Source organism: Pongo pygmaeus, chromosome 2, assembly GCF_028885625.2.
Source record: "Pongo pygmaeus isolate AG05252 chromosome 2, NHGRI_mPonPyg2-v2.0_pri, whole genome shotgun sequence".
NCBI lineage: Eukaryota > Metazoa > Chordata > Mammalia > Primates > Hominidae > Pongo > Pongo pygmaeus.
Window position 1 is genome coordinate 151,497,613 of NC_085930.1, and position 111,982 is coordinate 151,609,594.

Here is a 111,982-nt window from a genome sequence, read left to right on the forward strand (position 1 = left end):
GCTGACGGCTCCTCAGTGGGAAAGTACAGGAGCAGTTTCTGACCTGCCTGCCAGCCCAATTTTGTCGTTTCCTTAGGCTCAGCCAGCTGCCGTAACAGAGGGAACAGAGTTCCTTTTGAACTTCTATTTTGCCACCCTTTAAATGTCTGGTCATCCTAGGGCTGGGAATTAATGTTTTCATCTAAAAGAGTATTTTCCCTTATTTCCAAAACTTTGCTTCTACCGTGGAAGAGTTTGTGACCCACGTCTTTGTTCATCCCTAATGTTCTTTCAGCCTTCTTTGGATAGGGATGGTTATCCGCTCTCCCACAGCCCCTGGCTGGTAACTTCCTACAGGGCTGGTTGCTGCACTCATATAGTTGTGCCTTAAGCAGCTCTGTGTGAATGAAGGTCCTTTTACTGTTCTTCCACTAATGAGTGAAAATAGATTTCTCAAAGGCTCTTAGCTGATACAGCCTGATCCAGTTAACTGGGGATAAACAGGGCAGCAGTGTCAAGCTCACTTCTAATTTCAAGTTCTGTAAAATGACCAATTATATAGGCTAGTAAATACTAGCCTAAGTACTAATATTTAGTACTTCACACTTCAAATCAGGATAAGAGGGCTTTCCTCTGGGGGTAGGGAAGGCTCTTCTAGTGGCAGTGAGGGCAAAGGATTTGGAATTAGGACTCTTTAGCTTGATTGTTTCGTCTCTCAGGAGACATGTGCTCTGGCAAGTCACTAAACATACCTGAGCTTCCATTTCAATTACAAAATGAAACAGCGTGGACTAGATCCCTGAAAGATGTTATTCTAGCACTAACATTCTCTGTTTCTGCAGAGAGAAGAATTATAGTCTATTGACATTACTGGATCCATTTAGTCCCTGAAATTCTTGGAATGCTCTTTTAGCAAAGTGTAAATTGATACAAAGGCAATTTTATGCATAACACTATTCTTATTGCTAAAAGGGAATATTCCTTCTACAATGTCCCACTATCTATAAAAAGAAGTTTAGTGGTTGTTCTGTAATCCTTTAAAAATATTTTATTAAGCATTGATTTAGAAAACGCAAGACAAGATTGTAACACCTCAGGGCAAAGGCTTGAAGGTGAAACAAATATCACTATAAATATTGCACTTCTAAAATCTTTTTTTGACATCTTCACCCAACTCAATTCTAAACTATCCTTTTACAGAGATGTATAAATAAACGCTTCCAAGCTGTCAACGCTTGACAGTTTTGGCTTCCTATCACCGCACTAAGTCGGCAGGTTTCCAATCAGCTGCTCCTCTGACAGCAGGCAAAGAACTTCCCTCAGCTATCTCGGAGGCCTCATACCTCCATCACGTGAAGAGTCAATCAGTCCCATCTTTCGGAATGCTCTTTCAGAATATGTAATTTTATAAGTATTTTTTTTTCTACTGAGAGAACATAGATCTTTCAAAGGCAATGGCAGAATACAGCTTAAATGGACACAGTTCACTGTTAACACTGCTTGTTTTTTAAGGCATCCAGGAGCTTCTGATTCTTGGTCTTGAACATCATGATAAAGCTGTTTGGCATGATTTTGCCTCGCCCATCTTCACCTACTTGGCCCATAATAATGTAATTTAGACCTAAAGAAAGAGAATATAGAAATTAATCTTTTTCTCTACGTATCATGTGTGAAACAACTTAGACTGTAAGTTACCTCTAGATAAATGTTCTCTTCTACATATGATAAGATTATACATGTATTCCACCTACGATAAAATCTGGGTTTTCTTGTTTTGCTTTTTAGAGATGGGGGTCTTGCCATGTTCCCCAGGCTGGTCTTAAACTACTGAACTTAAGCGATTCTCCTGCCTTAGACTCCAAAGTAGCTGGGACTACAGGCACACGCCACTGTGCCTGGATGATAAAATCTGTTTTAAGACTCTCATCAGCAAAAAGCCAAATTCAACTAGTAAGGTATTTCAGCTATGCTAACACCAGGAAGCTGGACTGAGTGGTTAGATCCAGCCATGTCCCGCTCTGCAGTGCTGTAGGTCTGTTGCGGTTTCAAATGCCTGCTATGAAGAATGCACCGCATTAACGTGAAAGACTCTCCTTCCTCGAGGGGCCTCCAGGGCTCCATGATGGGCCATCCTCAGATGGCTTCTCAGTCCCATCATGTGTCTGGATTTTCCTGGCATTTGGCAACCAATGATCCACTCTCTTATGCTGCTGTTGTCTTGAACTTTAATCAACATCTCAAACATGTATGCTATGCAAGCTTCTTGAGGGCATAGATGGATCATATACTACTTGCATTTGTACAGTTTCTTGCAAAACATCGGTGTCAAGAGTACTTATATTGGTTATACTATGTTTTTATACATTGGTGTGACTGGCTAAGTTAGGCCTAGACTGGGGCCTGAGGTGTTGGGTAACTCTGAATATTTATATTACCTCAGAAATAAATCAGAAAAAAAGGTATGTGTTAATTCCTCCTTTAGTTCCCCTTTCCCCTGGTGTGTCATAGAGAAAATGTGTCCTTTTTCTCTTGCATTTTCCTGTGTGGGTTGACCTTGTCATCACAGTGGTCTGTGAGAGCCTGAGAGTCTGGGCAGGTAATGCCGCCTCAAGGCTGAAGTGCTAGCAGCATTATGAGACCTTATAGAATCTTGAGGTGCAGTATCTGCTGCTCCTGGCAGTTCTGGAAAGAAATGTTTCTTTTTTACAGAGCCTTTGTGATTCTCTTCAGAGACTCAACATGAGGCTACTAGCCTCCTGACTTTTCTGAACAATCTGAATTCACAGTAAAGCTTGCTTTATTTTTAAATTTTTTTCTTTTTTTAGATAGTCTTGCTCTGCCACCCAGGCTGGAGAGCAGTAGTGTGATCATGACTCACTGCAGCCTCGACCTCTTAGGTTCAAGGCATCCTCTTGCTTCAGCCTCACGAGTAGCTGGGACCACAGGTGTGCACAACCACATCTGGCTAAATTTTTTTATTTTTAGTAGAGCAGAGGTCTCACTATGTTGCCCAGGCTGGTCTCAAACTCAAGCTGAAGCAATCCTCCCGTCTCAGCCTCCTAAAGTGCTGGGACAGTAAAGCTTTCTTGAAGTGGATATTCTGTATCTTTCTCTCTCTTTCTCTCTCTCTCTCTCTCTGTGTGTGGAAAGATGTTAGAGCTTATGTAGGGGAAAAATTGCAGAACTTGTGTGTGGTATGATTCCATAAGTGTATACGCCCATGCTTTATATGGATAGAAACTTTCTGGAAGGAACTTAAATTTTTTTTTTTTTTTTTTTTTTTTTTTTTGTAGAAATAGGGTCTCACTACATCACCCAGACTGATCTTGAACTTCTGAGCTCAAGCAATCCTCCCACCTCGGCCTCCCAAAGTGCTGGGATTATAGGCATGAGCTACCGTGTGTGGCTGGAAGGAACTTTTTAGAGTACTTCTAGGGAAAGGAAAAGGGTTTCACTTTTAAACATACTCTTATCTACTTATTTCAACTTTTTAAAAACCATGAAACATAAGTTACTTTTATAAGTTGTTAAATACATATTCTTAAAAAGTCATGTGCCTCTAGCCCTGGAGTAACTTTCCGTTTTTCCTAATTTCTTTCAATAAACTCACTCCCATCCATGGACTTAATAGTCCTATCTCTGCAAATGATTCTCAGATCTTTGATTCTAGCCCGGATATACCTCCCTCTTCTGAACTTTGGGTCTGCATTTCCTGTTGGCTGCTGGATATTCTTCTTTAAACCTAGACAGTACTGGCACCTTAAGTGCAATAATCTAAAATCTTTCCACCCTGCACTGCTCTGTGTGTCTATTGCCTATTGACTCAACTTCAAACGCTTCTTTCACTTGTTCATCGTGTCCACTACCCCTTCTTCTGCCACAAGTTACAAGGACTTGGATGAGAGCCCAATTCTGCCTGACTCCAAAGGCCTTCCTGCTCTGCAAGAAGTGGGCAACATATTAGCCCTGATTTTACTTCCCTAGACCAACCATGGCATGGAAAATCCATGGCTTACTCAGAGAGACCCAGTTTTCTCCCTACTCACCTCTTCTGAGGAGAGGGCACTGCTTGCAGACGACAGTGAGCCTGGCACTCATGTTCTTGCCCGCCTGCTGAATCGCCAAATTTCCCTCTTTGTAGATGTTGATGATCGAGACTGTGGCATGCAAACTCCCATCGCGAGTGATGGTTGTGATAACAGTGCCGGCTAATACTGCAGAAGAAAACATTTTGAAGTGATGTGACAGTGAAGGCAAATGCAAGCAGAACTGAAAAACAAGTTTACATTCTTCTAAGTCTCAGATACGAAACATTTTAATGTTAAAGAAAAGGCCCTCATAGAGGTTTCACATTTGCTTCTGTACATTTCTCACCAAAATTCAGGTTGGAGCTGTAATGTTACGCTGGTTGTTGGGGATTGATAACTAGAAGAGAAGCCTAAATACTTGCCACACTGTGGTCCATCGCTAAGGTTGAAACTCTTCAAAATGTTTTATCCAACTTGTGGATTGATTGTCACATAGGGGATAGTCTGGCTTACGAGGCTCTACCTATGAATACTCAAAAAGATCTTGTATCTTTAGAGGCAATACCATGCTAAAAGATTGCGCGATGGGGATTTGGGCCACTAAGATGTGAGTCTTTGTGTCGGTGTGGGTGTGTAGCCACCTTTCTGTGTCTCTCCTCACCCTTCTCTGTAGCTGTCCTTTCTTCCTAAACTTTTGTTCATTCCCTGGGTCCTCACCCCTGTCTAATTATCAGTAAAGGTCTGTCTTCTACGGTCTTTCATATTCTCTTTCTTATCCACTCTGTTTATCTCATTTAACAAGCTGAAGTATAGAACCGAGGTATTAACTTAAACTTTTTTTTTCTTAAAAAAAAAAAAACCTTTAGTAAAATGCAGTTGATTTTCATTATGTAATCTCGTTTTTCCCATCATGACACTCCGAGAAAAGAGTCTCTTTAAAGCCACAGAAGGAAAGATGCTGTCTTTCTCACGGGGGTGCGTCTGGCATTCTGGGGGCTTGAGCAAGGACAGTTCCTTGTGGTGTAGGACTTGCACTGAATATAGTTTTGTTTGTTTGTTTTTGTTGTTGTTTTTTCATGAGATGGAGTTTCACTCTTATTGCCCAGGCTGGAGTGCAATGGCACAATCTCAGCTCACTGCAACATCCACCTCCCAGGTTCAAGCGATTCTCCTGCCTCAGCCTCCCAAGTAGCTGGGATTACAGGCATGTGCCACCACACCCAGCTAATTTTGTATTTTTAGTAGAGATTGGGTTTCTCCATGTTGGTCAGGCTGGTCTCGAACTCCCAACCTCAGGTAATTCGCCTGACTCGGCCTCCAAAGTACTGGGATTACAGGTGTGAGACACTGAACCCAGCCTGAATACATTTGTTACCAGCCTTGTCCTTCCTAGAAAAATCAGTAGCAGTTCCTAGTTATTGTGACAACCAAAAAAATGCAGTAATCTAACATCTCTATCACTCCCCAGGGGAGCATTATCAGCCGGGCTGAGAACCAGTGACTGATGATAGTTTTGGTCATTTTGCCATGTAAGTGGTCACATTAATGGAATAAATCAAGTTTTGGACTTGGTTAATCTGACTCCTTCAGAATAAAGTGAACACTCACTGCTTAGGCAGTGTGCAATGTTCATAAAATCAGAATTCCTATGATGCTTTACTTTGATCCTGTGTGATAAGTGTTCACTGCAAAATTCAGTCTATAGTCAAGTGAAATCAGTGGCTCCCAAGACACAGGGAGGGAGACTTCCTGAAGCACCTCCTACAGAAGAGTAAACTGGATGTGGTAGCAATTACATGTGGTGTTGTTTTCACTTTTATGCCAGTTATTTGAATTTCAGCATGTGAACTCTAGTAAGGTTTAGGGTCCCAGAGTCTTCAGTGTCTTCACACCTTCACTATGATACAGCTCGTCTGGACTACAGAAGTCACTTCAAGGCACAGAAAAAGCAAGCAGAGCCTCTCTGGGGAAGTTTGGTTTGGGGAAACGTATTTAGGCCATAGCAACTTGCTCTTCCTGATCAGATTTGTTTTAAATGTTCCTTTTAAGCCACTGAAAAAATAACCAAGATAAAATGTATCTTTTGCTCTTAAGTAGCTATCATAGATGGTGCAATTTTTCCACTGGAAAAAGCTCTTAAAAATTCTATATCATTAAAGAACACCTCCTCAGGTTCCAGTTTGTAAGAGTTTCCAAATGGACTCCAGATTTCCAACTTTTACCTCAGTACTTTGGAAAGGCAGTACAGGGGAAATACTTGAATTTCTTCTGAGAGAGGCCAGCTTCTGAATATAAGCTTGGGTATGTTTCTAATTTACTTAAGTTGAGTTACAGATGTGTGAAAAAATACTCTGTATATGAAAAATATATAAGAAAAAAAGTATATAGGTTTTTTGCAGGAATAGTCAGCCAGAATACACAATGTGGCAGTACCATGTACCAAGAGTCAAATTATTAAGCTTATATGAAAAAAAGTATATTTTCTAAATCCATATTTTTCTTAGTTGTGAAATCTAACAATTTGACCATTCTGGTGTATAGGCAAGTATTTTCTTGGATAAATGAGCAGCATTACTGACCCTTCACCATAAATTCATAGGAATTCCTTTGAGATTAAGCATGCAGCCTCAAGTTTCTGGTTAAAGAGAAAAAGACTGGCTTTTATTTCTTACCAAAGTCACTTGAACAATAATTGCCCTCCAGAGTCCCCGTCCGTCTACACTTTTGTTGACACAAGGCCACGGTGGGTTTTAAACCTTAATTCAAAGAAGACATAAGTTTTAGGAAAAATTAATTCAAGCATAATTGGTCTTTAGTTCTGAATCTACCCATTTAAAATTATCATTTATTTCCCTGAGCCACCAATCTATCACTACAAAGAAAAAATTTAAAACCATGCAAAATAAATTCTCCATGCTACCAACTACTGCTCTAATTTCACCAGGACAACTCAATACCCTCTACTGAATTTTAAACCTGAGATCAAAGATAGCACAAATTTAGCCCTGTTCTCTTCATCCTTTATATAAAACAAACACTATAAGAAAATACAGATGTATTCTGAGTGTGTGCCCTGTTTAGAAAAACCCAGAACAACAAATTGGAACTCACAGAATGTAGGTTAATCCTTCACTTTACAAAAGGAATCATAGGGTGTTCCCCTGAGGACATCCTTAAAATATGCAATTGCCTAAACATAAGTAGTATAGGTTTTTAGAAATACTGTTCATGTGTAAAGTGTGTTACATCTGTAATTAGATGCAACCAATCACTAAATATTTATTTTGAGCCTGGCACTGGCTATAAGGATCTTAAGAACTAAGAAGTAGACAAATTTAAAAGTAAACCAAATAGACAAAACACAGCAGTTCTTAAGTACGGGTGACGTTGCCCCCAGCAGGCATTTGGCAATATCTAGAAACATTTCTGGTTATCACAACTAGAGGGTGCTGCTAGCATCTAGTGGGTAGATGCCGAGACGCTGCTGACATCCCACAGAAAAAAGGACAGTCCCTGCAACACAGAAGGATCTGGCCCAAAATATAGTCCTGAGGTAGAGAAACCCCGGGTTAACAACGTGAAAATAGTTCATCCTCATAATCAACTTAAAAATGTTTCAGAAATACTTGCTAATTATTTGTTTCTGTGTGACAATATGCTAGGAAGAACTAAACAGAACCACGGTAACAGCATTGCCCGTTGGGTGAATATCCACAACTGTAATATTGCTCTTTCAACAGGCCCCACCAACTCCTCTGTTAATTTATTATTTATCTATTTATTTATTTTTGAGATGGAGTCTCTCGCTCTGTCGCCCAGGCTGGAGTACAATGGTGTGATCTTGGCTCACTGCAAGCTCTGCCTCCCGGGTTCGAGCAATTCTCCTGCCTCAGCCTCCTGAGTAGCTGGGACTACAGATGCCTGGCCAGTTTTTGTATTTTTAGTAGAGACTTCATTTCGCATGTTGGCCAGGCTGGTCTCAAACTCCTGACCTCAAGTGATTTGCCTGTCTCGGCCTCCTAAAGTGCTGGGATTACAGGTGTAAGCCACCGCGCCCAGCCTATTTATTTATATACTCTTAATCTGTACCCCCTACTTAACTCCAAAAAGAATCTGAAGCAGACGGCAATATTAAAACATACGTAATTTAATGTTAAAATACATATAATAGCTTAAACATGCATTTTTTAAAAAGGGAGAGAGAGAAAGAGCTCAGAAGATGTTTGGAAGGTAGAGACATACCACTGTTCCAGAAGTTGGGAACCTCACTTCAGCTGTAAATTTACGGAATTAAATTTACTCAGTTAACTGAGTCGAAAAGTTGTGGTGTCTCTGATGGTGAGCGCCCTTTCCCGGGCCCATTGGGAACTGGCTGCTTCTCAGCCTCAGAAGGTCAGTCTGGAAGTGGGGTGGGTGTCCCACATGCCCTTCTTCTGCTTTGGTGGGGCCTGCCGTCTGGCCTGCAAGTCACTGGCTCTCTCCTTCCCCTCCTCATGTTAACTGTCATCTGTCTCCTTGCCCTTCACTCACAAAGCTGGTCCCGGTTCTCGGTCCTCCCTGGCTGTGTTCCCGCGATCGTTTCTGTGGGTCCACCCTCCCATGCCTGATCCCGCAGTCCCGTGGCCTCATCTTCACCAGGGACTTTCTTAGACACTCAGTTCCGGGCTCGGATGTCTTCATGCTATGGCTGTTCATTGCCAGTCTGTCAAATTTAGACCTGCTGGCATCCAGGACAGCGCTATCCCCTCCAAGCTTATTTATTTAATCACTCTATGACTATGTTTTCTTCCATCTTTGATGGTTCAATATTGGCTGCTCTCATTTTTCCCAACCCATCAACCCTGGCCTGTCTTTACTTCCTTAGCAATTTTATTTCATTTCCATGGTCCATTATTTCAATCATTTTCTACACAATGCCTTAAGGTCCCTTCCCCTCTGCCCTTCAGCCCTGTATGAATCTGCAGAGAAATCTGTTTTTCCTGTGCTTGCCCTCAGACAACTGAGTACACAAATGAGCCTTCAGCAGAGTGACAGGCTGGAGTTCAGCCTACTCTCCAATTTCTACAGCTGTTTTTCAAATTCTTTCTCATTCTCCTAACATCCCGTGCTGCCACTCCCTTCTCGCTCTCAGAGGTGACCCTGCCTTTTTTTTTTTCTTTTTGAGATGGAGTCTCACTCTGTCACCCAGGCTGGAGTGCAGTGGCGCAATCTCGGCTCACTGTAAACTCCGCCTCCTGGGTCCACGCCATTCTCCTGCCTCAGCCTCCCAAGTAGCTGGGACTACAGGTGCCCACCACCACGCCTGGCTAATTTTTTTGTATTTTTTTAGTAGAGACAGGGTTTCACCGTGTTAGCCAGGATGGTCTCGATCTCCTGACCTCGTGATCCGCCCGCCTTGGCCTCCCAAAGTGCTGGGATTACAGGCGTGAGCCACCATGCCTAGCCGACCCTGCCTATTTTCTAGGAAGAAGAGAAGCATAGCAGAAAATGTTCTCAAGATCCCCACCAAACCTCCAAGTCATCTTTATACCATCTCTCTTCTTTTCCTCCTCTGAGAGAGGGGTCACCCCCTCTGACATGGAATCATGCCTTCTGTGAGTCCTCTGGAGCCAGCCCCTCTCACCTTTACAGAAACTTTCCTTCTCAGTTTATTCCTTCTGTGTGCCATTGCCTTCTTCTTTGCTAGTTGCTCCCATCAACATAAGCAGGTTCAAGACTCTCAAAGCCTCTCCTTCTTCTTTAAGGCTGAACTTGGGGAATGAGCTACTGAACTTATTATCTCAATTTGCCATGTTCCACACTCCCCTCAGCACACACTGTCCGGGTTCTGCTGGCGGCACAAAGCCACTTACACAGATTGTGCTGGCGTCTCTGGTAGACTCCATGTCATGAAACCAAACGGAAACACTGTAGTCCTCCCTTATTGGAAGTCTCATCAACGCTTGACTCACTTACCACTCCCTTTTGAAACATTCCCTTCCACGGCTTTCACCACACATCCTCCCAGTTCTCCTCCCTCCTCCCTCGCCACTCCTTTTCAGTCACCTTTGCCAGTGTAACCTTCTCTTCAAAAAGATGGAAGTTTCTAGAGGGTTAATCTCAGCGCCTCTCCTCCTCCTGCCCTCGATCTCTCTCTAGGTCATCTCGTTCTTGATCATTGTTTCAACTATCTGTAGTTGATGACTCTTAATTTTTTTTTGGCATAAAGACAAACTTTATTGAGCCCCTCAGCACTAGTTCTCTTTCTCCTGCAGTCTTGGTTCCCCAGAGATGTCCAGTCTGGCAGGCAGCAATGAGACCCGTTTTGCAGCCAGCAGGGTCATGTCTGAGATGGCGGAGGGGATGCCAATGTGCTGGTGGTTGCCACCTCCAAAAGGATGCTCCATAGGGTTCATGGCCACATCCCATACTCATGGCCACCAGTTCCTCTTTGCCTTATATTTGTGGTAGGCTTGGCAAGCCTTCAAGATGGGTTTGTCAGCTCTGTTGGCTGAGGAGATAACCTTCTTGGAGCCAGAGGGCAGCTTCACATGGGTCTTCTTGGTCTCAGGGTTGTGGGAGATAGCAGTGGCATAGTTCCCTGATGCCCAAGACAGCTTGCTACGGCCTCCAGGTTTCTCCTCCAGGCAGCACACGATCATACCCTCAGGCATGGTGCCCACAGGGAGCACACTGCCAATGTGGAGCTGGGCCTTCTTGCCGCAATACACAAACTGGCCCGTGTGAATGCCCTCAGCAGCAATGAAAAGCTCCGTCCGCTTCTTAAACCAGTACGGATCCCAGAAGACCACCTTGGGGAGGTGTGCGCTGTGGCCCGGGTTGTGGATGATGGGTGACTCTTAAATTTAAATCTGGCTTAAATCTCTCTTTTAGTCTGGGGACCCGTGTACCCCTACGCATGGCATATCCACTGGAAAATCTCACAGACACCTCAAACCCAACAAGGCCAGAGCCTAATTCATAAATCCACCTCCGAATCCAGTTCTCTACCTCTGTGAACAGTGGCAGTATCCCCCAGCTGTGCAAGCCTGGGACCTGGGAGGCATTCCTGACACCTCCCTGACCTCCCTAGTCCAGTGAATCACCAAGGCCCTGTCACTGTTGCCCTCTCATCTCTTGACTCTCTCTGAATTTGTGCCATAGCACAGTTCACCTGGACCAGCACGAGACTCTGGTGACCCCCTGGATTTCTACAATTCATTCACCTGACAGTGGCCACAGTGATCTTTGTAAAATGTGAAACTAATCCTGAACTTTGCTTAAACCCATCAACAGCTTCCCCCACACATAGGATAAACACAAAAATACTTAGAGCATAGGAGAGAGTTTGCAAGGCCTGAAGACGAAACTAGAAAGAGAGGCTGGGGACAAAGTGTGAAAGGTCTGACATACCACGGGGAGGGGTTTGGGCTCCCATGGGGTCCAGTCTGGTAGTCACTAGTCACATGAAGCTTTTCAATTTTAAATTCATTAAAATTAACTTAAAAGTTCAGTTCCTCAATATCATTAGCCACATTTTAAGTGCTCACAGTGGCTGCCATATTGGATAGCATAGCTGTAGACTATAAATTTAATGGGAGAACAACATGGTCTACAGAGTGTGGTGGGAGCGGGATAGGGCATGAGGTCAGCAGAAAAGATAGAGGATATCAAAGATGACCCTATAAGTGAGGCTACTGATGCTGTGGACATGCTTGGGAAAATAGGTGGAGAAGTAGGTTTGAGGCAGAAAATAGTGTGATAAAAACAAGTTTGTATATGCTTTCATTTAAATAGCTACAGTCACATTGTGTCCAGGAGAGAATTACAAATCCATGCTTGCGATTTCAGAGAAAGTTTAGGATGGAGATAAAAGCAAGGGAACCACTAGCTCAATGGGTGTGAACAGATAATTCACTGGTAAGAACATGGACACCAAGGCTTATTGAGCTGAGCTGGAGAAATACAGCAGTTACATGAGGCAATACATGTCCACACCACACAGTGGCGCACTTGCAGAGTGCAAGGAAACGTTAGACCCAGAGGCGCCTGCCTGTACTCAGCCCCAGCCTGGGTGTACATGGAAAATGTGGGCAATAAAGCTGGGCTTATTTCAGCCTATTTTACATCTTAACCTTTAGTCTTTCCTTCCTGCTTTTCCCCCTCCTCCCTGGGTTTGGATTTTTAGATCTGAGGCCTGAAATCCCAGGGGGTGGAGCTGATAGGCCAGGTACTAGCTACAGAGACCCTAACTCTCCACTCCCTACATACATGCCTCAGCCCCCAGGCCAGTTTCCCAACCAGCCTCTGCACTTCGTTGAATATTGTTGTTTAATTTACTCCGATTTGAAAATAAATAAATAAATAACATTTTATATGACATTTCGCTGAGAAGCAAAAAAAAAACCAAAAACCAAAAACAAACATTGGCAGAATATGAAAACGCAGATAGCAAGGCCCTAGAACTTCAACCTAAAATATCACAATTCTATGTAATAAAAAGCAGACGACAATTTTGTCAGTTCCAGAAACAGAAACTTAAGGCTTAGAATGATCTGTGCTTCTAATAGGCTTCCTAGTCATTGTTCAATGGTCATAATTTTCTTACCTGATATTTAAAAACTATTAGCTTATAAGCATTCTTACACCCTATACCTTTCTTTCATTAATGCAGTCATATTATTCTCTTACCAAAGCTTTCATCCTATTTAACTTTAATTTCAAGTATCTTCCTCTTATTTTTTTTCTACTTTAAAAGAATTCTTATTATACTCCTAAAGTTTTTGCACAAACTTCCAAACAGGAAAACTTACCCGTGGTTACAGGGAATGTGGTGGTGACAGGCTGTGCTGTAGTTGTAGGCAGTTTTTTTGGCCTGAATTTGTAGTGACCAATAAACCCATCTGCAGTTAAACTTAAGTCTGATAAGAACTGAATAAGAAGTTCATTTCTCTCAGATACAATTGGCCTAAAAAAAGAAAAACGTGTTTTTTTATAAATACTTAAAAGTGGTGCCTCTCTGAAAATGTAAAATTTTCTAGTTTTCCATTAACTTCTGACAATAGATGACCAGTTGTTTAAACTTAAAAGTTAAAATGTTTAAAAATACCAATTCTAATAGCTAACATTTACTGAGTGTTTGCTCAGCTAGGCACTGTGCTTTATGTGAATTGTCACATTCCACCTTCACAACAACCCTATTTTTATCTCTTTTTTTATGGAATAGGCAACTGAAGTTCAGAGAGTTCAAGTGATTTACTCAAGGCCCTATAGCTAGTATGTTGGGAGAGTCAGAACTTGAACCCAGGACCAGATAACTCTAGAGACTGTGGCAGACGTTGGGACATGGATGGTTTTCAAAAGCACCTCATGATTTGCCTGACTGGGAAAAGGCAGATTCTTTGAACTAAGACTCTTGCGTTCAAGCTGGCCTGGGTTTGCCATGTTGGCTACGAGCATAAAATGGACAAATCTGGGGAACAAATTCCCACCCCCTGTAAAGATGCAGCCAGAGGGATTATCTCAGTGGACTGATTATCTTTTCTATCCACTCTGGGCTAAGAAAGCCATGCAAAGGACTTCCATTTCATTTTAAATGGCAGTTCTTCGGTATGCCTGAAATGGAAACATTTCTATTATAATCTCCATTAGCAAAATGCTGTAAAGGAAAAAAAGAAAGTGATGAATCTGTTTTGGTGCTCATGAACGGCATCATTGATTAAGAGCTCTAATTTTAGGAGCTTCCTGGTTAGCTGGCACTAAAGATTTAGTGGAGATGATAAGTGAGGCTCAAAAGCTCTCTAAAATCTTAGGGGATTACTATATTACACAAGATAGTTTCACTTAAGTTTTGCTATTGTTATTTACACAATGGTTAAAAAAATGCTGTCTGATTAATTCTGTTTAAAAACTAATTCAGAAGTAGAAAAAAATTAACAAGTTATTTAAATGAATTAACCAGTGGTTTGACTGAACACCTTTTTGAGACATCTTCTCAGCCAATCACTTTTTACACATCACGGACAGCAAATAATAAGGCACCTCTTTTTTTTTCCCCCTACTGTCAGCTTTGCTGAGTGAGGTTGGTTGGCAGAGAGGGTAGATCTACCTGACCCAACCAGTTAGAAAAACTGCGTGATATTTTCTGTCCTGAATATAACCTTCTGAGCCAGGGGATGAGATGAATCAAAAAGTGAGCTTTGTGATCTACATTTATAGTTTACTATGGGTTGAATATTTATCCCCTACAAAACTCATGTTGAAATTTAATGCCCAGTGGGGCAGTATTGAGAAATGGAACCTTTAAGAGGTGATTGGGTCATCAGGGCTCTGCCCTCAAGAATGGATTCATCCATTCATAGATTAATGGATAAGTGGGTTAATGGATTAATGGGTAATCACGGGAGTGGGACTGATGGCTTTGTAAGACGAGAGACCTGAGTTAGCATGCTCTGCCCCCCTTGCCATGTGATGCCCTGTGCTACGTGGGGACTTTGCAGAGAGTCCCCACCAGCAAGAAGGCTCTCCCCAGATGTGGTCCCTTGACCTTGGACTTTTCAGCCTCCGTAACTATAAGAAATTCTTTTTCTTTATAAATTACTCAGTTTCAGATATTCTGTTACAGGCAACACAAAACGGACTAAGACACTTCCAGCCACAAAAGTGATCAGGTTATTTAAATAACGCTTCTGAGATTCAAGCCTTTCACGAAAATATTCTATCATGCTTTTGAAAAACACTCCCATTAAATAAATAAAAACAATACACTAAACACAATTCTCACCTACAACTACAAATAAAACATGTTAATTTAGTTTAAATGACAAAATTACAAAAAAAGCACTTATAAGCAGCAAAGGAAAGGAAAGACTCAATCAGGTCAGCCCTCCTGACATGATGTTATAATTATATGATAATTCACTGCCTTTTCTATGAATTAACCTTGGGGGTACTATATTGGAAACTGAATTTTCTCAAGGAAGAGTATTTTAGGAACAAAGACATATTTTTGTTCTGCTGCAACTGAGCTTTAGGATAAATTTGACAGAATCACAGTGCCACAAATGTGCTGGGGGCCATGTTACATCTGCAAATTGTTATAAATCACTAGGTAGACAAGAGGAAATTTCACTTAGATCCACTCTGCATTGGCAAATCCCAAGAACGGACTGAGATGCTGTTTCATGTGGTATAGAGCCAGTTACTGTTAGCTGCCTCTAGTTATCATTCCATAGTCTTCCTGTCCTTCAGTCACTACAGCCAACCAAACACCATGTCTTGCCATTTTTGCCTCCTAAGTATTTCTTGATCCACATCCTCCTCTTCATTTCTACCACCCTTCTCCACCTCCTCGACGTTACCTGGACCATTGCAACAGTCTCCAAACTAGGCTCCCTGCTCACCTTCTCTAGGACGGGGGTTCTAGAGCCTCTGGTCCTGTCACGCCTGGTCTAAATTCAGTTGAGTGTTACCATCTCTGCAGCACATGGAAGCCAACTCAACCCTCCTGCCTCATCTGTATAGAGGCCCCAACTCAAGGTTTTGGCTGCAGAAATAACACACATCTCTCCTGTGTATCTTTATTAATGGAGTTACCTCTGCATGGGATGAGCTTGTCCTCCCTGCTGTCTCTAACTCCAACTCTTCCTTCAAGACTCATCTTCGAGAGGCACAATCTCCTTTCAAAAGCTTTCCCTGATCACTTGTCCAGACTGAGCCAAAGAACTCAGAAACCCACCCAGGACATTCATTAGCCAGTTTACTTACCTGCCTTATTTTGTTCCCTCCCAGTACTTTTCTTTGCAGTTTTAATTTATCTTTGTATTCCAGGTGCCCAGCACATAGCCAGGGAGGAATCAATGTTTCTGAACAGAATTCAATGGCATTGATCTACACTGAATCAAACCAAGTATGATGGGGTGCTGTCTACCTATACCCAGTGCTCCTCCTGTTCATTTTTTAACAGGGAAAAGCTCCCCTAACAGGTTTTCTCATTTTCTGCACTGCTCTAACCCAGAAGTATTCTGACTATGAAAAATATTCCTCTGGATAAGTGTTAGATGGTGAGCTGGCAGCCAAGCTCTTCCAGTCAAACCCCTGGTAAATGAGTGATGCTCAATAGCCGCCGCCGGGGCTGCCCCTCCTCCACCCTCATGGAGGCAGCCACTACCCTGAATTTTGTGCTTATCATTTTCTTGTTTTTAGCTATGGGTTTATCACACACATATGCATCACTATGCGATATATTGTATAGGTCTACATGTTTTTAAACATCATAAATGAAAGGGTATGGTGTGCATTTTTCTTTTCTTTTTTGTTTTGTTTTGTGTTTTTGAGACAAGGTCTTACTCTGTCGCCCAGGCTGGAGTGCAGTGGCATGGTCTTGGCTCACTGCATCTTCCATCTTCCAGGTTCAAGGGAACCTCCCACCTCAAGTAGCGGGGATTACAGGCAGACATGCACTACCAGGCGACATTAATTGTTTTGTATTTTTAGAGATAGCATTTTACCATGTTGCCCAGGCTGGTCTCGAACTCCTGAGCTCAAATGATCCACCTGCCTCGGGCTCCCAAAGTGCTGGGATTACAGGCATGAGCCACCACGCTCAGCCTTTTTTTTTCTTTAACCCTCAACATTATAACTATGAGATTCATCCACTGTTTTCATTGCTTTATAGTGTGCACTATAACACAATTTAAGAATTCTCTTGTTGATAAACATAGGGCTATTTACTCTCTCCCACCCTCATTACAAACCATATTGCTGAGAACATTCTTGCATACGTCTTGTGGTGCAAAAGTGGTCGTACCAATTCACACACCTTTCAAAGGTTTATTCACTATGCAGCTTTCTTCTTTTGGGAGTGCCTTTTCATGTCTTTTACCCCCTTTTATTTCCTACTGGGTGGTTATCTTTTCCTTATTAATTTTTAGGATTTCTTAATACATTCTGGAACCTAGGCCTTTGTCAAATATGTTATAAATATGTTTCCATTTGTGCCTTTTCTTTTCCCCCTTTCAGGTATATTCTGATGAACAGAAATTCTCATCTAAGTTTCTCATTTAAGTTTCTAATCCATCTGTCATTGATTTTTTGTGTGATATTAGCTAAGAATATAATTTCATTTTTCCAGAATAAAAATAGTCTAGGCCCCATTTTTCAATGAGGCCATCCTTTTCCTGCTGACTGATGGTTCTCTGTGACAGGCCCAATCTGCAGATACATGTGGATATGTTTCTGGCCTCTCCTTGTTGTTTAATTAGCCATCTACCCATTACTCTTTTAAAACCACACTGTCTTAATTACAACAGCTTTCTGGTAAGGTTCCATACATGGTAAAGCAAGTCTTCCTGCCAGGTTCTTCTCCTTCAGAACTGTCTTACTTTTGCCCCCTTCTTCCTATCCCCTTGCAATCCCATGCATATTTTAGAATTAGACTGCTAGGCTTAATGGAAAACCAGTTTTAATATTTTTAAATGATATTGAGTCTTCCTATTCATGAGCATGATATACAGCTCCATTTATTTAGCTCTTTTAAAATATATTTTAGCAAGGTTTTATAATTTTCCCTATTAACGCATTTTTTATACTTATTCCTGAGCAATATTTTTATTGCTTTTAAAATAATTTTTTTTAAATATAAACTTTTAAGTTCAAGCTATCTAAGAAAAGATGTTTGTGAATAAAATGATTTTTCCATTAAATAACATAAGTCCACAAGTCACACTTTAATCTGGTAAGGTATAAAGCTAAATTAATAAAGTTTCTAAATTCAAACCAACCTTGAATTCCTGGTCATAGAGTATTTTTTTATACATTGCTAAATTTGGCTTGCCAAGTTTTTTGTTTCAGGGTTTCTTTTTTATCATACTGATAAATGAGATTGGTCTCTAATATTATTTTCTTGTACTGTCCTTGTTTTTGTGTCAGGGTCATACTAGCTTTATAAAATTAGTTGTGGAACAATCCCTATTTTTCTCTGGAAGATTCTGTGCAGTATTAGAAATGTCTGTACCTCAAATATCTGTCAGAACTTTTCCTTCCTTGACAGGAAAACCTTTAATTACTGATTAAATTTCTTTAGTGATCATTTGGCAAATATGGCTTTTTGTTTCTCCTGTGTCCATTTTTCCTTGAAAAAAATAGAGTTTCTCCAGTTGCTGGATGTAGCGTTCTCTATTCGTCTATTAGACCAAGCGTGTTCATTGTTTTTCAAATCTTCTACCTCCTAATTTCCCATCTTTCTCTCATTAACAGTTAGTTAATCTGTTAATTATTGAAAGAGATGTGTTAAAAATCTCTACTATAATGAACTTTGTAGATCTGCCTTTCTTAATTTTTTAGCTTCATATAATCTTATGTACAAGTTTACAATTTTACAATTATTACATCTGCCGGATAAATTGCATTGTTTATCATTTATATAGCAACTATTTCTGGTAATGCTTTCTGCCTAAAATTGATTTTTTCCTGATATCAATGAAGCTATTCCAATTTTCCTTCAATTAGTGTTTGCTTCTAATCATTTTTATATCCTTTTATTTTCAAACTCTCTGTTTTTATTTTGGGGGGATGTGTCTTGTAAACAACATATAACTGGATTTTGTTTTGTTTTTTAGTATAACACTGTTTTCTATTAATTATTTGGTCCATTTGTATTTATATTGATTACAGTTATATTTATAGATATACCTATATATATATATATATATATCTAGATGGTAGATATAGTTCTACCATCTTATCTTGTGCTTTTTGTTTGTCTTTTGAGACAGGGTCTTGCTCTGTCACCCAGGCTGGAGTGCAGTGGCACGATTATAGCTCAGTGTGGCATCGATCTCCTGGGCTCAAGTGATCCTCCGCCTCAGTCTCCTGAGTAGCTGGGACTACAGGTGCATGCCACCATTCCCAGTTAATTTTTTTTAAAAAAATTTACAGATGGTACCTTACCACGTTGCCCAGGCTGGTGTCAAATTCCTGGACTCAACTAATACTTCAACCTCAGGCTCTCAAAGTGCTGGGATTATAGGCTTGAGCCACCACACCTGCTTTGTCATGCTTTTGAAAATATTTCTCATTTTTTCTTTTCTTACTTTCTTTTGCACTGAATTTTTTGTCACTTCATGTTTCCTTCCACTGTTTTGCAAGTTAAAGACTGTATTTCTACTTTTCTCAGAGGTCATTCCAAATTTAACATCAACATTTTCTTTAGCATATTATAAAGTTAATATCTTCACCCTATGCTCAACTGTTCTTTGGAATGCTTCCTTTTGCATGTCAGTCCTTTATTCTGTGATCATTATCTTTCTGCGTCCAGTACATAAGGATGCAGTGAGGGTCTGCTGGTAAATAATATTATCAGATTTCCTTCAGAATCTCTAGTCTGAATTCATTCAAGACTTATATTTCTCAATTCCCTAATTCTTTCTGTAACTGTCTCATCAGCTATTTGACACATGTACTAAGTTTCTTGTTTTAAATTATTATGTCTGTGTTCTGGGAATTCTATTTGGTTCCTTGTTAAATCTGTTCGATCATTTCTGAAAGATTCTTGTTTCTTAGTCATACTTTCAATGGCCTGCACTTTGTAGGCTATTGAATCAATTTCTTTAGGCATACTGATTTTACATTCTGTATCTAATAATTTTAAGATATATAACCTCTGTGGGTCTGACTATACTGTTTGCTTCTACTGACTCTGTTTATCTTGGCTTTCCTTTCAGTTTTGTGATTTTTTGATTAGGAGCTTATGTTCCTTGAAACTTTATAAGGATTCTGAAGCTTAAGTTCAGATGCATTCTTCCAGAGATTTGTGTTTCCATCTGTCAGCTCCTGCGGGCATTATCAACTTGGAAGCTTTAAATTAAATTCTTGACCTGTTTTTTTGGGGACAGTCAGGTAGTGTAAATTCTAACCCCAAATGTTGGCTGGTTTTTGGTTAGAAATTCTCATCGGAGACTATCCTTTCCTTCACCAAAAGCCAAGGCAAAACCAGCCAGTTTTCCTTACTATCTCCTTTAGGAAAGGGAGAAAGTTAGCTTACTTATATTGGTGTCAGCTTCTCTGGGTCCCTTTTCTATACATGCTGTGAGTCTTTGCTCCAAGCCCCCCTGGGCTGGACCCTGAGCTTTGTCTCTCGTCCACAAGCACGGTCTGTTAGAACGAAGTGCTAGGCCTCCAGGAACTGGCACATGCCCCGGGGGAGCTGCCACCTTCAGCATGTGCTTCTCTCTCTGACTTTGGGCTTCTTACTACTTTTGACCTCTGATGACTTCTCTTATTTTTTGACAACTCAGCAATGCTTTCAAAATTTTTTCTTAAACTTTAGGAATCTTGTTTAGTGTTTATTCTATAAAGTTTTTAAGGATATCTTATCTTGCATATTGCTAGAAAATGAAGCTTGAAATTACTTTTTAAAGGTATTTGGATATGAAGAGGAGAGACATGGAAGAAAAGTTAGAGCAGGACAGAGTCAACAGAGTTTATAACTTTTTTTTTTTTTTAATTTGGGAGAACTTAGGTTTATAGGCTATGGGGAAGGAATAAAAAGGGAGGTAGACGATAAACATGAAGAAAAAGAGGAGGGTTAATAAATGGAGGAAAGTTTCAAGGGAATAAAGGAGGAGGTCCAAAGGAAGACATAGATGAATGTGTTGGCTTTCAATAGGGTGTGTAGTCCCCAACAATGTCCACATCCTAATCCCTGGACCCTGTAAATATGTTTCTTTATATGGCAAGGGGGCTTTGCAGATGTGAGTAAGACTCTTCAGAAGGGGAGAGTGTCCTTTATTACCTAGGTAGGCCCTAAATGTAACCACAAGTGTCCTTATAAGAGGGAGATTTGACTAAGAAGAGGAGACAGAAACAGCGACTGAAGTGACACGCTTTGCCGATGAAGGAAGAGGGCTACAAGCCAAGGCATGCAGGCAGACTCTAGAAGCGGGAAAAGCCAAGGAAACAGATTCTCTCTCAGAGCTTTCAGAAGGAAACAGCCCTGCCGACACCTTGACTTTAGTCCAGTGAAACTGACTTCAGACTTCTGGCTTCCAGAACTGTAAGAGAATACATTTGTGCTGTTTTAAGTCGCTGCATGTGTGGCAATTTGTTACAGCAGCAATGGGAAAAGAATTATCTAGGAGCTTAGAAATAGGCCCTTCTCCAATATATTCATCTGTAAACCAAATCTGGGTATGGTCATGCTTAAATTCTAACTACTATCTTGTATGTATTAAAACATTCTTAATATTATCAATGTAAATGTAAATGAATTGAAATAGAAAATCTCCTTTAACTCAAATACGTCAATGAAAAATCATAGTAATGCATATAAAATCAAGTGATGCATATAATCTAATTATGTTTAAGCAACAGAGTAGAAAAGGGTATTTAAATTGGCATAATGGTGACTTGAAGGCAAGCTGCAGTAATTTCAGCTGTTGCTTTTACTAATATTGTAAGTGAAGTTATGAAGTATCTTGCACCAAAATACAGTTATCTATTGCACCAGAATACAGCAGAGTTAAGTAACTTGCTCAATGTCACACAGTTATTAAGTGGCAGAACTCTTGGCTCCATAAATGTTTGTTGAATAAATACATGGTACCTTCAAGGTCCACTTAGCAAAAATTTGGATAGCAATGTGAGGGGGAGGCATAAGGCCTCAAACAGTCCAGGACAGATCTCTGATAAGGTAAAAATCATTTGGGTTTGTCGTAAACTTCTGGGTTTCCTTGTCTGGATCCCCAGTATTAAGCCCCCTGGTTGTTTTTGTTTTGTTTTATTTTGTTTTCAGAATTTTCCCATTCCACTCTGATGCTTGATCTCATTCTTACAGGGCAGTGATGTATCCCGGTACCTGGCTCTGCATCTGACCCTGGGGTATCACCAGCCCTACTTGTTTCTGTTTGGCTGTTGGCACTCCTGTTAATGTTGCCTCAGGGTCTGGGTTGGCTATTCTTTTCTGGTGGTGCTGACTCCATGGTTATGGGACTTGTAGTGGTTTGGATCTGTGTCCCCGCCCAAATGTAATATAATCCCCAATGTTGAGGAGGAGCGTGATGGGAGATGACTGGATCATCAGGGCCGTTTCTCATGGTTTAACACCATCCACCTTGGCGACAGTGAGCTCTCTGCTCTCTGGTCGTTTAAAAGCATGGGCACCTCCCCCCGACCTTGCTTCTACTCTGGCCATGTGATGTGTGTGCTCCCTCTTTCCTTTCCACCATGATGGTACATTTCCTGAGGCCTCCCGAGAAGCAGAAGCCTCATGCTTCCTGTACAGCATGCAGAATCCTGAGCCAATTAAACCTCTTTTTTTTTAATAAATTACCCAGTCTCAGGTATTTCTTTATAGCAGTGCGAGAACTAATAGAGGACCCAATAATTTAACAAAACAACAACAACATAAAATCTTGCAGAAAACAAATGTGATTGGGAAACTGAACAAGAAACAAGTTTAGAGCCATAAAACTATTAAAGACATAAATAGGTGCTACTTACACAGGTGGGCTATCACCACAATACTTTCCAATTCTCCTAGCATCATTGACTTCCCCGCCATTAAACACAGCCACATAATCATATCGGCAGTAGTTATCTCGCTCCACATCAAACTTCTCAAACTTTAATTCTATAAGCTTTAGAGAAAGCACAATAGAAGTGTCAAATATTAATAGCATTGTTGCATAACCTCAAATGGAATTCTTCCTCTCCCCAGATTTGGAGGATACTACGATTTTCCTTTGTAAAAAAAGTATGCATTATGTTTAAGTGCTTTTTGTTGCATATTTCTTATTTAGTTAAAAAAAACTGTGGTATTCTTTTGCTTTTAATTGTAATCTTTCCAAAAGATCATCTCAAACTCAGATCAACTCTAGTTAGGATATTCAACTTAAGAATTCTGTTCACTTACAGCTACAAATGTATGGGAACATTATGTAACACTAGCAACCTACTTTAAGACTATAATTGGTTTTGGAGATCTATTGTACAGCATGGTAACTATAGTTAATAATAACGTATAATAAACTTCAGCATTGCTGAGAGTAAATTTTTTTTTTTTTTTGAGACAGAGTTTCACTCTTGTTGCCCAGGCTGGAGTGCAGTGGTGCGATCTCAGCTCACTGCAACCTCTGCCTCCTGGGTTCAAGCAATTATCCTGCCTCAGCCTCCTGAGTAGCTGGAGTTACAGGCGCCTGCCACCACACTTGGCTAATTTTTGTATTTTTAGTAGAGACGGGATTTCACCATGTTGGCCAGTCTGCTCTCAAACTCCTGACCTCAAGAAATCCACCTGCCTCGGCCTCCCAAAGCGCTGGGATTACAGGCATGAGCCACCATGTCCAGCCAAGAGTAAACCTTAAATGTTAACACCACCTTCCACACACAAACAAAATAATAACTATGTGAGGTGGATATGTTAATTACTTTGATTGTGGTAATCATTTCACAATGTATACATATATCAAAATATAATGTTGCACATGGTAAATATATATAATTTTCACTTGTCAACTATACCTCAATAAAGCTGCAGAGAAAAAGAAAAAGAAAGAGAAAAACAAGATTGTAATTGGATAACTGGATGTGTGTTATAGTGGGAAAAGGGGCTATATACCTTAATAGAAGCTAATAGAAATAAAAATTATTATCTAAGATGCTCCTTATATTACTGTATGTCAGGGAGTAATAGTGTGCGTGCATATATGTGTAGGAGGGTGAGCTGAGTGGATAGAGTTGTTCCCCTTTTGAGGGAAGGAGACTGACATTTCTATCAGATGTAAAGAAGTCAAATTTTCAGGACCAGTTATTCAGGGAAGTGGAATTGATGGCAGTGTCTTCTTGAAGTATGTTTGAAATGTGTGATACCGTGCACGGCCTAATCAGGGTGTGGTTATTTTTGAAGAGGTTGCATAGAAGCACTGATCTACAAAGTCAGTGTTAGGTTTTTAGTATTTCTCAATTTTTGCACTAGTACCAATAATAGTGTCCTAAATTATTCAAGTGAATAGGAAATTTTGATTAAATAGGCAATCAATCATTCCCCATACAAGCAAATGTTTAAAAGAACATTTCCAACATGTGAATGAAAGGAAATCTCACTGGATTTATTATTACCTATGACAGCTGGTACCCAATCTTGCTGGGCAGCAAGTGGGCAAGAACCCTCCTTGCTACTTCAGGGAAGATAAAGGGCATTAATTCCTATTAGCTAGAGAAGACCCAAACACAGTAATCCAGGTGAAGATGATAACAGCAACAGCATCAGAGATGGACACAAAGGTAATTTTGGCTTTGAACATAATTGCCACACATCTTTGTACTGAACTACCTTTTAAAAAGTCAGTGCCAGTGACAGGTGAATAATGCTTATTTATACTTAACACGGCTTTAAATTGTATTAAAATATTTCCTCTTTGGGTCCAGTGACTTCTCACCACTTACTAATAAAATGCTTTCCAGGTTATTAAAAAATTGGCAAACTTTTTCTACTTAGAAATTAGTCACAAAGGCTGGGCGTGGTGGCTCACGCCTGTAATCCCAGCACTTTGGGAGGCCGAGGCAGGCAGATCATGAGGTCAGGAGATCGAGACCATTCTGGCCAACACGGTGAAACCCCGTCTCCACTAAAAATACAAAAAATTAGCGGGGCATGGTGGCGGGTGCCTGTAGTCCCAACTACTCAGGAGGCTGAGGCAGGAGAATGGACCGAACCCGGGAGGTGGAAGTTGCAGTGGGCCGAGATCGCACCACTGCACTCCAGCCTAGGTGACAGAGCAAGACTCCGTCTCAAAAATAAAAAAGAAATTAGTCACAAAAACTTTTGCAGAGAAGATTAAAAAAAGTAAAGAAGAAGATAAAGGAAAAGAACTGTGGTAACAAATGAAGGTAAGGTAATTCTTTAATAGAAGAAAATTCCAATAAAATTCCTTCAATACAATAATTCCCTTGCATAGAAACTATTTAGGACTTAATTTTCCCATTATATTTTTCTCCTTTGAGAAACTGCCAGTGATTTCAAACACAGTGATTAAGAACTCAATTGACTGAAGCCAAAAATCACATTAAAATAAAATAAAAATCAAACAACATTTAAATGATCAAAGGGAAGAACAATGGAAAAGAGATGCTTAACTGTAATCTGAAAGTATAATTAAGTTGGAATTATTTGGTCAAATATATTTACAAACGTCACAGAGAAAATGATCAATACAATTTCAAGAATTACATAATGGTTTAAATGTTTCAGAAACACAATTTTTAAAGTTACTTTAAACTATAAAACATTCAACAGACTTATAAAATCTTCCATTATTAAATAAATGGCCATATATTTCTTCTTAGAAATAAAACCAAGTTTTGGAATTATGATCAGTGTTTATGTCTGTATATATGTGTATATGTTCAAATCACTAACTTGCATGGTATATTAGCTTAAATAATTTTCTATGAAAAAAAGAAATATATGACAAATGATATCTGTTCAAGCTATATGAAAGGTCAATTTAGAAAAGTTTTTTTTAAAAACAGTATCATAATGTTTACCTCATAGTGTTTGGGTTAAAGTCTATAGTGTTTCTAATAGTAATAATTTTTATAAAGTTATCTTTAAAGGTCCACAGAGTAGAGTTCATCTGTTTCTATGCTAAGTTCTTTCCTGCAATTAATATGTGAAACTGGTTCCCAGAAAGGGTAAAAAGTTGTATATGTAACCACAAATTAATAAATACTGGAAAAGTCGACCTTCTCTGTTGATTATTTCAGAACAATGAATAAAGCTTTTTGTGGTGAACCTGCACATATTTTATTTTAAATGACAACCAAAAACACCCTAAAGCAGACCAGCTTGTTCTTTAAAGAGATAATGTGGCTTGCTTTTGTTGGCTTTGTTGAGGCAAAGCATCCACACTTTTTTATTTAGTCACTAGAATAACTATTATCAGGACATGACAGGTTTGTGATGTGAGCAAATGGTAACCTGAAATATCCATGGACCTGGGGATTTTTATCCTCCCACAGTTAGTCGCTGCTGCTTATAACATCCACTGCAGGGTTAAACAATCCTATGTGGGATTTGCTTACCATTTCTATTTTTAAAACTGTTTTGAAAATTGTCATTATATGGCAGGAAATCAAATCCATGAATTTGCAACTCAAAAAAATGCAAAGGGTAGGCTGGGCACGGTGGCTCACATCTGTAATCCCAGCATTTTGGGAGGCTAAGGCAGGCGGATCACCTGAGGTCGGGAGTTTGAGACCAGCCTGACCAACATGGAGAAACTCTGTCTCTACTAAAAAAATACAAAATTAGCCGGGCGTGGTGGCGCATGCCTGTAATCTCAGCTACTTGTGAGGCTGAGGCGGGAGAATCGCTTGAACCCAGGAGGCGGAGGTTGCGGTGAGCTGAGATCGCACCATTGCACTCCAGACAGGGCGACAAGAGCGAAACTCTGTCTCAAAAAAAAAAAAACTGGGGTCTTCGCATGAAGAAATACCTGTGTCCAGGAGCCTTCCTCTTCTTGTATCCCTTAGCTCTCGAATAGCCCCCACAACTGGAGGCTCTTGAGAGTTGGTGGGCCCCCTACACTGGGCAATTCACACATGTATGCTTTCTTCACACTTCCAGGGAATCTTACCTGATTCTTTGGGGCTACAATGTGCCACACACAAGTGACTCCTGCAGGGTAATCCCGGTCTGGCCAGTTGGGGGTTTTAAAAGATCCGGAAGGTCTGTCAAGGCGTCCTCCACAATACTGATCCCCTTCAAGTATTAAACAAAGAAAAAAGTCCACAAGTTTATGTAGGTTATAGCAATACAACCATGTGGAGATTAGGAATGTGGGATCTTTGGTGAGAGTACAGTAAATAAGGCAACAGCAGAAGTGCTTACATTTTCTCTTAAAAATATGGTTACATGCATAACCGACCAACACACGCAATGAATGATCTCTGTTACCTGACATAGCATATCAACACAAGAGAGGGGAGAAGTGGACTCAGGGCCTCTTTTTTTTTTTTTTTTTTTTTTTCCTTAGACAAGGAAGACAAAACATTTGAATATGCACTCATTCAGAAAGCTTGTAGGCTCAAAAAATCATAGAGATGTTAAGGCTCCTCAAGGCATTGGTATTTAGTAAATACCCAGGGACAAAATTTGAATTAGTTGATACAGACAGCTCTCATTACTAGAAAACTTCCCATGATATATATATATAATATACGTAAGTTTTAAGAATAAATTTTGTTTGTAAAAATAATACATTTATAAATTTTCAGCAATACAGAAAGGCATAAGGAAGAAAGTAAAAATCTACCCCCAAATCCCTAGCCACCAAAAACTAATCAAAATTAATAGGTGACAAATATCATTTCAGGCATCTGTACTCATAAGTTGCATATGTACCTGTAGGTTGGCAGAAATAATGTAAGAATTATTTTAATATGAAGTTCTAAATTAAATTTTACTTGAATGTAAATGACAAATAAAAACTGAACTGAAACTAAAATAATTATACTTCAATGGAATATTTCTTTGACACAGAATATAACCATTCTTAAATCAAACTTCTAAATTTAAGAAAATGTATTATAAAAATGAAGGTTGGAATAATTTCTAAATCTCCATTTAATGAAAACTTTCAAGTATATACAAAGTAAGTAGAATAATATAATGACCTCCTACATATCCATTACCCAATTACAATAATAGTCATCATTCTATTATTCTATCTATATTGCTACCCAATCCCCACGACCTGCTTCATTGTTTTTATTATTATTATTTTACAGGTTTTGGGGAAATAAATTCACATACTCTGAAACGCACAAATCTTAGCTGTACAAATTTGAAAAATGGATATACCTGTGTAAACCACACTCCTATGATGATATAGAATCCATTTCCCACTAAATTTGTGCATCCCTTCCCATCCTGCCAGTTCTCTACACTACTTTTCTGAAAAACTTCCCATTAGATGAGTTTAATTTTAGAGCTCCATATAAATTTGTTTACCCATTCTCCTGCTGATGGGTGGTTTCTAGTCTGGACTATTGTGAATGAAGCTGCTACGAACAGTTTTGTACACATTTGTTTGTACATGTATCTTCATTTCTCTTATATAAATAACCAGGACTGCAACTGCTGGGCCAAGAGTCGATGTAAATATTTAACTTCATAAAAAACTACTGGAACTTTTCTCCAAATGGTTGTATCATTTTACACCTCTCTTGAGTATGAACACTTCGGTTGCTTTACATCCTTGCTACCACTTGGTGGTGTCAGTTTTTTAGCCAACATGGTGGGTAAGTAATGGCATCTCACTGTAACTTTAATTTGCATTTCCCTGATGACTAATGAGAGATACTGAGTAGTTTTTCATGCACTTATTGGCCATTCATATTTTCCTCTGTGAAGTGTCCAAGTGTTTTGCCAATTTTTATACTTACTGGAATCTTCACCTTTTTATCGTTGAGTTGTATGAGTTCGTTGTATATTCTGAATACAAGTTCTTCACCAGATATTTTTGTGAATATTTTCTCCCTTTCTGTAGGCTGTCTATTTGTATTTGTAACCATGTCTTTTTATAAGTATTACTTTTAATTTTAATGAAGTTTTATATTTTTCCTTTTACTTTCAACCAACTTGGTCTTTGTATTTCAAGTGCTTTCTTGTAGACAACATATAGTTGGGTCCAGCTTTTCAATCCATTCTAACAATAACTGTCTTCTAATCAGAGTATTTAATAATTTACATTTAATATATTTATTGATCTTCTTGGATTTAATGTGCCATTTACTACTTTTTTCTATTTGCTTTACCTTTCTTTGATTCCATCTATTTTTCCTTCTAGCCTTCTTTGGGTTAGTTGGATAATTTTAGTATTCTATTTTAATCTTTTGGCTTTTAGTGATAACTCCTGCATTTTTAATGGGTTCTCTAGGGATTATAATATGTATGTTTAACTTATCAAAATTTACTTAGAGTTAATATTGTACTTCACGTGTTGTATATGTATGTGCAACAGTGTAATTACATTTATGTGTCCATCCTTTGGTTGTCAAACATATTACATCATACACTATATATTCCACAACACAGTGCTAAAGTTTTTTTGTTTTGAACAGATACATGTAAAGAAATTGAGAGAAGAAAAGAAAATAACATATACCCTTTTATATTTACTATTTCCAATGACCTTCATTCCTTCTGTTACTTTCATTTTACAAGGTCATTTCCCTCAACCTGAGGAATTCTCTTCAATATTTCTACCGGTGCAAGTATAAAAATGTCTTTCAGAGATTTTTAGTGTTTATCTGAAAATGTCTTTATTTTACTTACATTCTTGAAGGCTGGCTATAGAATAGTGGTTGACAGTTTTATTCCAGCGCTTTAAAAATACTATGACAGGCCAGGGGCAGTGGCTCACACCTGTAATCCTAACACTTTGGGAGGCCGAGGTGGGCAGATCAACCTGAGGTCAGGAGTTCAAAACTAGCCTGGCCAACATGGTGAAACTCTATCTCTACTAAAAATAGAAAAATTAGCCAGGCATGGCGGCACATGCCTGTAATCCCAGCTGCTTGAGAGGTTGAGGCACGAGAATTGCTTGAACCTGGGAGGTGGAGGTTGCAGTGAGCTGAGATGGCACCACTGCACTCCAGCCTGGTCAACAAGAGTGAAACTCAGTCTCAAAAAAAAATACTATGACACTGCCTTCTGGCTTCCAATGTTTCTGAGGAAATGGAAGCCATCATTCTTATCACTGTTCTTCTGTATGGAATTTAGTTTCATCTGATTGATTTCAAGATTTTCTCTGTCTTTAAATTTCTGTAATTTAATTATAATGTGCATGGGGGTGCTTCATTTTTATTTGTCCTGTGGAGTTTGTTGACCCTCTTGACTCTATTTTTCTTATTTTCATTATTTATTTTTTAGATGGAATCTCGCTCTGTTGCCCAGGCTGGAGTGCAGTGGCGCAATCTCGGCTCCCTGCAACCTCTGCCTCCCAGGTTCAAGCGATTCTCCTGCCTCAGCCTTCTGAGTAGCTGGGATAACAGGAGTGCACCAAAATGCCTGGCTAATTTTTTTGTATTTTTAGTAGAGATGGGGTTTCACCATGTTGGCCAGGCTGGTCTTGAACTCTTGATCTCAGGGGATCTGCCTGCCTCAGCCTCCCAAAGTGCTGGGATTACAGGCATCAGCCACCGCGCTCGGCCTCTCTTGACTCTGTAAGTTGATGTTTTTCACTGTATTTGAGCAGAGTGTAGTCATTATATCTTTAAATATTTTTTTCACTTTATTATCACTTTCTGGGACAAAAATTACAGATGTTAGACCACTTGATATTGTCTCACTGGTTTCTTGAGCTCTTTTTCTTCAATCTTTTTCCTTCTTTTTCTTCAGATTGAGTAATTTCTATTTAAGTTCACTGAGTCTTTTTATCTGCCATCTCCAATCTACTTGTGAGCACAATAGGTAAATTTTAAAATTTTAGATCCTGTTTCTTTTATCTCTAGAATTATTACTTTATTTTTTAATAGTTCCTGTTTCTCTTCTGAGATTCTCAATTTATTTATTATGCACATATTTCCCTTTATAAATCCTGAAACAAACATGTAATAACAGCTTTAAAGTACTTGTTTGCTAATTGTAACATGTGAGTTACCCTGAGATCAGTTCCTTTTGACTGCTTTTGTCCTTGAATAGGGACACACTTTTCCTGTTTCATTACATAACTACAGACTGGACATTATGCATGATACATTATACTCTAGATTCTGTTGTATTCTGATAAAAATAATTTTGTTCTAGCAGGCATTTAACTTGGCTAGACTCAAACTTGAAATCTGTTTCCCTGGCAGCAGGCAGCAGCTGTAATCTCTTTTCAGTTCTTTCATTTTTCAGCTGATGCTTTTGTGCCAGGCCAACTGGGCTCTCCTCCACACATGTAGAGTTTAGCTGTCAGACAAAGATTTCAGTAGATTTTATATGAATATTTTGTGCCTCAATTCTGTAACTCCCTGCCTGGATTTCCTCCCCAACATTCTGGCTGCTCTTTCAGCCCCAGATTCTGTCCTCTGACCTTTCAAGTAAAAATGTTGCACTACAGTCCAATCCAAAAGCAGATTATGGACTGCTCTTAGGTAAAAGGCTGAAAACATACAAATATTGCCCACTGCAGTGATCTTTCAAAAGTAGAGATTTCTACCCTTGGGAGCTCACTATATATATATGAGATATATATACATATCATATATATGTGTGTGTGTATATACATATTTGTTGTTGTTTGAGACAGGGTCTCACTCTGCCACCCAGGCTGCAGCACAGTGGCATGATCACGGCTCACTGCAGCCGTGACCTCCCTGGGCTCAGGTGATTCTCCTACCTCAGCCTCCCGAGTAGCTGGGACAACAGGTGTGTGCTACCACACCCAGATAATTTTTGTATTTTTTGTAGAGATGGGGTTTCACCATTTTGCCCAGGCTGGTCTTGAACTCCTAAGCTCAAGAGATCCACCTGCCCTTGGTCCCCCAGTGTTGGGATTACAGGCATGAGCCACCGTGCCTGTAAAAGCTATTTACAATAGCTTTTATTTTTTAAAAGCTATTGTAAAAGTACTCAAATAAAAGTAAGCACACATAGAAAGGTATGGGAACCACTGGCCATGGCTATTTCTGGAGAAGGGACTATGGAGTGGTGAAGGGGTGTGTTTGCATATTTGCATGTGTGCTTATGTATGCAAGCTCCACATTTTTACTCTATGAATTTCTATATTTGATTTTTTACAAGAATGCATGTGGACTTAAATTAAAAGGCTGATTTTTTGTATTGGTCTCGTCATGGTTTGATGGCATTCACTAGCTCTTTGAGAACCACTCTTAAGCTTTAAAGGAGTAAATAAATATCAAGTGCCAAGAACAGTGAACCAGCATTACTGTTGTTATTGCCATTATGTGGAAACAGTACCTCTTTCGTTTGGTTCAGCAGCGGAGAACATGGCCATGAAGCCATTGCCAGCTGTGTTGGCATCAGAAATCATCTGCACCATCATCTTGTTGCCACTGGACACAAGGGCTCCAGGCCGGAAAGTGCCACAGAAGCGGCCAATGCGCTGGCCATTGGCATGGCCATTGTACACATCCACAAAGTCATAGCGGCACAGGTTGTCACTCTCGAGGTCTATGAATCGGAAATTAAGAACGACTACTTTTCCTTCGGGAACCTGCCAAGAAAAGGGCCAATTAGAAAACTGTCATGAAAACAATATCTGAGGCTTTGACATCCAGTCACTTACTTAAGTGTGTAAAGTATAATATCCAAGATAATGCTTTTTCCTCTCTCATATCTGAACTAACCCAAGGGAAGTTTTCTAGCATACTGCATTCCTAAAAAATTTAAGTTCTTATTTTCTTTTGACAAATTCCGCAATTCTCCAGGATTCACAATCTTATTCCTTAAGAACTTACCTCAACAAAGCTGCAAAATATTAGATCAGTATTATTAATGGAAGAGTCATTGCTTAGAATGAATACCAGTCCTGATTGGACCTTAGCATATATTTGCATATTCTAATACCTAGAGATATTGCTTAGCAAAGAAACATTTAAAAATATCATTTCTTGGCCGGGCACGGTGGCTCACGTCTGTAATCCCAGCACTTTGGGAGGCCGAGGCGGGCGGATCACAAGGTCAGGAGATAGAGACCATCCTGGCTAACATGGTGAAACCCTGTCTCTACTAAAAATACAAAAGATTAGCCAGGCGTGGTGGCAGGCGCCTGTAGTCCCAGCTACTCGGGAGGCTGAGGCAGGAGAATGGCGTGAACCCAGGAGGCGGAGCTTGCAGTGAGCCGAGATCACGCCACTGCACTCCAGCCTGGGTGACGGAGTGAGACTCTGCCTCAAAAAAAAAAAAAAAAAATTTTCTTACAAATAATACAGTAGGACGCACTCAATGCCTGTGTATAGAATGTTTCTATGAAGTTCAAAATAAAGGATTTATTTGGCAATTGTGTAGTTAATTTACAGATAATTCATTTTGGGTCCTGAAACATCCAAATGAACTACCTATACTGACGAAACGAACTGAGTAATTGCTGAATCATCTCTTCTGAATGTCACTAAGTTTTTTGTTCATTTGTTTTCCAGGTGAAGACTTTATATGTCAGGAAGCCTTGAAACACAATGCGCTAATGAAGAAAAAGACAAGCTTTCATTTTCTCATAATATTTTATTCATCATAATTTCCCCATAAAATTCTTAATGATGGTTCCTTCCTTATTCCCTGAGTAGGTAGAAAAAAATGGCTATAAAAGCATTTGGTAGGATTCTCAGGATACAAAAGCCCCATTTATTTCCCAGTTCATACCACCTTTTAATTTCTTCATTCAAGTTGTTCAGTCATAAAGTCTTGATCATAATTGTTTTACTCCTTTAATCAGATGGTCTCCACTGAATAGTGGAGAATTCCATTCTGTAAAAACTTACATATAACAAAACTCAGTGATTAAAAAAATCAAACACACAATCAAAAGTGGTTGGTTTATATTCATCTTAATTAACTATTTCAGACTCAAGGGTCAATAGATGCTTTGACATTAATAAGGCATCCCCATGTTGGTAAGTACAGTGCCATACATTTTATTTTCCTATGGTAAGATGAAGTGTTTTCAGTGCTACTTGCTTTTTGTGTCAAACACATCTACACACTTCATCGTAGAAATTATAATGGCGTAGTCCCCAAAAGGGACACGTTTGGCTTTGCCATAGTTGCATTCTAATTCCTAGAAGCTTATCTCAGTGGTGTGAATATCAGAGTTCCAAAGAACTCAGAACAGCTTAAGAAGCTAATAACAGAAAGAACAATTTAAATTTTAAACATTATCACCAAGATGTCTGTTGTAGAACTTCCTGTCTTTTGCTTTGTTTTTTGTTTTGCACACAACCTCTATTTGTACAATGATCAGAAAGTTATCAAAATATGATGCCACATCTGTAATCTTAAATATAAGCAGGCTCTCTATGAATCACCGAAAAAGTCCTAGCCATGAAAAGAATCTCAAACTAATTTGTTTTTTTCTTGCATGAATAGTGACTATTTGTATAAATGTATAGAGGGTAATTCAAAGCTATGAAACTTGATGAAGTCACTCCCAGAGTGAATGTGGATAGAAAAAGGAAGAGGTCTAAGTATAGAGGCCTGGAACACTCCAATGTCATCAAGTCTGTGAAGAGGTCAAACCACAATAGAGACTGAGTCAACAAGGAGGAGACAACCAAAGTGTGTGGTGTCTGGAAGCCAGGCAAAGAGAGTATGTCAAGGAGGAATGAATGGGCAACTGAGTTAAGTGCTGCTGCTGAGAAAGACCAGTGGGTTTAGCAACACAGAAGTTTAGCAACCGGAAGTCACTGGTAATGCTGACAAAGCTTCTTTTGGTGGCACCATGGGGAGAAAACTGGATAAGAGAAGGATCATGAGAAAATGGGGTGAGACGAAATGGTGACAATAAATATAGACAAGCTTTTCAAGGAGTTTTGCTGTAAAGATGAACAGAGTAATATGGGGGTAGCTGGAAGGGGATATGGGGTCTAGGCAGAGTTTTTGCAATGGGTGTTTCCTAAGGCATGTTTGCATGCTGATGGGAAGGATTCTGTAGAGAGGGCAAAACTGATGAAGCAAGAGAAAGGGAGGATTGCTTAACAGATGTACTTGAGCAGGCAAAGGGGGATCTGATCTACAGAAGGAACAGCTGGTGGAGTTGGCCTTAGTAGGAGCATGGACAGTTTTGCCCAATGACAGAAGGGAAGACAGATGTAGGTAGGTCAGTAAATGAGGTGGTGAAAGCATATAGAATTTTTTTTCTGGATTGCTTTTCTTAGTAAAATAGAAAACAAGGTCATCAGCAGCAAATGTGGAAGAGAGAGGCACTACTGGGAATCTGATAACAGAAGAGAAGGTGAGGAAATGGATTAAGGAAATGCAGCAGGAGTACCAGGACTGCTGGGGCCCACTTGAAGTAAATGAATTAAAATTAAGACCTCTCTGCATGGTGGCGGTATTTGTTTTTGTTTGTTCGTGGTCTTCTTCCCCAGCCACATTCAGCTGCGTGGGCGGAGGTACAGGGCAGGTGGAGAGTTGGATATAAGCAGCAGGGGAGAGCGGTGAGGTTTGCCAAGGGAGGACATGGCAGGAGAGAGGGACAAGGGAGTTGAAGACACAGGCAAGGGAGTGACCATGATGATGTGCCGTGGAATCCAAACTGGGTTAGGATGGAAATCAGGACCCTGTGGGGTGAGGACAGTAACAACCAAGACTGTGGTGGAGCAAGGACAAAATAACAGTGGAAGTGGGAGAATGAGGAACTATGGAGGATAAGTTCTTTGGCAGAGAAGAGGTTAAAGACCTGAGAAGATCACCCATATAGATATTGAAATTACAGTTGATTAGGACAAGGAAGAGTGTTGAAGACAGTGACAGTGAACCAGGAGTTAAAATTTCCAAAAAGCGAGGAAGACTGTCCAGGAGGCTTTTAGATGATTTCAACAAGGAGAGGAATAGAGAGGTATAATCATGTTTCATTGGCAGGTTCTTGGTTCTCTGACACTACGTAGACAATTCTGTTGACTCTCTCCTGTAGAGAGGTGTTGAAATTAACTACAGGACTTGGATGCTCGTTCCCAATAAAACAAATCATTTGTTCCCAAAAGTTTTGTACCTGTTCCCATGGCAATGAAAATTTGAGAATGAGACACAAATATGATCAGCAATAGAAACTTGGTTACATCATTGCAATTTTGAACACATGCTGACCCGAACAACCCTGGCAAAGCTTCTTTTGAAAGAAGGATGCAGAGGTGATCTGTACCAGTGTGAGTCTCCTATAACCAGAAACAAAAGTCATCTTGCACTGAAGGCCAGAGAGAAATTCTATTGCAAGTGAGAAGCATACTGCTGTGAGCCTTTTCAGTATAATACAACATCCATTCTTCATTTTTTATATGAGTGATCAAGATTGTCTGATGCCCTCTGATGCAAGCTTTGATAAGAGCTCCTGATTGTCATTATAAAGGACTTTAGAGAGCATATTCTCTGAAGATGGCCTTTCCACTTGGAGAATCTGTAGTCTGTATCCTTGATTTTTCTTTGTTAAGAATAGCAAAAAAATAAAAAAATAAAAAATACAGAAAGATACACAGAATAATATAACACCTGAATACCAACCACAAAACTGACTTTTGTTAACATTTTGTTAATAGATTTTTAAAGTCTCCTTTAATGAAGTAAATAAAACATTTCAGATAAAAATGAGATTTCCTTTGTCTTCATCCCAGGCCCCATTTCCTCCTCCTTCCTCAGAAGCAACCACTGTTACAAATTTAGTGGGTTTCCTTCCATGCTGATCAAAATGTGTGTGTGTGTGTGTGTATTTATATATATTTATATATGTGTGTATATACATATACACATGTAAGTATTTATGTATATTTATGTGTATATATTTTAATATATTATATATTTTTAATATATATTATATATAATATATATGTATCCATGCAAAATGCACAGTGACATTTTTGTGTTGTTTTAAAAATTAACTAAAATGGTGCCAGGCTCATGCTTGTAATCTTAATACTTTGGGAGGCCGAGGCAGGAGGATTGCTTGAGTCCAGGAGTTCAAGACCAGCCTGGGCAACATAGGGAGATCGTGTCCCTACAAAAAATTTAAAAAATTAGCTGGATGTGGTGGTGCATGCCTGTAGTCCCAGCTACTTAGGAGGCTGAAGTGTGAGGATTACTTGAGCCTGGGACATCAAAGCTCCAATGAGCCATGATCACACTGTACTCTAGCCTGGAGGACAGAGAGAGACCCTGTTTAAAAAAAAAAAAAAAAGGGAAAATGGGACAATGTTTACATATCACTCCACTACCTGGGCATCCTTGAATTTTCTGGCTGAAGAAGAAGAAGGAAAAATAAAAATACAAAGGACCTTCACAAGCTATTCCTTCTACCTGGAACATGTTCCCACTTCTGCCCTTCTCTCACTCATGCTTAGGGTCTCAGTTTCAAGGTCACTCCCTCCTGGAGACATGCCTAGACACCCCCAAACCCCAAGGTGGGCTCTGTCCAATTAGCAGTGCATCCCTCAGGTCTGTGAGCATGGGATGGCTAAGCCCACTCACTGTATGTTATAAAGCTCAACCTCAAGTGGGCAAGGATCCTTCCTGCCTTGTTCACTGTTGCATCCCCAGGATCTGGCATGGCCCCAAGTTGAAGCTTAACATCAAAAATATTTGTTAAATGAATAATCCATTAGGTACTCAATGAATCACCGGCTTCCTTGCACAAATCACAGACAATATACCTACTGCTGGCTCCACCTTTTCCACTCTAATATTTCCTACCTTGTCTGGCAGCAGAGCTCCAAAAGGCCACTCTCTTTTCTAAGCCATTCTTTGCAAAAAGAAGATGCATATCTTTTTGGAAACTTTATATTTCAAATCTCCTGTAAATGCTAACACTTAATGCAGAAACTCAAGGTGCTTTTTTGGTGGCAAATAGATGAAGCTACTGTTTTGTGAGATTATATTGATTTGGGGATTCATTATCTGCCTGCAGAAAAACAATTCAATGTTTGTGTTTTTTCCTATCAACAGCAAAGTCCTGTGTGGGCCAAAGCCTAGAGCTTCCACAGTGACCTCAACTCACCCCGAAGCTCCTGGGATGTCCTCACTGTCACAGGCAAATGTGCCAAGGCTCTCGATGCCGGGGCTCCTGCCAGAGGACAGAAGAACTGCATTTTAAGCTGATGGTTTGCATTTTTAGGACACTATGAGCAAAATGCAAATAGGAGGCCAGCTTCTTCTGTGTGGAGGAGTGCATTTCTGCAGAAATGGGAATGCTCCTTTGTGTCTGCAGCTTTTCCTCCCCAAACACATCATTTACTACTTTGATCAAAAAGAACTGTTTTTGCAGCACATGTGATTTTTTTTTAAGCCATCATTCTAATCTTCTATGATTTCCCTCTTCCACAAACAAACCTTTGGGAACGTGCATTCTAAAATGCAGACCACAGTTTATCTACGTAAAGCTTGAGGCACAGCCACTCAGTGTCACCTCTCTCACGTACCTCCAAAGGTAGTCCAGAAAGATCTATAGACAAATTATGTACAAATATTTGGCAGTCTTTCTAGAGTGGGATAAATCAGAAGCTTACAAGATCTTATTCATCTATATTCTGGGTATATTTCAATACTACTCTTTTAAAGGTAAATCTTATACATGTTTAAAAAATAAAACATTTGATTAGTAGAAATAATGAGATGTTTTGAACATTTTCTTTTGTTTTTGGGGATTTCACTAAAAAAACTTTCCCCCTGGATGTCTAGAAGGAGCGTGGAAACTCCCATCCACCTTGAGCCCAGCCTGAAGACACCAGTGGAGATAACCGCTGAAGACCACCCAAAACTTTCCCACTGCACTTAGAAAATCTTCACCTTAATTATAGTTCACACACTTAGTGAATATCAGGTGCCAGGTATTTTTCTATGCACTATATACGTATCACTTCATTTAATCCCTTACAGCAACCCTATGAAGTTGATATTATTATTGGCCCAACTTTACAGTTTACAGATGAGGAAACTGAGGCACAGAGAGGTTAAGACATTGCATGATATATCCCCTTATCTCTCATCTTTCTCCTTCAAGCAACAACTTGGCTGTCATGCCACTTTTCTGTTCAAGGAGCCCTCCGAGCTGGTTTCCACCTAAGGGCCTTTGCACAGCCTGGTCCTCTGCCTGGCACAGCCTTCTCCCTGGTATACACCAGTCTGACTCCACCTCATCATCTAGGTCAGCTCAAGAGTCACTGTTTCAGAGAAGCCTATCCTGAGCACCCCTGGTCACTTAGATCACACAGCCCTCTTATTTCTTCACAGATTATTTATCATCTGTCTCACCATCAGAATGTAAGCTACAGAGAACAGTTGGTCTGTGGGTCTACAGTTTGTCCAATGCTTTGGCTACTATAAGTGCTCAGAAAATATTCATTGAATAAATGACTGCGATCCTTATAATCTTTAAAAAAAATAGTGCAGGCCATGACTCCTATTACTAGCACATACTTTTATATAACAATGTAAACTCACAAGTACAGGGCAAGCATTATTAAGATCCTTACGGGGAGGAAGAAATGGCTGACAGCGGTTATGATGACTTGCCTAAGGCCACCCAGAAAGACAATGGCAGAACTCAGGTCACCTGACTTCCACCTTGCTGTGTTTTTCCACGACCTGACTATGGCAGAGGCTGAGGAGATGCTCCCAAACCTTGTTTCTTCTCAGGTCACACATGGAGTAGACATTTCCCAGCCTCTCTTGCAGTTAAGTTGGGGCCATGAGTCTGGGTCCTGGTCAATGGAATGTAGATGAAAGTGATGCACCCATTCCCTCCAGGCCTAGCCATAATACACGCCGTGCAATCCTTTTGGAGTTCTCTTTTTGCTCTAAGGAGGGGATTCAGTAGAAGAAACGTGGAGGTGTTAGAAGACAACAGAGCCACACAGAAGAAGGAGTCAGTGCTTAAAGGAGAGCTGCCCAGAACAGCCCTCCCACTGCACTGGACGGTGAAGGGAACAAGAAACAGCCATTTATTGGGTTGGGCCACTGGGACTGGGGGAGTTGTTTGTTAGAGCAGTTTTGCACTTTGTGTTAATTACCCTGATTAACAAATGGATAGTGACATTCACCAGGTGTCCTTACCTAGCACCTCTGTGGCAGGTAACTGTATAGACACCTTTGTGGTTTGGGGTGCCTACAGGCTCTCTAGGAATCAACAGTGTGACGTGGCCACCAAGGAAGTTGACACAGCCTGTGTGAATAGTAAGGGAGACACCAGCTTTGCCTAACTGTAGACTGCTTGGAGTACCATGGGCTGAATTCAGGTCAGAGCACCTCACTTTTGAGTAGACGTGGATGATTTGGAGCAACCACAAAGGTGAGAAAATTCAGAATCATCGAGGCATATGCTGTAATTTCCATGGCCCCTGCAAAAGCGTAACTAGGCCCTCGAGCCCCTGTTATCACCTCTGAGTTATCACCGCTGAGTCCTTTACTTGTCGCTGGTCAGCTGGGGTGAGAGGCAACCAGCAGCCACTAGTACTTCTTAAGCTGAATGAAGACTTGGCTACAAAACGAACGAGACAGGACTTCAGGTTATGCATCTTGTGCAAATGCTGCCTAAGCATGAATATGTCCGAAAGATCCCGGCTGCGACCAGGCCCTTCAGCACTGGGAGGGTGTTTAAGTCTGCCACGTGGAAAGGCAAATGGGAAAAACATGAAGGGACAACAAAGCCGAACCCACAGAAGCAGGAAGGCTAAGGTAGATGCAGCAGGATGAGGAGACAGGCAATCGTGCCAAGAGCTGTCGCATTAGGTTTTGGTTGGGGAAAGAGATAACGTTGAAAACTAAGAGTATTCCTTTTCACAGACACTTGTCTTGCAGTTTTCCTTTGGCCAGTGATACCCTGAGATCCTACTGTGGACATAAGTGGTGGCAAATCTTCTGAGCAAGTTATACATTCCTCATCCATGTTCTTGAGAAAACTGGAAATTCACTGCTCAGTTTTTCTCTAAACAGGAGCTTTTTTTTTTTTTTTTCCATTTGCTCCTGAAAGGGTTTATAGCAAAACATTTTTAAAAAGCATTACCAAATGATAAGATAAAGAGCTGTAGATACACACTGAGCAATAAATTTCAGAAACACTCTAGGCAAGAGTATCCAGGATATTCTATATACTCTATAGTAAGTAAGAGTCTCCATTTTCCAATCTATCATACATGTGCAATGAACCTGTACTTTCCCATGCTTCCTACTGAACCAGCTGGTGCGAGCCTGGTGCTTCGGGTGCCTTACCAGGCCTGGCATCAACCACAGCACTGGCACCTCCCGTGGCTGCAAGGAGCAGCAGCAGCAAATGCTTGGCCCTCCACAACCCGAGACTGGAAGGAGTAACAGCACCTAGTGGCTGAAGCCCAAGCTGTTTCATGCGATCAGTGTGCGCCCTGCCTGCTGTCCTTGAAAGCTGTTAGTTGTGTCAGGAAAGGGTTTGGAAAGGAGAGACAGGTTATCACTGGTTGTCTTTCACATTTAGCCATGTGTTCAAGGAGAACTCTGGGCACTGCATACATGCATGATACACTTCTAGACAAGACCACGGCAAAAGGTGGAATACTAAGTGAAGCTCTACCAAGCCCATCCTAGATTATTTTAAAGCAACTATTAAGAGTAATATTTCTCAAGTCCTTAAAATGACTATAAAAAAGGGAAAAAAGGTAATATTTCTTTTAAAACAATGAAAAATCCATGACAAATGGTAAATCATATGTGATGCCCTGGATGACAGGTACACATCAGAACTGTCCGGGACAAATGTGGACACAGGGCCACCCTGGCCTTAGAACATCTAGGCCTCTCCTCTAATGTTTGAAGCTGCCTTGCTGAATCCCAACAACCACAGGTTGAATGAATGAACAGCTGTTGAAGGAATAAAAGAATGAAAGAATAACAGAGGAGCTTCCTATTACCTGCAGAATGAAGTCCAAACTCCTCAGAATCATAGGGTACTAGGCCCACCCCAGGCTAACATTCTGGCCTCATCTACCCCCCCAGCCCTTTGTGTCTTGGGTATCATTCTGTCCATCCTCAAACACACCTGGCCCCTTTCCTTTCCCACCTCTGTGAGGTCGTATGTAAATTCCCTGCCTAGAATATTCTTTCTTCCCTTCCCAGACTATTAACTTCCACTCTAATTTCAAAGTTGGGGCCAAATACACCTTCTCTAGGAACTCATCCTCTCCCATCCAATTCCTAGACGTGGGGGGATGTTATCTTCCCCCTTTCACCTCCCAGAGCCAGAGCCCACTGTTCCCTCTCCCCTTTGGTGCCCCCCCGGCATCCACAGGTCTCGCAGGTGTCTGCAGTGTACACCTGGCCTTGCAGCTGACTGTGAACCTTGCACAGACAGGAGTGTTCTGGTCATCTTTGTCTGAGTAATTGAACCCACATGCACCTGGCAGCCAGGCATCCAAAAAGCACAATGCAGGTGAAGATGGAGATGGAAAAAAGTTTCCTATCTTCATATATTTTGGTCTCAGATCTGTGAATAGTTTTGGGATTTTCTTTGCTATTTGTTTTGCAAATCAACAAGTATTAATCAAATACGAGCTGCTGGCACAGCAACATATACACACACACACATATACGTGCGTGCATGTGTGTGCGTGTGTATATCAAACTAGGATAAAACATAAACTCCAAGGGTTCATGTGACCCAGAACCTGGCAGTACCTCCCTGGGGTAAGTGGGGGGTCCCACTAAGACATGTGAGAGATGGCACCAACAGTTTGTTCATATGCCCGTCCCAAGCAGTCTGCTTTGTTATATTCCCTCAGTCCATGTATACAGGACTGGGGGTGTGTGTGTGTGTGTGTGTAAGAGAGAGACAGAGAGAGAGACAGAGTCTTGCTCTGTCACCCAGCCAATTTCTTTACACCTTTGAAAACTGAAACAAAGTACTTAAGTCATTTTAGGGCATTCTTTCAATTCTCCAGAAGTTGTCACCATAAATTAATCCAGAAGATAGACATGATAGGTGGAGATTCCTGGAGAAAAAGCATCCCTAGGCTAAACCACTAGTACATACTGTCTGGCAGATATTCTTAAAGGTAACAGACATAAAAGCTGAGGGAGATTTTTGCCATTATAGCTAGGAGCCTTTTTGTCATACAACACCCATGTTTTCTTCTTTTTTTTTTTTTTTTTTTTTTTGAGACAGAGTCTGGCTCTGTTGCCCAGGCTGGAGTGCAGTGGCATGATCTCAGCTCATTGCAACCTCCTCCTCCCGGGTTCAAATGATTCTCCTGCCTCAGCCTCCCAGGTAGCTGGGACTACAGGCGCCCACTATCACAACCAGCTAATTTTTTGCATTTTTAGTGGAGACGGGGTTTCACCATATTGGTCAGGCTGGTCTCGAACTCCTGACCTCAGGTGATCCACCCACCTCAGCCTCACAAAGTGCTGGGATTACAGGCATGAGTCAGCACACCTGGCCCATGTTTTCTTCTCAATGACACATGAATATATATATATTTTCAAAAACATTTATAGGACAGAACTGACTTCTATGTAATAATCTAAGAAACAAATCTGAAATATTTTCAAGGAAATATCTCCATAATCTGGAATTTCATCTGATAAGTCTTTTATGGGTCAGGAACACAAAATTACACTAATTTTTTCTTTTCTTTCTTGCTTTTTTTTTTGAGACGAAGTCTCTCTGTGTCATTCAGGCTGGAGTGTGGAATGCAGTAGCGTGATATCGGCTCACTGCAACCTCTGCCTCCCGGGTTCAAGCAATTCCCCTGCCTCAGCCTCCTGAGTAGCTGGGACTACAGGCACACGCCACCACACCCGGCGAATTTTTTGTATTTTTAGTAGAAACAGGGTTTCACCATGTTGGCCAGGGTGCTCTGATCCACCTGTCTTGGCCTCCCAAAGTGCTGGGATTACAGGCATAAGCCACTGCGCCCAGCTATACTGATATTTTATTAGGAATGAAACAAAAAGCCCTTCCCTTCTGGGATAAGAGAAATCAGAGTAAAGAAGTAAGCACACTTAAAACAGAACAGATGTATATGTGAGCATCCAATGTTCTCTTAAATGAGTAAAAGACAGGCTTTACATGGTAGCATTAAATTGCTACAAGAGAAAACTAAAATTGTTTTTAAATCCAATTCTTATATTAAAAAGTATGTGCATAGTTTACAATATAAAAGTACGTCCATAGTTTTTAACAGCAATGGGAAGTAAGTCCTTGCCCTCTTCCTGCCCGACAGCCACTCCTCAGAAGCAACCAGTGTAATTCTTTCAGACATTTTGCGTGAAATTTATTTCCTTGTTGCTTAATATATTATATGCTTATGCTGCTACTTCTTGACTTAGCCCTTTTAAACTTCACCTCTTTGCTTCCTGTTATTCCCCCTATTCCTCTGTCAAAATATCTGGTTAAATCCATATTCAAGATTTTCATGACTACAGCCACATGAATATTAAATTTTTCACTGCTGGGCTAATTTTTTTTTTTTTCATTTTTCCTAAAGCTAATAATTGCCTTTTTGTTGTTGTTGTTGTTGTTGTTGTTGTTTTGTTTGATTGCAATGTCACGATCTCGGCTCACTGCAACCTCCGCCTCCCAAGCTCGAGCTAGTCTCCCGCCTCAGCCCCCTAAGTAGCTGGGATTACGGGCGCCCACCACCACGCCCAGCTAATTATGTACTTTTAGTAGAGACAAGGTTTCACCATGTTGGTTAGGCTGGTCTCAAACTCCTGACCTCAACTGATCCACCCGTCTCGGCCTCCCAAAGTACTAGGATTATAGGTGTGAGCCACCACCCCCAGCCCATGCCTTGTTCTTTAAGTTAGCTTAGCTTTCTATGTGCCTATCACTAAAACCCCTCTCAATACTGGCCAGGCACCAGTATTCTATCAGTTCCATTCTCTTCTTTGAAACACCCATTCTGGAGCTCTCCTTCCTCCTGCCCACCGTCTATCCAGTCTGGACTGGTCACTCTCAAGGCCTGCAGCACAGCTGTGGGCTGGGATTTCGCTTCTTCACCAATTCAGGAACCCCCATTCCCAGGACTTCTATGTCATTTTCCTTGCTTGTTTTATTCCCTCATTTTTCTGGAGATCATCCTCCTTTAGTTTTATTATCAAGGGTGTACAGAGATTAAAAGTTTCAGATAGTACACCTCCGAAAATGTCTTTATTATTTTGTACTCAACACTTGTCTGCCAGTTTGGCAAGTTACAGAATTGTAGCTTTAAATGGTTTTCTCAGAACTCTAAAGGCTTTGCTCCACTGCCTTCTAGCTAATAGGCTGATGCTGTTCTTTCCCCTTCTATCTGACTGTCCTCCCCTGCAGAGACTTGTAGGATTTTTGTGAGTAAATTTAACAAAGATGCACCTTGGTGTTTATCTTTCTTCATTCATTTGTGCTGAGCGTTATTTCTTTGATAACTCCCTCCTCTCCAAATTCCCTGTTCTTTCTTTCTAGAACTCTCGTTAGTCTGACTTGGACTTCCCTGACAGGATTCTCTAATTTTCTTATCTTTTCTCTTCAATATTCTACCTCTTATTTTGTTCTACCTGCTGAGTGTCAAGTTTATCTCCCAGCCCTAATACTAATTTTTTTCATTTCTATTATCAAGTTTTTAATTTCCAACAGTGTTTTTCTTGTTTCCTTTGTTTTTAGTATCCTGCTTTGATTTTACGTGCACAGTGTCTTTTCGCATCTCCCTGAGGATGATAATGATCATTATTTTGACATTTTCTTCTGCTCTGCACTGTCTTGTTTCCCTGGAGTTTTTGTTTCCCTCGGTTTGGGCTCTGCCTTTTCATGTAAGAGGCTTTCCTCAAATGTCTAGTAATCCTCAACTGACTGTTCATATTCAGAACTGAGGTGAGGCTGACTGGAAGCTCTGTGGCAGGGCTTGTCACCAGTGTGATGGGTACGAGCTGGCTTCTGCCTTGGGCCTCCCAAATATCAGTACCTGGATAGAGGTCCTTTCTCAAGGGCTGTTCATTTTCTCTAAGATTGTTCAATGCCTCGCCTGAGGTGTAAGGACCTTGCTGCAGCTTTCATGGGAGAAGCAGGGGGAGAGGTGGGGCCGGGGGTCTCACCATTCTAGCACACAGACTGTAATTACCCTGTTTTCAGTGCCACACCTGGGCCTGACTTCTTCTGCTAGGCTTGCAGTTCTGAAGCCCAGAACCCCTGTGGTTCCCAGAGCATACTCCCTGCCAGGCTGGAGGGAGAAGGTGGGGAGGTAGAAGAGAGACAGCACCCTTGCTGCTGGAGGTGGAGGAGGGAACCTGTAGGGTTAACCGCTCTTACAGAGGCCTTCAAACAGAACTCCAACTTCTAACCTCATCTGCCCTCCTGCCTTCCAAGAAACCAGATGCCTCCAGCTCCAGAGCCTTTCTAGAATTCTGTGGCACAAATCGGCTTGTTTCCTACTGACACCTCCCTTCTCCTCTGGCAGGGGAGTGTTCGTTCTCTCTCTTCTGTTAATTCAGTCACCACTGACCATCTGCTTTCTTATCTTCCAAAATCTTGTTGGTATCTCTCATGTACTATTAATTCTGTTCCAATTCCATTTGTCCTGTGAGTTTAAACTTTTCAATTCCCTTACTGTAATTCTGGTGGGAAGAGAAATACTGAAATAAATGCTTAAATACATAAATAAATGCTTAATTCATCATGTCTCACGAGAAGTCACTGAGGTTATCTTTATTAGGACATAATAAGAATGATAGATGCTGTATTTGTAGGTTATCTAGAAGACAATGTCATGTATAACATTATAAAATAATGTATAAGAGTACATTTTTAAAATGGAAGCCAGATCTGTTAAGCACCTATCAAATATCCAGAGAACTCCAAAGGACTGAAAGACAGCTATACTACTATCTGTAATGGCTTTACACTATTCTAATGTACACTTGCACCATAATTTATACAAGAAATCTCAAATTTTTCTAAATTTAGCATGTTTCCAAATTTTCATTAATATAAATACTGCTATTATAAACATAATTATAAAAATATTCTTGTGCTTAAGGGAATATTTTTATAGGATAAATTCCTAGAAATGGACCTGCTAAATCAAGGAGTTGGGCATTTTAGATGATTACAGAATATCCCCCAAGAAAAGTTGTACTAGTTCCCATTTTTCACACCTTCTCCTACGCTGGATGCCTATCAATACTTATCAGTCTGGCAGGCCAAAAAAAAAAAAAAGACACCATTGTTGTTTTAATTTCACAGCAGGCATTTGCACGGGAAAGCTTGGTTCACTTAATGTGGCAGAGGCTAGATGTCTGACGGCAGGTAAAAAACAAAAAAACAAAAAACATTGAAGATAGCTTCAGGGTTCCAAGCCCTGCAGGTACCATCCACAATACAAAGGCAGTAAGGAGAGAAAGGTTTGATGTTGTTTTGCTTTAGAGAGAAGTAGGGCAGAGGGACAGAGGGTGTCATAAGTTTGCTTTTGAACATGTCAGGTGAAGATATTTGAGCTGAACGTTGCAATATCATAAGGCAGTTAGAATGATGGTTTCAGGGGAAAAACATTTCAAAAGGTCCAGTTCTCTCAGGAAAGAGGACATTTGATCAGATAGATGGGACATGGAAAAACTTTTACAAGAGAAAACAACGTCTGAGGCCACAGACGACTGTCTTACTCTAGCCAGATGGCTCACAAATGTGTAGCCTCAAATAGCGCGTAAGAGAGGAAGAGGGTGTGGGAAGGGCTGAGAGGTGCCAGAAGCAACAACCCGAGGGCACATCCTTGGGATGGTGGTTAGGTGCATCAACAGAGGAGGCACTTTCATTATTTCCACACCCGTGTGCCCAAGCCTCCCAACAACCTAGCTAACTTTGCTTATAAATTCTTTTCAAACTAAATTCTTTTCCACTCAGACTCCTCCAAACACAAAGCTTTTTAAAAAATGTAAATGAAATTAAAAACAAAACAAAAGTGGATAAACTAGCATGCTATTTAAGAAAAACCTCATGATTCCCGGAGGAGAGTTTAGTCAGCAGAAGAAAAGACAGTGAATCATTTTGCTCAGATGGTGTGGCATTTAAATTAAATGTTCTGTGACAACGACACATTTAAGAAAAAAAAAATCATAAAAACAAGACACTAGTAGACAAGGAAAAGAAGACTGGGCAGCGTCTCAGAAAGAACTTACTAGTCCAGACTGCGTGAAACTGGCACAGATGGCTTGAAAGTTATGGCAGGGTGGGGGTAATTATGTTCAAACATGCCTGGTACTTCCTGCATGGCGACCTGGTGTACTGCAAAGCTTAGGGTTATTCATAAAATGAGAATACCCAAGTTTCACCAAGCACCTTTTCCTCAAAGCCCTCAGCTGTCTGAAGAGATGGCTGATGTTGATGAGAAGCACTTATGCTGTGGTTTTTCAATTCAAGGAGAAGCTGATTCTTAAAATTAAGAGTCTTTGAATGCCATATAGAGCAGTTCTGCTTTTATCATTTCTCACTTGGCCACAAGTTTCAGGCCAGGGTCCTGGTAGTTCCTTGATATTTCAGACCCAATTCAGGTCAGAGTTTTTCAATCATAAAACACTTTTTTCCTTAAAAAAACAAAACAACTTTATCGAGGTATGATTTACAAACCATAATAACCCACTCATTTTAAAGTGTACATTTCAACAATTCTTAGAAAATGTATGGAGTTGTGCAACCACCACTACAATCCAATTTCAGAATATTTCCATCACTCCAAAAAGATTTCTCATGCCCATCTGCAGTCACTGCTCATTCCCACCCACAGCCTCAAGCAACCACTGATCTACTTCCTGTCTCTATAGACTTGCCTTTTCTGGACGTTCATATGAATGGAATCAAACAGTATGTGGTCTATTGCATCTGGCTTCTTTCACTTAGCATAGTGTCTCTGAGGTCCATGTTGTAGCATGAATTAGTACTGCATACCTTTTATGGCTGAATAATATTCCATTGTATGAATATGCCACATATTTATCCATTTACCCTGTTGATGGGTATTTGAAATGTATCTACTTTTGGCTATTATTAACAATGCTTCCATAAACATCTTTGTACAAATCTTTATGTGGATGTATTTTCATTTCTCCTGCACCTAAAAGTACAACTGCTGGGTCATATGGCAAACGTTTAACTTTAAAAGAAACTGTTTTCCAAAGTGGCTGTACCATTTTACACTCCTACCAGCAGTGTATGAGAGTTTCAACTTCTTCACATCCTCAACAACACTTGTTATTCTCTGTGGTTTTTTTTGTTAAAGTCATCCTAATGGGTATGAAGTAGTAACTTATTGTGGTTTTGATTGCACTTCTCTAATGACTAATGATGTTGAGCATCTCTTCATGTGCTTATTGGCCATTTATATATCTTCTCTGGTGAAATGTCTATTCAATTCTTTTGCCTGTTTTTTTTTTAATTGTCAACCCTAAAGTACTTTTAAAATACAAATAGAAAAGCATCAAAATTTAACTTGTAATAAAGATGAACATCTGAGTCACACTGCAAAAGCTGGTTTCATACATCCATTTTATGCCAAGAGTGAGAGGCAAAGAACCCCTTACAAGCTTGTTTAATGAAGTTACCCTATACAAAATAAGTGAGTTGACAACAACATCTCTTAAAGAATGCATTGGCTAGGAACACTGGTTTCTCACTATAATTTCTGGATCAGCCATAATTTCTACAGAATATAAAAAGAAACAACATCCTGTGAAGGATGGAGGGCCTCTCACTGCTTTTTAGAGGATAATATAAAAGAGCAAAAATTAAAACACATGAAGTTTCAGAAATAACTACAAATACAGATATTATGTAGTCAGCATGCTCATTATATAAATATGTCAACAAAATCAATGTATGGAGAACTTGGAATAATTTGTGTGGCTGGATAGGAAGAAAGGAAATGTGGATATAGTCTTTTAATCTAAGGCTTATTTTTCTCTTTTTAAAAAAGTAGTTCACTTAATATGTTGTTAAGTATCACCATAATAACGATGTCTAAAAGACTCCCTGTAAGCAAGAGAAAAATAGTCAGGATAGGCAAACAGATCAATGGAATAGAAGAGAGTCCAGAAATAGACCCACACATATAATCTTTGGCAAAGGTGCCAATGCTCTTCAATAAGTATGATGGTTGATTTGTATGTGTCAACTTACTGGGCTAAGGAATGTCAAAGTAGCTGATAAAACATGATTTCTGGGAGGGTGTATGAGGGGTTGCCTGGAAGAGACTAGCATTTGAATCAGTAGACTGAGTAAAGCAGATCCATTCTCAACAGTATGGGTGCACATCCTCCAATCTGTTGAGGGCCCAAGCAGAACAAAAAGGTGGAGGAAGGGCAAATTCCCTCTCTCTTCTTCCTTGAGCTGGGATATCCATTTTCTCCTGCCCTCGGATATCAGAGCTCCTGGCTCTCCGGCCTTGGGACTCCAGGACTTACACAGAGGCCCTCCTGGTTCTCAGGTCTCTGAACTTGGACTGAATTACACCACCAGTTTTCCTGGTTCACCAGCTTGCAGAAAGCAGATGGTGGGACTTCTCAGCCTCTATAATTACATGAGCCAATTCCCATAATCAATCAATCAATAATAAATAAATAAAATATTTTGACTGTTTCTCTGGAGTATCTCAACTAATATAATGGGTACAAGAACAGTCTTTTCAACAAAAAATGTTGAAAAATATGAATCATAACCCCATCTCACACCATACATAAATTAATTTGAGAGGAATCACAGACATAAATGTAAAAGCTAAAATTATAAGCTTCTACAAAAAACACAGCTATATTACAGGAGTTATTAATAAATTATTTTAGGCAGCTAGAATGGGTAAAAGAGTCTTCAGTAAGGCTTTTTCTTTTAATAAAAAAGCAGCCCCCAAAACATTTCTTTTCTAACAGAAAATGGCCTGAAAAACCAGACCTGCAAGCACTGATGAGCAAGCAGGCTTGCATATGTAAATGCAGGCAGCTAAGAACCAGGTCCACCCAACAGGGCAGTTCCCACTCCCTTTTCTTTGTTGCCACGTGTGCGGGTATCATCGTGGCCAGACAGGTAGAAGCCACGTGCACAGGTCTCATGGCAACCAGCCAAGTAGAAGCCACATTTGCATAATAAAAGGTTAGGGTGGGAGGGCCAGTTTTTTCAAGGGCTATGTGAATGACACGCCTGGTCAAACCAATCCCCTGGACCCTATGCAAATCAGACACCTCCTCCTCGAGCCTCCCAGTATAACTGACAGTTTTCCACCACACGTGGCGGTTAGTCCTCCCTCTGTAGAGGGAGCTGTTCTCTTCTTTCTTGCCTATTAAACTTCCTGCTCCTTAATCCACTCCAGGAGTGTGTCCATGTCGCTAATTTTCTTGGTGCGAGATAAAGGACCCTGGGTGTTTCCCCAGACAAGAGAGCCATATCAGAAGAATATCTTTGCAATCTTGGGTAGCAAGAAAGTAGTAACTGCAAGAGTTAAAAACTACTAAACTGGATTTCAAGTGTTTTAATTTCTGCTCATCAAAAGTAACTGCTAATGAGTAGATAAACCACAGATGGAAAAAAAATTTGCAATACATATACCTGACAAACTTGTATTTGGAATAAAGAATTACAACTTCATGATAAAAGATAATCCAATAAAAAACATGGACCTAAGACTTAATGCACACTTCACAAAGACCAATATGCACATGAAAAAAGAGTTCAATCTTACTAGCCATCAGGGAAACAACAACTAAAATCACAACGTGATATGACCAGAATTTTGCCCACCAGAATAGCTAAAACTAGAAAGACTGATGATACCAAATATCAGAATGTGGGGCAAACAGAACTTCTAACCACTGCCAATGGGAGTGCAAAATGGTTAACCCCTTTGGAAACTGGTCTGGCAGTTTCTCATATAGTAAAGCATATACCTACATATATAAAGAAATTAGAAATATCAGTGGTTAGTTTGGTAGCTTTCCAAAGGAGCTACGGCAGAATTGTGGAGGATTGTGACTTCGTCTTGGTTTCAGCTCAGAAAAGTATCTGAGATGTCTGAGAAAACTGAAGCAGAATGTAAAACTCAGAAATGAAATGGTTATAAACTCTTCCCAAATGAATATGTTACTTGAGGATAAGGCAAGGAACAGGAGGAAACAATGATAATTCTTTTGTTTCTCCCATAAAGGCCATTCAATTTTTAAAATAATCAAATATTTATTAAATACCTACTAGGTGTCAGCTCATGTGCAGGGCTCTAAGGAAAGGATAAAGGTAACTGTGGGTTCTGCTCTCAAGGAGAGCACTGTCTAGGATAGTGTTTCTCAAACTTTTGGCCTCCAAGGACCACTTAATAGATACTGGTAATATACACAGTCCATTGTAAACCAAAAATAAAATTCTAAGCCCCCCAACCAATTGAATGGACCCCTCCTCTTGGCCAAGGGCATTCCAAACAACTAGTTCAGCCGTGATGGCAAGGGGTGTTAGATACAAGTTCTAAATTTCTCTTCAAAGAATCAATATGTCAGTATGTTCAATCCTTTACCTTCTCCTTTTAAACTTAACTTCCTCATAAAGCAACCTTTTGGGATCACCTGCTCCACCCTGACTCATTCTGATCACCTGCTCCACCCTAACTCATTCAGATTACCTGCTACTTGCTCCGCCCTGACTCATTCTCCACCTTGCATAACCATTTTTTCCCCCTGCCAAAGCACTCACACCATCACTCTCTTTAAATTAGCAGATCAGAATTAGTTTAGCCTGTGCGGTCTATCCCTAGCCAGTACGGGAACGACACAGCAGCAGGGGCCATGTGCGTCAGGGATAAGAACCCCTTCCCCTCCCTTGTCCAAGTGTGCGCTCACCATTGCTCCATCTGTAAGGGCGCACTATTCTATAGAAATAACTTGCCTTGCTGAGAGAATTAAATGAAAATTTTATATTCGAATGCTATTTCTTTTGCGGCACCGAAACTTTATATATAACGGGGGTCAGACATGCCTCATTATACCCTCATCCCTTTGGAATCCAGGCACAGGTGACCAGCATTAATATTAAAACAGAGACCTTGGCCATGTGTGGTGGCTCACGCCTGTAATCCCAGCACTTAGGGAGGCTGAGGCAGCTGGATCACGAGGTCAGGAGATCAAGACCATACTGGCTAACACAGTGAAACCCCGTCTCTACTAAAAACACAAAAAATTAGCCGAGCGTGGTGGCGGGCGCCTGTAGTCCCAGCTACTCGGGAGGCTGAGGCAGGAGAATGGTGTGAACCGGGGAGGCGGAGCTTGCAGTGAGCCGAGATCGCACCACTACACTTCAGCCTGGGCGACAGAGTGAGACTCTGTCTCAAAAAAAAACAGAGACCTTAAGACTGACAAAACAGACTCTTTGTAGCAATAAGATATCAACATGACAGATAGCAGGTCCTGAAAGAAATCAAAGTATTTTACCCCAAAATATATTTCTTTCATATATTTTGAAATGGCCTTGCAAAGCTGTCTGTTGGGGGAAAATCTATATTCTGTAGAAAATCTTCCCTTTCCAGATCTTCTCTCTGATCCAGGAGAGAATTAACTAAGAGTCTGGTACCTTTTGAAATCTGATAAAAAATAGAGTCTATCCTCTCTGAAGCCTGTTATCTGGAGACTTCATCTGCATGATAAAAACCTTGGTCTCCACAACACTTTATCTTAATCAGACACTTCTTTCTATTGATTCCAGGTCTTTAGATAATAATTTAACTCTTTCAGCCAACTGCCAATCAGAAAAGTCTTTGAATCCACATATGGCCTAGAAGCCCCCGCACTTCAAGTTTTCCCGCCTTTCTGGACTGAACCAATGTACACCTTATATGTAATGATTGATGACTTATGTCTCCCTAAAATGCATAAAACCAAGCTGTGGCCCAACCACCTGGGGCACATGTTCTCAGGGCCTCCTGGGCCTGTGGCATGGGTTATAGTCCTATTTGGTTCAGAATAAATCTCTTCAAATATTTTACAGAGATTTACTCTTTTTGTCAACACCATCAATAGTAGGCCTGTTTTAAAAAAATAAAAATTAACCACGCTATCTTAAAATTAATACTACTTTCACATGAATGAGGGATAATTTTAACATATGTCAATCTGTTAGGTAATTATCACAAAGGCAGTCACCTTTTTGTTCTCTGTCTCTATTAAGTTAGAAGATCCTAACTCAAAATAACAGGCTGTCAACGGTGGCAGGAAGTGCTTGCTAGCTTCATCAGATGATTCTGGATAGTCAAATCAAATTAAGACCCAGAAGCAACAGAGTGATTCTTCATTACAAACTCCAGTATTATGTAAAATATTAGGTTGACGGATAGATCACACTCAAGATCTAAAAAGTGGACTGTTTAAATTTGGGCAAAAGCAATGAACGTGTCCCTGATTCTATCTCTGACAGCACTTAGCTCTAGAAAGTATTTTTCATGTTTTGCTGCAGCATCTGGCTAGGGTTTTGTGCAATAATAAATTACTGATTTCTTTGAAGAGTGAAGAAAAACATCAAGCGCTGGGAAGACTCCAAATTCTCAGCAACCAAGCCCTTTGACCACAGTTCAACCTCAACAGATTCTGATGCCTTATTTTCAATGCAAAATTGTGGCATTTTGGTTCGGAATAATAGGCTCAGGATAGGCAAGAAATAGGATTTATTCCTGTGATACACCAGAGCAAGCCATTTGAAACAGAATAAGTGTCTTTATTGCCATTATCAGTGAATGAGGCAATTTTTTTTAAACTATATATTGTTCTTCTTCTCAAAACCTAAGTCATGAGCAGCTTTATCTTCAGCAGCCAGCACACCTACACATAGCTGGATACAGCTACCCAGCTCCTTGAACTGCATGCTTTAAAGACATGGACTCACCAGCTGCCATTTGATGTTTCCAATTTTTGTTACATCCTAAAGTACTGGTCCAAGAAGCAAACTGTTACCTGCTCCCTGTTCTCCCTGATGGTAAAGTCATATTTGGAACAGCAATCTGCTGTGACATCATCACTTGGGGTCTAATGTATAGCTGAGCTTAACATGTCAAAGACAGACCCCCGGCCTCCCCTGCCAAAGCTGCTCCACCTCTGTCTTCCCTGTACAGTTGATTGCATCTCCATCCTTCCAGTTTGCTCTGAGGTCATTCTTGACTCCTCTTTTTTCTCTTATACCCCTCATCTTGTCCATTAATAATTTTTATTGGCTCTATTTTAAAATATATCCAGAAAACGGACCATTCCCTCACCACCTCCATGGTTCCCATGCTGGCCCAAGCCCTCATTATCTCTCATCTAAATTACAACAAAAGGCTCCCAGCTCCTCTCCCTTCTTCCATTTTTGCACCCCATGATCTGTTCTCAGCACAGTATTCAGGGTGATCCTTTTAAATCACAGCCACCTTATGGCACTCCTCTGCTTAAAATCCTGCAGTGTGTTTGAGTGGCTGTGGCTCTTAGATGGTTTCATTTTATGGGTCAACTTGGCTAGATTATAATAAGTGCTTATTCAATCAACAGTAATCTAGGTGTTGCTGTGAAGGTGTTTTTTAGATGTGGTTAACATCTACAATCAGTTCACCTTAAGAGATTATCCTCGATAATGTGGGTGGCCCTCATCCAATCAGTTGGAAGGCCTTAAGAACAAAACTGAGGTTTCCCTGAGGAAGAAGAAATTCTGTCTCAAGACTACCGCGGTATCTTCTCACTGGGAGTTTTCAGCCTGCTGACTTGCACTACAAATTTCAGACTGGCTGCTCCCTAATCCCACAATCACATAAACGAATTCCTTGAAATAAAGCTCTTTATATGTGTATATAGCTGTGTGTATAGATATTCAATATACATATGTACTTATATTAATATATACATACATATTTTTATATACATATACATAAACATTTATATATCTACATCTCCTATTGGTTCTACTTCTGGAGAACCCTGATACAGCCTCCCTGTGCCAAACATTGTCCATTTGCCCCTCCAGATCCACTCTCCTCCCATCTTCACCCTACTCTTCTTGGGTGGTTGACCTAAATGAACACATCAACAATTGTCTTCCAGTTGCTTTTGGCCATGGGAAGCCCCAACAGGATACTAAAAACAGGGAGGAGAGTCCACTCAGGGCATTTACTTTCCTGTCTCTTTCTCTTTGAGGTCACCTTGTGCTGACTCCTGGCTTCTAGTACCAACACCCTCCACACCTCCTTTGGGGACTAGAAGCAGTGACAGCCTGTCTGCCACTTTCTCTGTGTTACTGTACTATCCTTTGTAGCTTGCCTACTCTTCCTGGATAGTCCCTTTGTAAATAACCCCCCTTGAATTGCTGTATTTTGACTGTGCTATTTTCTACGGGGGCCCTTACTGATAGGCTTTCCATTTCACTCACAATGGCCCACTGGGCTCTTCAGGATCTACCCCACTTCTTCCTCAACGACCTCAGCTTCTACAACCTCCTGCTTGTTCATCCCATAGGCCTCTTTGCTGCTCCTAGAACATCCCAGTCATGTAAAGCTTCTCAAGGGCAAGAGTCTCTGTTTGGCTCACTGATAATATCCCACGTGCCTAGAACAGTCCATGCTAAGTAAATATTTGTTGTATAAATCGAATAAAATAATCTCATTGATCCCCATTCCAACAGCCTTCCTTGTTGCATCCATAACAGGTGTTCCACCTTCTGTCCTCATATAGCTCACCAAATAACCCGTAAGGGAAAAAACTCTTGCCTCCTGTTACATGGCTCCACACCACAAAGCGACAATGCCCGTTTCCCTCATATATTTACTCCAGGGTGATTGAATACATATCTTGGGCAAGTGTGAAGATCACAATTTAGCCAGAGCCAAGTATCATCATCAAAAGGATAAGATTTACTATTAATTCATCCTCAGAATATATAAAGAATTTCCCCAAAAAAAGTGCTTTTATTTTCCCCCAAAAGATTTATGGTCTAAATGGAAAGAAATACTGAAAACTTAAATACATACCAAAGGTGATTTTATTTAATGTTATAAATGTTAGTTCAATATTCAATTCTATAAATGTTAGAATTATGATATAACCTCATCTCTTTCATTCAACCTTATATTACTTACATTTTCATAAGCACATGTTGACTCTAAAAGAAAATGTTGGCCGGGCGCAGTGGCTCACACCTGCTATCCAAGCACTTTGGGAGGCTGAGGCAGGGGGATCACCCTGAGGTCAGGAGTTCAAGACCAGCTTGGCTAACATGGTGAAACCCCGTCTCTACTAAAAATACAAAAATTAGCCAAGTGTGGTGGCAGGTGCCTGTAATCCCAGCTATTCAGGAGGCTGAGGCAGGAAAATCACTTGAACCCGGGAGGCAGAGGTTGCAGTGAGACAAGATCGCACCATTGCACTCCAGCCTGGGCAACTAGAGTGAAAATCCATCTCAAAAAAAAAAAAAAAAAGAAAAAAATTTTTTAAGTTAACTACATATATAATATACTCTCTTAATTCATATTAACTGTTAATCTACTATTTCCTTATTTGATGATTTGCAAGTTCAACCCAAAATGGTTTTACACATATAATTAACAAAGTTAACACTAAAATTGCAGCATTATACTCTTTCATCTACAAGAAGCATAATACATATTTATATTTCAACTAACTAGTGGAATGTAAACAGAGAAAGCACATAGGAGCTTCAGTTAATGTTATCTGGAATGTTCACCTATACTGGAAAGTGAGTATTCAGAAACCAACAATAAATCCAAAGAGCCTGCTGCTTTGTTCATGTCACCGATGTTGGTACACTGACTGACTGACAGTCACTCAATAGAATCATATGGTGAGAGACAATGACACACTTGGGGGGTGGAACGTAACTACAGACATAGCAGGGGAGGACACAGGAAGAGAACATCTTTTTCAAATGTAGAATTCTACAGAGTACAAAAACTTAGAAGTCTCCTAATATGGTCTGGCTCTGGGTCCCCACCCAAATCTCATCTCAAATTGTAATCCTTACATGTTGCGGGAGGAGCCTGGTGGGAGGTGACTGGATCATGGGGGCGGTTCTCCCATGCTGTTCTCGTGAAAGTCAATGAGTTCTCATGACAGCTGATGGTTTGGTTTTATTTTATTTTGTTTGAGACAGAGTCTCACTCTGTTGCCAGGCTGGAGTGCAGTGGCGCAATCTTGGCTCACTGCAACCTCCACCTCCCGGGTTCAAGCAATTCTCCTGCCTCAGCCTCCTGAGTAGTTGGGACTACAAGTGCACGCCACCACACTCAGCTAATTTTTGTATTTTTAGTAGAGATGGGGCACCATGTTAGCCAGAATGGTCTTGAGCTTCTGACTTCGTGATCCGCCTGCCTTGGCCTCCCAAAGTGTTGGGATTAAAGGCATGAGCCACCACACCTGGCCGAGCTGATGGTTTTAAATGTGGCACACCCCCCTCACTCTGCCACGATATAAGATGTGCCTTGTTTCCCCTTCACCTTCCACCATGATTGTAAGTTTCCTGACGCCTTCCCAGCCATGAAAAGCTGTGAGTCAATTAAAACTCTTTTCTTTATAAATTACCCAGTCTCAGGTAGTTTTTTATAGCAGTGTGAAAATGAACTAATACATCTCCTTTTACCAGAAATCTTTGGAAACAAATTGATACTTTTCTTCAGAGATTTATCATTTCTATGCTGTTCTGCCCAGAAGCAGGTGGATGGAGCTATGAATTGATTAATCAATTCATTCTTTCACTCACCTACTACTCTATGTGTCAACCACTATGTTAGCTACCAGGAAAAAGGCCTTGTCCTTAAGAGATTTATAGTTTAGTAGGGAAGGCAGATTAATAAACATGATTATAATACAGGGTGATCAGTGCTATAGTAAAGATGTCCCCGAATGCTATGGGAACACAGAGGAAGTGGACATCCGGTGTGTACTAGGGTACACAGAGGTAGTTAGGAAGACTGTCTGATAATTCCCTTCTGACTTCATAATTCTGTTACTTCTAAGAAATATAGTTTTATTTGCAGATATATATAGTTGAGATTGATAGGGAATAATAAAATGATATATGCACAGCTAAGATTTATAGGAACAAATTTTCATATATCTAAGATTTATGGGGCATAAAATAAGTTCATTAAAATTATAATATCCTAACAAAAACAAGCACATTGGGCATCTCCTGGAGTAGCTGCGTGGCTCCTAATGATCCCCTTGTTTAAAAAATTTTTTAACCACAAATACATGTATCTTTTAACAAGGCATAAGTTGTAACCACTAAAGCACAATGGCTCAAGCTCCCAGCAGCTGATGACTGTGCCAGCATCCTCTTCAAAATGCCAGTTGTTTGGGAACAACTCCAGGCGACATCTACATTGGCCTATAACGCAGTCTGGCTTCCTGTTAACAGTGTTCACTAGGTTTTTTCTCTTTTACTTCTGGAAAACAGTTTGGCAATTCCTCAAAACCTAAATTATCACATGATCCAGCAGTTCCGCTCCTGACTACATATGCAAAGGAAGTGAAAGCACTGCATGGTTCAAAATACTCAAAATAGCCAAAAGGTAGAAGCACACCCAAGTGTCAATCAACAGATGAATGTATAAATGAAATGTCCTTGCTGATGGAAGTACCCTGAACAGACCCATGAAGTGGAAATCTCTATTCCAAGGGTGCTCCTTCTTGATGTTCTTAAGATTCCCCACAACAAAGGTTGCAGAGAGTTGTGAATGGAGATGATGAAAACAGTTTCCTCCCAACTCTGCACCACAGTGCAGAGTTCTGGCACCCAGAACCCAAGGCAACATTACTCATAAAAACAGACCCTTCAGCTCCCTCCTCCCCGCTTCACATCCCCAAAGCATCTCTCAAAAGTCAAAAACCAAAGAAACCAAACATAAAGAAGCAAACCCAACCTACCACCCTCACCACAGGAACTAACCTTAATCCATGAGCAAGGCCTTTCCATTCATAAACATCCAGGAGACATTTTGTGCTTTACTTATGATGGGCAAGAAGCCTCAGAGATACTGTCTGCTGCCACATAATAAATCATTGCACCCAAAGGAGTGGTGACCTCACAGTTTCTCCAAGAACCATCAGTGGGTAGACTCTTTGCATCATCTAGGTTTCCACTCAAATGTCACCTCATCAGTGTCATTCTCACATCACCATCCTATTTTATGGTTTCTCTCCTGCTTCTAGAATGTAAGCACCATTAGTGCAGGGACCTTCTCACTGTGTGCCCAGGATGTGAAACAGGCCATGGCACATAAGTGTTCAATAAGTATAATATTTCATGAAGAAATAATATTTTTTGAGTATTTACCATTTGCTAGGCACTGTTCTTAATGCCGTACACATAATAAGTAATTTCAGTCCCAAAGCAATCCTGTGAGGTAGGGAGTATCATTATCCACATTTTATAGATGAGGAAACTGAGGCACAGGGAGGTTAAGCAGCAAGCCCAAAGTCATACAGCTCGTAATTGTTACAGTAATCTCCTGCTGCACAACAAACCACCCCCAAATTTAGTGGCTTAAAATAATAATGTACTCTTATTTGTTATGGTTCTGTGGGTCACTGGTCTCAACTGGATGGTTCTAGCTTGAATTCTCTCATGCATTTACTATCAGTTAGGAGCTTGGGCTTCAGTCATCTGAAGGCTCACTGGGCTAGCCCTTCAACATGACTTCATTCACATGTCTGGCACCTCAGCTGAGAAGACTGGAACTACTAGGAGCTTTCTGGACCTCTCTCTCTCCACAAAGCCTCTCTACATGGCTATGTTGGGCATCCTCACAGCATGGTGGTCCTTATACGGCAGCTTCGTATGTTCTTGCCCCAGAAGTCATGCAATGTCACCTCTGCTCCATCCAGTTTGTTCCAAGAGCAAGCCCAGATTCAATGCTGGGGGATGCCAGAAAAAGGCATGAATACCAGGAGGTGTGATGACTGGGGAGGTCATCTTTGGAGACTCACCAGCACAATAGTGGAACTAGCATTTGAACCAGGCTGTCTGGCTCCAGAAACTACACTCTTACAAAATACACTTGTAACCACCATATCATGTTGTGTCTCTATTAGGAATAAATGAATACAATCTTTACTTAATTTGTATAATTAGTGGGGCCTATTCTGATGATTTGGGACTCCAAAGGTAAATTAAAGTCTCCATCTATAAACAGAGAAAATTATTTGCAATTTTTAACTGACAATCTTTCCTCTACTTTGAAAAGTCTTAACGGTTACAGAATGCCCTTGGTTGGTGATGGGGTAGGCGGTGGCTGGTTGAAGTAGGGAGGGTTTGGAAGCGCTTCTGTGGACAAAGTCCATGATCTTATGAAAGATCATATTTTAAATGAAGAAAGGACATAGTGAGTAGGAATGGGTATTTCCAATGGGAACTCGCCATGCCCCAAAGGGATTACCAACCAGCTTGAAACAAGTTGGCTTGTAGACAAGTTCTGCACAAACACCACACTTCTATTCCTTATTACAGACCTGGAAGAGAGGTTAAAAAATAAATAAATAAAGCAACACTACCATTTATTGAATGCCTGCTTGTGCCAAGCACTGTGCCAAGGGCCTTTCATCTACTGCCTCCTTCAGTCTTCAGATTAACCTTACAAGGCATGTTTGACCATTATATCCAGGATACAGATTAACCTTACAAGGCATGTTTGACCATTATATCCACGATACTAACTTTAGAAAGTCCCAGAAACTTAATCACATACCTAGTAAATTAAAAGCTGAACAGGGATTTGAACCCATGTCAGTCTGACTCTCCAATGCCCATTCTTCTAGTAACTGAGCAGTATCACACGTACCACCCTGAACCATGATCCCTGTCACCCTGTGCCACCATTCATTGTTTCTGGGACATCTCCCCAATGAGTAAGAGCCTCCTTACCTCGCCCAGCCCCATTCAGGAATGTGATTTTTCAATTATTGCTGTTTCTGTGCCCAATCCAGCACCTGATCTCTGGTAAGTACTTTACAGTTTTAATGAATTAATGAATGACTATTTGGAGGAGCTCAACTGTAGCCCAGGGATTTCAGAAGGTCTGTGTCTAGCAATCAAACCCTTATAATTCATTTCTAGGAGCATTTAGCAGGAGTAAAATTGCCCCTGGGTTCCCTGTGCTTTTCTTGTCAGTCTGGTCCATGTAACAGCCCATCTTTGATTAAATGGTCTCTCCCTCCCTTCACATTTTTGAAAACACTATTTTATTATATGCAGTACTCAGGAGCGGCTTGGGGGTGAGGTGGTAAAAGAGAGGTGATATTTAGTGGCAGGGCTTGTGCTTTGGGCAGTTATAATTCCAACTCCCCACTTCCCTGTGGGTGTTCCATTTATTTCGGGATGTTTATATTTGTTTCTTAAAGACTTGCCATACTGACCCTCATGATCGACCAAATAATGTATCTGAGAAAAACACTTATTTTCTCCCAAGTTCCTAGAGTAAGAAACTCAAGAGTCCCCCAAAGTGCTATTGCCACCCTTGATAAAGCTGTTAACTCATAAGGTGCAACTGTCTAAGTTGAGAGTGGGGATTACAGTTTTCATAGGATTGAAGAACAATCCATACACTAACATTTCTCTGTACAAGAAACATGGGAAAGTGACAGCACACAAAAGCACTCTCCTGACTCTAAGCAGAGCAATGTGGGAAAAGAAATCCCACTTTGGGAGACCAAGGCGGGCCGATTGACTTGAGGTCAGGAGTTTGAGACCAGTCAACATGACAAAACCCATCTCTACTAAAAATACAAAAATTAGCTGGGCATGATGGTGGGTGCCTCTAGTCCCAGCTACTGGGAGGCTGAGGCAGGAGAATCTCTTGAACCCAGGAAGCGGAGGCTGCAGTGAGCTGAGATCACGCCACTGCACTCCAGACTGGGTGACAAAGTGAGACTTTGTCTCAAAAAAAAAAAAAAAAACCGGAAAGAACTCCTTAGAATTAGGAGCCCTCTAAATGTTTCTCTGGTCTTCAGCATTAAGCAAGCAATAAATGTGACTGTTCCCTTTTTTACTGTCAAAACCTGAGAGATTTTAAGGCGTTTTCAAATTTATGGTACAATTCTTATTTGCCCATAATTTCACATCATAAATTTAACTCTGGAGGTGGTGAAGGGATATAAAAGTAATTTAATCTGTCTTTTAAATAATATATTCTTAAAAATCCTTTCTGAGTGTTTTAATTATACTAAATGCCTTCTTGATTTATACTACTTTAAAAAAAGTGTTATCTTTATGTTCTATTTTTATAGTGATGTTTCAGGAAAGAATGATTTTTGTTTGGTATGAATATGTTATTAAAGAGAATCCCTTTCAGAAAAAAAAATATACATGAAGACTTCATGTTTTCCCATTTTCTTTTCTACTCATTAAACCTCTTCTAAGGCATCTGCTTGAACACAGCACTAAAAATACAAGCAGTACAAATAAGTATATTTATAAAACATGAAGTTTTCAATCAATAAAAACAGACTTGATTTCCATGTGAAAGAGCAAAGAAAAAGAAAACTAAAACAAGCAACAGAAGCCTTCAAAAGCAGGCAGAAAGCTAAACAAATTTAGAAAAACTGGACTGAGGCCCCAGTGGGAAAATGTCACCTACAGTGCTTGCTCATTTATTTAGGATTTATATTTGCCCTGCTTCCCAGAAAAATTTAAGGCAATAATGAAAACTTTTTAATTTTTCTGCTATCTTAATAACTGACATCTAATTGAACAGCTTATGTGCCATAAGAATTGTAAAGTTTTGGCTGGGCACGGTGGCTCACGCCCATAATCCTGGCACTTTGGGAGGCCGAGGAGGGCGGATCACGAGGTCAGGAGATCGAGACCATCCTGGCTAACACGGTGAAACCCCGCCTCTACTAAAAAATACAAAAAATTAGGCAGGCGTGGTGGGGGGGCGCCTGTAGTCCCAGCTACTGGGGAGGCTAAGGCAAGAGAATAGTGTGAACCAGAGAGGCAGTGCTTGCAGTGAGCCGAGATCACGCCACTGCACTCCAGCCTGGGCGACAGAGCGAGACTCCATCTCAAAAAGAAAAAAAGGAATTGTAAAGTTTCCAAATTATACTTTCTGGATTAAAAAATAAACAACCCCAGCCCCCCACCAAAAAAAAACCCAAGCTATAGTGCTCTTATCCCATTCATATAGTCTTGGATATGCAAACATTTTCTGTTAGTTATACTCATTTTTACTATTCTTAAATAAAAATAATACTAACTCAAGCATTGGGTTAAATTACTATTCAGGCAACTGAAATAATGAGCCTAGTGCAACCAATGTATACATATACATTAAAAAAAAAAAAGCCCATAGTTAGGATTGGAATTTAAATCTCTATATAATTCTAAATCCTACGTGCAGTTTAAGGCCAAGAAATATGTGTTTAAAGTCAAAATTCCATTCCCCTATCTGTCCTGCTGTGGTTATACCAGGCAAATAATAGTTACAGTAATTTTAGAACCCCTTGCTATACCCTTAGGTATAATTAAGTGACTTAAAAGTTGAGTTCCTGCCTAAATTCACCATCTGTTTTCTCAAATTATACACCCAGCACTGATCTTACTAGACTATCACTATGTCTCAATTTTCACAAACCCTTTGCTCACCACTGCTGACTTTCTTCTCATGAAGCTATATAAAAGTTATTGGGAAGACATAAATCCCAATCACATTTTTAATCTACTAGTTCCTTCAACTAAATAGGAATGCCATTTAAAATTGATCAGGCATCTGGAGGATGGATTAAGTATGATGACTTTAACATATGTAAGTTATAAAATTGCCCTCAAGGCAATGTTACAGGAATGCCTTCACATAATTGTTTATTAGGCATCTTTGGAAATATCAAGGCACATATAAAATAACCCTGGGAAGTCAAACAAATCCTTACAAAAGATACAGTAACAACTTATCCAGTCTTAGAGTAGCACACATGTAAAACAGGTCATACTCTTTGCACGAAGCAATAATTATTTTCATCTTAACTAATCTTAAGATCTTCAATAATTTTTAAAAGTGAAAATAAGCTTTATTCCAAATTATCAACACTTAAAACTGCTTACAGTGGGCATTATAATAATTTACACACATAACCGTTACCAATTCTCTTATCTAACTGCTCCCCACGAGATTATAAACTCCCTGAGGACAGAAATTATGCCTTGTCTTTCTACCCCCACAGTCCAATGCAATGCCTACTACATAGGAGGTGCTCAAAAACTCTTGGTGAATATTTGATAAATAAGTGCATGAGAGTATAATGGTATCCCTGAGTCAGAAAGTTTTGTGCTAACCTTTTCATACCATTTACAAGTATGACATTAGTTAAGACACAAGTTCTTTAGACTTCAATTTCCCCACTTATGAAATGGTCATAATAAGGTCTGTCACCCCGACCCCAGAGAATCGGATGCAAATAAAATAAAATAATTCAATATATTTGAAGGTATACTAAAAACTATATATACTATTATTATTTTTAGTTCCATGATTTCTATCACAAGTATATAGTCATGCATTGTTTAATGATGGAGATACATTCTGAGAAATGCATCATTAGGTGACTTTGTTGTGCAAATATCACAGAGTGCATTTATACAAACCTAGATTGTGTAACCCACCACACACCTAGGCTATATAGTATAGCCTATTGCTCCTAGGCTACGACACTGTACAGCATGTTCCTGTACTGAACACTGTAGGCAAATGTAAAATAATGGTAAATATTTGTGTATCTAAACACAGAAAAGGTACAATAAAAATATGGTAATATAATCTTACGGCACCACTGTCATATATGTGGTAGTCATTGACTGAAATATTGTTATGGGATATGTGACTGTATTTCACTCTAGCTGAACAGAAAAACAGATGTAATTATAAAGATGGTAATACTTCAATTACCTGGAGAATCTGAAGACCTTTCTATGTAAGACAACTTATGCTTTTTTCTTCATGGAGTAGCTAAATAAGCAAAATTTTGCCACATACTTTTCACTTTAATGGGACTGCCTCTACCCACTGCCACATTCTCCTCCCATTTCTGTCAAAGGTCTGTGACTCTCTGGCCCTCCCACATCATCATCATCATCATCATCATCATCATCAGACAGGGTCTTGCTCTGTCACCCAGGCTGGAGTGCAGTGGCACAATCATAGCTCACTGTACCCTCTGACTCCTGGGCTCAAGAGATCCTCTCATCTCAGCCACCCAAGTAGCAAGGACTACAGATGCGTACAACCACTCCTGGCTAATTAAAAAAAAAAAAAAAAATGCAGAGACAGGGTCTCTTTACGTTGTTCAGGCTGATCTTGAACTCTGATCTTGAACACCTTGCTGCAAGCGATCTTCCTCCTCGGCCTCCCAAAGCATTGGGATTACAGGTGTGAGCCACCATGCCTAACCTCTCCCATATTTTCTTCATAAAGGGATAAAAAGTTGTATTCTAGGTGGACCCCAAGACTAAATTTTTGCTCAACGTTTGCTGATTTTTCTCAGGCTAGATTTATGCTGAGAATAACTGAAACCTTAAATAATTGGCTAATTTCAGTACTTTTAAATTATAAATAATAAAAACCTAATGATTTTTAACAATAGGACCACATACATGGATTGCCTCATTTTATGTTTGTTTATCATTATTATTATATTTTAGAGAAGAGGTCTCACTCTGTCGCCCAGCCTGGAGTGCAATGGTGTGATCACAGCTCACTCCAGGAGCCTTGAACTCCTAGGCTCAAGCAATCCTTCTGCCTCTGCCTTCCAAAGTGCTGGGATTACAGGTGTGAGCCACTGCACCTGGCCAGATCATCGCCTTTTAAAAACAGATTTGTAAATTATGCCCAGTTTTAAATCTAAGAACAGAATCAATTCCAGCGATCTCTGCATAACAATTGCTGTTTCAGTTAGATAATATAACAGCAATTGCATTAGACATTCAGATGTGATATTTGGTTTTAAGTTTGGAAACCAATTTTAGGCCAGGCGTGGTAGCTCACGCCTGTAATCACAGCACTTTGGGAGGCAGAGGCGGGTGGATCACGAGGTCAGGAGATTGAGACCATCCTGGCTAACATGGTGAAACCTCGTCTCTACTAAAAATACAAAAAATTAGCTGGGCATAGTGGTGGGCGCCTGTAGTCCCAGCTACTCGGGAGGCTGAGGCAGGAGAATGGCGTGAACCTGGGAGGCAGAGCTTGCAGTGAGCTGAGATTGCACCACTGCACTCCAGCCTGGGCAACAGAGCGAGACTCTGTATCAAAAAAAAAAAAAGGAAACCAATTTTAAACAAAAATTCCTATATATCTGTTCAAGGAGAGTTCCCAGAAGATTCTAGGCTTTAAGTTTCCTCTGGTTTGCAGTTACTATAAACAAAGCTTCAGCTGGTTTCACTCAGCCACCCATACCATATGCAGCCAAAGTCAAACTCTAAATAGAGTTGCTTTCACAAGGTCTTATTTTTGCTATTAATGTCTTTCTTTTTCTTTTTTTTTTTTTTGAAATGGAGTCTCGCTCTTGTTGCCCAGGCTGGAGTGCAACTGCCTCCCGCGCTCAAATGATTCCTCTGCCTCAGCCTCCCGAGTAGCTGGGATTACAGGTGCCCACCACCACACCCAGCTAATTTTTGTGTTTTTAGTAGAAACGGGGTTTCACCACATTGGCCAGGCTGGTCTTGAACACCTTACCTCAGGTGATCCACCCACCTCAGCCTCCCAACGTATGTCTATTTTTCTTTAAAAAAAAAAACAAAAAACACACATATTTGTGTCGAATCATCAATATGTATCTCTAATTCTATTATGGGAATTATAAAATGAACAAGTTATGAATGAAAATATCAAGGAACAGAAGTATTGATGATTTGCTGCGTTTGCAATGAATTTATAATGAAGCTATTAATGGAATGGTGATCTTTATGCCAGGGGTGCCTGTGGAGCACAGAATGTAAGATGCCTGATGGGCTTTGTCTCACTTCCCACTCAGGGCCTTGTGAACACATCCTAGCAGGTAGCTCCCCACGTGTTTATCATCTCTAAATTCACCTATGTGTCTCCTGCACCCAGCACCATGCCTCATGGGCTCTTCTAAATGTGTCCTGCCTATGTTGCAGTGAAATACATCACACCAGCTGTGTTTTTGTTCACAGTGGTCCACTCTCCCCTACTTCTTTTATGGATCTCAGAGATTTTTTACTGTTGTCTCCTGCACACAATCTCGAACTGCAGAAGAACCACTGTAATAGAGGGGTCCAGGTGGTGGGATGTCAACTTTTGGAGCTTCATTTCTTGCTGCAGGGCTTAATACAGGTGGGAGTTATTGGTTCTCGTTCTTAAATAAATTAGGGTGACTTATGCCTCACCCCAATCCTATTGTTCTTCCAAGCCTGCTTAGAAGACCAGTCACTACTTTCCAAAGGATTATATATACCTTAGCTGTCAAATCACATTTAACTCATGCCCACATTCCCGTATATGAGAATTAGGGGATTTTATGCAGATGACTTTTAGGTTATAGTCCCCAGAATCAGCTCCTACAGGAAACTAAGAAACTCTCAACCCCATCATGGATTACAAAATATTCAACTATTTCTTAACACTCAAATTCTCTAATTTAGTCTCTAAGCATACATTTTTGAGAACACATACAGTAAAAGTAAAAAACCTAAGACCAGTTAAGGCCATCAACTCTTGGTGATAAAGCTGAGTCGAGTCTTGAGTTCCAGTTACAGCTCCAACAACTACAAAGAACCAGTAGCAGCTTCCCTATTTGCAAAGCAGAAGTACAACTAAGCAGCACAGAGCACCTCTGTCCTCAACATATCCTTACGTGAGTAAAATTAAGCATAAAATTTTTCTATTAATAGCATAGCACTGTCAACAAGAAAAATTGTGATGACAGAAATACCATACTACATATTGTCCAGTAAGGCAGCCACTATCCACATGTGGCTATTGAGCACTTGAATGTGGCTAGTATGACTAAGAAACTAAATGTTTAACTTAATTTACATTTAAATAGCCAATACAGTGTGTTGGAACAATGCAGCTAAGAAATTGCTATAAAAATTTTAAAGTACTATAATGTAAGGACACATCTAAATTTCCAATCTGTGGGCTGTACTTCCGCATCAGAAAGTCCAACACGAAGGACTGGAAGTTTGGTGGTAACAACTAGGATTCACCTTTCTTAAAGCAAAAGTTAAAATCAGACATTTCCCATTCTTCCATTGATATGATAGAGTTTAATGAAAACCATTTAGCGGTGAAAGCTACCATGCTGGGACACATCTCCAGTTTGGACGAACAGAATAGGAGGCCAGTGAGTGAAAGCAAGGTATTTCCCCTCAGCTACAGGAACTACAGTTTAAGGACCACTCTGAGGCTTTTCCATCTCCAGTGGCCTCCGTGATATTTTAATAAAAGTGATACTGAATCACTCAATGGGAACACTATTCTTGGTTTACTGACTGCAGGAACAGAAAAATGGGCTGGACCAACCAGCTCTGGAAAAACCTTTAATAGATGGCCTTGGACAAGGCCATAGTAGAGCACAGTCCTGTCTGGAATGGCTAAGCAGGGAGACAGAGCCTGGTGCATGTATCCTTCTAGCTGGTGCCACTATACACTAACTGCAGGCAGAGCTGCTGAGAAAACACTGTAGGCAGAAGACTCTACATTTCTTCATCTTCTCTGCTACCACCTTGTCTACTCCACCATCTTCCCTCTCCTGGATACCACAACAGCTTCCTAATTGGTCTCTCTGCTTCTACTCTTAACTCCCTACAGTTCATCTTCCACACAGACACCAGATAAGCTCATTCCTCTGCTTAAGATCTTCCAGTGACTCCTACTCAAAACAAAATTCAAACTCCCCACCGTGGCTACAGAGTCCTGTTTACCTTCTTTGCTTCTCTTCCCACTGTCCCCTTGCTCATTCCATTCCAGCCACTCCGACCTCCTTAATTTGTTCTTCAGACAAATCAAGCTTCTTCCCCACTCAGGCACTGAGTTGAAGCGTTTTACACTATCTCATTTTGTCTTCACAGTAATCCTAAGGTTTAAAGGAGGTAGATCCTGGACACACAGTTTATGGCGATGAAACTGGAATTTAAATCCAGGGAAGTGACTGCTGAGCTCACAGGTTTTCCCTTCACAGGACATCCAGATGGAGCATCCATTTAACTTCCCCACTCCTACACAGGAAATCATGCCTCTCCTGAGGCAAACCTTTCCTTTATCAAGGAAAGCTTTCACTGGACGTGCCCCCCAACCCCAGTTTAATGTCACATCAACACTGTCCGCAATACTCAGAACACATGGCCAACCATGAATTTCTACTTGGGCACATGAGGCCTCTGAGCCATTGATTTTCTAGGGTCATTTAAAACTTATGGCCATTTAATTACATTTAAAACACAATCACGATATGAAAATCAAGCTGCTTTTATTTTTGTTTCAGAGCCTTATTTGACATTTATGTTAACAGTATTTCAAACTTATTTTCTATGACTTCTCTTGTGGCCACATGTGCTATAATAAAATAATGAAATCTGTACCAGTTTGTGACATGGTTGGCATTTTACAAGAGGCCGTCAAGGCATGTAAGAGCTGAGTTTTATATTATGGAAGGGGACCTCTCATATCTGCCTGCAAAATGACCTCAGTGGGAATACCTTATTGCAAAGTAGGTTTTACTTTACATAAAGTTGGGTTTACTAACTGCCTGATCAAGTCAATTTCTATAATCGTTTCAGGCCTCAGCTTCCCCATCTATAAAATAGGGATGATAATAGATACTTTCTCATACAGTTGTTTTGAGGATTCTGGGTGATTATACTTGTTAACTACTTGGCACGGTAAATGCCTGGCACACAGTAACTGCTAGTTTACACAGTCAGTGGGGGCTACTTTTTAAAAAATCTAAGTCCTCCAGTGGCACAATCTGACTGAAAGAAGCTCTCAGTGAACCAATGTATTCAATTACTAAACAACTTCCTAACAACGAAAAAGTGAAGAAGGTAACAGTCAATGCTATGCTGACTGGAAAGATGACTCACTCTAGTTGACTCTAAATCAGTTAAAAAAAAAATATGGCTGTCTCTAAATCCAGCTTATCTTGACTCAGCATAATCTATGTTATTACTAATCAGCATGGACTTTTTATTGGCCCTTGGCTGCTATTTAGAGTCCCACCCCCCTCCCCCCTCAATTCTCTATTCTTAGACTGCCTTTAGAGGTGGTTTCAACCCAGGAACATTAAGTGGGCTTTTTTAATTTTTTTCTTTTTCCTTTCCTAATGGGCATAGAGTAGTCAAAGTACTATCTTTGATCTTCTATTTCCCACTGGGAATTTATGAAGGCACGAGCAACAAAAAACTTCTGAAGGTCATTACAACAGGCCTTTGACTGAAAACAGCTTTAATTATGAATCTATAAAACTCAACTGAGTCACACTGGGCTTTCAGAAACACATCTGCTCTGAGAATTTATTCCTTCAAGCATTTTCTTGCGCCCTTTGTAATCACTAATGCAGGACACAACTAGATCTATTATATTAATAAAAATCTTCCCAATAGTTGGGGTAAATCCAACATTTCACTATTTCAGGCATTTGCCTCTTACTCAAATCCTAACACCAGAGGAAAAAGGCAGCAGCCTCACACTGTTTCCAACACCCACTTCCAGGAGAATACCTTTTAAAAAAATGCTTACTGTGATTTTCCAAGTACATTTGCTATTTGGAGGGTACACTCCAGGAAAACCTTCACTGCCAATAAATCCAGACTCTCCAGTAAGGATGCCACCACATGTGAAAACAGGTCTGGGAACATAAAACAAGAAAAGATAATGTAATTTGAAACATGGTCTAACAATCTGATGTTACCTTCAGAAAGGTGTAGCCTATTAATATAAATAAAAGTTAATGTTGATTAATCAACGCCTGCACCATATAAGGGATCCGAAAATTTGCTAGCTCTTAGAATATTTAAATTATAGCCTGATAAAGCATTCAGTCCAGCTGCCATTTGTCTCCATCATAATAACACAAGATTATATATATGTATAATCAAGTCCTCGGCATTGTGGCAAAGTCTTGTAGGAAAATGGTAAATACATCAATTTAACTGGGGGGAGTGGGAGAGAAGGTAAGAGCCAGGCTGAATGAGGAGCATGGTTTTAAAGAAAGATAGGCAAGCAATTGGTTAATATAAAAAAGTTTGCCATTCCCGTATTTGGAGAGATGCCCAGTTCTCCTCCCCCTTTCTGAAAATCATTGGCCATTGGCAGAGCTTCCCATCGAAAGGGAGGCTGATGTTGAAGGAGGCTGAAGAGGCGATGCCAAAGTTGGCCATCGGGCAGGTCCCACAGCCCAGCTCCTGGGGCCGTCCAGAGGTTGGCAAAGAGTTAACTTTCCGGAGCGGCTCCCTAGGCGCCGCGCCGCTAGGGCTGTTCCCTAGTTTACGTCTCTGGGCAAAGCCTCTCGGGGAAGAAAAAAAAAAACTGCAAAAAACTGCGGTAAACCAAAATCCACATATTTGGGCCCCAGTGCTTCCCTCCGGCCCCATAGACACGAGGAGAGGGGAGACACAAGTCAGATTAAGCCCCGCCACGTGGTGGCCAAGCCAGCTGCAGGGCCATCAGGCAGGCCGGGCTGGGGACCCAGGAGGGAGCCCCGCGAGCAGGGATGGGTTCCGAAGTCCGGGGCTCAGCCTACACGAGGGTGGCGGGCGCCTGCACCGCGCGGGAGCGCAGGGTCGCGCGCTGGGTCACCCAGGCGCGCCGAAGCGGGTTGAGTAAAGCAGCAGGCGAGGCTGCAGGGGTGGAGGAAGGGAGGGGAGCGAGAGGGAGCCCGGGCAGGGGTCGCGTTACCTCTCTGGGGACTGCTGCCGCGAGAGCTGGGTGGCGGCGGCCAGCAGCAGGCAGAGTGGCGCCCAGGCGTTCGCGCCCCTCATGGCAGCGTAGACGCTCGGGGTTTGCACCCCACGGCGCGCGCGCCGGCACACACGCCCCTCCGCTGGACCCACCGCGCTCACACCGCCGCTCACACTGGCAGCAGCGCTGGCTCACACCGGCGCTCGGCGGCCCGCGCGCTCCCTCTCACGCGCACACCGCCGTGGGGCGGCCCAGGTAGCCGGGGGGTGCGCGGCCGGCAGGGTGGAGGCGCTTTTAAAGGCGATTATGGTGCCGTCTGACTCGACTCTTAGTTTCCCCTGAGGAGCTGCTCTGGCAGCCACAGGCCACTGCTGAATATCCCGTTTGTTCTCCGGCGGCAGGAGGGGCGGCTCCGAGGTCAGAGCCGCCCCCTCTCGTGGGGCGGGCGGACGTCTCCTCCCGGCACCCCGGGACCGACGGGTCCTCTCGCGTCCAGCCCTCAGGGACCCCGGGGAGAAGAGGAACCCCTTGTGGAGTGGCACCCCAGCGGCCCGGGCCCCGAAGCCCAGAGACGATTCTCAGGGAGGGCTTCTGGTTTTACTTTGGGGATTGTTTTTCCCAGTTGCTTTTAAATAAAAAGTAATAGCGCTTGCTGGCTGCTGGAAAGCCTGGGGGTCCTTCTTTGTCTCCTTCAAAACCCAGATCCAAGGAAAGAAAGGGAAAAGGAGAAGAGGGATTTTATCGTATTTTAACTTCTGTGCTTATTCTCTCTCTCTCTCTCTCTCTCTCTCTAGATTCTTTTTTTACTGGTGTGACAATGACAAGGAAGACAGTCTCTGTGCCGGGATTTAAACACGGGTTCTCAGGCGAGCGATTTCTGTGTGAACTGTCATTAAATGTCAAATAATGAAGACGGAACCAAATCAGCAAATCTCACTATCCCATGTCATGTTCTGAAAATGGTGTTACTCTGCATCTCTCTGTTCTTAGACGTTTCCAACAACATCTTTCTGTGGTATTAACGGGTTAAAATTTACGGAGAATTTGTTTTTCTTAGACGAACAATTCTAGCCTTGTGGAATCAATACTCTCTTTTACTTAATTACAGAAATATAATTTTAAACATTTATTTTGTTAAGAGCTTCCCAATAACCAGGGATTAATAAAAGAATGACAGGGACAGACTAGATTCATTGAGATTTTTAATAATCACCAGCTATGGGAGATACAACTTAACTTTGATGTCTCGTGTTGTTCCTTCTAAATTGTTTTCACCTTTCTAAGCAAGAAAATTAAGTATTAAAGTAGTTCTTATCGAGACTTTATTTCTAATAATGAGCTGTTAAAAATCTAAACATGAGTGGGCGCGATGGCTCACGCCTGTAATCCCAGCACTTTTGGAGGCCAAGGCGGGCGGATCACGAGGTCAGGAGTTCGAAACCAGTCTGGCCAACATGGTGAAACCCCGCCTCGACTAAAAATACAAAAAATTAGCCAGGTCTTGCGGTGTGCATCTGTAATTCCAGCTACTCGGGAGGCTGAGGCAGAAGAATCGCGTGAACCCGGGAGGCGGAGGTCGCAGTGAACCGAGAACACACCATTGCACTCCAGCCCCGGGCGACAGAGTGAGACTCCATCTCAAAAAAAAAAAAAAAAAAAGAACCTAAACACTCCTGGCAAGGAAGTAAGTAAAACTGGCTACAGGAAATATTCTGACTTTTCATAGTGAGGGCACCCTGAAGCCTATACTAGGAACCAGAATATACGGACAGGACTTAGATTATCTTACCATTTTTTTAAAAAGTGAAGGCAAAAACATCATAAAGTACAACTTTCAAAACTTCTCTACAGGCACCACACCCTTTATGACATTAAAAAAAAGGATGACAGAATTTGGCAAACTGCTTTATATCCTGAAACACCCTCAACCCAATAAAAATGTCTTTAAAACAGCGAAGAGGAGAATAAATGGTTGTTGATTTTGCACGCATTTCAAGAATATGCTATCTAATAGCATAAGTGTTTTTAGATGATTGTTTATTTGAAAGTCATAGTTTTAAATTATAAAGTGAAAATATTGCTCAATTCACTTTCTGGTAATGATTTGCAGTCCTCGTAAGCCAGAAAATACCTCATTCAGGACTAAGCTAAGTTTTCAAAATTTAAAATAAGTAACAAAGTATTAGTGCCTAAATAGATAGAAAACTATTTGAACTAAAATACACAACCATTTCTTAATTTATAGATTGATGACTGTGTTCATATGCTCACTAAAGAGTGAGGATTTTAACACCAATCATTCTGTTGTTGTTGACACTCATAAGAAAGACATTGATTTTACCATGTGATTTTAGAATTTACTAAAACCCATATTATTTGCTCTTAAAAACACATATTTGACTTGGAACTACAGTTCTGACCAAAATTATAAACCTTAAATGTCCTGAGAAGTTGGTGTGTTAAAATTGAGAGAGACTTTTATTAGTTTGTTCTCACGCCACTGTGAAGAAATACCCGAGACTGGGTAATTTATAAAGAAAAGAAGTTTAATTGACTCACAGTTTCACATGGCTGGGGAGTCCTCAGGAAACTTATAATCATGGCAGAAGGCACCTCCTCACAGGGTGATAGGAGAAGGGGAAAAGCCCCTTATAAAACCATCAGCTCTCATGAGCATTCACTCACCATCAGGAGAACAGCATGGGGGAAACCTTTCCCATGATTCAATTACCTCCACCTGGTCCCACCCTTGACACCTGGGGATTATTACAATTCAAGGTGAGATTTGGGTGGGGATACAGAGCCAAACTATATCAAGACTCAAGTGCACTTTGAAGGTATGTGTAAGGTCCATCTCTGTGAGACCAGTTTCTGGACTTGTGTGATAACAGAAGTAGTATAATGGACAGGGAGCTACCCCACAGGCAGTAGAAAAGTGGAGAGAGAAAAAGAACAAAAGCCCTGTGGGTAGATTCTTTAAAACAAAAAGTGGAATGGTGGGTGAACTGATCCTTATTATCCAGCCTCTGCAGTTACCAGGTTGCACAGAGAATCAACATCATGGGAATATGAAAATATTCACCCATGAACTGACCGCTTATAAAATTAGGCCCCACTCAAACATTCCTTGCTACACAATACTAGTGTCTAGCTGGGCCCAATATGTCAACATTGTCAGTTAATCTCTGATTCACTCATCAACCTTGTAAACATCTGAAAATGTCATGTAAATCCATTGCACATTCATTCCATAGTGCGGTACTCATCTTGTAAAAAATCCAGAATGTTCATAAGTTCGTTCACACTGGGCACGGTGGCTCAGGCCTGTAATCCCAGCACTTTGGGAGGCAGAGGTGGGCAGGTCACTTGAGCCCAGGAGTTCAAGATCAACCTGGCCAACATGGTGAAACCCTGTCTCTACCAAAAATACAAACATTAATTGGGCGTGGTGATGGGTGCCTGTAATCCCAGCTACTCGGGAGGCTGAGACACAAGAATCGCTTGAACCTGGGAGGCAGAGGTTGCAGTGAGCTGAGATCGTGGCACTGCACTCCACCCTGGGCGACAGAGCGGGATTCCGTTTAAAAAAAAAAAAAAAGTTCAGTGTTTTTTGATGTCCGTAAACACACATTAGGAACAAATGTAGACCTTCCTCTTTCCCCCGCCCCACCTCAACATACCTCTCTGCCAAGAATAAGATATTAGGAATTGTACTGGTCAGGTTTCTTAGCTACAAACAACTGAGTCCACTCAGAATGAGTCCCCTCTTCTGGTTCAAGCAGAGCAGAAAGTTCACATTACCATCAAGAGAATCATAGAAACAGTCTCAAAGCTCATTTTCCTGGAATAATAGCCAAAACCTTGCCTCAGAAATGGCCACTGAGAAATCTATTGCCATTATTGCCACCAAGACTAAGCACTAAATGCAGGTACTTGAACTTAATGCAGTCGCCGCTGTTGTGAGCACTTCAGATACATTTCTGCCCTGGGAAATTCAACCTTGCCACACTCCTGCCCCAAAGGCCAGACAGCCTGTTGCCTCCTACAGAATGAGAGAATCACAGAATCTCTTTGCTCACGGTGATCTTCTGATCAAACTCTCATGCAAGCCTATATGATTGGTACTGTCCATGTCACATGACTTGCAGTGTCTCAGCCACAAGGGAAGCTGGGAATACAGCACTATTAGAAGATGAGGTTACATAATATAGAAATATCTCCAAATATTAAAAGGCTACTAAAACAAAATGGGCAGGCACAAGTATGATTAATGTCCATGATAAGGATCTACAAAGCTCAATTAGCCTGTCTCCTTGCATCCCTTTGCTGAGGAAAGCAGCCCCAAGGAGGTCTTGATATATGAAGTTGCAGAGTTAATAGGATGTGTTGAATGAAACCAGTTCCACTCACCTGTCCACCTTGGACTGGGTCAGGCATTTTGTTTGAGTCAAAGGCAAGCACATGAAAGTGGGCCAAGCTGAACACAAGGAAATCAGCTGCTTCTTGTTGATGTGGAATGAGACTTTGTTTAGTGGAGTCCCTCCATAATGAATCGTCATTATCATCATCATCTTAGACTTTTACTGAGCATTTATTATACACCTAGAACTGTGCTAAGTGCTTTACAAATGATATTTTGTATAATTCTCTAAACGAACTTACGGGATAAGAACGAGTATCATCATTTTACAGGTGAAGATTCTGAGATTCATAATCCAAAATCTTTTTTTTTCTTTTGAGACAGGATCTTGCTCTATCGCCCAGGCTGGAGTGCACTGGTGTGATCATGGCTCGCTGCAGCTGGGACCTCCTGGGCTCAAGCAATCCTCCCACCCCAGCCTCCTGAGTAGCTGGGACTACAGGCATGTGCCACCATACCAGACTAATTTTTTTTTCTTGAGAGGAAGTCTCACTCTGTCACCCAGCCTGGAGTGCAATGGCACAATCTCAGCTCACTGCAACCTCCACCTCCCAGGTTCAAATGATTCTCCTGCCTCAGCCTCCCGAGTAGCTGGGATTACAGGCACCTGCCACCACGCCCAGCTGATTTTTGAATTTTCAGTAGAGATGGGGTTTCACCATGTTGGCCAGGCTGGTCCCAAACTCCTGACCTCAAGTGATCCACCTGCCTTGGCCTCCCAAAGTGCTGGGATCACAGGTGTGAGCCACGGTGCCCAGCCCGGGCTAATTTTATTATTATTATTTTTTTTTTTGTAGAGACAGAGTCTCACTACGTTGCCCAGGCTGTTCTTGAACTCCTGGGCTCAATTGATCCTCCTGACTCGACTTCTTAAAGTGCTGGGATTACAAGTGTGAGCCAACATGCCTGGCTTTAAGACCTACAATATATAAATAAAAAGCTGGGGAAAAAAAAAGCTGGGGGTTGGGCACAGTGGCTTACACCTGCTATCCCATCACTTTGGGAGGCAGAGGTGGAAGGATCACTTGAGCCTAGGAGTTGGATTCCAGCCTGGGCAACACAGTGACACCCTGTCTCTACTAAAAAAAAAAATTTGTAATTAGCAGGACATGGTGGTATGCACCTGTAGTCCCAGCTACTTGGGAGGCTGAGATGGGAAGATCACCTGAGCCCAGGAGGTCGAGGCTGCAGTGAGTTACAATCCTGCCACCGCACTTCAGCCTGAGTGACAGAGCGAGATCCTGTCTCAAAAAAAGAAAAAAGAAAAAAAAGCTGGGATCTGAACCCAGGCTAACTGGAAAACTCAAGGTTTTCGTCAGTACTGCATGCAAATCCATTAGAGCCTTTCTGGGAATTCAGGAATGCTCAGTACACATGGAGACGGCGTGAACAGACATAAGCTGTTTATCTACTCAGCATCCCTTCCTTGGGGAGCCACCCTTCCCTATGCCGTGTGCTTCTGTGAGCACTGATTCCATTCACTGCTTCTCCAGCCCCCAGTGGGACATGTGACCAGGGGCTGTCCAATCAGCGAGCTCTCCCTACTACTCTGGAGATGTTGCCTAAGAGGTTCTTTGCTTTTCTTTCTTCTGGAAGCAGCATGTAAGCAAATCTATTCCTGCGAAAGGAGGACCAAGCCTGAGGTGAATGCTTCAGAACAACAGGTCACCCCACTTCCACATGGCAATAAGCCTTTAAGAATTTTGAAAAGACTGTTGAGAGAACCCAGGGTTCTACCATGTCATACGGAGACAACTTGGGTGTGAGAAGAGCTGTAAGTACAAGTGCTAAAAAATATTACCTTGGCCGGGTGCGGTGGCTCACGCCACCAGCACTTTGGGAGGCCGAGGCCAGCAGGTCAGGAGTTTGAGACCAGCCTGACCGAACACGGAGAAACTCCGTGTCTACTAAAATACAAAATTAGCCCGGCATGGCGGTGCGTGCCTGTAATCCCAGCTACTCGGGAGGCTGAGGCAGGAGAATCATTTGAACCTGGGAGGCAGAGGTTGCGGTGAGACAAGATCGTGCCATTGCACTCCAGCCTGGGCAACAAGAGTGAAACTCCGTCTCAAAAAAAAAAAGAGAAAGAAAGAAAAAAGAAAAAAACCATATACATACACACACACACACACACACACACACACATATATATATATATCTCCTTGACACTAAAAAAAAAAAAAACTCAACGTGTAGGCCATTGATGGTAATGAGGACCATGGAGTAGGAGGTACTACCAACAACAGGCCGGGCGCGGTGGCTCAAGCCTGTAATCCCAGCACTTTGGGAGGCCGAGGCGGGTGGATCACGAGGTCAGGAAATCCAGACCATCCTGGCCAACACGGTGAAACCCTGTCTCTACTAAAAAATACAAAAAACTAGCCGGACGTGGTGGCGGGCACCTGTAGTCCCAGCTACTCGGGAGGCTGAGGCAGGAGAATGGCGTGAACCAGGAAGGCGGAGCTTGCAGTGAGCCGAGATCCCGCCACTGCACTCCAGCTTGGGCCACTCCAGCTTGAGATTCCATATCAAAAAAAAAAAAAAAAAAAAAGAAGTACTACTAACAAAGATACCAAATCAAACCAAAACTTCTTGGAATTGTTTTATTATGTTGACTTTTGGGGATGAACCTTTGCCTATAAAAGTGATTTTTATCAACTGCAGGTAATAGATATCTTTTTGTTTGTAAGGTGTACTCATCATATTTTTTTTTTGAGACGGAGTCTCGCTCTGTCGCCCAGGCTGGAGTGCAGTGGCGCGATCTCGGCTCACTGCAAGCTCCACCTCCCGGGTTCACACTATTCTCCTGCCTCAGCCTCCTGAGTAGCTGGGACTACAGGTGCCCGCCACCACGCCCAGCTAATTTTTTGAATTTTTAGTAGAGACGGGGTTTCACCGTGTTAGCCAGGATGGTCTTGATCTCCTGACCTTGTGATCCGCCCGCCTCGGTCTCCCAAAGTGCTGGGATTACAGGTATGAGCCACCAAGCCCAGCTCATCATATTTAAAGAACCTCATCCAACAGATTGACCCCTTTAGCCAGATGGATGCTTTTGTAGCTAATTCATCTGGCTTTCTCACCAGGACTCAATGTTACTCATAACCATGAGCAACAACTAAGATGGTAGTTGTCTGCAAGGCAGGCAATGCAATAGGGCCATCGGGGAAGTGCTGGGATGTTAAAAATGAGGGGAATGCCACCAAGACTGGCTGCCTAACAAGGGGCCAGGAGTCTGGAGCAAGAAATATCAAAAACACCAGAGGATATCAGCCCAGATCCCTTTTATCCCAGACTGTCTTGGGGTCCCTGTGGTCTCCTCACTCACTGATTCTCAAGGCTTTGGGCAAGAGCTTGGCATCAGTGCCTGAACCCTAACCCACGCCAAGAAATGAAACTGAAGCTCTCTCCAGTTTTGCTCTATGGTCTTCCGTCGTCATTCAACCATCTCTTCTTTTTGTTTTCAAGTAAAAATTTCCTTAAGTATAAAGGAAATACCTGCTCCTTATATAAAATCTGGAAACTATTTAAAAAAGAGAAAAAAGAAAATGACCCTTAACTTTGCCACCCAAAGACAATACTAGTGCCACTTTAGTCCCCTTTCTTTCCAATGTCTCTTCTATGATAAAAGTATTAGCCAGGGATTTGAAGAGTTTATTTTAGTTCTAAGTTCTTCTGGGTCTTTGCTTCTGGAAAAGCCACCAATTAAAACAATCAATGATAATGATTTTAGTGTCAACATTACCGTAATAAGAGACTGGCTTAGAACGAGAGGAATGATAGTGGATCTTTTTCTGTCTTAGCTCCATTCACAAGTAACTTCCTGTTTACTCACTGGTCTTCTAAACTGCCATTTGGAGAACACCATTCTAATCATAGGCAGAGATAACAATCTACCTCAATTCAAATTGCTGTTTATTTGTTCCTCAAGGAAAAGGTTTACATTCATTACTCACTAAACAACTGAATCTGGTTTGTTATGTGTTACACAATTGCTTAAGGGTTGTACTTCTGAAAAAGTAAGCTAACTACCTAAAAGGCATTATCCGAATAAATGTTACATGCAAACAAAGTCTTTAGAACTATGAGACTGTGTAATTTATAGATTCTTTAAAGTTCTGAGAGTAACAGAGAACTAACTGCAAAATTTACACATATACACATACACACACGTGTGTATATTTACATATGTTTGTATATATACACATGTATACACATGATCATGGCTTGAACACAGTCCTAAAACCATTATATTAATAAAACTAGTTTAATGTATGTGCCTTGAGTCTTGTCCTCAGAATTCTGAAAACATTTTAAGTCCTGTAAACGCTTTTAAAATAATCCCAACATAAGCTTTATTTTCCTAAGAAATAAGTAGAACCCTGAATATGTATTTTTTTTCCTGCTAAGATAGTTGCAAAAGATCTATATGGGAAAGCATCATTCTAAGTAAATTCTAAGTGAAGCCAAAATGCTTGAATATCAAAGTATATTTATTTTGGGTATTAAATGGTTATTAATTTTTAAAAACAGCAAGAGATTTACCCATTTGATTGAATTTGGTAGGATTATAGCTCTTCATCGAGACTAGAGCTTTTTATCAGAGACACTGGAATTGATGCTTCTTAACAGGGACATATTTGCCAGATGCTAATGACAGGAGTATCCTGGCCCGCTGTGTAGGACTAATTGTACAAATGGGAAGTTGGAGCAACAGAAGCACTGTCTCTGCCTGGAGCTGGCAGTTGTCTCTGTTTTCTCAATTGGTAATGTTTCCATTGGCAGTATCTAGAGAATTTTTTGTTTGTTTCATTTACCTTTTACCTTGGAGGTATATTTAGGTGTTTTTTATATGTACTGGGTATTCTGAGCAAAATAACAGGCATATAAATATATGTATAATATACACATACACATTACTTCCCACGTATTGGCTTTTATGCATATTAGATATGGATACATGTATAAATGTGTGTATGCATCTGTGTGTGCATCTGTGCCTCTCCCAGACAATGCTGGAGACACACGCAAATTTTCACTCTTTGAAACTCCTTTCTCTAAATTCCAGACTGACCACCCTTTTCTCCCTATATATTTCCTTCTAATGCTATGGCTTTTTTTTTTTTAACATTCACTAAGACTTCATTAGATTTTTAAGTCCTAGCTAATCCAAAAGTCATTCCTTTTCCCTCCCTCCCGCTGCTCCTCCCTCCCTCCCTTCCTTCCACAAGTTATCAAGAGCCTACTCTATGCCAAGTGCTGCACTAGGCACTGTAGATAACAGTGTTGGTTAGAAGAGACCTGGTTCTTGCCCTTACTGTTGAGAATGCTCTTTAAGGTTATTTCTTCAATTAGTCTCATTCATTTTGTATTGTGTTGATTTGGGTCTTCTGAAAAGCAGACACCAGTACAGAATTCGATTCCGCAAGAGATCAATGTGCAAGAGATGTATCAGGGGAAAGGTCTATGGAGGACAAAGGGAAGAAGAACCATGAGTAGGTGGGGAGCCTCGAATTGCAATGCAGGTCTGACATCTGTGAGAGGAGTTAGGGAAAGAAGGGGGTTTGGGCTGGAAGTGCTTCAGATCATAGTGCAGCCCTGAGTAAAATATTGGCCAGGGCAATGAGGAGCTCTAGCAAAGATGGCCTGCTACAGGAGACCTGTGTTGTGGAGGAGCCACCTGGCTCTGGTACCCCTGCCTTGTTCAGTCATTGGCTGGGCAGCCTGGCTAGAGTATGGCTTGGCATGTGTGATGCAGCAGATCCCAAGAGTGTGGCAGATGGAGGCTGCCAGCTAATGACAGTCCTTTGGCAGATTCTGTCTTGGAGGAGATCTATGTGGTACACTCCCTTGGCTGTCGTATGGTTGGATTTTAGGGTTTTATTCTCAGAGGCAACTTTATTTTCAAGTTCTCGTTGTAGGTGGAAGTAGAGTGGGAATGCTGCCCGCATGTAAATACTACAGCTGTCAAGAAGTGAACTTTGTGACACTCACACAAGATTATACTTGAGTGCTTATCGGTTTTATGAGGGAGGACACTACATTGGGTTATTTCAATACTGTATTGAAAGTATATGTGGGATGTCATGGTCCTTCCTGGTATCACAAATATAGGGATATCTTTGGACTGCATTTCTCCTTTTCTTAAAACAAAACAAAACCCCTTACACTATTATTAACAACAAAAGACTTGTAGCAGAGGAAAATAAAGATCAAGTGTCTTAGTCTGTTTGGGCTGCTATAACAAAAATACCATATATTGAGTGTCTTAGGAACAATACACATCTCCCTCACAGTTCTAGAGGCTGGGAAGTTCCAGATCAAGGTGCTGGCAGATTCTGTGTCTGGTGAGGGCCTGTTCCTCACAGACAGCCCCTTCTCACTGAGTCCTCACATGGTGGAACAGGCAAGGCAGCTCTCTGGGGCCCCTATTTATTATTATGTTTTTGAGACAGGGTCTCACTTTGTCACCCAGCCAGGAGCACAGTGTTGTGAACACTGCTCACTGCAGCCTCAACCTCCCAGGCCCATGCAATCCTCCCACCACAGCCCCACAAGTAGTTAGCTAGGACTACAGGCACACACCACTACTCCTGGCAATTTTTATTATTTTTTATTTTTTTGTATTTTTTGTAGAGACAGAGTTTTGCCATGTTGCCCAGGGTGGTCTCGAACCCCTGAGCTAAAGCGATCCCCCTGCCTTGGCCTCCCAAACTGCTGGAATTACAGGCATGAGCCACTGTGCCTGGCCTGGGGCTTCTTTTATAAGGACACTAATTCTATTCATGAGGGCTCCACCCTCATTCCCTAATCACCGAAAGGACCCACCTCCTGATACCCTGAGGATTAGGATTTTCACATGTGAATTCTGGGAGGACATAAACATTCAGACCGCAGCACCACGCAGGAAAAATGAATTTAAAAAGAGAAACTACAAAACCATGTGATTACCTCCAGAGTTATTACTCAACTGCACTTGACTGAACCCTTCTCCAAGTTGTCATCTCATCAAAGATAGCTCTTGCAGATCTGAAAATTTAAGTAGTTCAAAGTATCTTAACCAGAAACATACCAGGTAAATAACTCTCTACCTTCCAAATTATTACCACCAAACAAATTTTGTAATAGCAAAACCAACAATTAACTGAATTTTTCAGGGCATAAGGAAAATAAAGGAATCAGTAAATGTTCAAGTGGGTAGTATTTCAGATAAAGATCTGGTAGTTGGACTTTTCTTTTAATCTCTGCAAAAAAGCACTACAGTAACAAAATAAACTTTTTTCTTGGCTTCCAAAAAAGGAACTATGAGAACATTAGACAAAATAAGTAGCCAAGAAAGTGATCAGATCTTCCTAAATTGTTGTTTTTTTTTTCTTGAAGTCGAATCTCCACTTATCCAAAATACTAGCTCCATTACGTTCATTTTGAAACATAATATGATTACTTTAATATTGTTCTAAGAAACAGTAAATTCCAACACTTAAGTATAACACAGCTAATTATCTAGATGCTGTCCAATACAGTAGCTATAGCGTCTAGATAATTAGCTGTGTTATACGAAGTGTTGGAATTTACTGTTTCTTAGCTATAAGTGGCTATTCAATTTAAACTTACATTAATTAAAATAAGGTTTTAAAAAAATTAGTTCCTCAGTTGTACAAGTCACATTTCAAATGTCCCAAGAGCCACAGGTACTGGACAATGCTGATCCAGATGAAGGATTGGACTTTTAAGCTAAATTAGCCGGTATACTGGAGAGTCAAACAGCTTCTCACTTATAAATGGTTAAACAAAGAGTTTGACCTTAGCAAATGCTTTTAACTTCTCTCTTTGCTATGAGAACTCCTTTCCCCTTTCCTGTTTCCCTTGGTCTTTTGTTGTCTGGTGAGAAAACAAAAAAACTCCTAAACATTCACAACAGGATTAGCCTTCCCCTCTCACATTTGGGGTTTAAAGCCCAAAGGAAAAGACAGATCAGTTAGAATTTCAGGATAGTGGCCAGGCATGGTGGCTCATGTCTGTAGTCCCAGCACTTTGGAAGGCTGAGGCAGGTGGATTGCTTGAGGACAGGAGTTCGAGACCAGCCTGGCCAACATGGCGAAACCTGGTCTCTAATAAAAATACACAAATTAGCCGGGCATGGTGGCAGGCGCCTGTAATCCCAGCTATTCGGGAGGCTGAGACACAAGAACCACTTGAACCCGGGAGGCGGAGGTTGTAGTGAGCTAAGAATGTGCCACTGCACTCCAGCCTGGGCGACGGAGCGAGACTTTCTCTCAAAAAAAAGAAAAGAATAGAAAGAAAAGGAAAAAAGAAATAGTAATCAGCTAGGGATCCATACCCTTCCTCTTGGAAATGAGCTTTCACCTAGGTTAAATCCAATGTTTTAAAATTAAACAAGATCATATCATCTTAATTCTATATTTTATTTATCCAAATAAAAAAAAAAAGACCTTAGAGCTACAAAACATGAAAAATATATTTGAAAGTTAAGAAAAATAGCTTTAATTATATTTTCAGAGGAGATTTTAAAAATCAATTACTTTTTCCTAAAGACATATTCCTAAAATTTTACAATATGTAAAAAAATGATCATTTTAAAGATTCAGAAATAATTTTATATATAGTATGATCAAATGTCATATATACTAGTGACCCTGATGCATACTAATAGAATCTTACCCATCACACCAGATACTAATTTTAATCAAGTAATCTTTACGTGAGTAAAAACATTCATTCACAGCCGGGTGCGGTGGCTCACGCCTGTTATCCCAGCACTTTGGGAGGCCAAGGCAGGGGGATCACGAGGTCGGGAGATCGAGACCATACTGGCTAACATGGTGAAACCCCCGTCTCTACTAAAAATACAAAAAACTAGCCGGGCGTGGTGGCAGGTGCCTGTAGTCCCAGCTACTAGGGAGGCTGAGGCAGAAGAATGGCGTGAACCCGGAAGGTGGAGGTTGCAGTGAGCAGAGATCGCGCCACTGCACTCCAGCCTGGGCGACAGAGAGAGACTCCATCTAAAAAAAAAAAAATTCATTCACTTTATCGATTGTGCAGCATATGTGAATCTTACAGTTATAGATCAAGATGTCTCAGAAATGGAACTTTCTTTATTTCTTTATAACTGAAACTAAACCATCTCTCAAGCCCCAGATAGCAGAAAACCTATTCTTGCCAAATGACTCTAAACTGAATAATTTCCAGATTCTTCTCAGTTTATTTTGGATAATAACTCAGGCAATTCAGTCATATCCTGGGTTGGTACACTTCCCTTCTCTTCTCCTTCTCCAAGGGGAGATCTCATTTATTCATTCGTCAAATATTTATTGAGCTCCGCTTATGCACCAGGAACTATAGTAGTGGGGGTATAGCAGTAAAGAAGAAAAATTCTTGCTCTTGAGGAGTATATGTTCCAATGGGAAGATGAACAATAAGGAAGCAAACAAATACATGAAAAATATCTTCAGTGATAAAAACTCTGTAGAGAATTAAAACAATGTGGTGTGATAAAGAGGCCTGGGTGAGCAGGGAGTCCTTACTGTGGTAGTATTTAGACTGAGAGCTGAACAATAAAAGAATAAGAAAGGGAAAAGAGCGCTTCAGGTGAAGGGAACAGCAAGCAAAAAGACTCAAGTCGACCATGAGAAAGAGCTTGGATTGTAAAAAGTTTCTGAAGGCTTGCAAGGTCTCCAGCCACCAGCAAAAGGGACACTGCCTCTCCTCCCTGACCCTGAGCAAAGCACAAGACTGCCTCAATAAGAGAGGGACCTGGGAAACTAGAAAATTCTAGGAAAAAAAATTCAACATTATCTTAGAGTTATACAAAAATAAAAAATCTTTGATAAACTTGTGCATTTCTTACCTTTTATTTTCCATTCCTTGCCTTTCTTATTTTTGGGTTTTAGTAGAAAATAAAAAGGATAGTAGGAAAGTCTAAATAGAGTTTGATAATAGCGTAATTTGAAGGAAGACACAAGAGGACCCTTTTTCTTTGATGGGAACATTGTCTTTCAATTGAGCACCCAAAAAGACAACACATATCACAGAGTTCTTTGGGACCTCCTTTATGTTAATGTGATTTTTAAAAACATGTGTCACAAATAAATGAACTAATGTATTCTTTATATTCTTTAAAAAGTTTTTATTCCTTGAAGATGTGTCATCTATCCATTCCATTTGTCCATCTGTCCGTTCATCCACCTGTTGGGCAGATTTAATTGAACATTCAAAAGTGAGCTCCTTTTCCAGTCAGTCTTCTGTGATTTCTTCAGCATTTATCTCTCTTCCCTCAGAATCTCTATAGCTCTTTCTTCACACTGCACAATTTATCACCTTATGATGTGTTAATGTACATTATCCATTCTGATCATCACAAAGGTGGCAATAATTAGACAGGGTAGATATTGCTATATTCCTATTTTTATAATGAGGAAGCCATAGCCCAGAGTATTGACATACATGAATATTCTGTTATTCTAGTAAATATGCATCTGCCTACTTTCTTACAAAGTTAAACATATACTTTTGACTTGGAGATCCCACTCCTAGGTAATTTTGTCCAAGAGAAATAAAAACACATGTCCACACAAAGACTTGTAAACAAATGCTGATTGTAGCTTTATTCATAACAGCTAAAAGCTGAAATAGCCCAGGTGTTTATCAATAGAATAGATAAACAAGCTGTGGTATATGTATACAATGGAAAACATTATGCTGGCTGGGCTAGATGGTTTACGCCTATAATCCCAGCACTTTGGGAGGCGGAGGCTGGTGGATCACTTGAGGCTGGGAGTTTGAGACCAACCTCGCCAACATGGTGAAACCCCATCTCTAGTGAAAATACAAAAATTAGCCAGGCGTGGTGGCTGCACCTGTAATCCCATCTCAGCTACTTGAGAAGCTGAGGCAGAAGAATTGCTTGAACCCAGGAGGCGGATGTTGCAGTGAGCTGAGATTGTGCCACTGCACTCAAGCCTGGGCAACAGAGAAAGATCCCCAACTTAAAAACAACAACAACAACAAACAAACATATATATACATATATAACTGAGGTGGCCCTACCTGTGGCCTGGCCTTGGTAAACACTGGGACAGAGGGGTGAGTTGGTGGTAGAGCAGGAGAGGAGAGAAGGAGGCAGGGACTATGTCTGGGTCTGTGGGTAAGCCAGGGCTCCCTGAGAGTTGGGGAGCCTCTCAAGACTGCAGCACTTGCTGGCTTCCTTCAGAGGCTGAGGCTCTCCAGTGGAAAGGAAGTGAAAATTTTCCCAAAGTGTGGACTCCAGAGAAGATGGCTGCTTACAAGTGAGATGACAGAAATCAGTCCTTCTGGAGAATCTGACTTGGTGCTGGTCACTTGGAGACCTATGGTGTTGAGCTGCTCCAGATTCCTGGTGACAGCAAGACTGGTGCTGAGACGAAGGTTTGTTGTCAATGCTCCCTTCTTGTAAGAACAGTGCCCAGATTGTCCTTTTGGACTCTTAGAGCAAGTTGTCCTGGTGAGGACAGCTCCACCCGTCTCTACATGGGAGCGATGACTCAGGCCACAGTTAATCAGAGCTTCACCTTGCCTAGCCACAGGGATTTCTTCACGGGCATGTGACTGCCACCTCCCCAGAGCCACTGGGATGCTGTGAGACATTTTCTGAAACAGTGGCATGTGGTAGTATTCTTTCCTCTAAAGCCAAGACTTGAGACGATACAGGGTCAAATCTGCTGTCGCCATCTTGAGAGCACTGGGGCCACCTCAGATGAAATGGATAAGAGACAGAGAGAAACCAGCCATGCCTGACAGGTCTACTCTTGGGCGTTTTGTTGTTGTTGTTGTTGTTGTTGTTGTTGTCTCACTCAGTTCCGCAACAAGTTTACTTCTTGTTTAAACCCATTGGGGTCAGATTTTCTGTTACATGAGGCTGAAGTTGGCAAGTTCCTGTTACTGCCTCTATCTGGAATTCCCCTATGTGGTCACATCCCCATCTACTGGCAAAGACCTTCATCTCTTTCAAGACTCACTTTAAGCACCGACCACCTGTATGCCTTTCCTGCCCGCTGCCTCTCATGGCACTGATTCCTCCTTTATTTTCCCCCATTGTACTCTGTACACACTTTTATCATAGCACCTAAATTATTTGAAACCCCTTGTTTCTATGGGTATGGGTCTCTCTCTATAAGGTCGTCAATCTGTTGAAGGTAGGGGCTATTTGTGGGCTTTGTGTCTTCAGAGTCTAGCCCAGTGTCTGACACATGGTAGGTTTATGACTAGTATTTGTTGCATGAATGAATGAATGGATGAGGCAAGAGCCTGCCCCTAAGTTTTTTTAATAAAAGATATTCACATCTCAGCAGGTAAACACAGTGAGGCCTTGAAGAACTTGGAATGGATAATGGAAGGAACCAATCTACTTGTCAGTTGGTCTGTCTCAATGTCCTTGGGCATCACTTAACACCGGGACTCCCAGGCCAGGAGAATGACTCATGCTTAGGAGCAGAAAGTTCAGAGCTGTTTAAATGCTACCTGTACCCAGCACTGATTTTTGTAGCAACTATTGCCGAACTCCTCCCAGGTGGGGAGCTCAGTGGGCGGCTCTGGAGAACCAGAGGCATAGAACTGAGGAAATGAAATGGGAGCTGATGAAGCAGTTTCTAAACATTTAATACATTCTTTTTGATCATTTGAATTTGTTTCTTATAGGCATTTTTTTCTCTCCATTAATATGAGAAACTGTGTAGGGTTGTAAATATGACCAATAGTGTTTCAGTAAACAGCTGGTCAGGTGTGAGCAGGGCACGAGAGGGTTCCCCACACACACACTAGGAATGTCAGGTGACCACCAGGTGATAGTCAGGCAGTTTTGTTAACTGTCTCTCTAAAATAATAATTGGTCACAGCCAGTGCCAGGAGAAGGCAGTCTCCTAATAGAAAACACCTGAAACTGGTTATCAACAGCTTCCCGACGAGATCTCAGGAGTTGAGTGAGGGGGCTCAGGCACGCGCATTAGAAGGCAAAATGGCAAAGTCTAACTGGCATATGACCTTCCTCTAGGAATGCTAGACTGGTAAGGGGAGAGCTCCTCAAGTGAGCAAGCATACAACTCCAGTAAACATACTGCGTGTGGCCCCTCCCAAGCGTGCCACGTGCGGGCAGCATGCGGGCTGCCCACCCCAAGGGGAGACTCAGGGGAGAAGTAACGCAAGACCCCGGAAGTATGCCGACATATAAAACCCCAAATCAAAAAGTCAAACGGTGCACTTGATCTCTCAAGTCGCCTGCTTGGCCCTCTTCCAAGTGCACTCTTCTTCCTTTCATTCTTGCTCTAAAGCTTTTTAATAAATTTTCCCTCCTGCTCTAAAACTTGACTCTGTCTCTCCTTCCACCATATGCCCCTCAGTTGAATTCTTTCTTCTGAGGAGAATTGAGGTGGCTGCAGACCTGTACAGATAGGGATTTGCTGCCAGAATAAAATTAGATTAATAGATGTAAACAGAAAATGTTCGAAGCATCACATAATTTTCTAAAATTGTCTTTAAGACAATCCCAGTAAATAGGCCTTCTTAACTGTCATGTTTTGGTTTACTGATGTTACTGGTAGAGGTCTTGACTGCAAGTTGTCCAGGTTCTTGGCATTTTGAAGAAAGAATTGGACGAAATGCATGGCAAAGCAAGGAAACAATGAGGCAACGAAAGCAGAGAGTTATTGCAAATGAAAGTACATTCAACAGTGTGGGAGTGGGCCTGAGCAGCAGCTCAAGGGCCCCAGATACAGAATCTTTTGGTGTCCAAATACCCCCCTAGAGGTTTTCCATTGGCCACTTGGTGTTCACCCCATGTAAATGAAGTGGTAGCCTGCAATCAGTCCGGAAAGCAACCAATCAGAGGCTAAAGCGAAGTTACAAATTTGCACTTCTGTGCAAACCAAGACTTGACCCACAATCAGCCTGATTGGACAGTAACCAATCAGAGGCTGAAGTGAAGTTCCAAAGTTACACTCCTGCCCAGGCGCGGTGGCTCACGCCTGTAATCCCAGTACTTTGGGAGGCTGAGGCGGGCGGATCACCTGAGGTTGGGAGTTCGAGACCAGCCTGACCAACATGGAGAAACCCCTGCCTCTACTAAAAATACAAAAAATTGGCCAGGCGTGGTGGCGCATGCCTGTAATCCCAGCTACTGGGGAGGCTGAGGCAGGATAATCGCTTGAACCCGGGAGGCAGAGGTTGCGGTGAGCTATCGCGCCATTGCACTCCAGCCTGGGTGACACAGCGAGACTCCGTCTCAAAAAAAAAAAAAAAGTTACGCTCCTATGCAAACGTTTTCAATTTTCCATCTGCTGCCAGGAAAGGTGGGGTTTTGCAAAGGGAGTAGCCTCTGGTCCTTTTGGTACTTAGATGTGGAAAGTTGGGGTTTTCCTTTTGATTTAGTTCTAGGAAGTCAGGGTGAATCAGCCTTAGTTACCTGCCTCCAGACCCTATTCTCCTGCCTCACTGATCTTGTTGGCTTTCCCTGTTTCCCAAATTAGAAGGTGGCCAACTCCAAGCTCTGTTATCTATTAGCTAGAAGACTGGGCAAAGTCTTCCAAGATTTTAACATAATCTTGTTATGTTAAGATTCAACATAACAAGGTTATAGTTTTAGCACCTCTTCAGTGAGACAATAAAACCATCGTCCCTACTTACATCTCATAGTTATAATGGGAGTAAATGAAAAGGGAAATGAACATTAGCTTGCGTGCCTTCACATTCCCAGTCTTTTTCTGCTTGTTTCATAGATTGCATCTGTCAGGATACTCTTCGTTGAGAGTGACAGAGAAAAATAACACACACACCCTTAAGCAAAACCAAGATGCATTAGCTCTCATAACTGAAAAATCTAAAGGCAGATCTAGACTCAGATGGTATCACTGGAATCCAACCACTCTCTCTCTCACCTCTGTTCTCCATGCTGGCTTAATTTGCAAACATTACTGTCCCACAAGTTTACAAGATGCCTGCAGCAGCAGCAGACCTCATTTGAATCTATTATCAAAGAAGTAATTATCCTTTTCCTAGAATTCCCAGCAAAACCACATTGAGTTTTATTGGCTTTGTTTGGATCATGTACGCATCCCTCAACCAATCATTGTGACCAAATGAAAAGATATTCTTTCTAATTGGCTAGGCTTGTATCACATGCCAAACATCAAGTCAAGGGAGGAGTCAATTGCACCGTAATTTTATGAACTGAGACAGGAAGAGCTTCTGATCCTCCTGAGGAAAATCATGCCATAGTTACCAGGTGGACGAATGGAGGCTGAGTGACAAGATGCCCATTATCCAGATGCAGCTTTTAATATGTCAGGTCACAAGGTGGGTGGCAGTGGCAGGAGGCAGATGGGAGGAACAAACAGGTTTACAAGAGCATACATACTAGAATTCTTCTGGCTTTATCCCCACCTGCTGTGTGGAAACCCCAGCCCCTCAGCTTCCTCCCAAATTGTTGTGGGTGTTCCTAGAGGCTCTCCTAACAAGGAGTTTCATGTGCACTTATAAAATAGTTCTTTGGGATAACACTCAGCACCTGTAACCACTCTCTTCCTTTGCTATGGTCTCGTGCAATGTTTCTGTGGCTGCCAAGACCAAGATGCTCACAGTACCAGTGCTGCTGCTGCTGTCTCAAATGTTCCAGAAGCAGCAGAGACACTGTGTATATTGTTGAAAGGAACAAACCCTTCAAAACATGGTGTATCTTCCCACTTCTCCAAGTGCCTTGAGGACAGTACCCTCACTCTCATTTCTGCCACCCACTCCCTCTTACTTGATAGATGGGGGCCAGGAGTTGTGTGCCCAGCCAACGGGTAAGCCAAGAGATGGGGCTAGGAGACCATTATTTGTGATTATAAAACAAGGGTATGGAGCCTTAGAGCCAAGGGCAATTCCTGGATGTAGTGCCCTGCTCAAACCCCAGCTCAGAGCCCAAGTACAGGTAGTGAATGAGGGGAGCAGATGGTTGAGGAGCACCAAGGTGGAGAGATGGACTTGAGTTTGAGTTGATTGCCTGATTAGTATCACACAGCTTCTCTCCCGGATCTGCTGGTGGGTAGGCTAGTATTCCGAGAGGGGCTATGCTTATTGACTTGGCCACAGATATTTTAGTTAAAAACAGGCTTGTGAGTTGTTACCTACTTTTTCTTGCTGCCCTCTTGCACTATGAGTTCCAGAGGCTGGGCTGGCCATGAGTCAACGTGATAGACTACTGAGAACCATGCCTCTCCTTCAGTGCTAGCTTTTATTGTCCTTGGACCAGGCCCAGTGTCCCAACTCTTTCTCCCCTAGGTGGATATTTCCCAGGGGCTCCTTTCTTCTTCATGGAAACACATGCCTGGGAAGGATGGTAGCAGTGAAGCTGACCACCATGCTGGTCCTCCAGGCAGTGTTTAAACACTGAAGAATGGACATTATAAATGCTAACATCATCTAATACCAACTGAGATCTTGCTATGTGGCAGGCAGAATTTTAAGGACTATATACATATTGTCTCATTCTCTCTTTACTGTGAGTTAGGAGCTATTATTAGCCATAGTTTAGAGATGAGGTCATTGAGACAAAGAAAGTTTAGTGAATGTCACTCTACCTTGTCAGATGTTTGTCTATGTCAATCACTGATAATTTCCAGTGCTCAACACTGGAATTCTCAGTGCCTGAATTTTTATACGTTATTTTATTTTATTTTACAGAGACAGGATCTCACTCTGTTGCCCAGGGTGGTCTTGAACTCCTGGCCTCAACCCATCCTTCCATCTCAGCCTCACAGAGTGCTGGGATTACAGGCATGAACCACCGCACCTGACCTCAGTGCCTAACTTATAGCAGTTATTCAGTAAATGTTTATTGAATTGATGGAAGGTTGAGTGGGTCCTGTGGTGGACCTCCCTGATCTTGCATTCAGGACCAAGGCACTCATTCCCTCAGCTGCTAAAGGCTCTTACCTGGCATCTGTCCAGGAATTTCCCACAGAACAAGTTTACAACCCTTTCCCAAGGACAACACCCAATGACTGATCTATGCTGGAGATAAAGGATATGTCCCAATTTTGGAGGACTCTGAAAAGGCCACCCCAGTTCCAGCTGAGGATGGAATCAGTAGAGGCATCTGTTGCATCTGCATGGGAGTTCAGCCTCTCCCTCTGCCTGGCCCTGCTTCCCTCACTTCTTTATGGGTGTCATTACTGACTACACCCCTCCGTGAACCACTTGCCCATGAGTCTCCATCTCAAAGTCTGTTTCCAGGGAAACTGACCCAAGGCAGTTGGAATGTGTTATTCACACAGCTTTGTGGCTCCCACCTCAACAATGCTCTGTATAGACTGGCTCTTTCTCTGAAGCCATTTAAGGCAACATGGCAGCTGCTTGCTCCCAAATACACTGTTGTGAAAACCTATGCTGTCCTCTCTGAAACCAGGAAGTTCAAGAAGATGCCACCTCTTATCCCTGCTGTTCTCACTAAAGCTGGACTCCTTGTTCAGCCCTGCAGCTGGGAATGGCTCTCGCTATCATGCCCCAGTGCAGATCCCTGCCCTATGCCACAGCGATAAGTCAAGACACAAACAATGATGCTTCTTTCCCATGGAACTCTCTCAGGAGCTCCACCCCTGCTTTGCGGCACTTCTATATGCCCTCCCCCAGCAACATTCTCAGGCCAAGCCGGTAGCCAAGGCTTCAGTGACCAGTACCAGTGTTCCCCCGGTGAAGTAATGGCACCCTGGCCATTGGTTCAGTCTTTGCCTACCTGCGAGGTAAATTTCCTCAGAGCTCTCTTGTTCTTTCTTCCCATCTGCCTGTTGTCAGGCCACATTCTGTATACTTGTGAACCACAGAATGGGTCTACTTCCTCCCCTCTCCTTTGTAATTTTCCTGACTCTCGACTCCCCTTATCTCTCCCCAAGAACCACCAAGCTCTGCAAATAGTATTGAATTTGTTGAAGCCAGGGAGGAGGAGAGGTGTAGGAGAAGACAAGATCTGTTTGCAGAGACAAGACTCAGACAACATCTTCTCATCAACTTGATGAACCTGGCTTCTTTACTTCGTCATCTATGATATGGGGATGCTTCATTACTTTGTTAAGATAATTCAGTAAGGGAATGCATGCAAAGCACTTGGTATTGTGCCCAGCATGGAGTGAATGTGCCATAAGTGGCATTTGTGCCAGTTACCAGACTTTGGTTTCTTAGCTCCAAACCCACCCTTCTGTGCTTTGTGAACTGGGACTCTGCAGATCCCATTGCTTTTTTACCAGTTGTACCCTGTCGGGCTTTGTCAATAGGGAAACCAGAGGGAGTCTGTGTGGCTGGAGGAAGGGAAGGGGACTTGCTCTTCCCCATGGACATGTAGCTACTTCCTGTTCCCATGAGCATCACATCGGCAGCTTCTGGATCCAGTTTGCAGTTTTTCCCTCACTTGCAGGACCAGTCTCATTGCACACCACCCCCAGCCCCCACCACAACCCCTAGAAATGTCAACACAAACCTGTTGGTGCCCCAAATATCCTATGTCACTCTTCCAGCTTGTTCCCCCTCCCCCCATCTTTAGGAATGGTAGCTGTTTCTCTTATTATCTTTTCAGTTACCTAGTGAACAACTGGTATGGCTTCTGTCTCCTGATTGGACTCTGATGAATACAGCATAGTCTTTCTATTTTATGAATGAGAAAACAAAGGCTCATGTAGGTTAATGAATTCTCCAAGGTCACAGAGTTGGGAGGTAGCTCTTTAGGGTTTGAATTGAGGTCTACCTGTTGCCAGAACTGGTGCCTTTTATAATTTAGAACACAGCTGAGATAAGCCATGTTGCTCTCACTCCAGGACACTGTCACCTTTTCATTCCTTTTTGGCCTTACCCAGCGGAATATGTGAGGATGTTCTCCACCCTCTACCCTGGGCCTGGAACTACGGATGAAGCACAGCTGCTGCGTGGTTGAAAATGTGGCATTAAATGCCCCTGCCTCTGAAGCTAGCTTCCTCTCTAAGATCCTGTATTTAAGAAAATGATTCTAACCAACTTTTGAAATGTTCATTAAGTAAAAAGGAATAAATCATAAATCAGTTATGAAACTCTCAGATGCTAAGAGGATTCACTAAGGGTTACAAAATTATCTTGACAGAAACGGATTCCCTAGGCCTCACCCAGAATTCTGTAAAGAGAAGAAAAACCCTCAAAACAGTGCTATTTTGACTTCACTTTTATTTTAAAAGAAGTCTCATGGAGTACTTTTTGATGGAAGACAGGTGGTCAGAGAGAAGAAAGGGAGTCAGGCCAGAAGAGAAGTCTTTCATATCAAGCAAGGATGGACTACTCATCTTTTAAAGACAAGAAGCCGGCGTTCTAATAGACTAGTTGGGGAAAGGCACAATGACATTACTGGGAATCTGGCCAAAGCAGGGACTATTAACGGATGTTTCTGACTTTGTTCGGAATATTCCTGGAACTCAGTGTCTTTATAAAGCCATAGAGATATAATTTTTTTCTAATATGAAGCACACTACAGTCCATTAACCGAAATTGATCTATATTTTAATTTAACTTAATTAGAAATAGTATCCCAAAGAAAAACAAGTGAGTTGTCAAATAATCATTGTCAAGAAATAATGAGTAATGTTATTAGACAAATGGAAAAAGGCCGTTCTGTTTATGAAAACAGAGAATACCGTCCAAGTCCTGGATCATTACCTAGGAATGAGGGCAGAGTTCTCATTCCAGGCTGTGATAAGTCGCAATGCTTGATATTTTTCTGCTGGGAAAAACAGAATAAAGTAAACAAAAAAGTCATTTTTATAAATTTGAAGAACTAAGGCACCTAATTTTGTGTTACTAAGAAAGAATGTTCCTAAGAAAATCACTTATAAATATAATTTTTGTAAGAAATAGATTCTCAGAATAATGCCAGAGACTTGAACATTCAGAATTTATTAAATATTAAGTGTTGCCAAGTAAAAGCCAAGAAAGGTAAATATTTCCCCTGTCTAGCTGCTTCTCTCTAGTATTCCAACATTTCATGTTTTCATTGACATATTCTACCTGGCTATTTCTAGGAGGTTCCTGTTGTTTATGCTGTTTACTCATTACTGAATGTAAAGAAAGAAAAATGACAGAATCCACTGATTTTTCTGCCCATCTGACAGCTTCCTAAAGTAACGTATTTTATAAGCTTTTGTATGACTATTACCAAGAGCACTGTTAGAGTATTTCCTAAAATTATTATTTTTTTTCATTCTTCAGTCAGCAATGAAAGCCATGGCAGTGTGGTGTCCTGGATAAGATCACAGTCTTCAACGGCCAACATACCTGTGTTTGGAGACTTGGTTCAACCATTCACTAGCTGCATGACCTTGGGGAGATTACTTAACTTCCCCAAACCTTAATTTCCTCATCTATAAAATGGGGTAATGAAAGTAGCCACCTCATTGGACTGAAGAGTAAATCAAATTATCTACTTGGCACACAGTATGCGTGTGTCATTCCATGGTGGAGATACTATTTAATAAGAATGCAGGGACCCAGAACAGGATTGGAGTGAGGCTTACCTCTTGCTAAGGCATCAGCTGTGTATGATAAAGAAACACAACCGTGATCCATGATAATTGATACTTTAGAAATTTTATTGTATATATTTAAGGTGTACAACATGATGTTTTGCTATACATATACATCGTGAAGGTTACTGTAGTCAAGAATATAAACATACCCATCATCTCACATAATTACCCATTTTTTGTGTGTGTGGCAAGATCACCTACATTTTCTCTTTTAGCAAAAATTTTAAATACAATACAATATTATTAACTATAGTCCTCACTTGCATATTACATCCCCAGACTTGTTCAGCCTACATATCTGCTACTTTCTATCCTTTGACCTAGATCAAAGGATAGAAATCCCCCATTGCCTCCTCCCTCAGCCCTTAGCTCTCCATTGTATCCCTGTGTATTTGAATTTTAAAAAAAATAGATTTTATTATACCCTAAATATTGACTTTTTAAATTGACACTTGTTTATTCACTTATTTATTCACATTTATTTATCCCTTACTGCATAAGAAGAGCTTACAAAATGTTTGGTAAGCTACGACCCACGTCCCCAAGAAATTTAAAGTGAAATAAGGGCATGTGAGTAAGATCCAAATAACTTAGATACAGAAGATAAGAAGGGACATTAGAGTGGGACAAACAATGAGTGCTAGAGATTCTCAGTATGGAGAGTTGTGAGGTTCCCAAAGCCAGAGAAGGTCAGTGCGGGTGGGAGGGTTATACCAGCGCTTAGCAATGGCCATTTCAGGTGGAGGAAACAACATCAACCCAGAAATGGAGATAGTGAAGTCTGTAGTTTATGTGGGGAACAGTGATTAACCTGTTTGGCTGAAGCAAGGGGCCGGGAGAGTGGAGAATAGAAGGAAATTGTCTTAGTTCGTTTGGACTGCTGTAACAAAATACTACAGACTGGATAGATTATAAACAACAGAAATTGATTTCTGCCAGTTCTGGAGGCTGGGAAGTTCAGCATCAAAGTGCTGGAAGGCTCAGTGTCTGGTGAGGACCTACGTACTGGTTCACAGATGTCTTCTCACTGTGTCCTCACAGGGTAGAAGGGGCAAAAGGGACTTCCTTTATGAGGGCACTAATCCCATTCATGAGGGCTGTACCCTCACGACCTAATTACTTTCCAAAGACCCTATCTCCTAATATCACCATTTTGGAGATTAGGATTTCAACATAGGAATTTTGGGGAGAACACAAACATTCAGACCACAGCAGAAATGAAGCTGGTTAGAGTTAAACTTTGGAGGGCCTTGAATAGCAATAGACTGGAGAGTTTTGTTGGCTTTGCTTTTTTTGTGTGTGTGTTTTTGTTTTGTTTTTAATTTTTATTTTTGAGACAAGGTCTCACTCTGTTGCCCAGGCTGAAGGGCAGTGGTGGAATCATGGCTCACTGCAGACTCAACCTCCTCGTCTCAAGTGATTCTCCCACCTCAGCCTCCCGATTAGCTGGGACTATAGGCAGGCACCACTACATCTGGCTAATTTTTCATATTTTTTTGTAGACATGCAGTTTTCGCCATGTTGCCCAGGCTGGTCTCAAACTCCTGGGCTCAAATGATCCACCTGCCTTGGCCTCCCAAAGTGCTGATATTGTAGGTGTGAGCCACCATGCCTGGTGTATTAGTCCGTTCTCACGCTGCTATGAAGAAATACCCGAGACTGGATAATTTATAAAGAAAAGAGGTTTAATTGACTTACAGTTACGCATAGTTGGGGAGGCCTCAAGAAACTCACAATCTTGGAGGAAGGCCCCTCTTCGTAGGGTGGCTTGAGAGAAAATGAGCACCAGCAGGAGAAATGCCAGACACTTATAAAACCATCAGATCTCATGAGAACTCACTCACTATCACAAGACCAGCATGGGGGAAACCACCCCCATGATTCAATTACCTCCCACCAGGTCCCTCCCACAACACGTAGGGATTATGGGGATTACAATTCGAGATGAAATTTGGGTGGGGACACAGCCAAACCATATCACCTGGCCTGCTTTGTTTTTATATACGTGTTGCTATGGAGCCACTGGTAGCATCCAAATGAGCTCATGTCTCTTTTGCCTACTGCCTGCCCCCCCAGCTGCTTCTACTTTTCTCTTCTCCTTTCAGCTATACTTCTTGAAAATCTTGCCTAAATGTTTTTTTCTGAAATTCAGATGCTTCTACATCCACAGCAACCTGGCTTCCATTCCATCATTCTACTTGGAACTGGCTCATAAAGCCCATCGATGATCTTATTGCCACTTTGCAGTCCATACCATGTTGACACATTGACCCTCTCTCCTTATTTCATCCAGCACCTCTGGCTGCTCTTTCTCATTCCTTGGCAGGCTTGTCTTCCTCTGCCCATCCTTAACTATCAACATGCCTTGGGGATCTAACCACATTCCTCCTCCCTTTTCCTCATCTCTCCCTGAGGGATCTAGTCGTTCCTCTTCAGCTCTATATCACTACTTCCATGCTGAGGACACCCAGATCCTCATCTGCAGCCCTGTCCTCTCTCCTGGGTTTCAGAGCCATGTTTCCACCTCTGCTGGGATGTCCCCCAGGCACCTGAACCCCAGTGTGTACAACTGAACTCATTGTGGGCCCCCATCCTGTGGTCTCTGTCTTAATAAATTGCCAGCCATTGTCTAAGCCAGAAATCAAACGTCATTCAAGCCTCTACTCTCCTTCATTCCCAGCCACCAAGGCTTATTGCCTGTGCCTGTTTCTTGAAATCATCTACCTCTCTTCATCCTCATTGTCGTTGTCTTACATTCTCCGCCAGCCCTAAGTAGTCTTCCTTACAGGCAGTCTTGCCTTTTCGTCTCCATCTATTCTTACGCTGTAACCCAGCCACTGCTGTTGTTTTTAAATGCAAATATGATCATATCATCTCCTTACTTAAAACCTTCAGTAGTCCCCATTACTCATAGGGGTGAGTTGCAGACTCATCATGGCTTACAGGCTTTACAGGATCCGGCCCTGAAATGACAAGCAAGTTTTATCCTAAGATTGCTTAGTGGTTTCCTATTCCCTCAGGATGGAGGCCAAACATAGGGGCTCACAAGACCTTTCATTCCCTGGCTTCTGCCTGGAATGCTTATCCAGTTCACATCTGGATTCTCACCCATGTGCACGCTGCCCTCTAGTCATCTGGAATCTCTTCCAGGTCCTCGAACATGCCACACAGCCTCCTCTGTCCCCAGCCCAAGCACATGCCACCCCCTCTGCTCCCTCTGTATGGGACATTTGTCTTCCCTTCCACAACTGATATGTCCTGTTTATTTACACATTTAATTTAATTTAATTTATTTATTTATTTTGAGATGGCATCTTGCTCTGTCTCCCAGGCTGGAATGCAATGGCCCAATCTCCGCCTCCCGGGTTCAAGCGATTTTCCTGCCTTCGCCTCCCAAGTAGCTGGGATTACAGGTGCCTGCCACCATGCCTAGCTAATTTTTGTGTGTTTTAGTAGAGATGGGGTTTCACCATGTTGGCCAGGCTAGTCTCAAACTCCTGACCTCAGGTGATCCATCTGCCTCAGCCTCCAAAGTGCTGGGATTACAAGTGTGAGCCACCGCACCCGGCCAGAGCAGCCTTTTCAGATTGGCTTTTATCACTTAGTAATATGCATTTAAGTTTCCTTCGTGTATTTTCATGGTTTGATTGCTCATTTCTTTTTGGTACTAAATAATGTTTTGTTATCTGGAAGTACCACAGTTTACCTATCCATTCACTTACTGAAGGTCTTCTTGGAGCTTCCAGTTTTGGCAATTATGAATAAAGCTCCCATAAATCTTCATGTATAGGTTTTCGTGGGGACCTAAGTTTTCAACTCCTTTGGGTAAAAACCAAGGAGTGTTATTGCTGGATCAAAGGTTATGGTTAGTTCTGTAAGAAACTGACAAATTGCCTTCCAATTATATTCCCACCAGCAATGAGCGAGAGTTCCTGTTGCCTCACATCCTTTCCAGCATTTGATGTTGTGAGTGTTTGGATTTTGGCTATTCTAACAGGTGTGTGGTGGTGTCTCACGGTTTTGATTTTCATTTCCTTGATGACATATGATGTGGAGTATCTTTTTGTATTCTAACATGCCATCCACATGTCTTCTTTGGTGAGGCATATGTTAAGGTCTTTGGTTCATTTTTTTAATTGGGTTTTTAATTTTCTTATTGTTGAGTTTTAAGAGCTTTTTGTACATTTTGGATAACAGTCCTTTATCAGAGATATCTTTTGGAAATATTTTCTTCCAGTGTGTCACTTGTCTTATTCTGTTGTCGTTGTCTTTTGGAAAGCAGGAAAATTTTATTTTAATGAAGTCCAGCTTATCAATTGTTTCTCTCATAGATGGTGCCTTTTGTTTCATATCTAAAAAGTCAGTGCTAAACCCAAGGTCATCCAAATTTTCTCTTACATTTTATTCCAGGAGTTTTAAAGCTTTGTGTTTTACATTTAGGCCTGTGATCCATTTTGAGTTTATTTTCATGAAGGGTATAAGCTCTGTGTCTAGATTCACTTTCTGGCATGTCAATGTCCAGTTGTTCTAGCAACATTTCTTGAAAAGACTATCTTTCTCTATTGTGTTGCCTTTGCTCCTTTGTCAAAGATCAGTTGAGTATATTTATGTGAGTCGATTTGTGGGCTCTCTATTCTACTCCACTTGTCTATTTGTCTGTTCTTTCACCAGCACACATTGTCTTGATTACTGTAGCTTTATAGTAAGTCTTAAAGTTGAATAGAGTCAGTCCTCCAATTTTGTTCTTTTCCTTTAATACTGGGTTGGCTATTTTGTGTCTTTTGCCTTTAGAATCAGTTTGTTGATATCCACAGAATACTTTGCTAGAATTTTGATTGTCATTGCATTGAATCTATAATCAAATTGGGAAGAACTGATATCTTGACAATATTGAGTCATTCTATTCATAAACATGAAATATCTCTCCATTTATTTAGTTATTGTTTTACTTCTTTAATCAGAGTTTTGTAGTTTTTCTCATTTTGTTAGATTTATACCTAAGTATTTCATATTTGGGGGCACTAATGTAAATGGTATTGTGTTTTCAATTTCAAATTTTACTTGTTCATTGTTTACATAGGAAAGTGACTGACTTTTTTATATTAACTTTTTATCCTTAAACCTTTCTATAATCCCTTACTAGTTCTAGAAGGGTTTTCTTTGTTAGTTCTTTTGAATTTTCTACACAGGCAATCATTTTATCTGTCACAGTTTTATTTCCTCCTTCCTAATCTGTATACATTTTATATCATATTCTTATCTTATTGCATTAGCTAGGACTTCCAGTATGATGTTAAGCACAGACATGAGAAGGGATATTCTTGCCTACTTCCTGAACTTAGTAGGAATGTATCAAGTTCCTCACAATTAAGTATGATGTTAGCTGTGTGTTTTTTGTAGACAATCTTTTTTTTTTTTTTTTTCATTCTCATCATTCATTGTAATTTTTCCAACCACTTCTTTTTACAAACTTAATTCCATTCTTTCTCCCAACCAACATCTGTTATGGCTGGCTACAGAATTTATAAGCATCTAAAAGCTATCTTACAAACACTTCATCAAATGCTGTCTACTTGAAATGTCTTGTAACAATGTCTAAAATGTGTGCCTTACAACAGTATAAGATGTGAAAAGTGCTGTTTGTTGCAACCTTTACATTTTAGGATTAGTGGAGCAATCAACCAACCCACCCCAATCCTTGGCAGCCAGACTCTACCGGAGCTGAAGGCAGTTTGAAAGACAGCTGTGTGAAAAGAATGTGTTGCCCAGGACTGGAGAAGCACCTGCGAGTGGACATGGTGGGTTTTGGTTTTGTTAGGTGGACTTGTTTGGGGCTTTATAACCATAGAATGGTGAACACTTGGAAAATACTATGAAAGGATTAAAAGTTTTATCAAAATATGCCAAAAGTGTTCTTAAAAAGATCCAGCCAGGCATGGTGGCTCACGCCTATAATCCCAGCACTTTGGGAGGCCAAGGTGGGCAAATCGCTTGAGCCCAAGAATTTGAGACCAGGCTGGGCAACATGGTGAAACCCCATCTCTACAAAAAATACAAAAATTAGCTGGGTATGGCGGCATGTGCCTGTAGCTCCCAGCTACTGGTGAGGTAGAGGTGGGAGGATAGCTTGAGTTCAGGAGGTCTAGGCTGCAGTGAGCCGAGATTGCACCACTGCACTCCAGCCTGGGAGACAGAGTGAGACCCTGTCTTTAAAAAAAAAAAAAAAATACAATCCACCATCCTCCTCAGAACACAGTAACTTGGGGGACAACCCTAGAGCTCTAAGCTGAAGTGAAAGGCATTTGTTCAGGTAGATACTAAAATGTAATTTTCACTAATTGCTTTTTTTTTTTTCATGATTTTCTTTTTTTTTTTTTTTTTAAGTATTTATTGATCATTCTTGGGTGTTTCTCGGAGAGGGGGATATGGGAGGGTCATAGGATAATAGTGGAGAGAAGGTCAGGAGATAAACACATGAACAAAGGTCTCTGGTTTTCCTAGGCAGAGGTCCCTGTGGCCTTCTGCAGTGTTTGTGCCCCTGGGTACTTGAGATTAGGGAGTGGTGATGACTCTTAAAGAGCATGCTGCCTTCAAGCATCTGTTTAACAAAGCACATCTTGCACCGCCCTTAATCCATTTAACCCTGAGTTGACACAGCACATGTTTCAGAGAGCACGGGGCTGGGGGAAAGGCCATAGATCAACAGCATCCCAAGGCAGAAGAATTTCTCCTAGTCAGAACAAAACGGAGTCTCCTATGCTCACCTCTTTCTACACAGACACAGCAACAATCTGATCTCTCCTTCCTTTCCCCACACTTCCCCCCCTTCTCTTCAACAAAACCGCCATCGTCCTCCTGGCCTGCTCCCGATGGTCGCTGTCTCTTCAGAGCTGTTGGGTACACCTCCCAGACAGGGTGGCTGGGCAGAGGCGCTCCTCACCTCCCAGACAGGGCCGCCGGGCAGAGGCGCTCCTCACTTCCTAGACGGGCAGGCCGGGCAAAGGCGCTCCTCACTTCCCAGACGGGGTGGCCGGGCAGAGGCGCTCCTCACATCCCAGACAATGGGTGGCCGGGTAGAGGCGCTCCTCACATCCCAGACAGGGCGGCCGGGCAGAGGCGCTCCTCACATCCCAGATGATGGGTGGCCAAGTAGAGGTGCTCCTCACCTCCCAGACGGGGCGGCCGGGCAGAGACTCTCCTCACTTCCCAGACGGGGTGGCCGGGCAGAGGCTCTCCTCACTTCCTCCCAGACGGGGTGGCCGGGCAGAGGCTCTCCTCACTTCCTCCCAGACGGGGTGGCAGCCAGGCAGAGGTGCTCCTCACTTCCCAGATGGGGCGGCCGGGCAGAGGCGCTCCTCACTTCCCAGACGGGGTGGCCAGGCAGAGGCACTCCTCGCTTCCTCCCAGACGGGGTGGCAGCCAGGCAGAGGTGCTCCTCACTTCCCAGATGGGGCGGCCGGGCAGAGACGCTCCTCACCTCCCAGATGGGGCAGCCGGGCAGAGGCGCTCCTCACTTCCTCCCAGATGGGGCAGCCGGGCAGAGGCGCTCCTCACTTCCTCCCAGATGGGGTGGCAGCCAGGCAGAGGCGCTCCTCACCTCCCAGACGGGGCGGCCGGGCAGAGGCCCTCCTCACTTCCCAGACGGGGCGGCCGGGCAGAGGCGCTTCTCACTTCCCAGACGGGGCGGCCGGGCAGAGGCGCTCCTCACTTCCTCCCGGATGGGGCTGCCGGGCGGAGGCGCTCCTCACTTCCCAGACGGGGCGGCCGGGCAGAGGGCCTCCTCACATCCCAGATGATGGGCGGCCAGGCAGAGACACTCCTCACTTCCTAGACTGGGTGGCAGCGGGGCAGAGGCTGTAATCTTAGCACTTTAGGAGGCCAAGGCAGGCGGCTGGGAGGTGGAGGTTGTAGCGAGCCGAGATCACGCCACTGCACTCCAGCCTGAGCACCATTGAGCATTGAGTGAGCGAGACTCCGTCTGTAATCCCAGCACCTCGGGAGGCCAAGGTGGGCAGATCACTCCAGGCCAGGAGCTGGAGACCAGCCGGGTCAACACAGCGAAACCCGGTCTCCACCAAAAACACAAAAACCAGTCAGGCGTAGCGGCGCGCGCCTGCAATCCCAGGCACTGGGCAGGCCGAGGCAGGAGAGTCACAGGAGCCCGAGGCAGGGAGGTTGCAGTGAGCCGAGATCACGGCAGTACAGTCAAGCTTCGGCAACAGAGGGAGACCATAAAAAGAAGTAGAGGGAGACCGAAGAAAGGGGAGACGGGGGGAGGGGGAGGGGGAGGGAGAGGGAGAGGGAGAGGGAGAGGGAGAGGGAGAGCCGACAATCTTTATTAAGTTAAGGAAATTCCGTTTCTAGTCCTAGTTTGCTGAAGCTTTTACCATAAGTGGGTGTTTGATTTTGTTAAATGCTTTTATGCATCAATTTATATGATTTTGTAATTTTTAAACTTGGTCTGTTGATGTGATGGTTTACAATCCCATTTATGCCTAGTATTCCATTATTGGAATGCTAAGCATGTGGGAGTTATTTTTATCTTACTGCTCAAGGTCATCTCCAAGGTCTGATTGCCAAATTTAAAAAATTGTAACCTCAGGTATAAATGGGTTAGTTGATTTTCAAATGTTGAACCAGCCTTGCCTACCTGGATAAATTCTACTTGGTTGTGGTGTGTAAGTCTTTTTATACTTTGTTGGATTCAATTTGCAAATATTTTGTTGAGGATTTTTTGCAACTATGTTTATGAGAGATATTGATCTACAGTTTTCATTTCTTTTCTTTTTTTTTTTTTGAGATGGAGTCTTGCTCTGTCGCCCAGGCTGGAGTGCAAGTGGCATGGTCTCAACTCACTGCAACCTCCACCTCCCAGGTTCAAGCGATTCTCCTGTCTCAGCCTCCTGAGTAGCTGGGATTACAGGTGCACACTACCATGCCCAACTAATTTTTGTTTTTTTAATAGAGAAGGGGTTTCTCCATGTTGGCCAGGCTGGTCTTGAACTCCTGACCTCAGGTGATCTGCCAGCCTCAGCCTCCCAAAGTGCTGGAATTACAGGTGTGAGCCAATGTGCCCGGCCTATAGTTTTCATTTCTTATGATATCTTTGTCTGGTTTTGGTATTAGGGTAATGTTGGCCTCATAGAATAAGTTCCGAAGTATTCCCTCTGCTCTGTCTCCTGAAAGAATTTTAAAAGAATTAGCGTGATTTGTTCCTTAAGTGTTTGATAGAATTCACCAGTAAACCCATCTAGGCCTGATGGTTTCTGTTTTGGAAGTTTACTAATTTTTGCTTTAATTTCTTAATAGGTATAGTTCTATTCAGATTGTCTATTTCTTCTTGTGTGATTTTTGGCATATTGTGTCTTTCAAGGAATTGGTTCATCTCATCTAGGTTATCAAATTTATAAACATAGAGTTGTTCATAGTATTTTTTTAATTCTTCTAATGTCCATGGAAGCTGTAGTGATGCCCTCTTTTACTTCCTGATATTAGTAATTTGTGTCCTCTTTCTCTTTCTCTTAGCCTGGCTAGAGACTTATCAATTTTATTTATCTTTGCATAGAACTGGCTTTTGGTTTCATTGATTTTCTCTACTGATTTCCTACTTTCAATTTCATTGATTTCTTCTCTAATTTTTTTTTGTGTTTTTGAGATGGAGTCTCGCTCTGTCGCAAAGGCTGGAGTGCAGTGGCACGATCTCGGCTCACTGCAAGCTCTGCCTCCCAGGTTCATGCCATTCTCCTGCCTCAGCCTCCTGAGTAGCTGGAACTACAGGCATCCGCCACCATACCTGGCAATTTTTTTTTAATTTTTAGTAGAGATGGGGTTTCACCATGTTAGCCAGGATGGTCTCAATCTCCTGACCTTGTGATCTGCCCGCCTAGGCCTCCCAAAGTGCTGGGATTATAGGTGTGAGCCACTGAGCCCTGCTCTTCTCTAATTTTTATTATTCTTTTTCTTCTGCTTATTTTGGATTTTATTTATTCCCCCTTTTTAGTTTCCTAAGGTAGAAGCTAAGATGATTGCTTTCAAGTCTTTCTTCTTTTCTAATATAAGCATCCAATGCAATAAATTTCTCTTAGGCACTGCCTTTGCAACTTCTTACAAATTTTGATTTGATAAATTGTATTTTTCATTTTCATTTAATTCAAAATATCTTAAAATGTCTCATGAGATTTCTTTTTCTTTTTTTTTCTTTTTTTTCTTTTTTTTTGAGACAGAGTTTCACTCTTGTGACCCAGGCTGGGGTGCAATGGCACAATGGCCTCCTGGGTTCAAGTTGTTCTCCTGCCTCAGCCTCCCAAGTAGTTGGGATTACAGGCATGCACTACCAAGCCTGGCTAATTTTTGTATTTTTAGTAGAGATGGAGTTTTGCCATGTTGGCCATGCTGCTCTCGAACTCCTGACTTCAGTTGATTCATCTACCTTGGCCTCCCAAAGTGCTGGTATTACAGGCATGAACCACGGCAGCCAGCCCAAGATTTCTTTTTTTGATCCATGTGTTGTTTACAAATATGTTGTTTAATCTCCCAAGTATTTTCGGACTTTACAGCTATCTTTCTGTTTTCCAGGTTAATTCTGCTGTGATACTGAGAACAGACATTGTATGATTTCTATTCTTTTTTTTTTGTTTGAGACAGAGACTCACTCTGTCGCCCAGGCTGGAGTACAGTGGCACGATCTTGGTTCACTGCAACCTCCACCTCCCGGGTTCAAGTGGTTCTCCTGCCTCAGCCTCCCAAGTAACTGGGACTATAGGCGCCCACCACCACGCCCAACTCCTTTTGTATTTTTAGTAGAGATGGGGTTTCACCATGTTGGCCAGGCTGGTCTTGAACTTCTGACCTCAAGTGATCTGCTTGCCTCGGCCTCCCAAACTGTTGCAATTACAGGTGTGAGCCACCGTGCCCAGCCTTATGATTTCTATTCTTTTAAATTTGCTGTGGTGTGTTTCGTGGTCCAGAATGTGGTCTATCCATGTGAATGTTCCAAGGGAGCTTAAGAAGATTGTGTGTTCTGCTATTGCTGGATGAAGTAGTCTCTAAATGTTCATTATATCTAGTTGATTGATAGTGTTGTTGAGTTCAATTATGTCTGTATTGATTTATTGCCTCCTGGATCTGCCCATTTCTTATAAAAGGGTGTTAAAGTCTCCAATTATAATAGTGGATTCACCTATTACTCCTTGCAGTTCTATCAGTTTTTGCCTCATGGATTTTAATGCTCTGTTGTTAGGTGCATATACATTAAAGATTATTGTATCTTCTTGGATAATTGACCCCTTTATCATTATGTAATGTCTCTCTCCCTTTTGTTTTTTTGAGACATGGTCTTGCTCTGTCACCCAGGCTGGAGTGCAGTGGCATGATCATGGCTCATGCAACCTCTGCACCCTCAGTCTCAAGTGATCATCCCACCCCAGCCTCCCGAGTGACTGTGACCACAGGTGCACACCACCATGCCCAGCTAATTTTTTTGTATTTTTTAGTAGAGATGGGGTTTCACCATGTTGCCCAGGCTGGTCTCTTACTCCTGAGCTCAAGTGATCCACTCACCTTAGCCTCCCAAAGTGCTGGGACTACAGGTGTGAGCCACCATGCCTGGTCTGTAATGCTTCTCTTTATCCCTGACAATTTTCTTTGCTCAGAAGTCTGCTTTGTCTAAAATTATTATAGCTGCTTCTGCTTTCTTTGATTAGATGATGTATTATTCTCCATCTATTTACTTTTAACCTATACGTGTATTTTATTTAAAGTGGGTTGATTGTAGATAACATATAGTTTGGTCTTTTTTTTTGGTTCATTCTGACAATGTCTGTTTTTAATTTTTTTTAATTTATGTAGCTATTTAAGAGATAGGGCCTCATTCTGTTGCCCAGTCTGGGTTGCTGTGGCACAATTACAGCTCACTGCAGCCTCAAACTCCTGAGCTCAAGTGATCCTTCTGCCTCAGCCTTCTGAATAACTAGGACTACAGGCATGTACCATGATGCTTGGCTAATTTAAAAAAAAAATTTTGTACATATGGGATCTCACTGTGTTGTCTAGGCTGACCTCAAACTCTTGGCCTCAAGAAATCCTCCTTCCTCAGCCTCCCAAAGTTCTTGGATTCCAGGCATGAGCCATTATGCCCTTCCTCTCTGTCTTTTAAATGGTGCGATTAGGCCATTGATGTTCAAAGTGATTATTGATATAGTGAGATTAATATCTATGATGTTTGTTATTGTTTTTTATTTGTTGCCCTTGTTCTTTCTTCCTATGTTTGTTTTCCACTCTTATCCTGACCCTTGTGGTTTAATTGAGAATTTTATGATTTCATTTTTTTCTCCTTAGCAAATTAGTTGTACTTTTTAAAAACCTCTTTTAGTGGTTGCTCTAAAATTTGCAATATCCATTTATAAATAATGCAAGTCTACTTACAAACAGTACTATCTTGCTACACAGATAGTATGATATCTTATAACAAAATAACCCCAATTCTTCCCTCGTATCCCTTGTATCATTGCTGTCGTTCATTTCAGTTGTATACAAGCATATGTAAGAAAATATATATGAAAAAACATATGCATATGTAAGCAAACATAATCTAATACAGTGTGGCTATCATTATTTTGAGTAAACCATTATTTGTTAGATCAATTAAAAATAAGGAAAATAAAAGTTTTAATTTTACCTTTACTAATTCCTCCTTTAATGTTCTTTCTTTCTTTATGTAGATTTGAGTTTCTGACTATATCATTTTCCTTCCCTCTAAATAACTTCTTTGGCAACAAATTACCTAATGTTTGTTTGTCTGAGAAAGTGTTTATTTCTTCTTATTTTTGGAGGATAATTTTGCATAATACAGAATGCTAGGTTGGTGCATTTTTTTTCTCTCAACAATTTATATATTTAATTCCACTTTATTCTTTCTTACATGATTTCTGAGGAGAAGTCAGATGTAATTCTTATCTTTGCTCTTCTATAGGAAGGGTGTTTTTTGTCTGGCTTCTTGTAGAATTTTCTCTTTATATTGATTTTCTGTACTTTGAAAGTGATATACCTAGGTGTAGTTTTTCTGGCATTTATCATGCTTGGTGTTCTCTAAGATGCCTAGATTTGTGGTTTGGTGTCTGACATTAATTTTGGGAAATTCTTAGTCCTTATCATATCAAATATTTCTTCTGTTCCTTACTCTCTTTATTTTCCTTCTGATAGTCCCATTACATATATGTTACACCATTTGTAATTGTTTCAGAGTTCTTAGAGATTCTGGGGTTTCTTTTAAGTCTTTTTTTCTCTGTGCTTATCAGTTTGGGAGGTTTTTACTGAGAAATCCTTATGCTCAGAGATTCTTTTCTCAGCCATGTTCATTCTACTAATTAGCCCATCAAAGGCATTTTTCATTTCTTTATTATTATTATTATTTGAAACAGGTTCTCACTTTGTCACCCAGGCTAGAGTGCAGTGGGGCAAACATGGCTCACTGCAACCTCGACCTCCCAGCTTCAAGTGATCCTCCTGCCTTAGCCTCTCAAGTAGCTCGGACAACAGGCATGCCACCATGCCCTGCTAATTTTTCTATTTTTTGTAGAGATGGGGTTTTGCCATGTTGCCCAAACTGGTCTTGGACTCCTGGACTCATGTGATCTGCCCGCTTTGGCCTCCCAAAGTGCTGGGATTACAGGCATGGAGCCACCATGCCCAGCCTACATTTTTCAATTCTATTGCAATGTTTTTGATCTGTAGCATTTCTTTTTGGTTCTTTCTTAGAATTTCCATTTCTCTGCTTACTTTGCCCATCTGTTCTTGCATGCTGTCCTCTTTATCCATTAAAGCTGAGCACATTAATCATAGTGGTTTTAAATTTCTGGTTTGATAATTTCAACATCTTTGCCATATCTGAGTCTGGTTCTGATACTTGTTCTGTCTCTTCAAACTGTAGGGTTTTTTGCTTTTTTGTATGTCTTTTTTTTTTTTTTCTTTTTTGGATTGCAGGATATGATACGTGTCCTGGGTAAAAGGAACTGCTGTCAATAGGCCTTTAGTTAGGTGGTGGTAAGATCTGTGGGGAGGGGAAGTGTTCTCCTCAGTCTTTCAGTAAGCCCGTTACTCTTGATTGTGAACTTCATGTGCCTCTAGGTCCCTTCCCCCACCTCAACTTAGGTGGGACAGGATGGCTGGAATGGACTTGAGTTGGATATTTCCCTTCCCTTATGTCAGTTATGCTCTGATGAAACCCCAGCAGGTCAGGCTCTGGTTACATAGTTTCTCCTGAGGACAGACCTTGTTAAGAACATAATGCTCCAGTATATTTCAAAATGGCTCCTTTTCCCTCCCACTGCTGGAAGCAGGAGGGGATTTTTTTCCCTAATATTCACTGTGAGACCTGGTAGTGCTCCTGGAGGTAAAACCCACAAAAGTGTGGAGACCTCTCTATGATTCAGCTCCCCTGGATTTTTATCTCTCAGACTTGTCCACACTTGTCTCAG

The 111,982-nt window shown here is 41.4% G+C and overlaps 1 protein-coding gene and 1 pseudogene across 1 annotated transcript; both read right to left on the bottom strand.

Annotated features, from left to right (window-relative positions):
• Positions 1 to 1,012: 1,012 nt before the first annotated feature.
• Positions 1,013 to 73,270, bottom strand: PCOLCE2 (procollagen C-endopeptidase enhancer 2). Its single transcript, XM_054481252.2, has 9 exons — positions 72,525 to 73,270; positions 71,367 to 71,475; positions 31,954 to 32,209; positions 26,621 to 26,745; positions 22,485 to 22,621; positions 12,800 to 12,954; positions 6,680 to 6,763; positions 4,026 to 4,193; positions 1,013 to 1,600 (listed from the first exon to the last, which is right to left on the bottom strand). The coding sequence occupies exons 1-9, from the start codon at positions 72,605 to 72,607 to the stop codon at positions 1,470 to 1,472; spliced, it is 1,248 nt and encodes a 415-aa protein (XP_054337227.1). The 5' UTR covers positions 72,608 to 73,270; the 3' UTR covers positions 1,013 to 1,469.
• LOC129034191 (large ribosomal subunit protein uL2-like) lies at positions 8,511 to 11,424 on the bottom strand (annotated as a pseudogene).
• Positions 73,271 to 111,982: the final 38,712 nt, after the last annotated feature.

Bases quoted from the DNA above. Each gene is read 5' to 3' on its own strand.
- PCOLCE2 (XM_054481252.2), bottom strand. From the start codon at position 72,607: ATGAGGGGCGCGAACGCCTGGGCGCCACTCTGCCTGCTGCTGGCCGCC. The intron at 71,476-72,524 runs GTAACGCGACCC...TTATGTTCCCAG, and splicing joins CGGCAGCAGTCCCCAGAGAG to ACCTGTTTTCACATGTGGTG. The intron at 22,622-26,620 runs GTAAGATTCCCT...CTTTCTCTAAAG, and splicing joins TTGTAGCCCCAAAGAATCAG to CTTATAGAATTAAAGTTTGA.